Below are 144,179 nucleotides of genomic sequence, written 5' to 3'. Positions count from 1 at the left end.
GTATGCACATAAACAGTTACTAACAGATCAACATGTAACACCTTGACACACGTGAAAACATAGAACATAAATACATATAACATTTAAAATATACTACCTGCGTGCTTTTACTCCCCTTTTCCCCTTACTTTAGTTTCTTTCACCCCTGTTTTATTTTTCTCATACACTCCCCACATCTAACTCCCCTCTCGCTACCTCATCAAGAATCCTACTCATACGGAAAAGGAATATTCTAAATTACTACTCCGAATCTTCTACATATACGAGACTCGTACTATTTTCTCTTTATCTTCATGTATTTAACTGCACTGGATGAAACAATGCTACGCGGCACCTCCTTCTACCCCGTTCGGGCTAGGTTTCTTCACTCTTCTCTTACTTCTATCTCCACAAATCCTAATGGCCATATAAAGGATAGATCAGAAAAGCCTCAGTATCATTCACACAGACCCTAACTTTCTTTTAGTCCACTGTCACCTGTTCCCCTTTTTCCTTAACCCTTCCCTTACCTCTTCGGATCTTTCGCAACCGGTACTCATGTGTTCAGTCAAGTGGTCCGAGAGTCACTGTTCACAGTCTATCCACAATCTGGTCTGCACCCCAACCAAGCCGTGGCCCGCCTCAGCGAACAGCTTTTACAGTTGGGTATTTGGTAACCGGGAACTCTTGACCCCTACTCGTTGTGCGCACAGGCTGGTCGACCGCAGAGGAGATGGTTTAGCTGGGGGACGTCCCAGATCCCGGTGCACTTCATGGGCCTCGAGGCACCTGTCCCAAATCACGTCATGGGGGTCCCCAAATGTAGGCTCCCTCCCCGTCTTTCTACATGCAGTAAGAATAAATGAGACACACCCCAGACGGGGAATAAGGTTAAGAGGACAGGTTGCGAGAGTTCAAAAAAATAGTTTATGTAGTTGGCATCCAAAGAACTCTGATGCCCGAGAGTGCTCTGACCAATATCACAATTACATCACATTATAAAGGAAACAATCATCATAGATAACGCAATTAAAATAGGGTATTGAGTTGGTACAGGATTGGACAATCACTATGGTTCTATATGGCTGTGGCGTCACTGTTCCATCTGGATTAGTTGTGCCGTTGCCGGGAGGGTTGACTTCACGTGATCCCGTTGTCAGTGTCCAGGAGGGGTGAAGGTCAGGTTGCTGTGAAGCGGTGTGGCCACTAACTAAGCTAACATAATACATCTTTGTGAAGCATGCACTAAATAATGATCATTGCAACTCTTTTGAACAAATCATTGTAGACCTATGAACTTCATACATGTATTTACATTGTTAATATCAGTGGCTTGTATAGAGCATCAGGTTAAGGGTTTTGACCACTGTGATAACATTGATTGAAGCGAGGGTCTGGACTCATAAAGAATCTAAGGTACGTTGGCATTTGTTAGTAGTGGGAGACAATATACTGCAACAGAGGTCTAATGTTAGTCGGGGGCCTGCTTGGTGGGCATCATGGCGAGTTTGCATATCTGGTACATCAAGAGAATACCTTGCAGGGATACAGGGTTACACTGGCAGTAATTTTCCATGGCGAGGGTGAGGGGGCATGGACAGATTTGTGGAGATGGATGAGCTACAGCGCTTGGCTCAAGATCGGTTCACACACAGGGCAGTGATCTCAGAGGAAGAGTGAGATGTTACATTTGTTCCTTGTTGCAATTACCTCCGGCTTCAGCGTGAGAATGGGGCTGCAGAGTTTTCCAGACACGGTGAGAGAAAAGGTGGGGGCCATGTGTGCGCGGCGCTGCAAAGGGGAGAGAAGCCTTTTCGTATTATCGCAGTGAGGCCTAGTTACCAAGATGAAGTCAAGGGGGTATAAAAATGGATGCCCTGTGTCCTGCGTAACGGCGCCATCTATGCGAGTGCCAACCGATGCTGACATCGCATAAGTGCAACGGGGCACTCCCCACCATTGGAGGCACATGGTCTAAGTTTGTACTAAGGAAAGGAGGGACCTCACTCCCACACAAGGGCTAGTTTGCTATGTTAATGAGTGTGCTTTTTAAGGCATTGCTATAAGCAAATCATTATTGAAGCAAATAAAACCCAAACTAAAACCTAAAATTATGTATATCAATAAACCTGTGGAGATATGTAGACAAGTTCTTAAACTGCCCACATTGTGGTTTCACAACTTAACCATTGTGTGATGCTAGGTAAATCATTAAATACACTGTTTCTCGTATTGAATCCCTGCAAGTGATTCTTTTTCACAGCTTGTCAATATGTTATTATGGTATTGTATGTTATTATAAAAAAGCCCCACGCATGGTTTACTTGGCTATAGAGTTGCTTCATATGTAAGATTACCATGCATGTATTTCACATCACAAAAGTTAGGTTTTGCTCTGCTTAATGACACCAACATTTTGAGTTGCACTCTTGACTTTCTTCCAGATTGATCATGTAGCTGGGCAAAAGGAGGAGTCAACCCCCTTCCACCCTGTGGCGCTGAAAACTCAGGGAAGGTCAGGGACAGACTCTGCACACCAGAATAACGTAGTGTGAAGACAGTGCAGACACTTCAGTAACAGTGACCAACAAGATACCTGGAGAGCCAGGCACAGTATCCACAGAAGAACACGGGAAAGGAATGGGAATCCCAGCAGAAGCAGGAAAGGATACGCAGCAAGGCAGGGATTGGGAAGATCCTCCAGAAGGGGCAGAAACTAGAGGCAGAGAAGATCAGGAAACAAGGACTCGGGCAGCTGAGCCAAGTGAGGAGCTGGCAAATGAAATGGATTTAGGAGAGTGGGTGACTTCGTTGTATGGCTTTCTGTAGCTTGTTGTGATGGAAACAAGCATCACTGCTGTCCTCGGGGCTTAATGTGGTAGTGAACACAAAACCCTACCGGCCATGTTCCGGGCAGCGTAGACACAAGCTGCCAGTGTGGTGTCCTTCCTGCATTGGGTAAGTAGTCGCAGCACAGGACATGGCACATGATACTATCTAAGAGTGATGCTGCTCCTTGTAATGTTCTTTTTTACAATGTCGCTTGATGTGAATACACCTGAAAATTGGGAGAAATGTGTGTCTTTTACCTCACAAGGCCTGTACAGATATCCAAGAGGTCAGTGTCCTATAGTTGAATTATTTATTTGTGCTGTGTATGTGTTAAAATGCCCTCTGCCACTAATGTTACAAAATGTTGATGGAGCACTAGATGTGAATTAGATATTGTGCAACTGTGCACACTGCAGGCCGCTTTTGATGCGCTACCACATCTAAATTGTCCTGTGAAACCATTTTGTAAAGTTGTCCACCCTATTGAAATGTTCGACACTTGAGAGAACTAAGCAGTAGTTAGAAAAATCATGTAAGAGGCTGGAGAAATAGGAATGCAGAGTTATAGGACACAAGTACACAAGTTGAGGCTACACGCAGGTTCACAGCATATGCCCACATTTACTAGAGGGCGGACATCATCCCACTTGTGTATTTTTCATGCCAGAAGTAAAGAAAAATCATTGTCATTGAGTTTTAACAATATAAAACCTATTTGCAAAAGTGCAATGCAGGGGATTTTAACCACGGTTGCTGGGTTTCTAGCTTGGATACTTCAACGCTATGGCCATATGACCAAACAAAATGTTAGCGAAAACTGTATACAAAATGTCTCTTATTGGGAATTAGTTCTCCAAGGATCGATTAAATTGTGCACACCTATTATAATTTTCCTACAAGATTATGAAGAAAATAATATATATATAATACAGGCCCTGCTTATTGGATCTGTAGTTATGTTTAAGTTGCTCAACTGATAGAAAGAGCACTTTTTGGGTGGCTTATAACTTTGTTGCTGTTCAACAAATCCTCACAAAACTTTTCCAAAAAAGTATATGGCCACCTCAGAACTATTTGGTCGATTTCATCACGGGAGGGCAAAGTCGTAGGGCGGGGTCCCAAAATGTTTGAAATACTAATAGACATAAGGGGGAAAGAAATGTGCTCACTCCCACAACCCAAAACGCTGGACAGATTTCGACCAGATTTGCTCCAGGCGCACCGGCCTGGTCCTGAAAGTGTGCTTTTGTAAATTTGGTCTAAATTAGTCCTGGAGTTTTTAAAAATAAATACCAAAAAGTAGGTAAAATAAATAGGTATATCTTGGCCCGGCCCACTTACTCATTTCCAGATTCGGTTTCCGCAGACATATCTAGGCCAAACAAGGGGTGGCTTGGTGAAAACAGGCATCAAAGATGCACCCTGATTGGATGCTCACATATGTAAGGCGTGTCCGAATTCTTGAAATGGTCAGCATATTGGCTCCACAGATGAGGAAAGGGTCTGGAAATCACATTTGGGGTTACTCTGTGGCTGAAAGAGGGACTGCAAAGGGCAGGGTAGTGAAAACAGTTAATAGTGAGGTGTTTTATAGGTGAAAAAGGGGTTTACAGGTGACGGCTAGTCCACAGACAATGCTGCTGACCACGGACAGTGCAGTGAGAAAAAAGTTTGGAAACATGTTTGAGGTTGATTTGGTGGCTGAAAGAGTGCCTTGAAAGTGTGGGGGAGTGCAATAAAGTTCTCATGGAACTGTTTTGTTGGGTGAAATAAACAGTGCTACTTCCGCCATATCTGCGGTCACTGTGCTTGTCTGTGGACACAAAGACATTTCCGCGGACGTCAGTGGATTGGGGGGCTCTAGGGGAGTCTTGCTATTGGAAGGTGTACTGTACATACTTGTTAGATTGTTTGATTGTAATGTGGTGGTTGTGACTAGTGGCCAGATACTTGGGGGCATGGGCGTAGATCATGCCACTGACCACAAGCACTACAGTAATATGCGTATATATTATAGGTACAATAGGCCTGGTATACTGTATTAGTAATATGGTTGGATGATATAATTGAAGTGTAGGTGGTATGTATGATTGCAGTGGAATTGAGAATAGTGGTGATGCTATCTGTAGGTGAAGACAAACATGAAATATAACAGTGGGTATGAATGCTTAGTTCCATATACAAATAAAGTTGGAATCTCTGGTTAATTTTCTGTGGAAACAACAGTATCAATTGTTAAACACAATGATTTAAAACATTTATTTGCATTCAATTGTACACATGCATTTACTTTTGAGCCCCTCATAAACAGTACATTGTAAGTACCATCAGCCTCATCATGAGCTAGGTGGTAAGTGGTAAAATTGGTGGTAACTCTGTTACGGCCAATTGTATCACTATGCCAGATTATGAGGAGTGTAGGATTTTCCTACAGGAAAACTATGGAGGTAAAACTTCCCACTCAACGTGGAAAAATTGGTAGAATTTGCAGAATTACCCCAGCAATAATTCTGCTGCAGTGTTTCTACAGAAAAAGCCCCTTTTGGTCCAATGGACCCAAAATAAATGGGGAATTACACTGCCATCACCACTTGTAATCAGGTGCAAATTCTGCCTGACCAATTGGCAGTAACAGTAATTCCTTAGGGCAATCATTTGGTGGATTTACCACCAAATTTCCCTCTAACGTAATGAGGCCCATATGTTTGGTACAACATAAGTGTGATATACACTGTTGTTGTATTGACTTGAATTAATCATTGGGTCATGAGGAAAAAAAAACACAGTGGACTAAAAAAACGACACATTTTCAAGAATATACATTTTACAGAGGATATGTGTTTGGTAGCATTAATATATGTTGTGAATGTAGGTGTGGTAGGATGTATTCTGGAAGTGTATTGTAATTAAAGATACCCGTTGGAATATTCTAACTATATTGGATTTTAGATGAAGTATTGCATTTAAAATAAGTGTTAATGTATATTTAAAGTGTATTTGAATGAAAGGGATTTAGTAGTTAGAAACATGAAACCTGTCAGCATATTCTCAATGTCTTGGATATTAACATTAGTAAAGTAGTATTGTGGATGTAGTTAGATACCCATTGGCATATTCTAACACTATATTTTAGTGAGCAAATTTGGGTTGAAGGAATAGTAAGTAGGCGTTTGTTAGATTTGCTGGTAATCTACGTTTTGGAGTAACGGATGTGTTGTTACATTCAAACCAATCTCTTCTTTTTAAAATGCGTAGTTTAGTGGCATGAAGTGGTTGTGGCACCAGCGTGGTAGATTATGCCTATTGTTGTGAAGGTTTTCTTGGCAGGAGTCACTTGGCCATGTGTAACGCTAGTCAGTTTACAATTATTTTTGGTACCATCTGCATTGTACCTTAGAAGAAATAGTATGACATATTGGTCATGTGCATTTATTTGTATGCTGTAATGATTGTCTGAATTCCAAAAGGGCATAATACACTCTGATTTGCATTTTGGAGAAGCTGCTGAAATGGAATGGATTCACAATTTGGTAAATACACAAATCGTTCATTAGGGATGTGATCTTGTTGAACATGGTTGCAGAGAGTGCATGCATGCGTCCACCTGTATGAAATCTGGAAGGTTCCATTAATAGGGATGTTTTGGTTTCTAGTTCTTGTAGTAAGTACAATAGGAATTATTGTAGATTTTCCTGTGTTTTTAAGATGAATTGTACCATTCCTGCACAGTAGTCTAATTCTTTCCCTATACCTGAGACACTGTAAGTGTTGTCAGGATTATTTGTGGCACTTCTATGAATGCAAACACAACTGGCCAGAGATCTTTAAGTAAATGCTGTGTACAAATGTTGGCAATTGGAAGAGATGATTGATTGCAAAATTTGCATAGCAAGTCACCCCACTTATGTTTCTGAAATTAAATGGACCAGAAAGATCTGCTTTGGTGTTATTTGATGGACCTGCAGTTGTTTTTTGTCTCTTTCTCTTGTGATGGATGTACAGTTGTTTTTGGACTGGAGAATGTTGTGATTGTATTAATTGATAGACTAGCAGTTTTTTCAGCAGTATTGTTGTGAAATCTTTTATAGGTTCTGTTTGTATTACTTTTCTTTTTCAAGGTTTTCTTTTTTCAGGAATAGGGTACATAGCTAAGTGCACAGTGCACGCAGCCCGTTGTATTCTAGGATGAAAGGAATGTCAGGCTGGACTTTGTTTGCATCAAAGTTAACTAGGAATAGCCCATTGAGTGTATGGAGACGTGAAAATGCTACATAACTCATACCTTCTTTGAAGACTGTGCTGCAAATGTCAATCAATACGTGATCTAGGGTTAGACCTTGCGATTTGTGAATAGTAACAGCATATGCAAAGGATAGAGAGATTTGTTCTCTGGGTACACACATGTCTTTGAAAAGAAGCAAACATGCTATTCTGTGGCCTATTTTCTTATCTTCTGCAAGTTTGTAAAAGTGGACGATGACAAACTGAATGCTGTTCTCATGTCACATTTTTCTAAGCTATTTAGTTGTGCTGTTGCTTGTTGACACATAGGGAGTGTCATACCATGCACTTCAAGTTTGTCTGTGTAGCTGATATGCACGGTTGCATTCATTTCTTCAACATTGTATTGTTGAATAGGCTACAGTTGACATTAAGGACATGCATTTTAGATTTTATTGAGGTAATTTTTCGATGACATCAGGAGCAGATGTGTATTGTCCATATAGCTCATGAATTAGTGTAATATTAAAGATAGATTTTGCATCTTTAGTAAGCAAACCCGTTCTAATGCTTTTAAAATTGTGAGCATAGGTGAGGTCTGCAGACTGACACATGTTTTGAATTAATTCTCTGTAGTGAAAATGTTGCCAGAGATTTACATTTACATTGCTGCCGAGGGTATTGCAGCATTGTTTGTGTCCTAATGTTTTGAAAATAGGTTGACCTTTCACTGGCGTTAATTGTAGGTCTCCAAAAACAATAACATGTTTTCCTCCAAACAGTTCTTCATAGTTGGTTCTTAGGACTTCTTGCATTCTGAGAAGAATTAAAGCCAACATGAGGTTGGAAACCATGCTTACTTCATCTACAAGAAGCATTTTCATTTGTTTTTAGAATTCTGCATACTTCAGTAACAGCTTCTGCTTATAATTTGTAGCATTCTAATGTGTTTTTTTATTCTACGGGGAAGAACAGTAGTTGTTAGGGAGAATTCTCGTATAAGGCTAATTTCCCAAACCTAGTGAGTCCCCCAGCAGCTTTGCTGGATTTTTGGGGTTTGTTTTTGTTTTGTTTTTTTTTTTCCTCCCACTCTTAGGCATGATTTGAGGTATGTCTTTGACTCTTTGTGTGCTTATGGGCTATGGGGTCTTTTACTCCATAGGGTATCATCTATTCAGTGCAGTAACACAGGGGTGTCATAGTGACCCCAAAATATAGACTCCATACCCTGGGACTGACTACTGTCTCCCAGGGCATGTAAAGTCACCATTGACTTTACTAGTCCAAAATTGTGAACAGAACCAGTACAAACCATCATATTGTGGAAGTACTGGAAGGGGTTAATTCGATTGCCCCTGGGTCTGTTTCCAAGGGGGCACTGTCCAGTCCCCCCTTGTCGAGTTTCTGGCTGGTGGCAGTGGTTACCACGCAAAATATTCCACCAGAATATTTCCTATGGGATTTTGCCATTGATTTTAAACGCACCACTTTTTGGGGCAATGTTAAAGATACCGCCGGTTTATTTATTTAATATTAAATCAACGGTTGGGTCTTTTGCCAGAACTCTTTTCTAAAATGGCGTTCGTGTCTGTCTCTGTAACTCTAACCAAGGTCGAGTCCTTTGTTCCAATTTTTGGCGGGCTTCTCCACAGAAGCCCTCCAAATGGTGCCACTCTGTCTGGGTTCCACAGGATGTATGGGGAGGGGAATTGGCTCCCTGGACTGCGTTGCCTTAGCAACCCAAATCACACCCTATTCTTATTGGCCCGGTGGTGAGCCGCCCAGCTCACCACTTAGCATGTGTGAGTGACAGCTAGGCTGTTGAATGGGGTTTTTTCTACATAAAAGCAGGGCCTTTGGGACTGGAACTTCAGAAGTCGCCACATGAACTAAGAATCCGAAGAGGAAAGAAGCTGAGCCATCTGCAATGACGACATCACCGGTGGAGCCCTGCTGCAACAAACTCACCACTTTCCCAACGACAAGAGAAGATCTTCTGCTGGACGAGTCTTCTTCCTTTGAGCTGGTGGAATCAACCAGTTCTCCCCTTTCGCCTTCCAAAGATGTCTCATGGTCGAATCGCCCGTGCCAAGAACCCCGGTGGCCGGATAGCCAAGCTTCACCACTTTGACCACAAATAAAAGGAATGTACCTTTTAACTGATGAACTCCGCAGCTGGTTTCATCCCTGGGCAGTGCAACGACTCCAAGTTTCCTCCTCCACGAGATCCTCTCTTCCCTTGGTTGAAACAATGAACTGCAACCACTGCCAGGAATAACTGCCACCGCCGGAGTTTCCTCTCTCTTTAAGGTACTGTGTTCTGCCTGGCCTCCCTTTCCACGGATTGCTAAAGGTGACCCTTAAATCCTTGGCTTTCCAACTGGGTTGGACCCAGACCTTCTGATTTTACTTCTTGAATCACCCCAACCTCTTTTGAACTTTCTGCAAAGACTTTTAGTGCATTTTAAACTGTGTGATCTTGGGCACATTTCGCTTTGCTCCTTTTAAAGTGGGCCTGGCCTATGAACTTTGGCTCTACAGTGTATACTGCTTTTACTCCCTTGCGTTGAACTTCTAAAAGTGTTGGGAACTGTTTTATTTTTATGCCCTGCCTTTTTCTCTCACTTTAACTTAACTATTGGAGTGCCATCTAGGTTACACGCTCACATCTGTTTTAACAAATAGTGGTGTTTTAACTCTGACTTGTGTAATAGTTATCAAGGGAGGTGTCTATACTTTACCTGAATGTGTTTTAACTTGCTTTTGATTTAGAGTGCTAGTGTATTGCCTAAAGTGTGTTGAAAATAAATAATTATATACTTTTGATACAAGGCTCTGGTCAGTGTTTGTTTGTTCTACTATGTTTTTAGTCCTATTGTGTATATTCTATATACTGCCCTACTCTTCTTGAGGGGGGTCTGACTGCCCAGCCACAGCTACCAGGTAAATCTGGGTGGTGCAGACTGCTACCAATTGGGTTTACTGCTTACTACTGTAGTCTTAATCTTCTTGCAGTGGTCCCCAAGGGAACTGCACAGGATTCTGCCTAACAGTAGTCAATGTAAAGTTACTCCTCCTATGTTGTAGGCAGCTAAAGCTGCAGGGCTGTTATTACAGCCAAAAGTTGTTGTTTGTTAAGTTTTGTAGAACATTTCTGATTATTTTAATATTTTACCAGAACCAGTTTATACTTTTTACAGCTACAGGTTTTAGTTTCACATTTAAAACCATGTTTAATTGTTTTTAGTGACTTCTATATAACTAGTGAGTTGTTCATCATTTAGCTGTGATTCGAGCACTGACAAGTCTCCCTCAGATTGTATTGGTACATGGTATTTTCTGCTCATTTAGAATGAGTGGTTCTACAAGTGGATCTTGGCTTAATGTAAGGGAAGGTTGACTACCCTTAGGAGTGTCTTTGTCTAGTTGAGCTTTAATGTCTTCCTCTAGCTGGTGTTCATTGTCCAAAAATGTTTCTATTGTTTGAAATTGTCATTTGTTATGCTGCTTTCATTTGATTTTAATGCATCTTCAAATGAGTCATAGTCAACTAATAATTATTTTTCTTTTGTCCAAGGTTTAAAAAGTTGGAGGAGGGCCATATAATACAGTTCTCTATGTTGTGTAAATGTAAATGACAACTTTATATGATTAATTAGACTGAGTATGGTGGGTTTCACTATGCTTCTGTCATTTGGTGTCACTTGGTGTGACATTGTTTTTGAAGGTGTAGTTTTGGGCAATGTCATACACACTCATGTTTTCCAAAGCAGTACTTCTGTTTGGGTAGTGTGCGTCAATTAAATAGTTTTTTTTATTTTTAAATGTCCTGGCTCTTGGGATCATTTTGTTGCAATGTTTTCAATCTCTTGGTAGGTATTTAGTACTCTTTTTCGGGATGAAGAAGGTTCAAGGTTCAGCCAGACAATCGGTTCAGATTTGCCATATAAGGCTGTTCCTGTTAAACAGTCTGTATCTGTGTAGACCCACATTCTCTGTGGGAGAGCATTTTTCATGCCGAAGCTGTACAATTTTTGTGATTGTATTTTGTCATATGATATGTCATGCCAGAGGTCATTTAGCTCTGTTTTCTCATCTTTGGAATGGTAGGCTGTGACATATCTTGAAACTGCGGTATAATTGTCTGCAATGTATTGGATGTCTGTATTTGCATTCCGCAAGAGGGAACTGATTGTGTTGTCATTATTGATGCACTTGGAGGATGCTTCGTCCCTTTTAATATTGTATGTGATTTTAGGGGATTTGCCTATTATTTGTCTTTTTTTGCAAAGTGGTCTAGGGAAGCAAAAGCAACATTTGGTATATTATTTGCCTTTGTTATTATATCTATGTTGGCAGTATTTGCCACACTTATGTTTTTGGAAACATAGGACTTGTGTATGCAGCTCACTAACTGTGGTTTCTGAAGGGATGTCGCAGGTAATGTATTTTTCAATAAACTGTAAAACGGTGGCGTCACTATCATGGCCAAATTTAGGAGCATATTTAACCTGCAAAAGCAGGCGGGTGTGTGGTGCTCTTCTGGATTGATGTTTTTTTCTCCAAAAGTAGTGTTGCACTTCTCCGAGTGGATGGCTAGTTTTACTGCAGATAAAGTCCAGCATGGCAATGAAGTGATGATGAAAGTACCTTGATATACTGACAAGCTCAAGAGGACAGCGTTCTCCTGGTGTTTTTATCTATTGTGTCTTTATTTTGGTTAGCAGTGTGCAAGAAGTTGTCTAAGTCATTGCATGTGCCCTCTGCACAATTTACAGTAACAAACCATGTGGGTGGGCCTAGGTTCCTTAGCATACAAAGTACATGATTGTGATGTCGGGACCAGTATTCTTTTGTACCACACATGTTTGCCAAGAGATTTGTGATTCTTGATTGCAAAACATCTTTCGGGCCGATTCATGGAATAAATGTGTGCTGAAAAGGGGAGTGCAAGCGTGATAATTGCAGCACAAGCGTGAAAATCGCAGCGCACGCATGCCAAAGCCACGCACGTCGATTCATGGAATTCAGTGCGCGTGTAGATCGTGATATGTGCGCTAAAATCGTGGGTGCCATTGATTGCACCCATGTGGCTCTACGTCCTCCCAGGTCCACTGAGCATATATATCGAAACCTCAAGCACTGCCATTCAATCAACTTGCAGGTAATATGTGATGCCAAGGGAATCATCACTTCAGTATATGCCAACTATCCAAGGTCAACCCATGATAGTTTCATTTTCAGAATGTCACCCCTAAACCGGGACCTGGAAGCTGGGCGGCATGGCGACACATGGCTGATTGGTGAGTATAAATGCCTAATCACATGCATGCATGTCGGATACTGAGTAATGTGACAACCCCACTAATGATAGCCATCATCACCTCCCCAGGGGACAGTGCCTACCCTCTGAGCACATACATGATGACGCCAATTCCGAACCCCACCACACCACCCGAGGTAAGATACATCTCAATCCATATTGCAACCCGGGGCATTGTGGAGTGCACATTCGGAGTGCTCAAGTCATGCTTTCGCTCCCTTGACTGCTCTAGTGGGCAGCTGCTATATGCGCCCACAATATTGTGCAGGATCATAGTTGCAGCATGTGTCCTGCACAATGTTGCAACCTGCTGGGGCATGCCGGTGGACATGGTGGTGCCCCCACATCCCCAACCGCATGCACGGTAGCTGTGCATGGGAGGTAAAAGGGCACGTGGTGAGGCAGCCCAATACCCAGCGTGTGGCAAATTACTTCACCTAAAATCCCACCCCTGTGGAGTGCACACAGGCCTGGCACATACCAGCTGACAATCAATGATGATGACAAAGGGACAGTCAACTGTCACAACCATACCAGCCTGAGATTCTTCACCTGGAAGTGTTACATTGTGTGCATCCCTACCTACTTAAATACACCCTGTGACACAAAAATACACACATTCATGCAGCAGGAATGACTACCCCCTTGCAAAATACCATATCAAAATAGTGCCATTTCAATCAACCCCTCCCCATCTCAGCTACCCAACACACCATGGCATGGCATGCAATGTGAAAGCAACCAAATGAATCCACAACACATGACACAAATGTCACAAAGTGCACTGTCCCTAATATAAACAGGCCACGGACAATATGCTCTCAGTAATCAATAAGAAACATCACACATGAACAAATACCAGCAACACAAAACATCAGTACAGGATGAAACCGTGGCAATATATGACAGAAAAAATTAAAGTAGTGCAAGTCTCAAAACCTGACTAAGGCAGCACATCGACCCCTTCCAACTGCAGAGTGTTGCTGTCAGGCAAATGTCTCAGTGTACTGCATACAACATGAACTGCATCTGCAAAGGAGACGGCATTGTGAAGACATGAAGAACCTACATGTATATAAGGAGGAAGACATGGATGCACAAGCACATATCAATACACCATTACACCATGCAGTGTAGACTCCAACAACAATCCCCAGTAGAAATGTACACACAGTTTTGACTACAGACTGCCCACACAACTCATGGGAGCCCAATGTCACTGTGTAAGTTACTGTCACTCGGTCACACCCTTAGCAAGCCCATGGAAAGGGGAAGCAGGAGGGGTGTGTGTGTCAGGAAACCAAGTATCTAACCCAAACACAGGACAAGCTTGCATGTGCCCCGCTGGAACACACAGTGGATGCCCACGGGAGCCACGCAAAGCAACACACTGTAAAAAAATAAAAAATTAAAATTAAAAAATTAAAAAATGGCCATGAGTGGACTGGGGGGGAAGGCCACCTAGGAGGGACGAGGTACAGGGTGCACCCCAACACCCACATGCGTGAATGTTGAGAAAAAAAACCTCCATATGCTCATGGCCTGCACGACTACGCTACAGTGGGAGAACTGCCGTCGCTGTCATCACCCTCTGCTGCTACATCAGGAGGTGGCCGTGATATGGGAGGCAGCTCACGCAAGGCCCTGGTATGGTCCTCCATGGCAGCAAGCATGCGGGTCTGGAAGGTTTGGTTCTGCAGGATGATGGTACGGAGATCCCCATGCAGCACCTCACGGGTAGCATGCATTTCTGCCTGCATGGCCTCGCATGATGCCCGGATCTCTGCACGGGTTGCAGGAGCTCAGCTGAGAGTGAACGTGTGAGCTGCTCCAGCTGCTGTTCTGACCTAAAATTCCGGGAAACCTCAAGTTCACCCAGAGTATCTCTGAGGGACCAGTGTTCTAACCTCAGGGCTTCCCTGTGGGCCTGTGACTCTACAGATATAGTTGCGCGCAGAGTCTCCAGTCCAACCTGTCGGTCCCTGTTGGATGCCAACAAGTCCTCCCTGTGTGAGTGGCAAATGGAATCTGTTGCCTGCTGCTGGAGCTCCATCTTCCTTTCAGGGGGGAGAATGGAAGTGGCCACCCTATCCATTGCCTGAGCCATCATTTCACACAATGCCCCCTGTTGTGCTGCTATACTGTACATGGAGTTTTCCCACACAGTATTGCCTGGTGGCGCACGGCCACCGCGTTGGCGGGCACCACACCTGTTTGCGGCAACGCGATCTTCACCTTGCTGTTCTGGCACCGCCTGAGTCTGTAGGACTGCATTCCTCCTTTGATCTGCTGGCCCAGGAACAGGAGCAAATATTGTGGAGTCTGACCCTGCATCTGTAACCGCCAAAGGCGGACTTACCAACACTGAAATCCCCATAGAGGGTTCTACCCCCGGTGCAGGTGGGTTGGACAGAACAGCTTCCCTGCCAGAAACACTCACCTGCAACGGCACATATGTCTCACTGTCCGATTCAGCACCTGATTCATAGAGGTTTGCGGAGGTGTACCCAGAGACACCCATGGACAGCATGGTCTGTAGGACAAATGGGTTTTCACCCGCCACCACCCCACGTCCTCCAGTGGTGCCCGGTTGTGGCTGTGATTCCTCCTGGATCTGCATCATCTCCTCCTCCTCAACATCATCAAGTGCCTCATCACCTGCAAAAACATGAAAGATAACAAATGGAAACAGGCATGAGCACCATAGCACACACATAGGCCTGACGATGCAGAGATCCAGTACATAAATTACAAATGCCCCACATGACTATAACCCTGGCATGCATGCACTGTCAATGAGTTGGAAGGGGAGGCAAAAAGCAGACACTGAGGACTCCAGATGGAAAAGCAACACATGAGCTGCATGCTGGATAGCACTGGCATCACACATTAGCCTGTGAGTGGCATGTCCAATACACATACATGACACATGCCAGCACACAGATGGTACGTAGCATAGCCATGGTACATTTGACAAGTATAGCCATATGGTAGGAAATCAATACTGTCATCCATCCATGTGAGATGGACATCATGAGATAAAAGATGCAAAATAGTGTGACAAAACACACATGTGCCACACACTGCAACAGATCCAGTGTTCACTGATACAGTTATGGCAGGCAGATGAATACATCAATGGTTGGTCACTTCAACATGACAGAAGACAACAGTCATGTTCAGCATTCAACCCAAAAAATGATTGTGTGCAGACCATTACTCAATCAGCCTGAATGGTTGAATCATTCCCATAACAAGGTAATAAATGTGGGCCATTGTGGGGTGTAATCTAGGACAGAAGTATGTTACATTTGTGGCAGTACGTCAAAAAGATTTGTCCTAAAAATGGCAAGGATTGAAACAATCAGGCTGAATGAACAGGAAAACACTTTGAACAATGTTGTTGCAAGATGACAGTTGAAGGGCAACTGTAGTAATCTGGTGCAAATTGGCAACTTTGGTCAGAAGGGATACTGTCATACACAAACCCAAGGGCGGGGAATGGTTTGGAGGGACCACATGGGTGACCGATACCCCTCATGACTACACAGCCTCACCTGGCACTCAATCAGAACACATCACCCAAGCAACATACACATGGATTGCACACACATGCATGGGCACTCACCGGATAATGCTTGTTCTTTGCTCTGCGTTTCAGGTCATTCCACCGCTTATAGCAATCATCAGCTGTGCGCCTCACAAATCCCAGGGCACTAATGTGGTCCGCGATGGTCTGCCAGTGGGCCCTACGTTGAGCAGGCATAGTTTTGCACCCTGCAGTCACCACCATTTCACGGCTATGTGCCAACACATAGGCCACAAGTGCATCTAGTTTGGCGTCATTGAAGCTAAGCTTCCTTGACGTGCCGGAGTGTGTAGCCATGTCTGGGGTCCAAGCCTGTAGTGCAAGAGCACCCTTCTTCTTCTTGGAAGGTGGTGCGGATCCTGAGTGGCTTACGCTGCTCTGGTTGGTAGGAGCAGAAGCGCAGGTGGACTGGGTACTGGAAGTTTCCAAAGGCACAATGACCGAAGGTCTCACGGAAGGCATTGGCTGCAGGGTGATGTTGGCAGGACCAACCTCGGTGTGATGGACTTGGACTGACACTGTCCCGGCTGGGAGACTCAGAGCTGGGGTGGTTTGAGCTGCAGCTGCCCCTGCAGCCTCCTCACCCTGGCTACTTGGGGCAGCAGATGACATTGCTGCCCCAGATCCACGTGGCGTGGTGACAGCAACTTTCACCGCCACACGTGGCTTAGACTTGGTGACACGGAAGTCATTCTGGGAGTCATCCTGTGCCGATTCAGTTGACAATGTGGCCCCGATTGGTCCCCCACACACTGGCCTCTAGGGCCACCCTGCACATCCTGGCCACGTCCCCTACCACGCCCACCTCTTTGAGCGCGGCCACCTTTGTCTCCCTTACAGCTTGGTCACCTCCCAACCATGGCACTGATGTTGTTGTGCATATGGGAGTTGCAGTAAACAATTGTCCTGGGCAATTGGAATGAAAAGGGGTAGGGTACTAGATGGAATTTGTACCCTAGTGCTCTAGCAAGGCTGTCTGTGACCCCTGGGGGAAGATGACGGGTCGCACAACGCACAGGCACCCCGAAAACAATATTAAATGTACACGCAACCCCTGGTAGACCACGTGCATGGAAAAATTAACCTGCACTATGCTGTGGCACCCAGAAACATAAAAATAAGCATACACATGATACACGCAGCCTACAATGACCTCTGAAGGGGTATGCGACACACAGGGGCAATCACAGTTGGAAAATACGTGCGCGACTCACCGTCTGCCTGGAAAAAGAAAGTGAAAAACACGCGTGTGTGCGTTGGCAACACCCCTGCCAAAAGAAGAATTGAACGCTGTCTGAGTAAACAAGGAGTACGAACTGGAACCGTTGTGAAGTAATCATGTGTGAACCGACAAGAAGTACAAGAATCATCTGCTCGCTCTCCACAAAAAGCACATACAAGAAAATGGCATCCTACGCGTACCTTTTAAGCCAGCCCACACGTGCGACGTCACTTACGTGCGTACGCGCTAAGGGCCTTTCTTCAAATTACACACAGTGACACCCGGATGTGCAGTTTTTTCACATGTACAATAAACATGCACCCGTGTTGTGGGGAACGCCCGCGCGCGTAACATCACAGATGCCCTTACATGCTAAGGGCCTTTCCTCGAATTTCACGGTGACGTGCACTTTTTTCACGTGCCAAATCACTCTGTATCAAGCTGGCCACGCTACAATACACGGAAGACCACGCTCCTGCCAGGAAGGTCATTTTCCTGTGCCCCAGAGCCACGAGCACACTCCCACCTGCCCTCTGATTCTGCCTGCCTGCCTGCAAAACACCTGCCCTGCTCTTTGATGCCTGCACGTCAGCCATCTGCAGGGGTCCATTTGCTGTGACCACCCCTGCTGGCACAGAAGACTACTGACTGGGATACCATCGCTTCACAGCCCAGCCCCAGGACCCAGTTGCCCACCCACACCTGCCTCGGGGGTTGCCATGTCAGACACAACACCATCTGTCACCAGTGGCAACCCCCCAGCAGGGAGGCACAGGGCTACCAGCTTCAGTGCCAATGAAGTTGGTATCCTGGTGGAGCAAGTCCTGGGGCAGTATGATGCCCTCTTTGGAAGTTCGCGCGCCGACTATGGAGGACGGAAGAGGATCTGGATGGACATCGTGCCTGCCATCAACGTGGAGGAGGTGGCAGCCTGTGACATCAAACACGTCCGGAAGCGTTGGGAGGACTTCAGGTCCAGGACCCTCAACAAGGCCCGGCGCCTCTTGAAGGCAACGGATGCTGAGGGGTGTCCGGTCCGCCTAACCAACAACCAAATGAGGGTCCTCGAACGTATATGCCCAGTGCTCCACGTGCAGGTCCTTGAGAGGCAGACCCGTCTGGAGTCGAGCGGTAAGTGTACATGCATACTGATGGGATGCTGTGTGTGTTGAGGTGTGGCAGGAGTGTGCAGGTTGCACATATGTCTTTGTAGGGCCATGTATGGATGTGTATGTACAGGGACGTGAACCTGCCACATATGAGTCCTCTCATGTGTGAGACACATTGATGGTGTATGTGTTGGTAAGCATGCTGGCCAAATGCAGGTGTGGGTGCATACATTTGTGAATTTCTATGTATGTACTGTGGCATGGTTGTGGTGTCACACATGGATGCTGGTACCACCTGCATGTATCTGCACTATGTACATGTGCATGTGTGTGTATATGACAAGCATGCAACTGTGATACACCATGGATGCATGTGACACTGACATGTAGGAGGCTGATTGCCAGATGTGACATGGATGGCGATGTTATCACTGCGACAGGTGGTGGAGATGTACAGATGCATGTATGTCTGGTGGCGTGTGTGTATGTGTTCTGCACTCCCCATGTTGCATGTGACGTCAGGCTCAGCTTCGGCTACTCATGCTATTGTTTGTGTGTGGATGGTGCTGTCTGTGCAACATTCCTGTTTTGCTCATGTGTGTGAGTTGAAATGACATGTGTGTTGGGGTGTGTGATGCCATGTCTGAAGTCTGCCACTCATCTGCAACTGTCATGTGTGTATCAGACCAATGCACATTGCCCTGATGCCTGTGTTCTATCTCTCCCTGCCTGCAGCGTCAACTGATGAAGAGGGCGGGGACGGTGTTGTGGAGCACAGCGGCAGGATCCCACCGCCAGCCGGAGACGCAAGGCCCAGCTCCCCTCCCAGGTTGATATCTCTTCGGGGAGTGAGGAGTCTGGTGCTGCGTCCGCGGCCGCAGCTGCTGGGGGTAGGTACAAGTGGTGGAGGTCAGAGGTGGCCTCCTTGGCAGCAGAAGGGTCAGCTGAGACCCCACAGGGGCCTATGGAGGAAGATAGTACGGAGTCATCCAGGTTGGTGGGGAGTTTGGTTGAGGAGGAGGCCATGGAAGTTACACGCATGGATCCTGGAGGTGGGATTCCACTGGTGCCAGTGGTACAGTCCACAGGCAGGGACAGGAGGCAGCACAGGCCACCGCGGAGTGCCTGTGTGTAATCCTGTCCCCGATCCTGTGACTGTATCATCCGGCACCAGCAGGGATGCCTTCGTCCAGACCAATTTTCAGGGAGGGATAGCCGCACAAAAACTGGCCTTCCTCTCCCTGTGGATGTGGCAATCCGGGACTGTGTTCAGCCTGTCCTGGCTGGGGTGGCGTTGTGTGTTCGTGACATTCGGGGTGACGTGCAGGGTTCTCGAGTGGACAATGCACATCATTTCGAAATGCCTCAAAGACTGAGCCGACCGGCTAGGAGGGATCACCGGTGCTGGGTTCCTCACTGTGCTGGAGCTTCTACCAACCCCCTCCTCAACTGAAAACCCTATGTGCCAGTCCTCCTCCGTGCCATCTTCATGCCCAATTGTGACCCGCGCACCCTGTGGAGCTGGCCCTGACCCAGCGGCCAGGCTGGTGGAGGACACATCGCTGCCACAGTCGGGAGTCGGAGGTCCAGCAGGGGTGGCCATCACAACAGCTGGATCCCAGCAGGAGGAGGACGTGCAAGCATCACAAAGCAGGGGACATACACGGCTGCAGCAGGCTCAAGGTGGGAGCGATGATGGCTCAGGGACATCAACATCAGAGGGGCAGGCATCGGCCAGAGTGCAGGAAGACCCTGGATTGGGAGTGTCTTCCGTGTGGCAGCGGTTGGTCCAGGCCATAGATGCGGCGTAGCAGCGGGCGGAAGAGGCACGGCTCACTATGGTCAGGGCGGAGAACTCCATGCGCAGGGCGCTGAGGCGGGCTGAGTGCCTCGAGGGAATTCGCAGGGATTTGGAGGTGAACATGGCATTATCCCTGTGAGACCTCAGGGCCAGTGAACAGGCCCGCCTCCAGGACATAGAACAGGAGTTTGATGATGCCCTGCCTGGTCCCGGAAATCGGCAAGTGAGCCGTAGGACTTGCCCACCGCCATTGTATGTAGTTAGTTAGTTTTAGGTTTCATTTATGTTTTTCTTTCATATGGGGCGCTTGGACTATGCCCCACCTTTTTGTAGAAAGTTCTTTATTAGGTAGTTTATTTTGTAGGTTTTATTTCAATGGTTGGGCTCATGGACCCTGGATTTGTTATTTGTATATAGTAGAACAGCGAATTCATCGTAATTTTTTTTTTTTCACCATGGAGCAATGGATTTTACTTATTTCTTTCCCTTTGGATTTGCTTTGTTGGACGGAGACTTTGGACACATTTTCATTTGGATTTCTTTGGATTCTGATTTCATATTTTTCTCATTTTGTGTTGTAACTTGAATGTCATGCAGATATGTGAGACCTCAGTCCCCAAGTGCCGCCCAGGGATAATGATAAATTCACTCTCTATACAACCTTTGAGGCCACAGGTGGAGAAGAATCCGGGACCACGAAGTACTGGAAGCCCCACGGAAGCTGTAAAGGAAAGCAGTGTTAAGTACCAAGCAAGCAGGGTAAAACACGGGTAACCAATAAACAGGAAGGATCTTACCAGGAATTGGTAGCAGAAGGGATTCCGGGGCTCAAGATGGCAAATGGTCCCGGGTAGGAGGCACTTACTGGTAGTCACACCAGACCCCACCTGAAGAAGACCTGTAAGCCGGACTGAACCAAATTGCAGGTAAGGGTGGTGATGGGGCGTAGTTCATACAGTGTTCCAGATTCTTTGGAGAGGGGTAATCCAGAAGAAGTCTGTGACAACAATCCAGGGTCTAGAGCCAAGTGTAGCAGTCCAAGCTGACGAAACAATGAAGAGCGGGATCCAAAGAGAAGTCTGTGACAACGGTCCGAGGTCAAGAGCCAAGAGTATCAGTCCAAGCCAAAAGCACAGATATAACGTGATCCAAAAGAGTTCCAAGAAGAGTTAGCCGGGTCCAAGATCAAACGAAACACAAGGTGACAAAACGCAGGCCAAACAGGGTCTCCGAGAAAACAGCTGTGAAGCGCGGTACTGAAGTACTCCACTGCTTAAGTACCGTTTGATTACTGATCACGTGATCGTGAATCCAGGTCACGTGACCGCAAGTTTAGGTCACGCGATCGGATAGCGCCAGCAGCACGATGCAAAGAAGCGAACCTGATCTTTTGATGGCTTAATCTCCACGGCAGCTGCCAATGAAGAAATGGTCGCAGTCGTGACTGTGGAGTAGTAGTGTGAAGCTGCTGCTGTAGCTGTGTGCGAGCCGGTCTGGACCGCCAAAGTGAGCCCCGGAGGGTAAGTGGGGGGTGAATCCGGGCCGAGGGGGAACTGGGATCACTGGGGGTCGGATGGAGGGCATGACATTTTGGAACATGCAGCATTTTATTTCTCATTACCATTATTGTGTGTTTTCATTTCATTCACAGCATTTTGTGTTGAATACATTTTTATTTCATACTTCAATGTGTGGTATTCTCTGATTGCTTTCATGCATGTCACGATGTGGGTTTTCACATTCACTGGCACCCATTGTGTGTGTTACGGACATGTGTTGATGTACATACATGCCATTTGGGTTGTTTCATGTAATGGCCATTTCAATGTGGGGTGTATGTAATACTTGGTTGGTTCTTTGGGCAGGGGTGGCTTGCGGTGGGATTTGGGTGGCGATGAGGGCCATAATTGTGGATCATGATTACGTGTTGGGGGGACATGAGTCGGGGCCTGCTGGCAGGTGCCTGTCACTGCTGGGTGGGTGGGGTTGCAGGGGGACATGAGTCGGGGCCTGCTGGCAGGTGCCCGTCACTGCTGGGTGGGTGAGAGTGCAGGGGGACATGAGTCGGGGCCTGCTGGCATGTGCCCGTCACTGCTGGGTGGGTGGGGGTGCAGGGGGACATGAGTCGGGGCCTGCTGGCAGGTGCCCGTCACTGCTGGGTGGGTGAGGGTGCAGGGGGACATGAGTCGGGGGTGCAGGGTAGTCCCCTGTGGTGTGGGCTGCCTGCAGGCCCTGGGGAGGGGGGAGAGTGCTCACCTGGGATGACACACACTGCCAATTCGCGTTGGGGCACCCCAGGAATACACGTACCCTGCTCGCCCAGCAAAATCATGTGTGTAACTCCCCGCACACCCCACAAATAGACGTACCCCGCTCGCACAAGCCCTATCGCGTGTGAATGTTCCCGCGCACCCCCAAAATACACATACACCACTCGCACAAGCCCTATCGCGTGTGAAACTTCCTGTGCACCTGCAAAATACACATACCCCGCTCGCACAAGCCCTATCGCATGTGAAACTTCCCACACACACCCCAAAATACACGTACCCCGCTCGAACAAGGCCTATCGCGTGTGATACTTCCCGCACACCCCCCATATTACATGTACCCCGCTCACACAAGGCCTATCGCGTGGGACACTTCCCGCGCACCCCCAAAATACACATACCCCGCTCGCACAAGCCCTGTCGCATGTGAAACTTCCTGTGTACCCCAAAATACACGTTCCCTGCTCGCACAAGCCCTATCACATGTAAAACTTCCCGTGCACCCCCAAAATGCACGTACCCCGCTCGCACAAGCCCTATCGCATGTGAAAATTCCAGCGCACCCCCAAAATACATGTACCCTGCTCACACAAGGCCTATCGCGTGTGACACTTCCCGCACAACCCCCAAAATACATGTACCCCGCTCGCACAAGCCCTATTGCCTGTGAAACTTCCTGCGCACCCCCAACACATACCCCACTAGCACAAGTCCTATCGCGTGTGACACTTCCTGCACAGCCCCCAAAATACATGTACCCCGCTCGCACACGGCCTATCACGTGGGACACTTCCCACACACCCCCAGAAATACACGTACCCCGCTCGCCCAAGCCCTATCGCGTGTGATAATTCCAGCACAACCCAGAAATACACGTTCCTCGCTCGCGCGATTGCAGTGTAGCGGCCCTGTAAGCTGGTCCAGGGTCAGCGCAGCCCTTTGCCCTGCATTGGGGATTTAAATGGCTTTTCCTTGTGCAAGGGGCATTCTTGGGGACGTAACTGGTGGAGCGGGATGTTCTCTGCGCCAGCGCTCATTATGGCTTGGGAATTCCATGAATACGCGATGTGCCAGAATGATGTTTAGCGCACATGGCTGGCGCACGCTGGCGCATGCTCCCTCTCTGCACTGCTCGCGTGTGCTGCCTCTGCACTGAAATCTATGAATTACCCTATTTGTCTTTTATTTTTTGCAGCAGTTGGGTAGCAGATATGTTTAAAATGTTAGAGCATTTGACATTTTGTCTGAATATGGTGTCTTCAGAATACATTCTTCAAGAGTGAGGCAATAATTTGTGCGGAAAGTTCAACATATCTTCCTCCTGTTCCTGTAGGAAAGAGTAGAGGAAAAGAACATGCTTCTACACTTTTTTCCCATATGCTCATTGGGGATCCTTTGGCTTGATGCATTTAATATGTTTCTAATGCATCAATGATGTCTTTGGAGTGTAGTGGGCGAATTGTATACTGGTCTAAAATGTTAGCTACAGTAATAAGATCTACACAGTGAAATTGGCGAATTGCTGGTGAATCTTGAATAATGGGGGTCGTGTCTCTTACGTTTTATGCTATTTTTATATCTTTTTAGTATTCATTGTTTACCTTTAGATAATGTAGAGCTTGTCTAACTTTGTTCAAGTTGACTAGTTGTTGCCAAATGTTGCTGTCTTTTGTTGGCAAACCATTAACTAGTGCAATCAAAGTATGATCTATTAGTCGTTTTACTCCAATAGTTTGTACATTTTCTTTCAGATATAATAGCAAATATACTACTTTGCCACGGATGTCCTTTAGTAACTCAGCTATAGGTAATTTGGCTGATTTCATTTGAAGGCGTATTATAGATTTAAATGGGTGCACTGTTTGGCATATAATGCTCTCATACAAGTTAAGTTGTTGCAGAGCTTCCAGAAGTGGGAATATTTTGAAGTTAATAGTTATAGCATGTAATGGCATTTGGTTACTTTTCAAGCTTTGTGTTGCAGTACGTGCAAACTGTTGAAGGGTCAGTTATTTTGTATTTAGTTTCTGCTGTTAGATATGAATCTAATTGGAACCGTTGGGATTCTTCATTGTATTTATTTATATTTTATATTTACATTTTTAAAGCGCTCACACAGCCCGCAGGAATCGAGGCACTGTTACAGGAATTCTTTTGTATTTGCATAATTGTTTTTCTCTTAGTTGCATATTTATAACAGGCTTAAACACCCAGAGGTTTCTAAGTGCGGACCTGGGGATCGAACCTGTGTTGCTTTGTGTCGCCTTGTTTCTAAGGCGCGCACGTTGCCGCTGGGCTATCCTCCCAGGACGTGTTCTATTTTGTAGGCTATATTTACTATTTGTGTGTTCTTTTTATAAAACATTCTGTGACAATAGACGCATATTTGGTCTGGTATTTCACCAGATGTGTTTTGAAACTTAGCTATTTCTTTTTTGTATATCTGTATTAGGATGTTGGTGTTCATGAGGTTTTCAGTAACGTTTTCCAAAGGTACAGAATTAGTAAGTATTTACGTTGGATGTGCTCTATTTCTTGAAGCAGTTGTTGGCTGTTCCATGTAGGAGAATGTTATTTAAATTTTGCAAGTTCTAGAGCAAGACTTTTTTTTGCATAGTATAGTCGATGCACAAGATTGTTTATAGTGGAATGATGTGTTGCTAACATTTTGATGGGGTGGACAGTGCTTTTGAAAGCAGTTCCTAAAATGCAGGCTAATGAATGTCCTTGCAGACCAGTGTGGCTGTGCACTGGACAGTAAACTTTGGTTTGTAAAGTTTTCATTAACCTTTTGTCTTTTAGTTTTATATTGTGATTGAGGAATTGTCGTAAAAATGTCAAGGATTGATGGCTAACATTACACATTGAGGTGCATGTCCATTTGTACACTGAACGGTTTGTTTGGGTGAAAGGAGCATTTGGTTCAAAGTTTGTTGGGGACTTTTCTTCTGTAAGGGTTTCTTTTGCCATTATGGTGTGTTCCACCATTTTATACCATATACCATTATTGTCTATGGCAATTGTTTTTTGTTGTTCTTGTTTATAAGCTTCTTCATTGAAATATGGTTCTGTGTTGCTTGTGTGAATCCATTCACCATTACAAATGTTTGAAAAGGTTTGTATATTGACACTGCACATGTTTAGAAGTAGTTTTTGTAATGTTTTGATTAATTTAGTAAGTGGATTCATTCTGTTTAAAATCAATACAAACATTTTCTTTTTAGTAGAAAAGCACTGTCACTTGCAGGATGAATCTCCTGTGGTAGTTTTTATGGGTAGATCATAACTTTTCATCTGTTTTTATAAGATTGTGAAGAACTCTACATACATTTTTTGAATAAAATTACTGTGACTACGTTAACACGGGTAGATAGAGGGATAGGTTTGTTTGTAGGTCTGCTTTTCTTTGTACATAATGTTTTACTTTTACTCATTGCAAGAAGGGCTTTACCTGTTTTAGTTGTGGCTAGTTTAGTTATGTTGAGTGAGGTTACTAGCTCTGTTGTGTTAATGTTGTCGATATATTGTTTTAGAGGTGGATGACTATATGCTGTTGTTTTATTCATATCTGCTCTATTGTTTTCTTTCTTTTCTATGGAGTTGCTTTTTAGTAGGCATTTTGTTTTGTCTGTTGGGAAAAAAGAAAGTTTGCATTGGAAAGTTGTATATGCATGTAAGGTGCATGGTTTTGTGGGTGTGATTGCAGAGACGAGTAGAGTGCTGTTTGATTGTGAGGTGGTATATTCAGTGTAGTTGTGAGGTTGTGAGAGTAAGTGTCTTCAGAGGTTTGATGATGTTGGGTTAGTAAGGGAGTGGTGGTGTGATGAAATCTGTAGGGTCATTGTGCTGTTTTGAGCAACAGACTGGATGTTGCAATGGTGGTGTGTAGATGGGAATAGCAAGAGTGTGAATGGTAGAATATAATGGGCTAGAGTGAAAGAAATGTTGGTTTGAAAAGACTAGTCTGTGGTAATATATAGTGGAACTGTGCTGCTTTAATTACATACATATACATGGTATATTAAAGTATTTGATTAGATGGATGTGAAGGGTATTCTTTTTTTGGTTGTTGTCTTCGGTAATGTGGAAGGTTGATAGATATGGAAGGAAGGAGGAGTGGTGGGGAAAAACAGTTAATACAATTGGTGGACGGTTAAAAAGGGTTGGTTTTGGGAGCATGTTCATGAAAGTTAAGAAAAGTGTATGTGCATTTATGGAAGCTCTGTAACGTTTTGTAAAACAGAAGAAATGTTGATGGAAAAGATTTGTAGTACACTTTCAAATGACAGTTGACATGTGGAAGTTTAATAAGATAGGAGTATATGCATACTTGCCCACATGATGAATTCTAATCTATAGGTTTTTATGTAGTCCAAGATTCTTTGTTTGCATTCTGGGGCTTTTCATTCCACTTTTCCCATTATGAAAGTTGGAGTACCGTGTCACAGAATGTAGAGAAAATTGTAGCACTGCATAAGCAGCTGAATATTCAAATGGGTTATGTTAGGAAGTATACATGTGCTATCAATATATTAAACTGGCACACACTGATTGGCAATTACAAATGGTGTAGACATCATTTTTTCTGCTTTTACTTTCTTTTATGAAAAAGTGGCACAGTTCTGCTTAAATGCAGATATGCATTTTTTTCAATGCATCCCAAAAAATATTTTGTAAAGCACAGCATTGTATATGTATATACACATATTAGTTTTGAATCTTGAAGTTCAGTCCTGTTTTTTCTTTGCATTCTGGGACTTGTAGTTTGAGTTTTATAATGGGCAAAGTCAATTGAAAGTGACAGAATGCAAAGGAAAAAATAAAGACTTAATAAGCACCTATAGATTGGAATGGGATGTATGCATGTGCTGCCAACAAATTACACTGGCAGACACTAAAGTGGCACTTAAAAATGGTCAAAATATCTATTTTATTTGCGTGACATTTTTGATGTCATCCTTCATGTCCTGGGTGTTAGTCGTAGCTTTGCACGGTGGTGGTGCGAGTTATGGTTGATTAGCTCACCATAACTGGCAAATTTCTTGGGGGAGGTTTCGGTTTAACTTGTACCATAATGTCCCTTTAACAATGTTTTTTCATTGAATTTCATAGGTTTTTAATAGTGCAACTTAACCATAACATCCATTTAACTTTTTTTCAGTGAATTTCATGGGTTTTTACCAGTGCATGCTAATTTCCTACAACTGACTAATATCATACTTATCCCAATATAGCAAATTTTTTATCCAATTTACAAAGTTTCACCTTAAAAACCCTGCCAGTCCCTACCTTCTAGCATCATTTTGGACACTTCTATACACTTTTTAGAACTTTTACCACTGTTTTTGGGTATGTCGACATTTGTGAACATCTGACATCATTTTGGGTTTTCCAGACAGTGTCACGTTACCACAAACATGTGTGTGACATGATGGTGTGTGTTCACAAACATGTCTGCACTTCACCAACAGTTCAGAACTGCATTCTCTGCTGATCTTGGAACTTTCAAGCTCACCATGTACCCATGCACAGCTCCTGCACCTATTCCTACTCATTAGCCAATTAACAATCTAACAGAGCACATACTTAGAAGAATATTAGCAAAACTGCCATTTATACTACCTGGACAGTACGCCTATGGAACCACCTCCAATGGCCGCCACACCAAATCCAACCACCACAATGCTCTCAGAAAGGTTGATCCTTTCTTGGAAAGTAGTAGGCTGTCTTCCTCCACCTCATCTTCCTCAACCAGTACTGTAACCACACCACCTACTTCTGTGGGACACAAAATCCCACCAGCTACCCTGCAAGCAATAAAAGAGGCTGTTGATCCATATCTTTCGAAGACAACAGTACTGTAAATATACTGTAACACACCACTTTACAGGGGTGAGCAATTTTGAAGTGCTTTTGGAGCTGTAATCAAGCAGCATGAGAAACACTGTCCCTACCTTATATGTAACACACACACACCATCTTCCCCTGTCCACCTGCTCCTCCATATTTGTGGTTGGTGCCTCTTCCCTCATTTCCCTCCTCGCCTTACTTTTTACCCTCTCCTCCCCAAAAAATATATTTTTGAAAAACACAACAAAAAAGGTTCCTTTAGAAACCACTTTTCACAGTTAAACAATAGATCTAAAAACACAATCTTATAGATTCCATCTACCTTACATTTCTCAGTAAAGTAGTTAGACTCAATTAGATTCTTCAACATTTCTATTAGCATGTTGTATTATGCTAAAGGGAATAATGGACAATTGCATATTAGAAAAAAATATAACAGCACAGAACATTTTCTGTCCCAAATACGTTTCTCTAGCATACAATAAGGACCATAATCAATAGCACTTTATAACTATCCGTGGCCTCCACAGTGCCCTTTCCAGGCCATGGATCATCACAAAAAACGGATGGTAGGTGCACACCATGCCCTTTTTTTCTGTCAATTTAATAGGTTTTATAAGTGAAAATGTTTCATGGTGTTACATCACTGTATATAAGTTATTAAAAGTTCCTCTTGTCATATATATGAAATAACTATAAACCTCCCTTAAGAAACGTATTTTTTGCAGCAAATACTTATATCTGTCATCATCAGCAAGGCATGCTGGCGATGGCATAAGCCTCAACCATGACCCCATCCCAACCAAACCACTCTTTTTATTCACTGCACCTACCCTGCATACTAGCTTAGTGTTCACTGTACCCTAATAATGTAACCAATGGCCATTGCTCGTGGCTTGCAGCAATGGCCAATCTCCAAATCCATAGGGCATGGGCTTCAGCCATCTTTCATTCCCCAATAAGCAAATCACAGTACACATTTGGGTTCCGAGGGCCAGGCCCACAACCCAAGCCCCAAATGTACATCACTCATTTTTCTACTTACATTCTTACAGTTTAGAAAAATAAAACACAAGACATATTTAAAAAAAAAACATGCTTTCAGGTCCTTGCAAACACACATCACCAGGTTTGTTGTAATCTCACTCACCACTTAAGCCTATAACTGCAAGCCAAATATTTTTTCCATTGAAGCCTACCACTTTGGCCATGGCCATACACATTTCTCCTTGCTGATGGCCAAGCCCATTGATATGATATGATATGATAAGGCATTTGTAACGCGCCTATACACAAGTGTTTCAAGGCGCGACGAGGCAGGGGGGGGAACAAGGGGAGACAGACAATGATCTTACTAGGCCAGGTGTCATTCAGATCGCGCAAGTGCAAGGGTAGAGGGGAAGGGAAAAGTGCATGGGGGAAAGGGAGAGGGGAAAGTGCAGTACAGGGTTATAAGCATACAGCATACAGGATAAATAACAAGGGCCAGCTGGTGGCAAGTGCGAGGTAAGTGCAGACAAGTGCTGGGAAGGGGGGCTGTATGGATACAGACACAGTCCCGTAGTGCAGGGGTTGCCGTGGAGGCAGTGCAGGGGAGAGTGGCTGGGCCGAGAACGGTGAATGGCCCAGTTGCAGATTCAGTGCAGTTTCAGTAGTATTAGCAGGGGAGAGGGGGAGAGAAAGCGGAGGCAAAGAGGAAGGTTTTGAGGTGCTTCCGGAACCGGAGGTGGTTCTCCTCAAGTTTCAGGGAGGTAGGAAGGCTGTTCCAGAGGGAGGCCCCTGCAGTGGAAAGAGATCTGCCCCCAACTCGTTGTTTGGAGAAGCGGCTGACCCTGAGGGAGTGGGAGGCGGATGAGCGAAGAGCTCGAGAAGGAAGATATTTAGGAAGAGAGAGTTGAAGGTATTTTGGCCCAAGGCCCCAGACGGCCTTGTGGATAATGCAGAGGGTTTTGAACTTGATCCTCGCAGTCACTGGGAGCCAGTGTAGTGATTTCAGTCCTGGAGAGATACGGTCCCTGGGCTTGAGGCCAAGGACAAGTCTTGCAGTCCTGTTCTGGATGAGTTGCAAAGGGCGGAGAGTAGAGGCGGGCAGATTAAGATAGAGGCTGTTACAGTAGTCCAGCTTAGAGAGAACCAGGGCTCTAGAGACAGTGAGCTTCTGGGGGAAGGAGAGGAAAGGAAGGATACCTCTGAGGAGGTGTAGCTGGTAGTGTGACTTCTTAGATACGTCGGATATGTGAGGAGAGAAGGAGAGTGTGGAGTCGAAGATGACCCCAATGTTTTTTGCCTTGCAGGTAGGAGTAGGAAGAGGGCCCAGAGAGGCCGGCCAGAGAGCAGCAGGGAAGGAGGGAGTGGACACCAATGTTATATCACTGTGTTGTGTAATTACATTTTCACACTTTCAAAAAAATTAAACACAGGACATATTTGCAAAAGCATGGTTTTGCAAGTATGTCCTGTGTTTAATTTGAAGTTTTTGCTGACCCTCCTCGTGCATATTTGCTCCAATCCCATCAAGCACTTCAACCTGCACCTACAAGCAGAATTATTTTTCCCATTCTAATCTATCCCAATTTTGAAATACTTTACCACATAACCAGTCCCTGGTGGCCATGCCCACTTTCACCCCATTGCTGGTCCCTCGTGGTCTCGTGTTCCCATGTAAGTGGAACTCCTGAACACTACGAAAAACTTCAGATGAACCCTTCCTGCCTGGATGACCACCCAAGGCACACAGTGTCAACTAGAGCTGTGCTCAAGGCAGATGGTGTGACGGCTCCCCTGACCTCTCTGAAACCCTGATCCAATGCAGAGAGGGTTGAATAACCGGTCCTGAGGAAGATGAGTACCTTGAATTATCGAAACAGGTCAACCTTTTATAAACTGGATATTCCAAAAAAAAGAGCTGGGATACCAACAACAAATTAAGCTCTTTTAACGGAGGAAGGAACCTCCAAAGGCCTGCTGCCGTGTGGACCCTCTACTGGAATAAACATAGAGTGGTTATGTTCTAGAAACCAGACTAACAATAAGCAACTATAGAGCTGAACAACTGAGCCCAGAACTATCAGAATAACCAACTAGGAGCCCTCAGTAACAGACACGGTTTTATCATCTACAGGCAAACTATACAGCCCTGCACACATATATATTTATGTGATTGTACATTTTTAAACTCAGCAAGTGATCCATGACCTGGGGCCCACACACTTCCTTGAAGGTCAATTAAAGGATAACAGTCTTCTGACCCATAGAAAACAGTTCCTCTCAGAAATGTGGCTCCAGTGCTCTGAGACACTGACCCACAATGACCATCACCAATCAGTATGTGGTTAACAGCGAACACACCACAGTACCAGGGACAGGATCCCTAGAACCTTCGCTATCAGGTGGACAGGAGACACCTCGACGCCATACATAAGGACTGAAGCCTGCCCGTTACATAATGGCTACCCCAGAAGAAATAGGTATTGAGGCCACGCATTAAATGGCATAAAAATAATATAAAGTTTCCACAGAATTAGCGGACCACGTGAATTGTTTTTGTGTGTGAAAACTATGTTCTAATTAACAGTTCAGGTTGAATTGCGAACTACAATCCAGCTCTCCCTGACTGTGCCCTCGTGGTCTTGGCCAGTAGCCAAATTGTTCTTGTCATGGCCTGTGGTCATGACCCGGACAATCTAGCCACTGCCCACGCCTATACCTCAGTCACCAAAGGTAGATCACTATGTTGTGTACCTACATTATGACACTTTTCAAAAAATAAAACAGACACATTTACAAAACCAGGTTGTCAGCTCCTTGCCAATGCTCCTTACATGAGTATGCAAAGTCAATTGATTGCAATTTTCATATTTTACTTGATACATACATTTTTGGTGGTGCCACTTCCCATTGCATATATTGGGTCTCCACACTTTCTTTTTAGGTCCGACAGCAGACACGTGGAACGTCAGGGTCAATATCGAAGGGAAATGAAGGGGTCCAAACAAAGATATCACTTGATGTTAATGTTAATGTTAATGTGTGAGGGACTACTAGCCGGATCGGAGCTCCGGCATTCAAGCGGTGTACAGAGACAGTAGCAGGTACAAGGGCAAGAGGTACATGTGTAGAATGATAACTGAAGCCAAGGAAAGAGGGTTTGGAGATATAGTCTAGCACAAGGATTGGCTTCACATCTTTCAGACAGCAGCCATTTGCCTTTGAGCCATCATATCTGTGGTGATATGGGTGAATGAATGCTATTTGTGCATGCACTAAAGCTGCCTGAGTAAACAAAACATTATATTTTACCATATAGCATAACATCAAATAACGTTATTGCAGCCATAGATAAATAGCTAGACTTAGCCCACTGTATTACTTTGGGAAATGTGATGGGGAGTTGGAATAAAGGTGTCCATATATTTAACATAATCATTTGTCTTAATTGAGATCAGTTGCACTATCACGAAATTCAAAAATGGGCCCTGACATTTCTTAAGTCAAAGTCATGATCTCTACTATCAATATAACGTGGTTTCTTCCGTTCGTAAATATTTAAACTGTGACCTTTGTCTGGCCGTATGGCCCAATCCTTCTGTAGTATTCCTGCGAGAAAGCTCAAGGCCGGTTTCTTGGAAAAGTAGCACCATTTTCCTGAGCACCGCCATCTCCATTGGGGTTGTGTTTTTTCTTTGTTGAGTTCACCTAGGCCTCCAGGCTGCCAGGATGAAATTGGTCTTATGGTCTTATTAGCTCATGAATGCAGCACAGCGTTTGCTTGTATTTGACGTTCGACATATTTAAATAGAATATAAACCAAACCTCTGTGGCAAAACAAAGTATATTATAACAGCAGTGATTTTCCTTGGCTAACTAAAATTATGAATGGGAATATTTAGCTTATGGCCTCATTAAATCTATCCTGCCAAGGAATTGCTCCTTATCTTTGTATTTACATTTTTCATTGATTTTCCTTTTGCCAGAGCAAGAGATCCTACGTTTTGTTCTCTTCCTATTCAATTTGAGTTACAATTGCAGGTTTGACAATAATGTTCCAATATAGTGCTACCTGGACTGAATATCGTCCCTCGGAAGAAAAACATACATACAATAAAATACCAACTCTTACAGGCTCTTGGCTTACATGAGCTATACAAACTGAAATTAACATCACTCTAGTGAGCTCCTGGTGAGAAGATCTTGCTGCGAGTTCGAATGCTGCTGCTTAGTAGGAAACACTGGGCAAATTAGAAGTATTTGTGGTTGCTGATAGAATTCTGTCAATACAGCTAGCTGTGATTCCATGTGTTGAGAATTATGAACTGCGACTTCTTAGTGATACTATTACAGATAATGCACTCAAATTACATTCTAATTGTTGCATCTTTGTGCATACACATTTGGCTGTCATGTCATTTTGACCGTCTAACATGCAGGCTATTTTAACTACATTTGAAAATGGGGTTACGATAACAGTTTTATTTTAAACACAATACCTTAAAGAAGGGTACTTACTTCATGCCGGTTATGCGGACGTGTGGAAAACCAATCACAGGTGTGTAGAAGGCAATATTCACTTCGAATGGTCATATTAATACACTGGTTCTAATACCGTGCAGCAAAATCACATGTTCAAGGAAAAACAGTTCTTTAATGAGATCTCCTGTCTCGTTTATCCTAAAAAAGATCTATCTGCCATGTACTTCTCCATATGCCATCTGCATTTATCACTTCAGCAGGACAGGCCTTCAACAGCACAGTAAACTACTCAATGGTGAAACTTTCAATTAAGAACGCTTTCTTCTGTTATCTCTATTTCGAAAGTTGGAAAAAAGCATCCTAAACGAACTGCAGAAGCAAGCTAAAAGATAAAACCTCATGAGTTAACACAAACGAACACTAGAAATAACAATAATAAAACAAATGTCAGCTCAAATATTATAAGTAATAAGCCAAATATGGCAACCACATAAAACATGACGTAGCTTCCTTAGTGCCAAAGACCATTCAATAAACTCGCATTGCAAATATATCTATCTGAAAGAGGTAAAAGGTATTTTTAGCAACTTTAACTTGCCTGAAACCAATGTCGCTCATGACTTAAAATAACGATTTCCTTCTTGAATATTTAAGTATAGGGCAAACAATACATTTTGGCAAATCCTCAGTAGAGTTACCATGGCATATGCAAGTTACAGACGATGTAGCATAACCTTCTTACCATCATGCTGATGTGGTTAAGAAAACCACATCAAATAACCTTACATAAAGGTACCAGAGCCAAACTCGAACTGACAGACTGAGCTTTCCTTTTGCTCAATAGTAATCCTTTGTTAATTTTAATGTGAGAGATATATACTAGTGTTAAGGTTTTCAAAAGCTGGGCCTAGGAAGAGATGGGAAAGAAGCAGAATCGTTGATGTAATGTAGGCAAGGCTACAAAAGACAACATGAAAGACCAACGGATCCTGTTTGAATTGGTGGGTGAGATTGCTGTTGCTATATTTCCAACATTTTTGAAAAAAAATGTGTGAGGCCTCAAGCTGCACCAGTGCTGGCATAGCAGCAGGCACACTAACATTTTCAGTTTCAGAAAGCCATGCAAAATTGAAAGCTGACATCAGTGCTTTGCAAGGCATCGTGTGCACTGTAACAGGGCGATGGGCTATGAAAATAAATGTTAATTGTGCAGAGCAGGAAAAGAGGAAGGAATGATAAAATGTGAAATGCAAGATTATTGGGAGGTTGTGTTATGCAGAATGCCCTCCAAAGGTCATTTGAACAAGGGACTGGGAAATAACACAAGCAGATTCAAAAGGGGCTGGAAGGTCCTGGTACTTGGAGTGCCCAGAGATGGCACCATAGAAGATGCAGGGAAATGGTAAGATCAAATGTACAGAGGAATAGGTTAAGAGCCGGCTTTTACTGAGAGGTTTAAAAGAAGGAGAAGGAGGAAGGAGTGGCCTTCAAACTTCCTGGTGAGAGAGAGGTGCTGCTGCTGGCCGGCTTAACGGAGAGGGCAGCCCTGCGTAGTTGTCTCTGGTGAGGTTTCTTGCCTGGGCTGGAGCACAGTGTAGCTGATCAGGAAGTTCATTGAATGCCGTAATTTGAATCCGAGGAAGGGTCCTGGCAAAAACAGGCCAAAACGTACTTGACTGCAAGAAGGGCCTCATGAGCCCAAGCAAGGAAATCATTCCAAAAAGTAGAGAGCTCAGCATGAGAATAAATAAGTCAACAATAAATTAGAACCCCTGGTAGGGAGAATTCTCATTCGAAGGCTAATTTCCCTTACCTATAGAGTCCCCCAGCAGCTTTGCTGGATTTCCATGGTTTATTTTTTCTCCTGCTAAGAGTGAGACTCGCTTTCTCACTCTCAGGCATATTTTTTGATGTGTGTTTCAATCTATTTTTGTGCTTATGGACTATGGAGTTTCTCTCACTTCATAGGTATCATCTTTTTACATGTGTGTTACACAGCACCCTCAGTTGTCTTTTAGACTTCCCACTGACTCCATTTTTTCTGGGCTTGGCTACTGTCTCCCAGAAACATGTAAAGTTGCCATTAACTATATATAGTCACATTTACCACAGATCCAGTACACCCCTTCTTACATGGAGTATTGGAAAGGGTGAACTACTATCCCTTTTTATCTGTGCCTCTTGGAGCGTTGTTTCGCTCCCTTAACACTAAGACTTGGCTGGTGGCAGTGGTATCTACCCTAACTTTTCTACCGCGGTTATCTTCCATAACGTGGTCATGTTTTAGGCTAATATAGTAGCCTCAAACATGAAACCCGCTTGAACATTTTGATTTTAATTCGGCTCCAAATGGGTTTCGTCGCCATTTCTTTTTGTTAAAATCCTTCTTGGGCTTTCCTTTGCGCGGCAAACCAGGTTTGCCTTCTTTGTTCCCTGACTTTGGTGGGCTTTCTATGAAGAAGCCCTCCTTTGGCAATCAGGTGTTTAGGTGGGCTGAATGTGAGGGAGGGGTGTAGTCACCCCCTGCACAGGGTCTCCTTGGAGACCCAATTGTGTTCATTGGCTGGGATGATTGTCCGGGCTGGACAACCTCCCTGTTGTGTGATTGACAGCCAGGCTGTGTGAATGGGGGTCTTGTGCATAAAAGCAGGGATCTGAGGACTGGAAGATGAGACGTCGCCACTGGATGTTAGAAATCTGAAGAGGAGAGAAGCCAAAGACATCTGCAAACACTGAACCACCGGTGAAGCTCTGCTGCAGATCCTCACCACTTTTCTCCAACGACAAGAGAAGATCTTCACCTGCAAGAGCCTTCTTCCCTTGAGCTGGTGGGGCCAACCAGTTCGCCAATCGCCTTTCAGGACCTGCCTTGGTCGAATCGCCAGTGCCCAGCACCAGGAGACCAGATAGCCAGGCACCCGTCCACCACGACCGTGATTTAAAGGAGCGTAACTTTTATTCCGTTTTGGCATCACTGTGACCAGCTTCATCCCTGGGCAGTGCCGTAACTTGAACCTTCCTCTACGATGAAAGCCTCTCTTCCTCTGCTGGATCTCCCAAACTCCAGGAACTGCCAGGAACTACTGCCACCGCCGGAGCCTCTTCCACAATTAAGGTACATTGTTCCGCCAGACCTCCCATTTCGCTGGGCACTGCTAAAGGTGTTTTAAATCCTTTACTTTCCTTCTGGGCTGCCGTCCCTATCGTCTAACATTGTCTTTTTACCTTCTGCACCCTCCTTTCCAACCGTTAAACAAAGACTTGACTGCAGCTACTAGAACCGTTTGAACCTGGGCACTTTGCCTCGTACCACTGACTCTGGCACAGTCCTATTGACTCTGGCTAATTCTGTTACAACTGCCTTCTCTAGATTGCTTTTCATCAAGAAATGTGTTGGTGCACCTAAACTCTTATAACCACCTTTCTTTCCCCTTTATATATTGTTGAAGTGCCATTTTGCTCGGTTTTCACCTAAGTATTGCTCATGCTAAAGTACTACCTTGCCTAACTTGTTCACAATCCAATTGGGAAGTATTACTGGTGTGTTTAGAAGTCTAACCCTGTATGAATTGACCTTTCCCTCCCTCTGAAGAAATTGTTATAGTGCCATTTCTGCTTGGTTTATACTGTGACAGTTTGTTCAGTTTTCACTCTTGCTCAAACATGTCTACAATTTAAAAAGGGAGTTGTGTATACTTTCCTTGACTGTTTTAACTTGATTTAATGATGGTGATGTGTGTGTTGAGTTAAGAGTGTGTAAAATAAATATATATATTCTTTTTAATACAACGCTTGGGTCAGTGTTTCCTTGTCCCATAGTACTCTGGTCCTAAGTTGTCTAAATCAACTATGCATAGGTTAAAGAGCTTGGAGGCAATTGTACAACCTTGTTGTAGGCCAATAGATATTTTGACAGGATGTGACAAGGAAACTTCTTTGTTGATTCTTATTCTAACAATTGTGCTCTCATAAAGTAACATGATTAGTCTCAACTGTCCTTCCAGAAGTCCCATTTCTTCAACTTGGACCGGAGTCTCGCCCTAATGACTGGATCAAACGCACAAGTCATGTCAATGCTGGCATTATAGAAATGTGTGTTCATATTAAAATTAGAAAGAGCATGGTGATCACTGAACACTGTTCCATTGAACGACACACCCTGTTTTTTTTTAACCCTATTTGGTACTTTTGGGATCAACCTCAGGTACTCCACCCAGGAGTCCAGTTCCTTAAGCAAAAGAGCAACAAAGACCTAAGGGCATATGTTCTAATTCTAGGCTGACATTCAATGGAAAGCCAAGTGACTCCAGCAGAGTAGATCCAGTCATTTACTGCATCTGCTCTTCAGTGGACTATTGGGCTCCCCTTTAGGATTTTAAAGACAAACCACTTTTGTGAGTAGCAGAGCTCTGAAGTCTCCATCATTGTTGGTAGTGCAATTCAGTGCCCCGGTTTGCTTGAGGTATAAATAATATGCTTGTTATGCACACTATAGAATTTGGTAATCTATCCTCTGACTATTCTGTGCCAATGGCTTTTGGAGGAATTGTTGTGGAAATGGCTTCTTCTTCCAGAGTTGTTTGCCCAAGCATACCCGAATATAAATTCCATTGACTTTTAGGGACATCTCTTTGCACTTAAGGTTTTGTTCACAGTTATGACAGACACTAACGTTGACATTATTTACAATGGATGAATTTCATGAGTGCCCTAAGAGCCTGCACAAATGATTTTTTAGAGGTTGCCAATGGAAGGTAGTCCAATCATGTGTACTTTCACAGAGAAGCGACTTCCAACAATAGTGGAGAGATTGGCTCCAGGTTAGATATGAAGGAACTGCTGATGGCTGTGGTAATGTCATTTGGGAAGAGACGATTTAACTTTAGCAGTTAGATAAGTAGGAGCTAGATGAATAAGATATTTGAGAATGAGGCATGCTATTTAAACCTGATGCATTCTATGATTTATCTAAGCATGGTTGAATTTGTTGATCCCACGACATTCTGAAAGATTTGTTGCTTGACAATGAGTTAGTCAGGTGGACATACACATACCTTGTTGGCGTGGTCCCGTTAGCCATTAATGGCTTGACTGATCTCTAGCAAGCTCTCCTGTGTTGGACTTTAGTTTTTTTTATTTAAAGGAACATCTTCGTACTACCAAGTTAATTTGAAGAGCAAGGGATATCTGTCTGTCAAAGTACACATCCAGTCCTTTCCTATATAATCTCAATTTAATTTACTGGATGAAGAAGAATGTAACATTTTCACAATGGGGAAAATGTTTTGGGACTTAACATGGAGGACAAGGAGAAGATGGTTTTGTCCGAAAATAGTTTTTTGGCTAAATACGTTGCCTTTTTTGTACTGTTTTAATTAGGCATTGTTGAAGGTTTTATCCGCTGGAGGCTGAGTATTTATCAATTTACATGCCAGTTGAATCAGATTATAAATTATTACAAACTTGATTGTAGCCATCAGACAAACTCTTGATTCACACAGGAATGAGCCAAAACGCCTTAGTCATAGGGGATATTTCTTAATGGGAAAGTAACCTATATTATGGGCTGGGGAAGATATTGAATTTGCAGAAATCTGCTACACATTCCTCCTCTGTTTCAGGTCATCAGTTTTCAGATGTTCAGAATATATTGTATAACTTTCTTGTTATGTTGGTTGGGTGTGGCTGCTGATCAGTTGCATTGAAGGCTGTTTTCTAGGGTCTGACACAAAGATGTGTTGAACATCTGTCCTCCAATTCCCAACATCTAAATGTTGAGATGCACCAACACATTTTATATCCGATTCTGTCTCGAAATCTCACTTAGTTTCGCAACTTTGTACCAATGAATCACCAGTATAAAGGACAAAAAATGGTATATCCATGCTTTAATTCGATTTTCATTTTTTGCTTCATGCTTGATATCCTACTGTTGAATTTCCAAGTTTACATGGTGATAGTGGCATGTTCTTTATTTCTACACCAACCTATTTGTATTCGACATGAAAGTTATGTCGATCTCCATGTTGACGTGCTGTGTATTGTAAGCGAGTCAAAAGGTAAACAATCTGCCCCATTTGCAGGTGGTGAAATGATAGGCATGTAGCATATTTGAAGTGAGAAAAGCTTGACATCATCCACACATTCTTAAAAGTTAGGCTGCTGATGTTTGCTCATATTCATTGGAAAATGTCCTGATTGTCCAATAATATACATTGTTAGAGCTACCTGATCTCCTTTATGCCAAATGCCCTTTTACATGAGTAAGGAATTGGTTGTTCCATTAATACCACCATTACGCTAAATGTACAAAGCCTTTCATCTGACTTTCAGTTAACAACACTGTGTCTTCCTGATCAGATTACATGAAACCACTTTGTTGCTTTGCATTGTTGCATGTGTTCATTTCCAGTTGCCTTTTCTTTCACAGTGCTGTCTAGCAGTCATCACAAAAACATGCCTCATCCCTATTTAATCTGTGGTTGGTTTCAAATATGTGCACACATGTTGTAATGTGCGTTGTATAACGTGTTCACCAAACCTCTCTTCGATATCTTGGACTATCTGGGTGTCACTTACACCAAGTACGCTGACGACACCCAGATACTAATCCCTATCTCAGGTGACTACACAGCTGACTCCCTCGCTATCAGTGTCATCTACCAGGTCATCCAGGCGTGGATGGCTCAAACAGACTCTGTCTTAATGAGCTCCTTATTCTTGGTTTGCCACAAAAACTTACCAAACTCGACCCTGCGTTCAAGTCCTTCATCATCGATGGGAATATTATCCCAACCGCCAAGGACACAAAAACCCTAGGGATCTACATTGACTCGACCCTATCCCTGACCAGACAAACTAAGTCAGTTTCTTCCGCAGTGGCATATACCTGCAAGCTTATGACAGCCTGTCACCCTTTCCTCTCTGCAACCAATTGTGTCACCCTGGCTAGAACTCTTGTATTGTCCAAGATTGATTACTGCAATGCACTGTACCTAGACACCAATTGCTGCAACCTAAACAAGTTACAAATTGTCCAAAACAATGCGATTAGAGCTGCCCTCAACATTCCCAGGTGCCAACACATATCCGACACCAGACGCAATATTCACTGGCTCTCAGTCCCACACCGTATCTCCCTGAAAACCATGGCTCTTACCCACAAATGCCTTCATAACCAAGCTACCTGGCCAACCGATTTGCCCTCCACAACTCTATTAGACCCCGCAGAATGGCTCATTTAAACTTCCTTGAGGTTCCATGTTTCAATCTCCAAAGATCAGGTGGAATTAGCTTCCCTATCTTGGCAGCTAAACTCTGGAACACGCTTCCTAATGAGCTTAGAGCAGAACCCTCATTCCCGAGATTCAAACACCTTACGAAAACCTGGCTGGCAGCCCAGGACATTTAGCTCTGGGTTCTCTGCTTAATTTGTACATGTATATATAATCTGCTTGTCCTCTCATTGCTATTATTATACCTGTAAATTCTGTATTATACTTGTAAACTTTGTAATTATGGTTCTGTCTGTTTTTCTGATGTTGTAACTAAGTGATGCGCCCGATTTCCCCTGGGTCTGGTGCGCTATACAAATAAATAAAGTACCAAATACAAATACAAATTGTCAATGTATATGGGTGAGCTAGATAACTGATATATGGTTGATGATCATGAGTGACATAGTTTATGCTGGAAACATCTTGAAACCATCCACAAATAACTCTAGGTGTAGAAACGTAGCACCTGATTTGCAACACATCGTTCAGTATGACTTTCACATTCTACAACACTTAGTTTAATAGGGTGCACATCTGGTGTGTGGCCTAGTTTGTGCAGAAGTCTGCAATGTGGCACTTCACATTAAACTGCTGGATCTGCGCAAGACATCTTCAAATTTTGTGGAATTACTGTGCCAGCAGCACAAACAGGATTATACAGTGTCCACTAGTTGCCATGTTCTTATCCTCAGAAGTGCAGTTTTGAGATATTCCTAGCCTTCTTAAAAAATATTTCACTCCCCAGTGGATGGGGAGTTTAACAGAGATGTTTGCCAGACACCTAAACTGATCAGGCAATACTGAGCTGATTATTTACGGGGCAAGGGCAGCCCTGTAATAAATTGATCACAAGGAACACAGTTCTTCACACTTAAAAAATGACAACTTTCAATGCCTTGGGCCTCAACAATAGAGTGCTCATTCCACCCCTACTCGAGCACCTCGAAAGTCTAGGGAGAACTGTAAGTGCACTTTCAGGCATCAGGTAACAAAACAAAGCTCTTTGAATATGACATCAATCTTGATAATTGAATCGCATTGCATGATGTGGCTGGTTTCAGAAATGTACTGTGACATAGTAATAGGATCTGACAAGTGAGTGACCATTTATCGCTTTTGATTGTTTTACCTGTAAGTTCTTTAAAATCCTCCCTTTGCTCCTGAATAGCCTTCTTGGATATATCCAAGATTTGGAACATCGTAAAATGAAATCAAAGTTTGTTAACAAAATGTATACAGAAGATCAACAGGCTGTAGTGTAGAAGTTTGGAGGCTGAAAGGTTCATGGTGAATATGATAAATTAAACTTTTGATATATGTATACAAAAGCTAGTTGGAAAGGGTTAAAGTTTAATTTCAAATAGGTCCACTCATTGTGTATGATGCATAGGTTGTGAATGCAAAGAAATTGAAAACAACACATATTACCAATTTGCATGCCCAATATCTAGATTTTGATGACTGTGTCATTTTTTTTAAAAGAGCTTGCCAAAAGTATAGGAATTATCTAAAACGTCTTCAACATTTATGTCCTTCTACGCAAGAAGTGGTAGATACCTTAATTCAGAAACCAGGAAAAGATACTACTAACTGCAAAATTTACCAGCCTATTTCTTTACTTATTGTGAATGTAAAAATGTTTACTAATACTTTTGCTACTCAGCTGCTTAAATTTATAGGAGACTTGATAGATTACTCACAAGTGGGATTCATAGGAGATAGGCATGGTTTTGATAACATTATGACCTTATTAAACATAATGGCATTATCCAATTCTAAAACCGAAGAGATTCTTCTTATTTTTTTAGATGCTGACAAGGCCTTCGATTGTGTTAATTGGTCATTTTTGAATTACACCTTTATTCAAATGGGGTTTGGTCCTCAATTCTTAAATGCCATTGGGACTTAACATTATGGGATCTGAGCTAAATTATGGGTTAATGATAAATTGTCTTTAGCATTCCAGTTGTTAAGGGGAACTAGACAACGCTGCCCACTTTCACCCTTTCTGTTTAACTTGGCCCTAAAGCCATTAATATCATTCATAAGACAGGAACAGGGCCTTCATGGTTGGAGAGTGGGAGATAGAGAAGTGAAAGTCTTAGCATATACTGATGACGTGACTATTGTGTTAGCGAACTCATTTGAGGGGGGAAATATTCTAAAACATATGTTAGTGGAGGTGGGAAAATTGTCTAGTTGTAAAGTCAATTGGGAAAAAACGGTTGTTTCCCACTTAATGTTAATCCAATGAGTAGACTGGAACTGTCAATGGGAAAATTCTTATGTGAAATAATTGGGGATTTATCTTGTATGGGACATGAAAAGGATGATGGATTTTAATATTGATAAACTCATGGAGTTTTTCCTAAAAGATGTACGTAAGTGGGATCGATTGATTTTGAATATTTGGGATAAGGTAAATGTAATCAAAATGATGCTCCTGCCTAAAGTTTTATATTACCAAAAAAGGGCTTAAACGTATGGATTTTTTGTGGGGGGGTAGTTAAAAGCCAACATTTCCTTGCTTTATCATGATTCGGCATGTTAGAGAGGGAGGGTGTTGATATCCAGTGTTGGAAAATTACCACAGAGGATTTCTACTCAAGAATGCTCCTTTACCTTAGATTGTCTATATTCCTACTGGAAGTTTCCCAATTCGGGGGCTAAATTGGAACCTTTAACTGCTACAAAAACTGCTTTAATGGAATGGATTGTGGGATGTGAACATGATTTATTCATATCTGGGGGAGCTTCCATTTTGCTTAATGAGGGGTTGCAAATTGATAAAATAATGTTAAAATGGAGAAGTTGGGCTAATAGGGTTATTTTAAAGATTTTAACGATTGAGGATGTATGGAAAGATGAGAATATGGTTTCCTTTATTGATCTGGTTGAACAATAAGCATTGGGTAATAGAGAATGTGGAAGGCATAGATCTTTAGCACAGTTGTTAACTGAAAGGCAACAGATGTTAGGTATGCTGATGAATACTAAACCAAATATATGTGAAATGTTTGACACAATGCTTCATATGGTCTCTACGTACATTAAGTTAATGCCCATGGAGAGATGCATGAATGAGTTGTGGGAGAAGTTGCGCCTGGCTTGGGCTTTAGAGTTGGGGCGAGATCTGGCAGTTAAAGTATGGGATAGTGTTTGGAGGGTGGCAGTAAAGGCTAAGATGGATCTGAATTTGTGCTATGTTCACCAACGGATATTGGGTTGTGTATATTGGTTCACGGAGAGGATGTGCACAAGGGGTTTGATGGATAGTGACCTTTGTTGGGGCTGTCATCATATGAGGGGAACCTTGTCACATATGCTTTTAGAAGGTAGGAGGGTTGTAGACATTTGGAGGGAGATACTGGATAGGACTGATGTGACAGTGAATATATAATTTCCAATAACTTTTATGGCAGTTCTGTTTCTTTCAAATGAAGGCAGATGTGAAAGTGCTTGTGACTCTTCATATTGGATTCATAGGGCTTTATTGATGGCAATTAAATAAATTATGAAAGTGTGGAAAACTAGAAAAAATCCACAACTTGAGAGCTGGCTGATAGACATGCAGACATTTTTGCATTTTTGCATTTTTAGAAATCTCAATCAATCAGACTCAATCGGGAGGGTGAACATGTACAAATATGGGGAACCTTTAATGATTTGTATGGGTAATGTGTAGGTTGGGGTATGGTAGTTTCGTAACAGTTAGTTGTGGATTAGATATTAGGTGGGGGAGGGATGGGGTGTATGTTTTGTCATGTGAGTTTTAGTTATCTTGTTGTGTCTTATTTATTGGGACTCAAGGGTGGGTTTTGATTATGCTGATGTTTTGTACAGATATTATCGGATCAGATGATATGCATAATTACTTCTGTTTTATACTCACTTATGTAATGTTTGTGATGTTTATGGAATAAAACTAAACAAAGAGGAAAAAATAAATAAAACAAAGTCTCAAACATTGACTTATTTAGAAAGATAGTAAACATATGGTTGAACATTTGATTCAAACAAATACATCCCAGTTCTGAAAAATGATCAACACTGCAAATAATAAGAGAATTGACAAGGAATTATGTGTAATTGATGAAGAGACTTGGGTCAATTATTATACTAAAGTCGATGCACGATGCACATGGACATCTTAATTAGAAATCAATTACCTAAAGATATTATGGGAGCAATGACCATATATCCTTTGGATATTTGTGAATTAATCGGTAAGAAAAAAAAATCTAGGGCACCGGGCCTTGGCAGGTTAGCTCCTGTTAGGAGATGGGACTTATGGGCCCATATCCTATATCATCTGTTCCAGGAAATTTTACAAACAGGTTGCTTGTCACACACTTGGAAAGCTTCATACATCATCTCAAACTATAAAAATGGGGAGCTATCTAACCCTGTAAATTGCAGACCTATCACTTTCCTTGATGCTATGCGTAAGATCTTTGTATCAGTATTACTACAAGAATCTTAAATCTTGTCCAAGTGGGTTTTTGCAAGCGGATAGGTACATCTCTCAATGGAATCCTATTGACTTGCATTCGTGCATCTGCTTTGCATGGCTTTATTGGATCAGTTTACATGGCCTTTGTGGACATGTCATACCCTTTTGAAAGAGACAACAGACAGATATTGTGACAGAAGTTGCTTATGTGGGATGTGCCAGCAGGATTGGTCAAGGGGATGTACTTATTATACTCGGATACCTATGTACAGATTTGATTAACTAAGAGCTTGATATTGACACTCCTTATACAAACTTCAGTCAGTCTAAGACAGGGGTGCATTATGGCCCCCTGCTCTTTAATATTTATGTATCTAACAAAGAAGCATTAAGGGACTTCTTACCTACAGAGGCTTGGAAACCTTAAGTTACATTGGCTCACCTTTGCAGACTATTTGATGTTTTTTAACGTACCCCAATAGGACTGCAAAGGAAGTTGACTTTGTCCATAGCTATGCAGTGGACAACAATATTTTGGTGAATGCAAGTAAGTCCCAAATTGTTGTATTTACAACTAAACGTAAACCAAAACCCAGGTCTATTGGCACTGTTCGGTCAGAGTGAGCCTTGTGTAATAAATATCTAGGTTTTGCCATTGCTAACAATGATTCGCAAAGGGCTATTAGAGAAAGTTTGAAATTGAAATCTCAACCATTGATCGCCCAGCTAAAAAGCAGTTGTTGGAGTTTGTGTAAATTCATGTCAATTCCTTTTCGTACACGTTACTTATCAAATATGGTTCCTTTTTGATATATGGTCTAGAGATTAACCTGTTTAATATGGATCAATATTTGAATTCACTGCCGGGCCCAGTCTGAAAGCAAAGGCTAGGTCTTTCTCATTCAAAATTGTATAATTAGGCACAAGTTTTGTTTGATATCCCTGGTCACTATAATTGTAATTATAATTGTAATTGTTTATTTATACAGCGCTTATACACAGTTGGAGTGCTTCAAAGCGCTTCAAGGCGGGAAGGAAACAAGGGAATAGAGTAATCTTTCTTAGGCCTTGAAGTTTCTGAATGATCTAAACAGAATAATTAGCATACCAGGTTTGAAGGCATTTCCCCAAGTGAAAGTACACAAAGTGTTACAGGTCATGCATGCCTAAAGACGGTGGTGCAAGTCGGGGGGATCAGGGAGGAACAAACACGTGCAGTCCAACAGGGCACTGGGTTAAGTGCAGAGAGGTTGCCCCGCTCATGGAGCGTAAACTGAAAGTGCAGTATTGCTGAACATAGTGCAGCGGCCAGGAGGCAAGTGCAAAAGACTTGAGGGTGAGCCTGGGACCTGTAAGACTCTGGAGGTGAACCAGACAACCAGACATCAAAAACTGAATAGAGTTAGGGAGTGGAAGGAGGAAAGATGGTGGAGAGAAAAAGATAGGAGATTAGCAGGGGAGAGGGAGAGAGAAGGAGGAAGAGAGGAGGAAGGTCTTGCAGAGTTCCCCTAACTTAAGGTGCTCCGGCTTAAGACAGAGAGAGGCAGGAAGGCTACCCCCAAGTATCTGTTTGTGAAAGTGGCTCACACTCAGAAAGTTGGAGGAGGAAAAACAGAGTACTCTAGAGGGAGAGTATTTAGGAAGAGAGCGTTGTAGATAGTGCGGGCCCCAGAAAGCCTTGTATCTTGAACTTGATCTTTGCAGCCACAGGGAGACAGTGGAGGGATTTCAGCACGAGAGAGAGATGCAGTCCCTGGGCTTGAACAAACTGTGTCTGTTCCGAATAATCCGATATCCCCCACCCTAATGTTTGTTTGAGTCTCTACACATCCTATTGAAAAATGGAATCAATTACATTAATATGCTTTCATTTTTGACTAAAATAGGTCATGATCAATGCGAACTGATTAGTAATCCTACTTATGTGAATAAGAAATTATTCGATTTGGACTGGTGTGAGACAGTTTACCAAATTGGTGCTTGTGCTCTTTACACTGAATATAGTCATTTTCCTAGGAAGAGACCATTGTTGTCAAGGTATATCAAATTATTTCCATTTTGTAAAGTTTGGGACTTCTATTTAAGATTTAAACTTAATCAGTTACCAATTTAGAATGAGAAGTCCCCAAAAGGAATTTAGCTAAAACTGATAGAATTTGTCATTTGTGCAAAAGTCGAGAAGTTGTCATTTGTGCAAAGGTTGAGAAGGACAGTGAACCTGTAAGCCCTTTAAGAGAGGTGGTGATCTATGGAATGGATGGGGATGCAGAGCGTGCTCTTGCACCAATAATCAGACTACTCAAGATGTCGGCAAATCTTTACATGTTTTATCAACAAGTATCTCAAACAAGGAGTACAACGGGCATCAACGGACGCTGCATAGCATTCTCTATCTGATTCACATGAAAAAATACAGTTTATATAGGAAAAAGTCATCATCACTGATGTCATACTACGTGGCAAAATAAGAAAACCTAAAGTTGATTGTGGTTGGTCTACGGGGATCATCTAGGTATACTTTCATTGGGGGTAGGACTGTGATTAGCTCTCTTAAGTCAGGTGCACAGCTATGCCCACCCCTACTCCAAGTCATCTTCCATGTCATAAAAATACACAATGTTTCATTGGCCTTCAAACTATAGGGCTCTTTGCTATGTGGCCCTCTACAATTGGTTGGCACGCTTGAACCCTTCTGGAATATTCCACTCGCTAGCAGCACGGAAGCTGGTACCCCAGGTGCTGGAGGATTGGACTTGACCATGCCTCCCCACCCAATAAGCCAATCATCCATCATCACTCCTTCTGTCTGCCATTCAAATAGTCCTTTGAACTCGGCCTTGCAGAGGATCACAGTGCCTGAAAATGAAAGGGAATGTGAGCAAGGTCTTATCTCCTGGTCTCGGTGTAGGTTGCCGAAACTCTATTTTCATCTGACCATATGACAGGAGACAATGTTCCGAGCTCCTTCTTTGCATTTAACACTATTAAATGAATAAAACCTGGCACCTCTAGTTTTTTTCCATTAAACCTCAACAAAAGCTTGTCTCGTTTCTCATGTGCATTGTATCTTCTTGACTAGATAGCCAGTTTCTTGGCTGCCCCAACCTTTGATACAGGGCCAGACAAGCCTTCTCGAATCTTGCTTCACCCTCAGTTGTTTTATTTAACTGTGCCACACTTTCAGACTTTCTATTCATGGGGTCCTAGTTTGTTAAAATGCGTTGTGGAACATCCAGATTCTACGCACACATATATATATATATTGGTGGCACCGCCTGCAGTCTATTCACTACATTTAGCCAGCCTTATGATTACTTAGTCTACTTGCATTACAGCATCTGTACAATTATAGAACGGCTTTGCATTTTCTTCAGTGCTCTCTCCACGTGAAATCTTCATTTTTCTCATGAAATGTTGCTCGATGCTTTACTTCACCATCAGATTCTATAAGGTCTACATACTCTCTTCATTGGCATCTCTTCTGAGTGTGTCATTTCTGCTTCATGTGACATCACCAGTCTTCTATTTCACTCATCTTTACACTTCTTATGGAACTAACTTCAGAAGATTGTAATTTCTCTGTGGGTACATCAAATAGGGTTTTCTCAAAGGATACCTAGTTTCAAGGATTCTTTGCGGTATAGATACCGTTAATGGCTCTGCGCATGTCGAAATTTCCAGTTTCCAAAATATAGGCAAATTAGGGGCGGGACTTCCGGTAAAGGCACTTGGCTCCTCCTCTACACTTGGAAACGTTAAAACACGGTGTTCTCTTTTGCAAAACTACTATTCCTATTTAATCTTAACATTTTAGATTTTTAGATTCCTTTGCCACTACTGATGCTGATGATAGACTATGGGCTAATCTGATGATCGGGGAATAATACATCGTCAATTATTTGATATGTATAGTTTTGTTAGAAGAAATATTGAATATGTTGTGAAGTCAGTTATACTATGATTGTTATTATGAATCGAATGTTGAAAATAAATTGATTTTAAGATATGTTGTGCTATTTTAGTATAGGGTTTGTGAACATGAAGGGTTTATAATCATAACGTGACGTGGTTGAATGGCAATTAATTATGTTGATGGTTAATTGAATTTTGTTTTATTGTATTCATGATTCATTGTTATTGTTTTCCTTTTAATTGTGTTTATGGTGTGTGAAAATGTGTATTTTGCAAACCAATTCACTAATAAATATATGTAATAAATAACAATGGAATAGGCACTCAGTAAGTGCATAGGGGATGCCCAAAAGGTAACTAGGCGCAATACTAGTTCCTCTGCTTTAAAGAGCAATAGATACCAACAGCATCTGAGAAAATGGAAACATGTGCTCTCTGAGTTTATTTTCTGCTTTGCTAAGAGTCTGGCCATTCAAATTGTACTTCCAATGACTAAGACGCAACAGGATGCCCTGATGTTAGTGCTAGAAAAAACTGAAGAGGAATTTAAATTAATTATCGGATAATCAGGAGAATCAAAACGCTTCCTTGCCAGTGACAAAGCGTAACATGAGAACAAAACATGGCATGATGGCAAGTAATCATCGGGTACACAGTGTTCTTGTCATTGTGAGCACAAGAACTACGGTAATGTTCTGTATTCTCTATAGCCATTATTTCAGTGGAAGCAATGCAAATATTTTCTTTTGCCAGCTAAGCTGTGGGCCAAGATGCATGGATGAGTTAACATAGGACAAGCTCACACTTAAAATATAAGCACTGGTAGCTCTGCTTCTGCCTATTCCTATTTATCTTTAGCTTCTGTGTCATCATGTGGTTTAAAGTTTACAAAAACATTTTCTTTATGTTAAGCAGCTGTGTTTTTAAAGATGCCTTTAAAAATACAACATGCCTGATTTTCACATATTTGTAGTTGCCTGTGTTACACCAGGTCCACACCCGCCAGTCAGGTTTGGTAGGGCAATACATTGCCAGTAAATCAGCTGATTTGCTACCAACATGGTGTATTATTAACACCACTCAATCCAATTGGTTTAATAACAAGTGGATGGGATGTGGTGTTCATTCCCATTTTTGCAGTGGATTCGACTCCATGAGGATTCTTCCAGAATGCTCACAAGCAGTAATTCCACTGAGGTTATTCCAAAGAATATTAGAGGTAAAGAGAACATACATCCCCACTTAAAGGGTAATTCATAGAATTTCTCACAAAAGTGGCGCACGCGGCTGGTGCACAGTGTGCGCGTGCGAATGTCTGCGCCAGCCACATGCGCTAAAATCGATTTCTGCACACAGCGTATAAATGGATTTTAGCCTCCAAAACCAGCCGTGGCGCAGAGTGGTGCAGCGACCCTGCAGCAGCGCCAGTTACGCCCCCAAGAACGCCCTTGCGCAAGGAAAAGCCATCAAAATTCCCAATTCAGGGCAAAGGGCTGTGCTAACCCTGGACCAGTTTACAGGGCTGCCAAACAGCAAGCGCCAAGCGGGGAACGTGCGAGTGGGGTACATGTATTACGGGGGTGTGCGGGAAGTTTCACATGCGATTGGATTGGGTACGTGTATTCCAGGGGTGCGCGGGAAGTTTCACACGCAATTGCGCTGGGTACGTGTATTTCAGGGGTGCACGGGAAGTTTCACACGCGATTGGCCATGGGTACGTGTATTTGAGGGGTGCGTGGGAAGTTTCACACGCGATAGGCCTGGGTATGTGTATTTCAGGGGTGCGCGGGAAGTTTCACACGCGATTGGCCTGAGTACGTGTATTTCAGCGGTGCGCGGGAAGTTTCACATGTGATTGGCCTGGGTATGTGTATTTCGGGGGTGCGTGGGAAGTTTCACACGCGATTGGGCTTGGTACGTGTACTTCAGGGGTGCGCAGGAAGTTTCACACACGATTGGGCTGGGTACGTGTATTTCAGGGGTATTTCAGGGGTGCGCAGGAAGTTTCACATGCGATTGGGCTGGGTACGTGTATTTCAGGGGTGCGCAGGAAGTTTCACACACGATTGGTCCCTGCAGGCAGCCCACACCACAGGGGACTACCCTGCACCCCTGGTAATGTCCCGCAGGCAGCCCATCCACCATGGGCATGCCCCCCAGCCAAGCCACATGTCACATTGCAATATGATCACCAACTCATGTCTCCCAGCACCCCCAACCCTCAGCAGTGAGGGGCACCTGCCAGCAGGCCCCCACTCATGTCCCACACATGTCCCCCTGAACCCTCAACCCCCAGCAGTGCAGGGCACCTGCCAGCAGGCCCCCACACATGTCCCCCAGGACCCTCACCCCCCAGCAGTCAGGGGCACCTGCCAGCAGGCCCCCACTCATGTCCCACACATGTCCCACTGCACCCCCAGCCCCCAGCAGTGCAGGGCACCTGCCAGCAGCCCCCCACACATGTCCCGCACATGTCCCCCTGCCCCCCCAACCCCCAGCAGTCAGGGGCACCTGCCAGCAGGCCCCCACACATGTCCCCCTGCACCCCCACCCCCCAGCAGTCAGGGGCACCTGCCATCAGGCCCCCACACATGTCCCCCTGCACCCCCACCCCCCAGCAGTCAGGGGCACCTGCCAGCAGGTCCCCACACATATCCCCCTGCACCCCCACCCCCCAGCAGTCAGGGGCACCTGCCAGCAGGCCCCCACTCATGTACCACACATGTCCCCCTGCACCCCCACTCCCCAGCAGTCAGGGGCACCTGCCAGCAGGCCCCCACACATGTCCCAATCATGTCCCCCTACACCCTACCCCCCAGCAGTGCAGGGCACCTGCCAGCAGGCCCCCACACATGTCCCCCTGCACCCCCACACCTCAGCAGTCAGGGGCACCTGCCAGCAGGCCCCCACACATGTCCCCCTGCACCTCCACCCCCCAGCAGTCAGGGGCACCTTCCAGCAGGCCCCCACACATGTCCCACACATGTCTCCCTGCACCCCCACCCCCCAGCAGTGCAGGGCACATGCCAGCAGGCCCCCACACATGTCCCCCAGCACTCCCACCCCCCCGCCCCCCAGCAGTCAGGGGCACCTGCCAGCAGGACCCCACACATGTCCCCCTGCACCCCACCCCCAGCAGTGCAGGGCACCTGCCAGCAGGCCCCCACACATGTCCCACACATGTCCCCCTGCACCCCCACCCCCCAGCAGTCAGGGGCACCTGCCAGCAGGCCCCCACACATGTCCCAATCATGTCCCCCTACACCCCACCCCCCAGCAGTGCAGGGCACCTGCCTGCAGGCCCCCACACATGTCCCCCTGCACCCCACACCCCAGCAGTCAGGGGCACCAGCCAGCAGGCCCCCACAATGTTCCCCTGCACCCCCACCCCCCCAGCAGTCAGGGGCACCTGCCAGCAGGCCCCCACACATGTCCCACACATGTCCCCCTGCACCCCCACCCCCCAGCAGTCAGGGGCATCTGCCAGCAGGCCCCCACACATGTCCCCCTACACCCCCACCCCCCAACAGTGCAGGGCACCTGCCAGCAGGCCCCCACACATGTCCCCCAGCACCCCCAACCCTCAGCAGTCAGGGGCACCTGCCAGCAGGCCCCCACACATGTCCCCCTGCACCCCACCCCCCAGCAGTGCAGGGCACCTGCCAGCAGGCCCCCACACATGTCCCACACATGTCCCCCTGCACCCCCACCCCCAGCAGTGCAGGGCACCTGCCAGCAGGCCCCCACTGTTAGGGAGAATTCTCTGTTTAGGCTGAATTTCCTAACCTAGTGAGTCCCCCAGCAGCTTTGCTGGATTTCTGGAGTTTGTTTTTTTTCCATCCTGCCAAGAGTGAGACTCTTTTTCTCCCACTCTTGGACATGAATGTGGTTAATTCCTTTGAATGTCAATGTGTTCTATGGGCTATGGGGTCTTTTACTCCATAGGGTCTCATATGTTTTGCTATGTGTGTTACAACGCACCCTCTGTGCCGTAACACTGGGGCGTCCTAGAGGATCCCCACCATAGACTCCATACCCTGGGACTGACTACTGTCTCCCAGGGCATGTAAAGTCACCATTGGCTTTACTAGATCTAAATTTACTAACAGAACTAGTACAAACCATCCTATTGCGGACATACTAGTAGGGGTAATTCGATTACTCCTGGGTCTGTTATTCGAGGGGGCACTGTCCCGTCCCCCCTCGTTGAGTTTTGGCTGGTGGCAGTGGAAACTTCTCGTTATATTCGACCCCGAATATAACTATATGGGATTCTTCCCATTGTTGGAGGTTAATACTTTTTCTCTAACATACCACCGGTTTATTTATCTTAAATAAATCTATCGATTGGTATTTTCTGCCAGAACTCGGTTTTTAAAATGGCATCTGTGTTCGTCTCTGTGACTCCTAAACCAAAGGTTGAGCCCTTTGTTCCACTTTTGGCGGGCTTCTGCACAGAGGCCCTCCAAAGTTGTGCCATTCTGTGTGGGTACCACAGGGGGTGTGGGAGGGGGTTTAGGCATCCTGGACTGAGTTGCCTTGCCAACTCAAGTCGCACTCTGGTGTGATTGGCCCAAGTGGTGAGCCACCCCGCTCACCACTTAGCGTGTTTTGATTGACAGCTAGGCTGAATGAATGGGGGTTTTCTGCATAAAAGCAGGGCTTTTGGGACTGGATCTTCAGAAGTCGCCACAGGACCTAAGAATCCGACGAGGGTAAAGCTGAGCCGACCTGCAACAATGACACCTCCGGTGGAGCCCTGCTGAACCGACTCACCACTTCCCAACAACAGAGGAGATCTCCCGGCTGGAGAGTCTTCTTCCCCTGACAGGTGAGAACAACCAGTCCCCTTTGCTTTTTCTTTGCTTCCAGGGCGTAGTGGTCGAATTGCCTGTGCTGAGCACCCCAGCAACCGGATAGCCACTAACCCGTACCGCGACCAAAAGGTGGTGCCTTGTGATGGAGTACTCCGCGGCTGGTCTCTTCCCTGGTGGTGCAACGATCTTCAACTTTCCTTCGACGACGAGATCATCTCTTCTCTTGTCAAAGCCCCAACTTGCATCCACCACCTGGAACAACTGCCCCCGCCGGAGCTGTCTCTCCACATACAAGGTACCGTGTCCACCTGGCTTCCCTTGTGTCGGTTACCGTGAGGTGTCTTAATCCTCGCCTCTCCATTGGGTCGCCTCCAAGCCTTCTTAACTTTCTGTTCTGAACTGGTCCAATCTTTCTGTGACAATTTGTGCCAAAGACTCGAAGTGCATTTCCACTGTGATACTTTTTGGGACATTTCGCCTTGCCTCTCTCTGAGTGGGCCTGGCCTCTGAACTTTGCGATCTACAGTAGACCCTGCCTTACTTGCCTTGCATTTGTTCGTAAAAGTGTTGGTACCGAGTTGATTTCATAACCTGCCTTTTTTTCTCCCGTCCTAACGAATGCTAGAGTGCCATCTAGGTTAAAGCATTCACCTCTGTCTGCAAATAAGTGGTGCCGTGGAACCTAGACTTGTAGAACTATTGTTAGGGGGATTGATTTACTTATATTATTGTGATTGAAGTTGTTTGCCGTATTAGTGCCAGTGTGTTTTTCATAGATGTGTTTTTATAAATAAATAACTATATATCTTTACACCGAAGCCTTGTTCCGTGTTTGCTTGTTCTACTGTATAAATTGCCCTATTTTGTATACTCCACAAACTGCTTAACTCTTCTTGAGGGAAGTCTGTCTGCTCAGCCACAGCTACCAAGTGAATCTGTGTGGTACAGACTGCTACCAAGTGGGTTTACTGCCAAACACCTGTAGTCCTAAATCTTTTGCAGTGGTCCCAGAGGGAACTGCACAGGTTTCCGCCTAACACCCACACATGTCCCTCTGCACCCCCAGAAGTCAGGGGCACCTGCCAGCAGGCCCCCACACATGTCCCACACATGTCCCCCTGGACCCCCACCCCCCATCATTGACAGGCACCTGCCAGCAGGCACTGACACATGTCCCCCATCCAACACGTCATCACAATACAGATCCCTGGCTCTTATGGCCACACAAATCCCACCTCACAGCACCCCAGTCCAAACACCCAACCAAGCTTTACATCCACTCCAAATTGAAATCCCCATTACATGATAGATCACAAATAAGCAGTATGTGCATGAGTACAAGTCTGTCCAACCCACACAATGGCAACACATGACTGAGAAAACCCACATTGTGACATGCATGAAACCAATGAGAGAAGACCGCACATTGAAGTAAGAAACAAAAATGTAATCAAGTCAAAATTAAGGGAATGAAATAAAAACACACAATAATGCCAATAATAATGAAAATGCAGCATGTCCCAAAAAATTATAAATAAAAAAAAATGAGAATCCAAATTAATTCAAATGAAAATGTGTCCAAAGTCACCGTCCAACAAAGCAAATCTAAAGGCAAAGAAAAGCGTAATATCCATTGCACCATGGTGAAGAAAAATAAAGATGAAGGAGAAAAATCCACTGTAAAACTATGTACAAATAGCAAATCCAGGGTCCATGAGCCCAACGACATAAATGAAACCTACAATGAAACCTACCTATTTACTAACTATATACAAAAATGTGGGGCATAGTCCATGCGCCCCAAATGAAAGAAAAAAGAAATGAAACTTATGAAACTTAACACTAATGAACTATATACAATGGCGGTGGGCAAGTCCAACGGCTCACTTGTTGATGTCATGGGCCAGGGCATCATCAAACTCCTGTTCAATGTCTTGGAGGCGGGCCTGTTCTCTGGCCCCGAGGTCTCGCAGGGATCACGCCATGTCCACCTCCAACTCCCTGTGAATTCCCTCAAGGCACTCAGCCCGCACCATCATGAGCTGTGCCTCCTCCCGCCGCCGCTCCACACCTATCTGCTGGCCCAACCGCTGCCACATGGAAGACACTCCCATTCCAGGGTCCTCCTGCCCTCCGGCCGATGCCTGCCCCTCTGATGTAGATTGCCCCGAGCCATGATGCCTCCCACATTCAGCCTGCCGCTGCCTCCGATGCAACTGCCTCTGCCAGCACGACGGCATCCAAGCTGATGGAATCCACCGACGCTGGCGTGCACGTGCCCTGCTCGATGATGCTGGCACATCCTCCATCTGCTGGGGTCCAGTTGATGTGGTGTCCACCCCTTCTGGACCTCCGACTCCCGACTGTGGCAGGGATGGGATCCCCACCGTTGGTCAGGGCAGGTCCACAGGGGGCCCTGGGTGGCATCTGGGCCGGAAGACGGCATGGAGAACGACTGGTGCATAGTCTCCACAGAGGAGGAGAGGGCCGCCAGAGTAGCCGACACATGTACAAAACCCCCGACCATGAACATTCCCAACTGGGCCACGTTGGCACGCTGCTCTTCGTGATTACGTGCGTGCTCCTCCCTGGAAGCACGCACGTCATCACGAATGTCACGCGTGCGCAACACAACACCAATCAGGACCTTCTCCATACGGCCAGGGGTCCCCTCGTCCACAGGTAGAGGAGTGTCAGATGACATGGACATCCCCCCTTCCTGCGGACGGGCCTGGGATGGGGCATCTCTGCTGGTGCATGGTGGTGCAGTCACAGGGTCAGGGACAGCGACATGCACAGGCCCCTCCGCGGTGACCTGTGCTGCCTCCTGCCCCTGGCCCTGGACTGCACCACTTGGTACCATGTGCGGCTCAGTAGCGGCCTCCTCCTCCTCTGTGGAAACCACCAACCTGTATGGCTCCACACCGTCTTCTGCCGTTGCAAGCCCCTGTGGGGGCTCACCCACCCCTTCCGCCGCAGCCGTAGTGGCAGACGCAGCACCAGTCCCCTCACTCCTGGACGATGGTAAATTCTGGGAGGGTGACTGTGCCTTGCGTCGCCGGCCGGTGGGGGCATCCCCGCCGCTTTGCTCCACAGTGCCGTCTCCTCCCTCTTCATCACTTGCCGCCGTGTAGAGAGAGACATAGAACACAAGCATCAGGGTACTGTACAATGGTCCCCTAGACAGGAAGCAATAGCAGATGAGTGGCACTGTCAAACATCACTTCCATCATGTCCCTCCACAACACATGGGTCAGTGCAGGCAAAACACATGCAGTAACAGGCATGGCGCATGCTATGAACATTAGCATACATGTCCAAGGGACTTTTGAAACATAATGCTGGTTTGAAACTCACATGCATCATGGGTCATGCCTATCACATGCACACACTTCACCCTAGTTTCATCCATCTGGCCTCGTACACCCCAGACACAGTTGATACAAGGATGAGTAGGCTGCATCAGTGAATCTGAACATTGTCACAGACATGTGTCATGCATCCATGGTATTTCCAAGTCACAGACACGCAAGTCAGACATACAGACATGGACACCATACATGTCCATGACAGCAGCATCCATCTATCGCACCCCATCCATGTCCAATAACAGAAACAGGCATGCATTAATGTGTGCATTCCCCATGCTGCTCCACATGTTGCATTGTGGTTCACACGTTACTGGTCTCACATGCATGACCATGATGTCCCTGCACACACACATACGTACATGGCCTATGTCACACATACAGGCAAGTATCAGACAACCAGCACCCTGCAACATGCCCTGTCTCACATAGCAATGCTTGGCCACTTACCGCTCAACAACGGACTGGTCTGCCTCCGAAGGATCTGGGCATGGAGCGCTGAGCCTACGCATTCCAGGACCCTCATCTGGATGGTACTCATGCTGCCCCGGCCCCCCTCTACGAGGCGCATGGGATCGCATGCGTGTGCTGGCGCGCTCACGCACTAAGGCCCTTTCCTCGAATTACACGCTGATGTGCAATTTTTTCACATGTCAAATCACTCCGTATCAAGCTGGCCACGCGAAAACACACAGAAGACCACACTCCTGCCCTGAAGGCCATTTTCCTGCCCGCAATAGCCCCGAGCACGCTCCCACCTGCCAACTGCTGCTGCCTGCCTGCCTGCTGCCCACGTGCCCTGCTAATTGCTGCCTGCACATCAGCCAGGGGTGCAGTTGCTGTGACCACCCCTGCCGGAACTGAAGACTCCCGACTGGGATACCATCGCTCCACGGCGCAGCCCCAGGCCCCAGTTGCCCACCCACACCTGCCTCTGGGGTTGCCATGTCAGGCACACCACATCTGAGACCACTGGCAACCCCCAGCCAGAGAGGCAGAGGGCCACCAGCTTCACTGCCACTGAAGTTGGTGTCCTGGTGGAGCAAGTCCTGTGGCAGTATGATGCCCTCATCGGAAATTCGCGTGCCGGCAAGGAAGGACGGACCAGGATATGGACAGACAACGTGACTGCCATCAACGCGGAGGGGGTGGCAGTCTGCAAATTCCAACATGTCAAGAAGCGCTGGGAGGACTTCAGGTCCAGGACCCTCAACAAGGCCCGGCACCTCTTGAAGGCAGCGGATGCTAAGGGGCCCCGGGGCCACCTGTCGGAACATCAAATGAGGGTCCTGGAACGCATAACCCCAGCACTCCACGTCCAGGTCCTTGAGATGCAGACCCGTCTGGAGTCGAGCGGTAAGTGTACATGCATACTGATTGTAAACTGTGTGTGTGGTGGTGCGCCAGTAGTGTGCTGGTTGCACATGTGGTTTTGTAGGGCCATGTATGGATGTGTATGTACAGGGCCGTGAGGCTAACACATGCGAGTCCTCTCATGTGTGAGACACATGGATGGTGCATGTGTGTGTAAGCTTGCATGCCAAATGCAGATGTGTGAGCACACATGTTTGAATGACTGTGTATGTAAGTTGGCATGGTTGTGGTGTCACACATGGATGTTGTTTCCAGCTGCATGTATCTGCACCGTGTACATGTACATGTGTGTGTATTTCACAAGGGTGCAACAGTGCTGCAACATGGATGCTTGGGACACTGATATGTAGAAGACTGATTGCCAGATGCGACATGGATGCCGATCTCATCACTGTGACAGTTGGTGGAGGTGTACAGATGCATGTAAGTGTGGTGGCGTGTGTGCATGTCTAGTGCACTCCCTGTGTTTCATGTGATGTCTGGCTCACCTTTGGGTGCTCATGCTGTTGTATGTGTATGGATGGTGCTGGCTGTTGCCATATGGCTGTGGAATTGCTCATGTGTTTGAGTTGACATGTCATGTGTGTTGGGGATTGTGATGCCATGTCTGAAGTTTGACACTGCCACTCATGTGCAACTGGCATGTGTGTATCATTCCATTGTACAGTGTCCTGATGCCTGTCTCCTATCTCTCCCTGTCTGCAGCGTCAACTGATGAAGAGGGCGGAGAGGGTGCTGTGGAGCACAGCGGCGGGGATCACACCACCTGCCGGAGACGCAAGGCCCAGCTCCCCTCCCAGGTTGTGATCTCGTCAGGGAGTGAGGAGTCCGGTGCCACGTCCCAGGCCGCAGCTGTCGAGGGTAGGTCCAAGAGGCGGAGGTCGGAGTTGGACTCCTCGGCAGCAGAAGGGGCAGCTGAGACCCCACAGGGTCCGACGAAGGAAGATGGCACAGAGTCATCCAGGTTGGTGGGGGGTTTGGTGGAGGAGGAGGCCGCACAAGGGACAGAGACGGGGTCTGGAGGTCGGGATTCCACTGGTGCCACTGGTGCAGTGCAGGGGCAGGGACAGGAGGCAGCACAGGCCGCCACGGAGGTGCCTGTGTGGAATCCTGTCCCCGATCCTGTGACTGCATCATCCTGCACCAGCAGGGATGGCTACGTCCAGACCTGTTTTCAGGGAGGGGATCTGCTTACAACAACTGGCCTTCCTCTCCCTGCAGACGTGGCTATCTGGGACAGGGTTGAGCCTGTCCTGGGTGGGGTAGCGTTTAGTCAACGGGACATGCGAGGTGAGCTGCAGTCTTTTCATGGGGAGACTGCATGTCATCTCGAATGGCTCGTTGACCACGTCAGCCTACTGGGACAGGTCACCCAGGCCGGATTCCTCCATTTGCTGAACCTTGTTTCGACCCCCTCCTCACCTGAACCCCCTATGCGCCAGTCATCCTCCATGCCATCTTCCCACCCATGTATCACCTGGGGACCCTGTGGAGCTGCCTCTGACCGTGTGGCCAGGCTGGTGGAGGACACATCCCTGCCACAGTCGGGAGTCGGACGTCCAGCAGGGGTGGCCACCTCAACAACTGCACCCCAGCCGGAGGAGGATGTGCAGGCAGCAGGAGCCAGGGCACGGGCACAGGCACAGCAGCAGCAGCAACAAGGTGGGAGCCATGATGGCTCGGGGCCTTCGACATCGGAGGGGCAGGCATCGGCCGGAGGGCAGGAGGACCCAGGACAGGAAGTGTCTTCTGTGTGGCAGAAGTTAGGCCTTGCTATAGATGCGGAGCGGCAGCGGGCAGAAGAGGCATGGCTCACGATGGTCAGGGCAGAGAACTCCATGCAAAGGGCTCTAAGGCAGGCCGAGTGCCTCAAGGCAATTCGCAGGGACCTTGAGGTCCAGATGTCATCGTCCCTGCGAACCCTCGGGGCCTTAGAAGAGGACCGCCTCCGGGACATCGAGCAGGAGTTCGATGATGCTCTGGCCTGGGAAATCAGGAAGTGAGCCGTCGGACTAGCCCGCTGCCATTGTATGTAGTTAATTAGTGTTAGGTTTCCTTTTGGTTTTCATTTCATAGGGGGGGGGCTTGGACAATGCCCCACCTTTTTGTATATAGTTGTGCAGTAGGTAGGGTTTTTGTAGGTTTCCTTTCAATGGTTGGGCTCTAGGGGTGTTGCGGTATTAGTTTTATGACGGTACAATAACCTTCTTGCGAAATGACGGTATATCATGGTTATCGTGGTACAGCAGGTGGAGTTAACTACTCTTAACAAATATTTTCTAAAAGGTCATACATTTTCAGATTTATCATCACAAACAAAACCAGGCACCCAGAATTGGGCTTTTCAACATACTTTCCACTGAAATGCCACCCCTTGCTTCCACCAAACACACACGTGTGGAGAATAGGAGCGGGGTGGGAGCCCTGCTGCGACTGGCAAAGCAAACTGAATAGCTTCTCTTAAGTGGTCATTTAGGCTTTTAGCTCCCCCACTGGCTACTGGTGAAGATGAACATGTTGGCATCTTGATAACCTGCATGCCACAGATCAATGGATTCCGATGGTAGTATACGCTTGTGCGCACACACACATGCACACGCACACTCTTTAAGTTACAGCCTTTAGTTTACTTGCGGGCCAAAAGGTGTTCAGTAATCACAGACATGTTACCCTTTGGTATGGCAGCAGGGAATACCCACAGAGAGGAGTACATTTCGCAGTGTGACTTATTATATGTAAATTCAATGATAGAACCAGGGAAATCCCCCATTCTCATATGTTTAGAAAACAATATCCATTATAAATATATAAACCCCAAATCCGCCAACCCAAAGTAAACCCTTTTGCTTCTTGGCACTGTATTTACTCTTCCTATTGCTGACATATTGATTTTGTGTTAGGCACGTGTGGTTTATGGAATAGCATTAAAAACTTCTCCAATTGAAACTACTTAGCAGACAGCACATTCAACAGTGCAAGACCAAGACTGCACAGCACTTGCTTACTGCAGCCTTTCCAAATCAGATTGAAATGCACACTTAATGGCATGAACGGTATACCGGTATAAACAATGTGACGGTTATTATTGTTCAATTGAGTGGTTCACGGTATCTTTAACGGTATACCGTAATACCGTTACATCCCTATTGGGCTCATGGACCCTGGATTTGTACTTTGTATATAGTTCTACACTCGACTTCACTTCATTTAAGTTTTTTTTTTTTACCATGGATCAATGGATGTATCTTATTTTTACACTTTGGATTTGGTTGGACGGACAGACTCCTTGGACCCATTTGCTTTTGGATTGATTTGGATTCTGGTTTCACACATTTTTTTTAAAATATTTTGGACTTTTTCTTCATTATTTCTATTATTGTGTGATTTTTTTTTTTTATTCATTTGGTTAATTATTGAATACACATTTATTATGTACTTTACTGATTTGGTTGTATCTCATTTGCTTTGTGCATGTCACAATGTTGATCTTTTCACAGTCATTTGTCACCATTGCGTGGGTCTGAGGGACATTGATTCATGGCCATGCTGGTTATGTATTTTCTATCATGACTTTGGGAATTCAATGTGGGGTGTTTGGACTGGAGTGGGATTTGGGTGGCCAAGAGGAGCATGGGTCTGCAGTGTGATGACCTGTCGGGGGGCCATGTGTGGGGGCCTGCTGGCAGGTGCCCCTGACTGCTGGGGGTGGGGGTGCAGTGGGACAAGTGTGGGACATGAGTGGGGGCCTGCTGGCAGGTGCCCTGCACTGCTGGGGGGTGGGGGTGCTGGGGGACATGTGTGGGAGGGCCTGCTGGCAGGTGCTCCTGACTGCTGGGGGGTGGGGGTGCTGGGGGACATGAGTTGGGGCCTGCTGGCAGGTGCCCCTGACTGCTGGGGGGTGGGGGTGCTGGGGGACATGAGTTGGGGCCTGCTGGTAGGTGCCCCTCACTGCTGGGGGATGGGGGTGCAGGGGGTCATGTGTGGGGGCCTGCTGGCAGGTGCCCCTGACTGCTGGGGGATGGGGGTGCAGGGGGACACGAGTGGGACATGAGTGGGGGCCTGCTGGCAGGTGCCCCTGACTGCTGGGGGGTGGTGGTGCAGGGGGACATGTGTGGGGGCCTGCTGGCAGGTGCCCCTGAATGCTGGGGGATGGGGGTGCTGGGGGACATGAGAGGGACATGAGTGGGGGCCTGCTGGCAGGTGCCCCTGACTGCTGGGGGGTGGGGGTGCTGGGGGACATGTGTGGGGGCCTGCTGGCAGGTGCCCCTGACTGCTGGGGGGTGGGGGTGCAGGGGGACATGTGTGGTGGCCTGCTGGCAGGTGCCCCTGACTGCTGGGGGGTGGGAGTGCTGGGGGACATGAGTGGGACATGAGTGGGGGCCTGCTGGCAGGCGCCCTGCACTGCTGTGGGGTGGGGGTGCAGGGGGACATGTGTGGGGGCCTGCTGGCAGGTGCCCCTGACTGCTTGGGGGTGGGGGTGCAGGGAGACACGAGTGGGACATGAGTGGGGGCCTGCTGGCAGGAGCCTCTGACTGCTGGGGGGTGGGGGTGCAGGGGGACATGTGTGGGAGCCTGCTGGCAGGTGCCCCTGACTGCTGGGGGGTGGGGGTTCAGGGGGACATGAGTGGGACATGAGTGGGGCCTGCTGGCAGGCGCCCTGCACTGCTGTGGGGTGGGGGTGCAGGGGGACATGTATGGGGGCCTGCTGGCAGGTGCCCCTGACTGCTGGGGGGTGGGGGTGCAGGGAGACATGAGTGGGACATGAGTGGGGGCCTGCTGGCAGGTGCCCCTGACTGCTGGGGGGTGGGGGTGCAGGGGGACATGTGTGGGGGCCTGCTGGCAGGTGTCCCTGACTGCTGGGGGTGGGGGTTCAGGGGGACATGAGTGGGACATGAGTGGGGGCCTGCTGGCAGGTGCCCCTGACTGCTGGGGGGTGGGGGTGCAGGGGGACATGAGTGGTACATGAGTGGGGGCCTGCTGGCAGGTGCCCTTGACTGCTGGGGGGTGGGGGTGCTGGGGACATGTGTGGGGGGCCTGCTGGCAGGTGCCCCTGACTGCTGGGGGGTGGGGGTGCGGGGGGATATGAGTGGGACATGAGTGGGGGCCTGCTGGCAGGTGCCCCTGACTGATGGGGGGTGGGGGTGCAGGGGGACATGAGTGGGACATGAGTGGGGGCCTGCTGGCAGGTGCCCTTGACTGCTGGGGGGTGGGGGTGCTGGGGACATGTGTGGGGGGCCTGCTGACAGGTGCCCCTGACTGCTGGGGGGTGGGGGTGCTGGGGGACATGAGTGGGACATGAGTGGGGGCCTGCTGGCAGGTGCCCCTGACTGATGGGGGTGGGGGTGCAGAGGGACATGTGTCGGACAAGAGTGGGGGCCTGCTGGCAGGTGCCCTGCACTGCTGGGGGGTGGGGGTGCAGGGGGTCATGCTTGGTGGTCAGTAGTGCAAGGTGACATGTGGCTTGGCTGTGGGGCATGCCCATGGTGGATGGGCTGCCTGTGGGACATGACCAGGGGTGCAGGGTAGTCCCCTGTGGTGTGGGCTGCCTGCAGGGGCCGTGGAGGGTGTAGAGGGAACACCTGGGAGGACCCACACTGCTAATTCACGTGTAGGACACCCCGGCATCCCCGAAATACACATACCCTGCTAAAATCACGTGTGAGACTTCCCGAACCCCAGGAATACACATAACCTACTCGCACAGGGCCAATGGCGTATGAAACTCCACACGAACCCCAGTTATACACGTACCCCACTCGCACAGGGCCTATCGCGTGTGTAACTCCATGCATACCCCAGAAATACACGTACCCCACTCGCACAGGCCCTTTCACGTGTGAAACTTCCCGCGCACCCCAGAAATACACGTACCCCACTTGCACAAGCCCTTTTGCGTGTGAAACTTCCCGCGCACCCCAGACATACAAGTACCCGGATCCAATCGCGTTTGACACTCCACGCGAACCCCAATTATACACGTACCCCACTCGCCCAAGGCCTATCGCCTGTGAAACTTCACGCAAACCCCAGAAATACACGTTCCCCACTCGCACAGGGCCAATCTCTGTGTGAAACTTCACGCGAACCCCAGAAATACACGTACCCGGATCCAATCGCGTGTGAGACTTCACGCGAACCCCAGTTATGCAAGTACCCCGCTCGCCCAAGGCCTATTGCGTGTGAAACTTCCTGCGCACCCCCGAAATACATGCACATGCTATTTTTCACGCTTTGTTTGTCGCGTACCCCTTTGCACGTCATTTGTCCTAGAGGGACACAGTATGGGACATTCATCATAGCTGTATGTACGTGCTTTTTGGTAGCGCACATTTTTTTCATGCGCAGGGACATTACTGCCTGCCTTCGTGTGGCGGACGTGTTTAGGCCTGTGCGCGTCTTTGCCCGTGCGCTGGTTTGCCCTATTCGATTCCATGAATACGTGTTGTAGGCGAGCGTGTGGGCGTTCCGCGCACATGCCTCCTGTACTTCCCCCGTGACGCCCACATTTTCACGCGTTGTTCCCCATTCCGCGTGCCTCTGTTTGAAGGCGTGTGCGTCAGCCGAACAGGATTTCAGCGCACATCAAAGGATTTCCATGCGCACAGACTTCCATGAATCGCTGTGCGCGGGTTTTGCTGTGATTTTCGCACTGGCACAGCGATTTGCACGCTTTCGCACGCTTGCGCTGAAAATTTCAGCGCACATTAATTCCATGAATCGGCCTCTTTATCGCCAAATCCCTAGTGTGGTGGTGCAATAATTCAGCGATAAAGTGCTGGTAACAGAATTCTCACCACTATCCAGACATTTTTATCACAGTGCTGTACTCTTAATACGGCCCACTGTATTGCCCTAAATAATGATCTATGCTAAAATGGTACAATGCATGATATTGAAACCTCCTGTAGTCTTCTTGTCTGGCAGTGCAGCTTGTAATTTCCCACAGACATCTTTATCAGGTGATGACCATACCTGTGGCTAACATCTAATGCAGAGGTTTGCTGGACTTTTTTCACTGTAAATACAGCCTTAACAAATTGCTTTCTGTTGATACAATACAAATTCAAACACTTGGAATTTTACAATGGAATCATGATCTTTAGATGAACACAAGCTTCCCATGTAGTTCTACTTGACAATCACAGGGTGAGTGATTTATTTTGAAATGTTTTATTGGCATTTGTATACTCACTGATCAATTTACATTTTGTGAAAAGTCTTTGTTTCATATATAATAACCGACCAATTTACAGTTTCTTGTTAAAAGTCATCATTTCAAACACAGATGTCTGTAATAACAATACTATAACAACATAACAACTGGAACAAAAGAAACCATTAAAACAAAAAAAACAGTAACATAACTACTTCACATGATTGCACACATGTCATAATGTAAATGGCACAGACACTCCCACATGGGTGCATACAGTTAGGCTAATTATGCCTGCACAGCTCGTTGCATTTGCATTTTTAAGACAATTGACCTCGTATTCATTTCTTTTTTGAATCTTGACGAATTGTATATGTAACAATTCAACTAAATAACACCTGTAAGAAAAATGCTAAGAATAGTTATTTGCCACCACATATGTTATGGAAATATTCGTTGTTGAGCTGAACTCGAATATTGCATTGTACCTGGGATCCTTTTTTCAGTAACTTGTTTGTACTCATTACATAGTTTAGGTTTTGCATATATTTTGCCAGCATAAGCGGAAACTCCTTTCCCAAAAGACAGTCATTTGCTATTTGTCCTAGGTTGTACATTACCTGAACATCGATGTTTTAATTTAGTTCTACTTTCTTAGAGCTGACATTGTCTATTTGGATTAAAATACATGATATCCACACAAGGTCATGCTCTACTTGATAATGTTGTATATTTATATTCACTTTAACCTACTTTTGTAATGTTTCATCTGAAGGCCTTAGATTGTAGTCTAAAATACATACCTCTTAAAAATGAAAGCATGTTGCAATGATCAAATAGCTACCTGTGGATTGCCCTTTGTGCAACATCATGCAGAACTCCGACTTCTTAGCCATAATGTCACAAACAGATGCCCTGAGAAAGGCTAAAGAATGTCTCCTTTAGAAGTAGAGCACCAAACTTAAATTGTAGGGACATGGCAAAAGACAAGGTTAGTCTGGGCTATAGAAATCGGGTTCAGTAGAACATTATAGTGCTCCCCAGCTGAGGTACTATTCGGATTTTGAGGCTTAGATTCCGTTTTCAGATTTGAAGGTCTAGCCTTCGTTGTCCATGTTAAAGGCTTCAGGAGGCCCTGCCCAAGTGGACTTCTGCAAGACAAGTAGATCATGTGCCTCTGTGGAAGGATTTCACAAGGAGCCTGTTGTTCAATAGGAGTGAACGCCCCCCCCCCCGTTCGATTTCAGATGTACTGGGAAATACTTTAATATAGTGACCCCCAGCCTCCTCAGTCTGCTGCCACTTGACTGATAGTAGTGCCTCATTGCTACTGGAGTTTCTGGCTGGATGTGGCTTTTGATATTACTTCAGATGGATACTTGAGGATCAAAATGTTTCATGACAAGATAGCCAGTCACTCCTACAAGAACCAGATGGGTAAAAGAACAAGGACTGTTCTCAAACCTACTAGATATGCCAAGGTGACCAATGACCCCTTTGGTGGCACCATCAGTAATAGGGAAACATGTTGCGATGTTAGGGATTGACATTATGGGACTCTTAGAATAAAAAAACTGCCCTGGGAGCCAATGTAACTTGGCTCACAAAGATCATTTTGCCAGATAGCCGGAAGAGATGTGTCTTTGAATTCTTACTGCTCCTTGATTGCTCAAATGTCCAATTGATATTTTTACATGAGTAAGGTTTGCCAAAACGGTGGTCTCTGACAGAGAGAACAAACTCATGGCACTTACATGAAGGCACTATGAGGTAAGTATGCCGCAACCTTCACATTTTCACCCTCCTTCCACTATCATACCAATGGTCTTTTTGAAAGATGAAAAGAATACCTTTATAATGCATGATTGGTGACCTACTAGAGCTTCTGAGAGAGGTGTGGCAATTGTTCCCCTCTTGACTTATATTTCTTTACAAGGCGGTGACATAAAAGGTTTTCTGTTTGGACATCTTGTTAGCGGCCCTTTAATCCTAGCAACAAAGTGTGGGATGGGAATCCCAAACAGCACACTCACAAAATTATGGACTAGGTAATTGGCCTCAGGAACAAGATGGCCAATTACATAAAAAGATCAATAAATAGCAAGAGGACCATTAGAAATTGATTGAACATTAGTGTGATCAGGAAGTAAACTTGCTGGAGTACCAACCTGGACAGGCATTATGGGTGGGAAAGCTGTGAAGCCCCAATCACTCCAGAATAGACTTGGCTGGGTCTTACATAGTGGGCATGATCTCTCCAGTTATTCTCCAGCTATTTCTGCCTATACAAAGACATTCAGACAATTGGGAAGGCCCTCCGGCATCTTTCGGCTGATGGTGGCATATGTGAGAGATTCCATTTTAATGTGTGTGTTTGCCTAGATCTTTTGATTTTCAAGTTGGACTTTTGCTCCTGTTTTGAATTTTACTCTGTAGAAACCACTGGCCTCAGCTCACTGTGTGTCCCTAACCTGATAGTGAGTGTGTCAGTCACACCCAAACCCGGCCTTTTCATGATGGGGAATGTCAGTGACCAATTCTAAAGTATCTGTAAAATATGTGTCTGAAAACTTACTTTATTAGAGTATCTTGGAGATGAGATCCCTGTATTTCCATTGAAACTTCACGTTTTTCTTTGGCCATTTGTTTTCAAAAGCACTGCATGGCACACTTTCGGGACATTACTGCCCATTATTCAAACATGAAAGAATAGCATATTATTCCATACATTGAAAACTCCTGCAGGCAAGAACTTACCAGTCTTATTTTATGGACTGTTATGTAATGGATGATGACAAAAATCAGGAGTCAAATTAAATCAAATGTAATCCTAAGTCATCATACAATATAATAAAAGGCCAGATGTATGTTTGTCCGATGCAGTCATGCGCAGCCCACACTTCCCACTTTGCCTGCTGTCACTTCTAGAAGGAGCTGATGCCTTAGGAATTGGCTGCATTGGGAATGCCTCTTTCCTGCATTGTCCCGATGTCCATGGGCATTCTTTAAGATGTCCGCCATTGTCTCAGGCATTCTAGATTTCCTTTGTGACATGCCTGGCCTGCTACAATTGGCTGGCTCCATCCTACTTTAGCCAATCTGGAGCACCGGGAGGTGGAAGGCGACCCCCAAACAAAGGCCCACATCTACACTCCTTTGGAAGTCTCTCCCTCATTTCTCTCTGAAGAAGATGAACCAACATGCTTCCTCCAGCCCCTCACTACAACCTCACTCAATTATCAGAATTTCACAAAGATAAACCCATTTGGGGCACTGAACAACTGCCTGCCACTTCCTTCATCTTCACAAGAAAAAACAGCTTTTTTTAATTGTTGCAGTATTTGCATCTGTGTGTGTGACATGCACCTTATTTGCCTGAACGTTGTTATATTAAAAGCCACCAAATTGCTCATCACACAGTGGCATCCATGATGTCTCCGATCCTTTAGGGGTACAATTACTTTCTTTACTACATTGCCCCGATATTCATGGGCATTCTTTAAGATGGCCACCCTTGTCTCAGGCATTCTAGACTTCTTTGTGACATGCCTGGCCTCCTACAATTGGCTGGCTCCATCCTATTTTAGCCAATCTGTAGCATCGGGAGGCGTAAGCCGGCCCCCAAACAAAGGCCCACATATAAGGCCCTGTCTGTGCCTGTCGAGGCCTGCTGGGACTGGGCCCCCCTTTTCATTTCTGCTCGCAAAGTCGTGATGCTGCTTAAGACTGATTTACTCATCCATGCGCCTCTGGACTGTGGCATCCCCTTCTTGCCATCATGTGATTGCTGACTGTTGCTCTGTTGCCTGCCTCATCCATCCTGGACTCTTACCCTGGCCCCACCATTCATTCTCATTGCTCTTTCTCTGCTGTTCTCTTCATGGTCAAACTCCACAGTGCATTTTCACTCCTTATGCCATCACCTCCATTGCCCCCACATCAGTACTGCTGTGCTGCAATACCTGTGTCACATTATTCTGTTTTATGTGTGTTTTCATCCTGAATTGTATGTGACTGTTTAGTTCAAAATCATGTTTTTTATCCTGCACTGTTTGTATGCCTGTAGCTTAAAATCAAATGTAGGTGTGTTTTCATCCTGAGTTGTTTGTATGCCTGTAGCCTAAACTCACATTTAGGTGTGTTTCATCCTGCACTGTTTGCATGCCTGTATCTTAAAATCCAATATAGATTTGTTTTCATCCTGGACTTTTTGTATGCCTGTAGCTTGAAATCAAATTTAGGTGTGTTTTCATTCTACACTGTTTGTATGCCTGCAGCTTAAAATCACATTTAGTTGTGTTTTCATCCTTCACTGTGTGTATGCCTGTAGCTTCAAATCAAATTTAGGTATGTTTTTATCCGGCAATGTCTGTGAATGTTAAGTTTAAAAGCAAATTTAGGTGCTCACATTTGCTTTTCTTGCGACTGCACTGACCGGTCACTCCCTTTACCCTCTGCTCTGTCTGTTTCCTGCTCCTTTATATTCTCATTTCCCATTATTTTCTTTTCCAGTCCTGTTTGTTTTTCCCTTGTACGATTCCTGCCTACTACACCCCTTCCCCAACATACCTTAGCTGCTCTGTCTGGTTAAGTGTCCCACACCCTTTGCCCTTCTCTATGGCGCTTACTATCTCTCCTATTTTCTCTAATTGCTTCTCTATCTCCTATTCTTCACCTCTCACTAAGTCTGGCAGAAGGAAACTCAAGAAGGATACACTGGCTCCAACCCAGGGCTGCCTATCGCTGACACCTACATCAGTGCTTCCGCCAGTGAGACCATCACTGACATCCTCTTTGTTGTTCCTTCACCCAACCTATGGACTCTTCATATGGTTGCTTTGCTCTCTCCTTACTCTTCCTTACACATTAATGGTGGCACCCCCTGGGAGGTCCTTATTGCCTTCGCATCCACCTTCAGGGTCATCATAAATATATATCTGAATGGTACCATCCTGGTACAAGGGCTTCAATTCAACCTCCTGCTTTTTTATAGGCTCCTCCCTCACCATACCAACTTTCCACCTTCCTCCTCACGGGCTCCTTTGCCATCTGCTCCCATGCCTCCTTACCTCTCTTGCCTCCCCTGACCATATGGCCTCCCTCAACATGTCTCCCTTACTATCTGCAACCCTCCTGGCCCCCTTGCTTGCAGCTCTCCTCACTGACATCCCTGTCATCTTCCGGTCCTCTACCTCCTCCTGCCTCTATCTCTCAGGCATTCTCGCTGCTTCCAGGGGGTGGGGGGGACTTCTGTTCCATGTACTCCCCCCGCAAGTCTCTCAAAAATGGCAACCTGCTCCATGTTGCCACACTTAACTCTTGCTCTGCCGTCAAGCACTCTTCTGACATCTGCCATCACTTTTCACTCATGGATATTGATGTCCTTGCTCTCACTGAGACATGGTTTAAGGACAGCTCTGTCACATGTTTTAACACACTTCTCCCTGAAGGCTACAAGATCCTCTCAGAGCCCAGGCCCATCAGGTCAAGAGGTGAAGAAGCCCTCATCTTTGCTGATTGCATCCTGGTTTCTTTTATTCCCATTGAAGCCTACTCCTCCTTTAAATGCCTAGTCTGCAAGCTCTCTCTCTCCTACTCTGGCCACCTTCTATCGGCTGCTGGGCCAGTCCACCCTGTTTGTCTCAGAATGGGCAGATCAGGCCTCTGTTCTCCTTGCCCCCTCTTTCCAACTCCTCCTCCTGGGGGTCTGAACATACACCCTGACTCTCCCGACTCTTCAGGACCTTTCTGCAACCTATGTGACTCTCTTTCTCTCTCCATTCTACCTTCTGGCCCAATACACACCACAGGCCATACCTTTGATGCTCTCATCTTCACTGACATCCCTCTCTCTATCCCTCTCACCACCTCACTCTCCTGGACTGATCACTCTCTTCTCTTCTCACAATTGAAGCACTCTTCTCTTTTATCACCGGAACACCCTGTGCCGCCGACCACCTTCAAGGTCTTTCGACCCATGAAAAGAGTGTCAGTGGCTGCCTTTGCTTCCATCTACTCTCCTCCTTTGACTCTTGCGGCTGACTCCTATCCTGACACAGCCTCTCTAACCTTCATCTTTCCATCTCCAACACTCTCGACATCTGTACCCCTGTCATGAGGGTCCGACTGAAGCCTGCCCAAAAGTGCAACTCTTGGTATGACTCTAATCTAGCTGCCCTTAAACGTAAGTGCAGAACAGCAGAACGGAAATGTGGATCCTCAGGTGCACTCTCTGACAAGCTGGCCTGCCACCTTCTTCAAAGGCAATACAGACTCCTCATTAGGTCCAAAAAGAGAGACCATATTCAAGCCTGCATCTCACGGCATCTAACAACATGACCTAACTTTTCAAAGTTTGCAAGGAACTGGCCAACCCTACTGCAGTGTCATCCCCTATGGCACCCACCCAGGCCCATTGCTCGGTCCTGGCTGCAGACTACATTGCCTCTGCACCTACTCATGTATCAGCATCTCTTCGGGCCCCCTCGGTCTTCCCCTCCCTTACCCCTACCCCTACCCCTACCCCTCTTCTCTCCTCCATCTCCCCTGTCACACCTGAGAATGTCTCTAGACAAGTCCAGTCTATGAAAGCCTCTTCCAAACAGATGACCCACTGTCCTTCTAAAACCAACAACGACAACATTGACACTCTAGCTACAGCCTTGGCAGACATCTGTAACCTCTCCTTTGCCACTGGAGTTTTCCCAACTTTTGTCAAGAACTCTCTTGAACACCCTCCACTAAAACAAACTCACACCCACCCTTCCAATCGTGGCAAACTACTGCCCCATATCTATCAATCCCTTCTTGGGAAAACTCCTGGAAAAGCTGGCTATCTCTCAGTTTACCCTCCACACTGAATCTGTTGGTTGTCTCCATGACTATCTGTCCAGATACAGAGCATCCAGAGGCACGTAAACTCCTCTTCTGAACACGATGAAGACCTGTTCTCATATCTTGACTCTAACTCTCCATCTGTCCTCATTCTTCTTGACCTCTCTTCTGGTATTGACACAGTAAACCACAACATCCTGATCTCCCCTCTACGTGACACCCTGGGCATCACAGATCAGGCCCTGGCGTGGCTTGCCTCCTTTCTCTCTGACCATCCTTCCCAGGTGGAACTTGGGTCTTTTCTCTCTCCTATCACTTTCTCTACTTGTGGTGTCCCCCAGGCATCTAAACTATCCCCATGGTTCTTCAGTGCCTACATGGCCCCTCTAGCCTTCAGCATGTCTGCCTTCACCTCCAACTTTCAGTGTTATGCAGATGCCACTGAGCTCTCTTTCAGGCTACCCTCGGCCTTCTCCTCCTCGCTCATTCCTGACTTTCTGTCTGCAATTCAGTCTTGGTGTGCTGTCAACCATCTCTGCCTCATTGCCAGCAAGACAGAGATCGTCCACATTGGGACCCCTGCTCCCACTTTGCCACTTTCACTCTGGTCATCCTCCCTTGGCCCTGCGCCCTCACCCACTAGTGAGACAACAAATCTAGGGGTCATCTTCGACTCCACTCTCTCCTTCTCCTCTCACATCTTGGGCATCTCTAAAAGGTCCTACTACCAGCTGCACCTCTTCAGAGGTATTCTACCTTTTCTCAATTTCCCCCAGAAGCTCACCATCTCTAGAGCACTGGTTCTTTCTAGACTGGACTACTACAAAAGTCTCACTTCTTCTACTCTCCAGCTCTACAACTCATCCAGAACAGAACAGCAAGACTTATCCTTGGCCTCAATCCCAGGGACTGTCTCTGGCGCTGAAATCCCTCCACCGGCTCCCTGTGGCTGCAACGATCAAGTTCAAGACCCTCTGCATAGTCGACAAGGCTTTCTAGAGCCGTGCCCATACAATTAACAACACTCTCTTGATAAATAAACTCCTTTTGGAGCCCTTCACTCATTCTCTTATAATTCTCATCGGGTGAGCTGATTTTCAAAACAGAGATTTGGAGGTAGAATTTCTCTGCAGTTGCTTCCCTGTGGAAAAAACTCCCTGCCTCTCTCCATCTTGAGCCAGACCTCCTTAAGTTCTGGAAACTCCTCAAGACCTTCCTCTTCTCTTCCTCTTTCTCTCTCCCTCTTCCTTGGTAACCTCCTCTCTATTCTTGCCTACTTCCCACCTACCTCTCTCCCTCACTCCGCTCCGTTTGCTGACTGGTCACCTGGTGCACCTCCTGAACCACACAGGTCTTAGGCTACCCCACCAGTCCTCGCACTTGTCCTCAGGCCTCTGCACTCTGCTTACCACTACTGCACTTTGGAAATTCATTCCACATGAAGGGTAACCTCTCTGCACTTAACCCAGGGCCCTGCTGGACTGGGTGCACTTGTTTCCTTCCCCTCCCTCCCACTTCCAGTCTGCGCACGTACACTTCCTTCGAATTTATTAGGCCTAGTTCGCCATGCATAGTATGGTAGTTTTTTGTCCCTGTATGTTCTTCCTTCTCCCCTTATTACCTGTATGTTCTCCCTTTCCCCCCTATCACCTCACTCTCTGTCATTTACTTGCACTATCTGAAACATTGTTGGCCTAGTACAGCAGCTTAAGGATTGTTTGTGCCTCTCTCTCTCCTCTCCCCTTTCTTGCCTCCCTTCTTGTCGTGCACTTGCAGTAGTAGTAATGTTGTCAGGCTTGGATTGATAGTCTTTCTTTCTAGATCATTCGGAAACAAGGCCTAAGAATGACTTTGTATTCACTTGTTCCCTTCCCACCTTGAACCGCTTTGAAGCACTTCACTTGTGTATAAGCGCTTTACAAATGAACAATTACAATTAGAATTACAATTCATAAGTTTAAAAATTAAAGTTGGCAGTATTATTATGTTGCTTAGAAATCTCAACACAAAAAGACGTCTGTGCAATAGAACCAGATTTGTAGTTGAACATCTTAAGCCCAATCTGATAATTGCAGAGGTTCTCACAGGTCCTAAATCAGATCATAGATTTAGCCCCTGCCAACACTGAACTACCATTCATTTTGAGAAGGAAATAGTTTCCAATCAAACTTTCCTTTGGAATGACCATTAACAAATCACAATGTCAAAGTTCAGAAAAAGTAGCAATATTCCTTCCAGATGCAGTGTTCAGTCACGTACAACTTTATGTTGCAATGTTTTGAGTTTGCACATCATCTAATGTTAAAATTAAGATAATTCAAGGTGCCAAACAAGGACAGATATTACCAAACAGTGTTAAGACTTTTACAAAAAACATTGTTTTCAAAGAAATATACGTTAAACAAATATATAGATGTCTGTTAATTTAGTTACAATGCGTGCATGTATTATGTAATTATTCATTGTAATATTGCTTGATATGCATTATTATATCAATAATTAAATTTTATTGAAAACTTTATTTTAGTTTACTTTATATTATCATCACATGTCAACTTTACTGTTCATATTTTAAATATGTAAAAATAATAAAATATGTTTTTTTTCTATTAACATAAATGACATTCAAATATACCACATAATATATTAACTCTCTGAAAATGTCTTTCTATATGCACTCTGGCCCGTGTACACAGGCTTTTACCCTAACACAATATAATAAAAGGCCAGATGTTTGTCTGACGCAGTCATGCACAATAGAGACTGCCCACTTCACGTGTTGTCACTGCTAGATGGAGCGATTGCCTTAGAAATACAACCAAATTTACCACATAATGTATTGACACTCTGAGAATATCTCTCCCCACGAAATTTGGCCTGTGTACGACATGCTTTCACACTAGTTGATCAATAATGTTTAAACATGTTGTCTTAAATCCATCCAGGCTTATTGTATATGTGCTCTGAGGAACTGGACTGATATCCCCTTGTAAACCTTTCATGATCCATTCCAGTAAGTTTTCCTATGGCAGGTGTCAATGGATAGGGCAAGATGGCACATGTAGCTGTATTTGGTGTTCTTTGTCTGGGAAGCATTCTCTAGGCTGCCACATGGGAGGAAGAAGTGGGGTAGACCATTAACACTGAATAGTAGGGAGCTGGAGGAAGTCACTATTCTCTAGATGCCAAGACAGTGCACTGGGCACCAGGCACAGCATTGGGTTTGTTGGGTATTTTGTGTAGATTTGGGGCCTGGCGGTATTTTCTTACCGCCGAAAAATAATTTAGCAACAATCACTCCTTGTATTCAGATTGGGTTATGTATAATAATAATACAGCGAATATGCATTATTTCAGTACACAGACATGTGTGGTTGGTATGCGTGGTTGGTATGCGTGGTTGGTGGTATTTTTGGTGAGCATAATTCCTTTGTTTTATTTGTGGCCCAAATTTCCAGAACCCCTAATTTTTGTTTAGATTTTTCGTGCAATCACTAGAGAGACCTCAGGCTTGCATTTCAGGAACACCACATTTTCATTTTTAGTGTGCCACCATGGGCAATTTCTCGCTGTCTTATCTACGGCAGCGAGCTATCATGCGGTATCTATCACCAACTTATTTACGTTTGGTGAGCTATGTCCAGGGCCTCTCTTTCTGCCGACTCATAGACCTCCGGCAGACTATAACACACACAGTTAGTTATACTTGCTCATACTGAATGACATTGTGCACACAGCTGCAGCCAAATCTTATTTTTAGCTACCTTAAAAATGACAATTGCACTGTCTAAACATCTCCCCACATCATCAGCACTGTATTGGTAAATGCACAAAGGAAAGAGAAAATAAAACACACCACCCGTCTGCTTTCAGATATGTTTGTGTATTATAAAAGTTGCATTTAAACACGATCTCACTCTTTTTACAGAAATAAATGAAATAGTACAGTAACAGCATTATTTGTGATGCACTGAGAAGAGAGTGGCGGGGAACAAGAATTCAATTTGCAACATTAAACACATGGGTAAAGCACAGGAATCTCCTTTCCTACACTGACTGAATATTTTCACACACACAGTAAGCCCCCACACTTCAGCGAGATAATTACCAGGCTTGTTCAGCATGTAACTTCTTTGGCTGGTCGCCTTCTGGAGGGGTTCACCCAGCAAGGACAAGCATTTGCTGTCACTCAAACTGGGACTTGTTGACTGGAAATCCCAGTCTCTGCAACCAAGTTGAATCTGCTTTAGGAATCAGGCATCCCCAGCTATCAACCCAGTCCTTCTCGAGCTGTGTCAAGATGTCTCTCCCCAGCTTCTCTGGTTACCTCCTACCAAAGGATCCTAACCAATACAATTCTATCATGCCCTATCCACCCTCTGCACACAATGGCTTGGCTTATACAGTTGCAACTGTAACCAAACTGATTTCCTGCTTATTCGAGTCTTTGCTTCCTGCAAATACTGTGGACAGAGCGCAGATAGAAGCAAAGAAAAAATAACTGAATGTAGTCTGAAATGAGTTGCAGCCTGCCTAATTTTGCAGCGTAGAACACATTATATTATTAATGAGTTAGCATGTTAGTTTTTTGTTAATGAGGTTAGTTCATTAATCCTCAAATGTGTCTCCTGCAACAGAGGAATTTCAGGTAAAAAGAAAAAAATTGTGTGCATTTTGAATATGAAAAATAAAATGTGCTTTTAAATGAGAAAATTGTTTGTTTTTAACCTGTGTAGCCTGTCTTCATTTACATCTCCATACGTTGCACTGGCAACACATAGCTTGAAGCATTTGCATTAAACCCATGCAGTGCCGCTGCATAAAAAAAAATGCTCAATAACACATGTCTTGCTGTACCACATTATACCAATGCATCAAACCCATGCAGTGGCGCTGCACTTCAAAAAACATGCTATACATTGATCCTGTGCAGTGGTGCTGCGCTCTGTGCTCCCAAAACACGCTAAACAATCCTACAGGTTATAACCCTTTGTGTAGGTCTACCAAATGGCTTTGAGTTGAAGTTTGCTGGGAGAAGATGTTCACTGGCAATGTCTCTTTCCACTAACTGAAGTCCTCCACTATTAGTTGGTTTAGTGGTGGGAACACAACTGTACAATCAGCAAATGAAGGAAACGAAATGGATTGTTGGGATTTATACTGTAATTAGGCTATAGGATTTGCAGATGTTGCCCATAAAATATCCTCAAGGTAGGTCACTGACAAGCAATATTCCTGGATTTCAGACTCTGGGGAACACGTGCTTGACTATCTGACCCTGTTGGCCTGCTTATCTGCCTTGGAATGACTCCATTATTGGCTCAGGAAGCTCCAGGCAAAACGGTCAATCTACTTTTCCACCTGACTGGTTAGCACGGCTGGAGAGGATAAAGCCTTAGCACCATCATATGCAACTGTTGTATTGGACCCGGCTGTGAGACCTCTCTGCCTTTTGTTGGAAAATTGTTTTCAAAGATGCATCTCTTGTGTATGGAGATGTTATAGTGCAGAGAGTGTGTATAGGACCATTCAGAAGGGTTCTTAAATGACTCTGGCATGTGCCACTGCTCGAAAATATTGCATTTTGTTGACTTGAACATAGTCAACCATGAAACATTTTTAGAAAAAAAAAGAACTGTGATAGGACCAAACAGAAACTCCAGAGCCTGTTTGGAAAATACATACATTACCTGGGCATTGCAACCCATTTGTACCAGACAGAGATGTTGTCTGTTCAAGAAAGTCACTGACAATGTTGTACCAGAAGAGGTCCCTAAGACTGTGGAGCAGTACATATCTACATCTTATTGCTGGTGGCTGATGAGTTCTCAGGGACTTGGGTTTGCCTCTGAAGAACCAACCCTGAAGACCTGTTTGAGGTGTACAGCTTTCATGCATTAATCGCTGGTTGCCAGTTGAATGTTCCCATTCTGTCTTTTTTTTTAAGTTATGGTACGTTAATAGGCTTCTGTATTGCACCAAATCAACACTGTAGTATTTTCAGATTGTGCAAGCTTTTTCATAAATGTCATATTGTTCCCCCACCTTAGTCTGCAAGTAGACCAATGTGAAAAGGATAGGATAAGAGGGTTAACACAGTTACAGAGAGGGAGCGGGGATGCAGTAAAAGATGCATGCTTGGTATTAGTTTAACCTAAAATATATGGACTCAGTTCTAGAGAATTCTGATGCAATGATACTTGTGTTGCAACAACATATAATGTTGCTCTAAGGCATCTTGGAGTAGTGTGAGAAAGAAATGGTATTATGCTCTATTCATGAGTAGCTGGAGAGTGTGCTCTGGAAATCGTGGAAGATATTCATTTGAATTTGTATTTGATTTGTTTAGGCACACACACCCTGATGGGTATCTCGCTGATCATTTCTTCCAAACTCAAAATGTTTAATTAAGAAGAAGTGAATGGAAGAAGGAGAGGGAGGAAGATTTGAGAACAATGTAGAACATGAAGTTCTAAAAAAGCATCTTCCTATATAAATACACAGAACTAGCACAAGATAATAGGATAGCTCAGGAACATGAGACAGAAAAAAGTCATATCAGAAAAAATATGTTTTCACCCTCCTTTGAAAAGGATAGACTTTTTTGGATCTAATATAGACAGGAAGACTATAAAAGTATTTTGTTGCCAGGACAGGAAAAGAACTTGCAAAAGTTCTGGATAATTTAAATTAGTTAGCAATGATGGTAAATCTAATATCCACTCTCTCAGGGCAAATTATATATGTCTTCTTAAACTATGTTTGAAAAATCTGTATGCATCATTAGCAGACTGCAGGGGTTGGGGTGGCATCCTCCCAGCCAATCAGGAGGCTTGGAATAGGTTATTTACCTGCTGGCATAGCCCCCACTTCAGCCTCCTTGGATGGGTAGGCCGCAATCTTCACTGCCGGGAATTAAGGTGCATACCCTCCCAGCCCGCACTCCCTTTACCCTCCTCTCCCCATACTCCAAACCCAGTTCCCTCATCTCCCACCCACCCTCACACCACTTACCTGCCACATCTCCGTCCTGGCAATGGCTGCCAAGGAAACGGATAAGGCAATACATGTAGTTCCCTTCTCCCTAATCCATGGTGGTTTTACCACTTCAGAAAAGGCCTGGGCTAACGTGAAAGCCCTTGCTTCGCCTCGGTATTACCTAGCCTGGTAAACCATCCACCCATCAGGATTTCTTGCTTAATTATGAAGAGTTTCAAAACTATTCCGGATTTAATTTATATTAGTACCCGGTGAGGGGGGGTGTAGCGGCCTCCCTGTCAATGGGGAGGCTCAGAATGTGGTTGTTACCAGATGGTAATCACGCCACCATGAGCCTCCTTAGAGTTTGCGGCCACCATCTCCCCTTGCTGGGAATGAGGTAAGTCTTTTTACCCCTACCCCCTTACTCCTTCCCCACATTTCCCTTCCCTCCCTCCCCCCAGACTTACCTGCTTTTCGGGAGTGAACATGCTGGAAACACTTCTCTCTCCAGTGCGTCCTCTCCCGATCTGCAACAGGTGGCCATGGAAAGGGAGAAGGGAGGGAGAAGGGGTTACAAGTAGTCCCTTCTCACTTTCCATGGCTATCATTTTTTGTTTACTTTTTTATTGTTTTCAATTGCCACCATGAAATGGGAAAATGGACTTCATTTTCCCTTCCCCGGTGGGCATTTTTTAAACTTTTTTTTTCTGTTCCAAAACACCAGAGCGTTTCGCAACAGAGAAAAAAAGCTTTTAGTATCCCGGTCTTACAGTTGGGGTACTAAAAGCAATAAGCCCCCCATTATGTTGGCAATACCAATTCATTACCACCTCAGGTAATGCCCTGTGGCCTTATTTATGCAACTATAGGCCCTGGGACATTACCTGAAGTGTTAATACCCCCCCAGCCCACTACTCGGAGCCTATTGCTTAAACAGTAGTTTACTGAGGATTAGTGATCTATATGTGTTCTTTGTAGCTTTTGTTACACTAGGGGCAGCTGTTTTTTGTGAGATTTCTAGCTGGTCAAATGTGTGCTCAGTTGTTCCAGCATAGATTACATTGAAGTAGTCTAATTTAGAAGAAATAATAGTACAGACAATGTTAACACAACGTGATTCAGATAAAAAAGACTCAATTTAACTTATCAGCATCAGATAATAACTGCTAATGCTGAGTACTTTATTTGTTTGGGGGATCATGGAACTCATTGCATCAAGTGTTAAAACCTAGAGTTTTCACTTTCATTTGGGTTATATTAGTGTTCCTAGAAAGTTTCATATTAAAATACATGTTTAAAACTGATTTTAAACAATAGGGGATAGTTGTCTTGATTTAGACTGAGACAATTTTCAGCCATCCAAGTTTTTATCTGGTTACAAATATATTCAATTTGTAGAATATGATAACGATAATCTAATTGGAAAAAAAAATGTGGATGCTGTCTCCTATTTGAAAACTGCACAGACGATAATGTAAATGTTTTATATAGATGTTAAAGAATGTAGGGAATATTCTTGATCCTTTCGGGACAACCAGATCTACTTGTGACTCAGCAGAAACAAAATCATAAGTTTTGACTTGTTGGATATGGTTAAGTTTAATGGAATGATCAAGCATATGAAATGTGGCTAATAAAGATTGTGAAGAGTGCTACATTACCCTGACTGATAAGTTTTTCAAGGGAGTACTTCACATCCTTAAATGAAAAATTTCATATTTCTATGATGTTGGAAGTCTACCTCCCACCAGATTGTGGTTTTCCAAAAAAGACTGTGAGGTAGCAACCTTATCCAAATGTTTGAAGAAAAACAATAGATCAGAAATATGAGCACACTGCAGTTTCCATAAAACGTGTCTTGAGATGTGGTAAAATCCATGCCTATTTTAAAATATTAGGAACAGAGAAGTCTTTGAAAGAAGCATGTCAAATGTCTTATTAATTGTACTTAGTAAATGCATTTTTTTCTCCATACTATAGGTTAGACAAGAGCCCCCTGGGCATTTTGTCAGTTTGTGAGAGACACTCATCTCTTTAATTTATCTCTTTAATTTATTTAGTTCCGAGAAGACTTTTTATATTCATTAAGATACATTGAGATGGTTGAAAATGTTGAGATATAATATTTGTGACACCTTTATTGCAGGAAGTAGACATGTCATTTTTAATGTATGAAGTGATTCTCTCTATAATGTTTTGAATGGTCTGATTAGGAACCAAATGAATGTTATTGCACAAATTATCTGATGAGTCTACTGAGCTACTCCATTTACAAGACTTAATTAAATGGGGGTGTCTATATATATTATACTGTAGATACATTTCAGAATAATGATTTTGAGACTGCAAATCCATAACCAGAAGAGGCCTAGTCAAAGAGTATCATGTATACAAAGGAGAATGTTGTTGGCAATACCAGGTGCAAAAATGGATACACATAGGTAAACAGTAAATGTGAATGGTAAAATATGAATAGGCTGACCCCGAGATGTAGGGTGAATTATTGAGTGTGGATGAACCTTAATTAAGTCAATATGAATTACAGTGCGTTTCCTTAATAAGGAATGCGATGCTAATCAGAAGTGAAAAGATTTTACACTCCATGAATGGCATGTGGCTTATGATCATTCAGTCATTTGCCCACATCCCAAAAATAGTGGAGTTCAATTGAGTGTAAATTGCAGAAATCAGGAGTTGTGCGTTTTGCCCAAATGGGTTTGAGCATTCTTAGTTTTATGATTCCGAGAGCCAGCTGTCCGTCCAAACATCTTAAATTTCAAATTGTCTTTCAATCGTAATAATTTAAATCATTATCTGGAATTCTTTTCATGGCCATCATTATGAATACGATGGCATCAATAAAATACAGGAATTATTCATCATTTCTGATGAATTTAGCCGCCAGTGGGATTATGCTCAATAGGAATTTCGCATGCATATTATGAGTTAAAATGACCTTACTTTTTAGCTCCATTGTTTGCATCAATCAAAGATCTAGAGGTAAAAAGCATATGAGCTCCTCCAGAAATATTTCACATTTTCCAGCACTCAAAGCCATGCAGTCAATGTCATGCAGCAAAAATGGGACCAACATCATAAAATAAAAGCATGTCCACCTTTTTCTCGAAATTTGCAAAGTGATGCATAGAAGGTCAGAATCAACATTTTGTGCATTAGGCAAAATAGATTCAGTGTTGGTGTGGTCCGCTGATGAACATAAACCATTGTTATCCTCAAAATGACCTTGGGAAGTGATGAAAACTATTCACAACAGCAATGTGTGTGGATTTCCAGAAATACCACTTTCAGTATAACTCACAATCCACAACTGTTACGAACTATCTGACAGATGTATCACAAATTAGAGGACTTAAGAAAATGCTACATTTGGTGAAGGTCATTGCTACACGTACTATTGCCATTTGGAATTACGCCTAACTCCTAACAAGGGGCTAAACCCTACATTTAAATTGCCCCACATATGTAAATATAAAGTACAATATCACATAACTGTGACCTTTGAATACATGAAAGCTATTGATGTATTTAATTGGTGTTTTATTATGTGGCACAGTTCATGCAGTTGGTGTGCCAGTTTTTCTGTGTTGGTAAAACTCCCAGTAGTCCATTTGCAAACGGCTTGTACTAGCACACAGGCATGAGGATGTCCTACTCGTTAAGACTTTTCAGTTACATCTTGAAAAATGTTGATAGTGTATTTTTTATTTAATACATTTTACTCCGCATATAAAGTCCAAAGTCTAGAACAATGGATCTAGAAATCATTTGTTACTAATAGTTTCCCAATGGGGGAAATTCATGTTTAGAAATAAAAATGTCTATTGATAAGATTAACAAACACAGAAACATACTAAAATGGATCTGGTAACTATTTGACTGCTGCCAGAGACGTTTACGCATATCTAGATGCAGCAATCGCTAATGTTTTCTCAAATGTTACCTTGTAGTTACCAGGTAGTTGTAGCTCATTGTTTGACAATACAGTGTACTCATTTAACATATAAATATAAAAGATGGCCACATGCAATTGCTTTTCGACGTGATATTCCAAAGGAAGTGACATATATATTTGTGTCTTTCTCTCCTAGCTGTGGAAGTGAACCTCCAAAAAGCGTTTGCAAAAGCTTTGGAAAATTGCACCCAAGAATGCCTCATCCTTGGCCACTCGGACAACTGTTGGATGCCTCCATCGCTGATACTTTGCCAACAAGTCAATTCCTCTCTGCCTGCATTTGGTATGCAGCAGGGATGGGAGCAAGGAACGAAGCCCGATGGAAGACTCCCACTTGGGAGCCCCATGGTCAAGGATCACAAGGATAAAGTTCACGGTGGCCCGTGGCCACATTTTTACGACACTCTTGAAAGACACTTCACTGTCAACGAACCCGTCGACATAATACCGTTGGCTGACTTAACACCAGCCCAACAGTCACCAGAGTCTGGCAATAGCTCAAATCTTGACAATGAGCACCGGCTTTAGAGCATATCTGTGGCAGTTTCATGCTTGACCTGCCTGTGGGCGTCCAACGCTGTTAGCAGGCTCGCAACTGCACTGTACGATCAAATCTGCTAGGAGTTCAAACTATATACCTAAACATGTGTGTCTGTGCACCTTGTAATTGTTCCAAAAAAGCTGCATTTTACTCACGTACTTAAGAAAAAATGTGTTTTAGTTCGAAGTATGCACACATAAAAAACATGCCCCTCGTAGTCTTTAAGTTGGGGTATTAGTGCATTGCAGAAATATGCACATGCTGATAGCAAAATAACATTGTGATCCCTATTGTCTGATTGGAAATGTATTAGATGAAGGTGTTGAGTCGTTTTACTTGTGAAAAATGTGTATGTCCATGATCATCCATCACTGTTAAGAATAGTATACAGTGTTCTTTGATGTTGTCAGCTTTACACCAATCTGCCATGTCGACCACAATCGAGGGTACTGGTGCATCATTTCACTCCCTTGTGTGTTGCCCATGTTTATTGCTGTGATGTACCCTTTGATGTAAAACATTTACTAGCTCAGTAGAAATGTATAGTAATAAATACATCATAAAAGGAGCATGGAGCTTACCGTCATCTTCTTCTATGAAACTGTATCAAGACCTTACCACAAGGAAACATTACACAATCATTGCTCCTTTACAACAGTGAGGAATACAAGTAGAGAAAAAACTCTTTGTTTCACACAAACATCAACTTTACAATCTGCTATAAAGAAGGCAACATGAAAATAATATCTGTATTTTCCAAGAAAACTGAATTTACTAATGGTGTATGTTTTCTGTTTTAGATCTAGCTTTGCTTAGTATTCCTCTAAGATATTTACTACTGATTGCTGTATAGTCGTTATTGTATGCCACCTATTCAAAATTGTGTTCAAAAGTTTTTATACCTTTGATTAGGCAGCTGAAAAATATTTTGTTTACAAAATTAGTGCACATAATGTTCATTGAATTAGGTACAAGCAAACTGAATGTGGTACACTAAGTTGAAGAATTTCCCATTTTACCCTAGAAACCCATTGAAATGAAGAATATAAAAAAAAAACACACAATGTGAATACAGGGTGTAATGGTCCAAAGCTACCCCACAGTGAGTACACCGTTTTTGTGCAGCCTCCACAAACTGTCAGGCCAGTGTAGACTTCGAAACAGTTCCCTTAAACTGAAAGGCTGTATAGATTGAGACTGGTTCAAAATCTGTTCCCAATGTTTAATGGAAATTCTGTGCGCATCATGCTTCAAAATGGCTTACTGGCTTACTGTCTCCATAAAATGTGGCAAATGCAAAATGTGTTTCTTATGTATGCCTATTACAACGTGTACATCTATATGATGCTGCCTCATGTTCGAAAACAAAGGAGCAAACCATTTGAGTTTAGACACGCAATCTTGCTATTGTCAATGTTGTGTGTCTACTTCTGCTAGGGGTTCTGAACTTTAGTGTCACCGAGCTGTTGGTAAGAGGTGGTACTGACAGGTGCTCGTCTGGTGCAATTGATGTAATTGACGCCATAGTCCTGGGCTCAAAGTCGGTACACTCCATTCATGAACTCTGTGACCATCATCTGGTAAAGATGTCTAGGGGACTTCTAAATCTAATGGCATGTACAATTACATCATATTTTTGCAGCTAGTCCAAGAAAATAATTCAAAACTCAGATTGTGTGTGATTGTATAAATGGACTAACCAAGAGAAAACATATTATTTGCACAAGTAACATTTTGAAATGTTCAATTTTCACACAGATTTCAGTAAGCCTTTCAGTTAGCCAGTCAATATGTTTATTCGGATTCCTAGATCCATCAAACAACACAAAAATAAAAAACAATGCAGATACATATCACCAGAGAAATTCATAAAACATAGTCCATACATATAGTCCATATTAAAAATCGGAAAGCAGTTAAATGAACAGAGAAGTATTATTTATTATATAAATAACAAACAAGCATTTCAATTCTTGCCAGCCCTAGTGAAAAGTGTATGGTGGTGGGTGTTTGTGACATCGGCTAGAACCCCACACAGTCTCACGGGAGTTACAGTCTAACGGATGGCTTACTCCTATTTTTGTCCTCACACAAACATTAAAGATTAAATAAGCAAGGTGCCAGTATACAACCTTGGCATAGACCATTGCATGCCTTGGTTAGCAGCCCCTCGTTGTTCAGCCTAACCTGCATTTCAGTACCCTCACGGAAATGCATCAGAATGCTCAAGATGCCGTGGGGAATACCTTGTTTATCACATTTTAACCAGAGTCTGTTCCTGTCCACACGATCAAATGCTAACTATAAATCCATTGAGGCCACATAGATAGGTAGGGCATTTTCTTTCCAAGCTAAATGTTGTAGTGAGCTCAGCAATAAGCCACCACAATGGGTGCCCATATTTTCCCTGAAACACATCTGCTCAGGGGATAGAATGTTGTTACTGCTACACCAATCTTCAATGTACCCCAACAGTACAGAGGCAAAGATCTTTGAGTCTACATCAAGAAGAGCAATAGACTGGTAGTTCAAAGGAACAGATAGATAGCAATGACATAGGACAATTTCTATGAGGGCGTTAAGCACCTGGAACTAACACTATCATCAAATAAGATCAAATGAAGGAGGGCGAGGCATGCACTCCAGGTCCTGGTCAATTAAACCTGTTGCAGAAAATATATATATCTGGGTTGAATCCCAAAATGGAGAAGTATTCACCAGTGTTAAATCTCTCTGCTGCAAATCCCAAAGATGAACAAGTATTAACAGGGTTATATCCCTTCTGCTGCAATTCAGTTGCTCAGTATTAACAGGGTTAGATCCCATCAACTGCAGTTCTGTTGTCTGTAGTTGTTCTCCTCCAAGTGCTTTCTTATCTCAAATAATCATCAGGGAGGCTGTGTTTCTGATTAGACTTATAGGATTCTGGTAGCTGTAGTGAAAAAGTGTTTTCAGTTCAGATGACCAGGGACCGACACCCCTCCAAAAGTACAAGTCCTTCCCAAGTTTGGGGGAGGGGAGAGAACCATCTTTATGATTCTCTAACGTGGGGCACAGTAACCCCGGTGCCGCTGCCTCTGGAGCCCAAGACTCCCATTGAATTAAGTGAAAAAATGAAGGAAGGCGAGGCGCGCATCCAGGTCCTGGTCAATTAAACCTGTTGCAAAAAATATATATATATGGGTTAAATCCCAAAATGGACAAGTATTCACCAGGGTTAAATCCCATCTGCTGCAAATCCCAAAGATGAACAAGTATTAACAGTGCAAGAGCTAAGACATAGATAAGGAAGAAAGGGGGAGAGTGGGAAGGAAATGGAAACAGACACGTGACTACCATACTAGACCTGACAACTTTTCTGGTAGAGCCGGAGAAAACAAAAGGTGAGGGAGTGGGGTGCAGAAAGGGAGGGGAGGAACAAAACAAGCAACTGATGACATTTCAGATAGTGCTGGAGGGAGGGGGGTGACAAATAAGGGGAGGGGGGAGGAGAAAGACGAGGTTGCTATCATACTAGGTCCAGGGACAATTCCGATAGAGTAAATGCATAGAAGAAAGTAAGGGGAGGAGATAGGAAAAGGGTGAAAGGGAGAGGGGGAGAGAACAGAGAGTAATCAGTCAAAAAGAGTGAAGAAGCAAGAGGGGCGAGCGAATACAATTGCAGAAGTGAGTAGTAACACATAATTTTGCAAGCCAGGATACAAGATGAAGATGGGAACAGCATGATTCAGGGCCACCATGAGAAAGGGTGACACACCATGAATCAATGAAGTCCATAAAAGCCATAACCAGCATTGGCCACAAGACAGTGATGGGGAAACCAGAATGTATCAGGACAGACTCCTGCAGAAGTAGGCTGGAGGGATGGAGGGGGAGCAGGCTAGAAGAATCAAGCCAAACAGGCAACACCAGTGTGCGAGAAGGAGGGGGCACAAGGGAACATCACGGATCACGGGGGACCAGCGGGGTGGGGATGGCCTGTGGGGACAGAGGGAGTAAACACATTTTGAAACATGCTTACCTGCTGTCTCAGCATGGGTTTGAGCCTTGGGTCCTCCTGGTCCGAACTGGTCCAAACAGGAATTGCCCTTTTCTTAGTCTGCCCTTCGCTTCAGATGCCCATGCGAGAGACACCATTGATCTAAGAGTTAAGAAGAGGATCCACTTGCACCTGCTCCCCATCTGTAAAGGAAAAGAGGCTGGAGGGCTCCTTAAGTAGGGAAAAAGAGCAGCTACTAGGAAGGCAGCTGCTGGGTGGAGCTTGCTAAGGAGGGAAAAAGAGTGGCAAAAAATGTCATGTAAACAAAATGTATATCTTCAAGGCAATAATATAGTCCAACATCAGTCCTCCTCAAACATTTTTCGATTTCTGTTTCACAGTAAAGTTCCCATGTTTCAAAACCAGTAAAATAGTTGGAAGTCAATGAGCCTGCAGTAGAGATGTGTGTGCACCCTACAAGTCACTTTTCTGACTTTGTTCTGACAGCATACATCAATACAACCTGTTGATTGGAGGCTTGAATTCCAACAGGACCATTAGTATGTATTTATAAAAATCAAACGGAAATCAATGCATTTTTGGCAGAAAAATGCTTACAGAATTTACCATTGGTAACAGAACAGAGGACATGGGTCCTTTACAATTGGGAGAGAGAATATAACTTGAAGACCAGATGTTGCAGGGAAAGTTAAAAACATAAACCTGGGATAAGAACAGGACAGAATGACATAGGAACGCGAGTGTCTCGGTGCTGCGTTAAGGATGGAGGCATGACGGAGAAGTACTGTAGGGTTTTCCATGAAGGGTAGGAAGAGAGGAAAACAGGGTGATGCAATAGCATAGAGTGATAGGAAACAGGCTCTTCAGAATGAAGGAGAGCTTTGAGGTTGTATTTAATTAGTGATACAGTTGGAGTAGTACAGATAGGAAGAACATTCAAGTGTAGGAGAGCAAGGATAGAGAGTGAGAGAGTGGAAATGACTGGGTGCACAGAGGGTTTGAGTGGTGGCAAGGAGGTGAGCTGAAGATGATAATAACAAGTGGGGAGAAGAGAAGGGCGTGAGATGAGCAGATAAAATAGGTAGGGTGGGGCGAGTTCATGGATAGTTTTGAAAATGATGAGAAGAATGTTATACTTAGCCCTTTGTTTCATGGCTAGCTAGTCAATCTTGCGACGGGCAGAAGAGGAAGCGGTAAGGAGATGAAGGTTGAAAAGTGTGCAGCCCGTGAAGTTTGGCACTTTGTCCAGAAGTAAAAATGCATAGTTGGGAAGACCATATGGGAGACTGACACTGCAGTCAGCTCTAGAAAGGACTAAGGAGGAGATTAGCTCCTCAGCAGTATTGAAACAAAGATGACAGTTTTATTTTATATTGATGTTGTTGAGTCTGGCTGCAGTGGCATATTTGGAGATGAAGAGCAAGATTTTTTATGACACCAATATTACAAGCAGAAGCAGATTAAGGAAGATAGTAGAGAATAGAGGAAGAGGAGGAGAGCAAGAGAAAGCCTATTTGGCTGCGACGTAGAGTCTTCATTCTTAGTGGAGTTGAGCATGAGCGAGTGAGACACCATACAATATTTGATGGTAGAGAGACAGTTTGACATTTTTGACAACAGCTTGTTGTCTAAGGAACTGAAAGGAGAAGAAGGTCTGAGTGTTGTCAGCAAAGTGTTGATATGAGAAGCCGTAAGAGGATATCAGGTTGCCAACAGCTGCATTATGCAAAGGGAAGAGAAGTGGACCAAAGACAAACCCTTTGGGAATTGCAAGAATAAGGTGCGAGAGAGGAGGTATGGCTGTTCCAGGAAAACTGACAGTGTCTGGGGACAAGGTATGAAGGAAACCAAGTGAGGGCTTTATCTCTGATGCGAAGGAGAAATAATGTAAAGAGAAGGTCTGAATGGTTGACAGTACCTAAGGCAGAAGAGAGGTTGAAAAGAATAAGAAAAGATGTAAGGTTTGCATACAGAGTGCAAGAGAAACATTTGATGACATCAAGGAGAGCTGCTTCGGTAGAATACAGAGGTCTGGAGCCAGTTTGAAGAGGGTACCAGAGGTTGTGAGTATCAAGGAACTCAGTGAGTCCATTGAAACTTACTTGCTCTGGGAGGTTGGACTAGTGTGGTAGAAGAGAGACAGGGTGAAAGTTGGCAGGACAGTTAGGATCTTCACCAGGTTGCTTAAGGAGAGGGATGACAGTAGCTGTGTTACAGGGTGAGGGGAAAGTGGCATTGTTAAGAGAGAAGTTGAAGAAGACAGTAAGATGTGGAGCAATACTGTGTTTCACAATGTGCAGGGACATTGGGAATGTGGGGGTACCAGAAAGGTTAGCCTTCAGGAGTAGGGTATTAATCTCATCAGGGTTGGTGGTGACAAAGGAGGACATAATAGCGAGGGAGCAGGGTCAGAGTGGTGGTGAAAAGTGAGCAGGAGGAGTCGATAGAAGGCAATTAGCAAGGGCATTGTGAATGGTAGAAATTGTAGATGCAAAGCAGAGAGCAAGATCATTTGTAGAAAGAGTAGAGGAAATGGACGCGGGTTTAGGAGATGAAAAAATGGAGGTGAGTGATATTTGGACATGAGTAGGTTGGGAGGATTGAGACAAAATGAGAGATAGATGTCACTTTTCGCAGAGTCAGGAGTATAAGAATAGTTTTGAAGAGCAGTGAGATAGAGTTGGAGATAAGAGGAATATCATGACATTTGCTATGTGTAAAGATTTGTACACTTTTATTCAGGGTGAGGGTGCGAGGTGTAATCCAGGGCCGTGGAGGGGAAGATTTAGGAGGTGGTTTCGTAAGAGGGTAGTGAAAGAAAAAAGGAGCATAATGAGCATAGTTAATGTTAGTGAAGGCCTTCTCAGTGTATGGTAAGGTAAGTTCAGAGGAGAGTGAGTGGTGTAAGTGAGAGAGGTAGACAAGGAGTTTCGAGGATGGACACTTGCGTTTAATAATAGTTGCAGTAGATTTAGAGAGTGAGGAAGATGCAGGAGTGGAGATTGAGGCAAAGACGATAAATTGATTGGAGGCAGAAGGCACAGTGGAGATAATAGAGGTAGACAGTTGAGAGGAGATGAGAATAAGCTCAAGGGAGTTTCCGTTTGAATGAGTCGGCAGAGAGTGGACAGAAGAGAGTGAGTGGTTAAGTAGAAGGGAGTTAATGCCAACAAATAGAGCAGCAGCATAAGAGGGGAGGTTGAAATCACCAATTATAATGGTGTGGTGATCAGGAGGGAGAGAGTCAATTACTTGGGTGAGTTTGACTTACCAGAACAGGTAGCTGTTAAAGAGAGATAGTATGTATGCCATAGGGGACAGTGATTGTGTATTTGAAGGAGTGAGAATTAGCAGGAGATTGGGGTGTAGTTAGGGTCATGTAGGACAGCAATGGTGGCAGAAATAGAGGGAGGGATCCAGGTATAAGTAAGAGTAATGAGGTCAAGAGAAGGAAAATGAGAAATGTCGAATATTGAGGTAAAGGAGGTTTTATTACAGACTGTCCATTCCAAAGAGCAATAGAAAAAGAGTGAGATGTATAACCAACTCACCCTTGCATTGAAAGCACAGACAGGGTAGAGCCTGAGCGGGCAAGGCACACCCACAATCTGTAAAGGTCCACTGAGCAGTGCTGTGTCAGCATTTACATAACTTAATGTCACTGTGGTGAGCCCAACTGCCTTAGCTGTCTAGCTGTTAGATAAGAGTACATGTACTTCAGAGGGGCATGGCTTGTCACTGTGGTGGATAGCAGCCTAGCATATGAGCTCCGCTCCGCTTCAATGCCCTTGATATCCTCTGTTCTCCGCTTCATCTCCTGACGCTAGACGAACTTCTAGGAACTAGGACAGCCGTTTCCCATCCAGGTCTTCTTCCGGGAGGCTGGGCCTATTGAGCCGCATCATCCCGTACACTGCGCAGCTGTTTCTTCCTGTCAGCTGTTCGGTGGCAGGGAGAGGCGCAGCTCGCTTCATAACACGGAAGCCTGCATTTTGCACAACACGATGAGAAAGAAATGTGTTGTTCTTTTTTCTTCTGCGTTTTCTCTAACATTGCAATTGATTATTGAAAGAAGAAGAGGGGGAAGGAGGAAGATAAAGGAAATAAAATAAAAAGGAAGAGGAAAGAAAGGAGAAGGGAAGAAAAAGGGAAAAGAAAAAGGGCAATAGAGGAAAGGAGAGAAGATGGATAGGAGGAAGGAGAGGCAAGGGCTCAGGAAAAACAAGAAAAAGAGAGGGAAGAAAGGGAAGAAAGAAGAGGAAGAAGGAAGGAGAGGGAGGAGAGTAAAGAAAAGGAGAGAAGAAGAATAAACGATAAGCTGGGGGAGAGAAGGGAGAGGAAGTAAGAAAGGAAGGAAGAAGGAAGGAAGGAGAAGAGAAGAAGAAAGTGAAAGGGAAAAGTAAAGAAGCAAACACAAAGAAAAGAAGACATAGAAGAATATAATGAGAGGAAGAGAGAAAGAGAAGGACAGAAAGTATAAGGAGGAAAGGAAGGAAGAAAAGGAGAATGACTAGAGAGAAAAGAAAAGAAAAGGTGGAGGAAGAAAAGAAAAAGTAAAAGCAAGAAGAAGTACAGACTAAACCACATAAAAAGCAAATTAAAAGGTCATAATAATAATACTAAGGAGCAGAGAAAAGAAACCTGCGTTTATACTTAACTGATAAAATGTTGAGAAGAGAGGTGAGGTGATAAAGGGAAAAAAGGCAGTGGAAAAATACTTTATCAAAATACACTATGACAACAAAGAAAGGACTATTCAAAGATGGGTCATCTTCAACACCAGCCGCGCATAAAAAGACAAAAAATTGAGTCCCCCCACCTATGGAAAATTCAAATGACCCGGTTATGCAGAGGATATTATCAGAAATCAGAGCTTTAAAGCCCTTTATGGAGGACACCAATGCCAAACTACAGCAACCTGATAACAAATGGTCTGCTTTTGAAGCCAGAATGAATGAGGTTGAAAGGCGAGTAGGGGATGTGGAGGATATTTCTGATAAAGTAACATCACTGGAAGCCACAGTACTGACTTTACAACAGCAAAGACAACCCTACAGCCTTTTTATATATGTTCTTACCTCAAGTTCTAAACCTCGCGGCTGCAGTACAACTTAATATTCAAAGAGCACACCTAATTGGTCCTCCTAAATCCTCACAAAGTCCCCATAATCCAACTAGAACCATGATACTAGATAGTCTCGATTTTATACATGTCACTCTTATTATGGTAAAAATAAGACAAACCAAAAACATTGGCATGGGAAGGAAATAACATTTACATTGCACAAGATGTAGCCAAAGCAATGGCAGCAAGAAGAAAATAGCTCCTCACATTTAGACCAGCACTTAGGCAATTAAATGCTAGATATGGCATTATTCATCCAGCCACCCTTTAAGTTACTTTAAATGGACAGACCTCAACTTTTTAAAACTCAGCGGATCTTCGTAGATACATTCAATCTCAGAAAAGGAATGACATGGATACATCACCTCCAACCACCTGAAGACGTTGGTATTGATCTTTATATGCCTCTTACCACCGGAGTGGAGTTTTGGCAGGCCTAAATTCTTTTTTTTTTGGCTCCCCCCAGCATATTTTTCTTTTACATTGACATAGACTTGTGTGGCTTTTTTTATTTAGCAACCTTTTTATTCATGATCCTTTATTCCTTTATGATAATTCACAATCACTTTAGTCCATGTTCTACCTTTTTGTTGTGTTCCCATCCTCAGGTCTCTTTCCTTTTATGTTCTCATCTGTTTTGCTAGATATATTATTACTGCAAATATTAGACAGCCATTTCATTTCAATATATTGGTATAAAAATGCTTGCAACTCTTCTTTCATTACTATTGCTGGTCTATATTATAAAGTTTATAGATTCAACCATGCATTTACATGTCTCTTAATATAGTCCCTTGGAACATCAAAGGTTTACATAATACAATTAAAAGACAAAAAGTACTGTTTAATTTTAACAGATTGAAACCCTCTATTGCTTGCACCCAAGAATTACATCTCACCAATGAAGAAGCAGCCAAACTTAAGAGATATTGGGTTGGTCAGGTGTTTTCTAGTGCCTCTATTGGGAAAAAAAAATGAGTTATTACTTTAATTAATACATCTCTTAAATGTACCATCATTTCCAACGAATCTGATGATATGGTTAGATGGATTTTACTTAAATTATTAATCAATGCCAAGGAATATTCCATACTTAATATCTATGGCCCAACTTCCCCTGATCTTAACTTCTGGAGGCAATTTAAAGATTTAAAGATCATATGATACAAGTTAACCCACATAATCTAATTGTTTGTGGTGATTGCAATCAGATTAAAGACCCTTTTTTAGACAGAAAATCTAGTGTCTGCTTTACTAACTCTACTTCCAATAAACAATTCAATAATTTCGTATTAGATTTAGGCCTTAGTGACAAATGGCTTCTTCTCCATCCAACTGATTATGACTTTACTTTTTATTCTGCTCCCCATAAATCATTTTCTAGATTAGATTATATCTTCATACCCAACTCTATAGCTAGCCTTCTCTTAAAAGCTCAAATAGAATCCAAACGATCTCGGATCATGCCCCAGTTCACATTCAACTACAATCTCCTAATAACTATAAACCCTCGAATAGATGGTGGTTTAATACTAGCCTACTCAATGATGTCTTATTCGCACCCTTTATTATCCAACAACATAGTAACTATTTCATTGTAAATAAAGATCAAGATACATCCATTCACAACAACTGGTATTGTTATAAGGTGGTTCTCAGAGGCAATATTATTTTATTTGCAGCCAATAAAAAGAAAAAACTAAAGCAAGAGTCAGAATCTATTCTTAAACAATTAAAATCATTAGAAATTAAATTCTCCAGTACTGGTTCACACATAGTCCTTAGAGAAGTATTAAAATTGAGACTTCAATACAATAAAATAATTACACAAATCTCATGTGCAAATATGCTTAAATACAAGTAAAAAAGTTACCAACTTTCCAATAAGGCGAGCACATCTTTAGCCTCTTACCTTAAATTCAAAAAAGAAAAATCTAGATTTGTCACCCTACAAGACTACTTAGGAAACAGAAAATTCTCTGATAAAGATATTCTTTAAATGTTTACAAAATTCTACACTTAATTGCACATCTCACAAGCTTCTGCTAACAATATCTCCATTGATGATTTTCTACATAACATACCTAGAAATTCTTACCCCCAGATAGATCTTAACTCTCTTAATGCTCCTATTACCCCTGTTGAAATTCTCCAAGCCATCAAAGATCTTAAAAATGGAAAAGCCCCTGGCCCAGATCATTTTCCTATAGACTTCTACTCTCATTTTTCTAGCCTATTAATTCCTAAATTTAGTAATCTGTACTCTCACTTCATATCAGAAGGGAAAGCATATGGGTCATTTCTTGAAGCCATGATAATTGTATTCCCGAAACCCAATAAAGATCCTGAACTCCCTCAAAATGATCACCCTATTTCTCTCATTAATACCGATTGTAAGATATATGCACAAATCTTAGCTAATAGACTCCTTCCCTGCCTTCCTAAACTTATTAAACAAGATGAAGTTAGATATGTTAAAGGTAGAATATCTTTCTCTAACATTAGACTTTTCTTAAATATTATCGACCTAATACATCAATCCAAAGATCCCCATGCTGCAGTAGCTTTGGAAGCCGAGAAGGCTTTCGATAGAGTTGAATGGAACCTTTTATTTAAAACCCTCAAATGGCATGGTTTTGGCCCTCCTTTTATATCTCTGATCAATATACTTTACTCAATGCCCAAATCTACAAAATTTGTGAATTGTCAACTTTCAACCTTCTTCCCTTTTTCTAGAGGAACACGTCAAGGCTGCCCACTATCCCCAATCCTCTTCATCCTAGAACTTGAACCTTTCTTAGAGACTATAAGACAAAATGATAACATATCAGGAATACAATACCAAGACCTCCATATTAAAACAGCTGTATATGCAGTCGATGTTCTCGTTTTCCTGAAAAACCCACAAAATAGTGGATCACACCTATTAAGAACTATTTTGAACTTCTCTAAAGTATCTGGGTATAAACTTAATATTGATAAATCCAAAATCCTTCCCCTAAAGAAATTTTGCTAATCACATCATACACTATCCTTAGGAATGAAATAGTGCCCACAAGGTCTCAAATATCTTGGAATTCAAATGACTAATTCTATTCCTGATATGCAGAAAAGAATATAGAAATCATACTAGCCAAAGTCAATGAACTTAAAACATCATGGTCTCCTTTATATCTATCCTGGTGGGGTCATTTAGAGACTATTGAGATGATGATCTCTCCCATAATTCTATACCTTCTATATATGCTGCCTATTCCCTTTCCCATTTCCTTTTTCAAATCTTCAGACTCCTGCCTAATAAATATTTTATGGGGAAAGGGAAGACGCAGAATATCACTTAGTAAATTTAAAAAAACCTTGCTCTATGGGTGGAGTTAACTTTTCTGATTTTAGAAAATACCACATAGCCTTTGTTATCAAACAGGTACAATCAAGGTTTACTCAAGAAGCTATGAAAGATGCACCTAACTGGTTGTTGTTAGAGAGAGTTGTGGCTTCCCCAATCCCCCTATCAGATATTTACCTCATCAAAAATAAAAAGAAACTAATGAAATTCTCCTCTATCCGTCAATCTGCATTATATCTTAAATTATATTTGTATCCATCTTTAACCAAAATGTCTACCTTCACGTCTTCCCTAATTTGGCTTAATCCTGTAATTAAAGTGAAAGGTAGATCAATATTGTGGAAGCCATGGTTATCTAGAAATATTAAATACTGTAATCAATTTTTCATACAAAATGCTCCTATTACTTTTGAAGAATTTGCTATCAAATATCATCTTTCTCCATCTGCCAAGATACAATACCTGACTATTTTTGCTGCTATGTTTGAAAATTATGATCAGCTTATTCTTAACTCCAGGCCACCTGATGTACTAAGACTGTTTTATATACTAAAAAGCAAGTGTACCACATCTTTCTTCTATAAATCTCTGATGGTAACTCCAGCAGCTAGTCCATTACATAATGATTGGAGAGATGACTGCACATTACTTCACCTTCAATATGACTGGCCTCCACGTTCGGAATGCATTTCAAAAATTACTTTGTCAGCCAGCTTAACTGAAACCCTATTTTTCATTCTTCATAGAGCTTTTGCTACTCCTGTTTCCCTTTTCAAATGTGTTCTAATACTTAATGACCTTTGTTGGATTGCTCTATATGTTCAGGCTCATTTAAACATATGTTTATTGAATGTCAACATGTTAAACCCTTCTGGATTTCTGTGTGGAAGGCGATCAAACTCATATTTAATACGCAGCAAGATTTTTGTTTTGACTTTCTTATTTTTGGAAGTTCTCTTCTACAAACGGCAATAGCCAATGAACACTCAAAAAAACTTTTTGATTTATGCCTCATAGTTGCTCTGCAAACTATAACTACCAATTGGAAAAATCTGAAAAATATTCACTACAAGTGTTGGTGGAATAACATTTGAAATATTCATAGATTAGAAAATTGTTTAGCTTCCACTCCTGTTCTACTATATAGACACAATTTGAAATGGCAACCATTTCTTGATTTTCGATCTAATTCATACTATCACTAATTCTATTATTACATTTTCTCTTATTCCTTCCCCTGTTTTTCCCCTTTGTATGTGTTCCGTCATGTCTGTCTTGTCTGTCGTGTCTGTTATATGTTGAGTATGTCGTCATATTTTTTTTTTAGTTTTATTACCCCTCCTTATTTCTTTATATAAAAAATATGGCTTGTTTAAATCCTTTTACCTATGCATGCCAGAAGTTGTTATTAATTATATGCATTACTCTTAACAATTTTGTTAATATCTCATATTTAGATATGGCATGTGTTTCTTGCACATTTGAGTGTTTATTAAATATCTTGTATTTTCAATTCTGGTAATAACATGAAAAAAAAGTAAATGTACTTCCATAATATAAACCATAATAATTGAAAGAATAATGTGGGTATTTTCTATGATCTCTTCTGCCTTGCAAAAAATAGAAGAGTTGAACTCTCACAACGCAAAAGTCAAAAACCTATGGAAGACAATTCTGATTTTCACTGATTATCCACTCTACATACCAGTGCAATGATAAAGAATCATTCAATGTGCACAGTTTGTACTGAATCTTCCAAAAATCTGCCCATATAACTGAACAGATGAGAAATTATCTTAGGTCCCCTTCATGAGTATGATACACCTTAAAATGTGATGTTTACTAAATACACCCAATATTTGATCCAATATCACCTAATTATGATTGAGATCTTGGCAAATCTTTGCGGCTTTGGTATACAGAATGAATGTTGTTGGTGAATAGCCATTAATCAAAGCACTCTTTAAAAAGACTGCCCTTAAAAAAAAAAGAAAATAACTGAACAAAGTTGAATGATCATCCACTATGGAAGAGATCCTTATTACAGCATCCTAATGTTTTACATAAAGGTTTAACCTTTTGTTGAAGATGCATTGTTGAAGCTTATAGAAATGAAATAATTTCATGTTAATATTGATATCAGATTTTCGTTCACACATTGTTAACTTTCATGACGGAAAATAACAGGCTTTGCATTCTTTAGAAGATCATTTGTTTACCTTTTAGTTTAGAATGTCGGTTGCATATATATATAGAAGTTGCAAGAGAGAAAGGGCTTGAAACCTTTGAACTAAACAATGAATGTAAAAGAGATTAATTTCTAATTATACTTATACTGGTCGAATCCACAGACTCAGAGGGGATGATTTACAAATCGTTTTTCAATGGGATTGCACCATTTAAAACAAAATATATACATATTTTTAAATCAGGCCCAGAGAGCTGGTATGATGAAGTACAACCAACTGTTTTTCATGGAAGCTTGACCTTTTCAGAGTAACTATTTGATTAAATGATGAAAAATTTGGTTTGGGCATGAAGATTGTTTGTAATTGTATTCATTGTTATAAATCAGTGCAATTAAAATATTAAATTTAATAGAATTATGTACGAAACATTGCTGTAACATAAAGGGCATATAATTTAGTTGCTGCTTGTGTTGACCATCTCAATGAATGTTTGTAGATTATGTGCCTAGCAGTATCTCTACGATTTGTATCATGTTGTCCAACTTGTAAATCCAACCCGATTGTATTTAGTTAAATTGTGCAGTTATGCTTCAGACTTATCGCACTGGTGAGACCGTAATTAATGAAATATTTGAACAGTCTAATTATATGTTTATATTGTTGTCTTGTCCTGAGTTGTTTGTATTTTTTTAAGTTTTGTGCATGTCATAACATACATTTGCATGAAAGCAAAATAGTTGTATTCTCTTTATTCTAATGTAATTATAAATTAAATAATAATAAACTGCTGAATGTCAGATTGTTGTTATGTATTGTGTTTACATTTTGCTTTACAATCTAGTATTTAAACAATCAGACATCTTGGTTGTAATCTCACTAAAACAATCATTATACTACACTGGAATACTGGACAGAGGTACATATTGCTTCCAAGTGCTGTCAAACATGATTTTCCAAAACGTTCCAGATGCATACCTATTTTAGTAAACCTCTAAACTTTGCCCCAGTTTAGTATCTTGCCCACTTTTGACTAGAAGATAGCCACATTTTTGGATCAGACTTGAAAAGGATAACTCTCAGTTCAAACCTTATGTGCCATCCAAAGGAATTTTCATTAAGCATAAACTCCTGGGGACTCACAATTAGCTAGAAATCGAGTTTTAGCCAGTACAATGGCAGACAGCATAATTCCTTTTTTTGTGTGAAGTAAAACCGTTTTCAGGAGATATGGGATTGTATCACTTGAAGCATTAAAGCATAACCTTGTCAATAGAACATTTTGGGGAGACCATCAAGTGCATTTTGGTCAAGGTCGGAGGTGGGCGGTGCTTGAAATGAAGGTGTAAAAGCAAGGTGCAGTGCTTTTACTCAATTTCACGTTCCATCTATTTCAGTTGAATAGGGGCAGAGAGAGTGTACATCTCTTCCATTATTTTCTCCTCCATTTGCTTGTATGAAGACTTTCTTTTACACTTGCATGAGATTATCATGAGCGTGCAATACAAATGGATGCCCTTGGAATCTGCTTTTATCAGCTGCTAAAGACTAGGTGGATTCCATAGGTATACATTACTAGACGTGTGACAAAATGAGAACCGCCCTCCAGGTGTACAAGAATGAGTAGTTGCTAAACTGCCTACTCAGCATTCACACTACTACAAACCAACAGTGACCCCAATCATAAAGGTGAAACAGGCACAGTCAATCGATATACCTTACTTGCCTGTTGTGGTAAGGTGGACCAAGAGCAGGCTGTACACTTTAGGGGGCTGTGAATGTGATGACACTTGCAACCAAAACAGCATTAGTACAACAGTCTAAAATAAAGGAATGTACAAACAAAGTTCTTTAAAAATGTATATATTTTAATTACACAAACCAAAATTTAATAACTGTACCATAAAAACACTAACACCCACCACTGGAATAAAAAATAATCAACAGAAAACACATTATATACAGTGTTTAGCTGATGCAAGCAATAATAATAACAATAATAATATTTTTTTTTCATTTAGCACTTCAATCTAAAGCACTTTAAATACAACATATTTACATATATAACTATTTTTACCTAATCAAAAGGTTACTCTGGGTAATGAAGGAGGTGTTAAAGGCAAAATAACACAAATAATTTCAACAAAACAAATATTTCTTTGTTGAAAAAGATGAACAAGGTTGGCTTTTTAGTCACTAGTGCACACACGTGGGCCGAAAGGGGTGGAGTTGGGGCTGAAGTCTCTCAAAACTACCTTTCTCAGTTCTTGGCAGTTTGTCTACATTGAACAAGCGTTTTGGGATGCTGTCTGTGTGGGTGGAATCAGGTTTGGCTAAAGCGAGTCATTGTGACCCAATCTGGGAGCTGGCATCAACCAGTTCAAAGCTGAAGCTCTATGCAGTTCAAAGGCAGAGTTTGAAACATTCAGCAAAGATGGTTCACCAGAGTTGGTTAGAAGGTTGAGTTATTTTGAAAAAATGGTTATCACTCAGTTGGTTCAATGAGTGATGCAATGCTTCTGGTGGTTCAAGTTGAGGTCCGGCAGTTGGAGGCAGTGACCTTCATAGTCTAATGCAATGTTTGAAGAGGCAGCTTTGAAAGTTGTCTACTGAGGAGAGCTGGTTGTTCGAGCCAAACAGGTGATGAGCTCTGCTTGGTACGATGCAGCATTGAGACAGTTTCATGAATGCAACAAAAGCGGTTTGAAGAAGGTTCATAGAAGTGCCAAAAGAAGTACTGAAGGACATGGTGGCTTGAAGGCATCGGAGCACGTCGACTCTGGTTCGATTACATTTCTACTCATGCTGTGAGTCAGAATCCAGGGTCTCAGCAATAAGCTTAGCACTTCTTATATTCACACCCACCCAGCTGGGTTAGGCTAGCTAGCACCTATACAAGTATTTCACCTCCAGTGAGGGGGCTAGGTACCAGTGCAGCTGACAGGGAGGTGGATTGTTGGGTTGTATCAGCATAACCTGTCATCTCCTATCATGATATTAGACATGCTGGGAAAGCTGCAGCACAGCAATTGGTCACCTGCTACATCTGAACAGATCAACTCATGCTCTGAGATCACTTGAGGACTGTTAGGTTATTAGGTTGTTGAAGGGACATACAGGTGTTTTTGGAAGCTGTGGCTGATGTTTTTTCACTGTTCTGTTGGGTCCTTCTATATGATAATGTTGGTGATTATTCCAGGAGTGAGCAGACACAAGACAGGTCTTGATCCAACATCAGTTCACTGCCATTGTAACATGAGGATAGGTTAGGCGCAGAGCGTACCTCTGGCTTGGAACACTCACGTTCACTTCACAATTGGAAGACTTTGGAAATGACTGCTTTCACAACAGGGTCCACAAAATTAATTTTAGTGTTCTTGAAGGTCAAAAATGATTTCAAGAAGGAGTGGGTGACCCTTAGCATTGAAAAGGCCATAGGGAATTTAGTAAAAACTAGCCTCCTTTAAGGTGTCCAATCCCTGTTAAGGTAACAAGTGACTTTTGCCTTCTTCCATCATACATAAAAGTGCTTTGCTGTACAGGAAGTGAACTAGACAGAAGGAACGAAAATCCCACTGAAAATAAAGATTGAAGATCCCTTCTTTCATTCCATTCTGCTCTGTTTGGCTGCCTAATCTTGCTCCCTTCTCAAGTGTGCAAATACAAAGGCCCTTTTGGATGTCACTCTGGTGTGATTAGGTTAGCCCTTTGTTTATGGTTTGTCACTTTGAAACTTGTTTCCACAGTACCACCCTACTGAGAGATTATTGGCTGGAGGGAGGTTTGACCGGAACACACAAAAGATCAAAACAGTCAACAACCTCTTCCTAAAAAAAGGTTAAAAAAAATACATTGCTTTTTATTAGACACTTCATGTCAGACTCCATCCTCTAATCAGAAGTATCAAACCGCTGCTCCTCAGCGCTGTCTTGTTTCCAAGACAACTGTGCGTCCATTGAGATATCCTTGTACCCATATTATCCTGCTAGCTTCAGCAGAGACAGGCAGTCTAAGAAAAAACGCACAGCCTGTCCACAGAGTTGAAATGTGTACACCACAAATCCGACAAGGTTTTACCAATTATGTAAACTACAAGCCTCCATACCAAAACTCAAGTAGGGCTTATTTTCCATGATTACCATACAACCAGGCAATGGGCTTTCATAATTATTTAGGTCATGGTTCAAAGGTGCAGATTTAAATGCAGCCTCTGTCAGCAGTGACATTGTTGTCAGAACAGCAATCAAACAGGACAACTGCCAACTTTGGGCTAGCTTCAGGGAGACGTATGCAGCAAGGCAAAAGTGTACACTATCATTTCCAAGATGGAATTACCTGCATCATTTTATTGTTAATAATTTATTTAAAAAACAGGAATTCATTGCCACAGGGCATTCCTTCACAAAACGACATCTGCAAAGTATAGTTTGCAGGCAGTATATACATATTTAGTTTCGCTATTAGGTGCCGCTTGTGAGACTTATAAGCCAACACTATTGCATTGCAGTGTAGCTAAAAATAAATGGCATATGAGGAGGGACACACAGCATATATGTGTTGTTTTCTTATCTGCGCATTACTGTCAAAGGCCATGTTAATTCCTATGCCCATTCCCACCCAGTTCTTGCCCCTCCCCACTGAAACACCTCCTCATTCATGCTGCCTTTATTGAAGCCTTACTATCCTCTTGAATTGCCTGCCAGTGTTCTTTTACAAAGCAGTCTTTGAGATTTAATGACCTAATAGGAATTTTTAACCCACTGCTGATAATACAAATGTCTTAACCAGGTCTGTATTCAGCCACTCGATGTATAAGCACTATGCATGTCCTTTGAAGTAAATTTGATAATAGCAATCTCTTACATGTCAAAGCGCCTGAGAACAAAAAGAGTTGGGGCAACCCAATGAGTAAGCGAACATTTATATTTATTCATGAACAATATAAAGGACATAGTTTTGTTCAATCACATGAAGGAATACATCTTAATTAGAATGTCCATGTGTATGCTCATCTGTGAGCCTTGTGTCTTTAGTATTATCCTCTTTATATCCTCTTCTTAATATTTTCTCTTTGTATCCTGTCCTCATATATATCCTCTTTTATCCTCTTTGTATCCAGTCCTCTTTTGTATCCTCTTTTGTCTCTTTTGTATACTCTTGTCCTCTTCTCCCGTTTTACCACCACTGTGTGGCTCTTCTGGAGGAGAATTTCAAAATGATTATGTTGTACTTACCAGCTATATGTGTGTCCAAGTATAAGGTTCAGTCCTGCCTTATGTTTTCTTAGGCTGCTTTGATGGGTTTGTCATGATCTCTGCTTCCAAAAGGTCAGGGTTTTCCCAACTCCCTTGGAAGCAGATCCATAACCCAGGTTCCGAGTGCCAACCAGTCCCAATTGGGACCTTTTGGACCCAGTCCTGGCGCCAGTGGCACCAGGCTCATAAATATGCCCAGTCCCAGCGCTGGAAGTGCCGGGCTCATAATGCTTGGGTGGACTTACCTGCAGCAGACCATGCTGCTTACTTGCCTGCCAGTTGAGCCTCTGATCCTCTTCTGTTTGGAACTACTTTTCCTGTTGGGTGGGGCAGGAGCCACTCCCTAGATTCAGAACACTGGAACTCTTCTGGAAAGCAGGAACTCTTTTCTTACCTAGGCGTGGCTGTGGAAGGAGACACCTAAGCACTACAGGAGGCTATTTAAACCACACCCGATGGATGAATCTTGCTTTGCATTATTCTGCATCCTCTGCAGCAGAACGCTCATCGTGTCTTCTGCATCTGATCCTGGGCCTAAGGAAAAAGGCTTACCATCCTGAATCCAGTCTTCAGCAACACCTATAAAGACAAGAAAGAACAGGTTAGCATTACCGTCTTCAGTGACAGCTCTTCACTTACCTGGTCCATCGGCTGTCACCAACGCCTCGCGCTGCATTCCGGCATCTGAAAGACAAAGGCTTACCTACTCTTCGTGCGCTCCGGAGGTCTTCACACTGCATTCCGGCATCTGAAAGACAAAAGCTTACCAACTCTTCGCACGCTCCGGAGGCCTTCGGCGCTGCATCCCGCATCTGAAAGACAAAACAAGGTGCGTTTAAAGACATTGGGGAACTTTAATACTCACGTGCCATTACTCCTTTCTACATCTAACCCAGTCGGTATTCCGGCACCCTGCAGCCGCTCCGAACTTGTACCTGCAAAATAAAAAGACAGTTAGAGCGCATCGTTAAGCAGGCAACAAGTGCTTACTTACGTGCTTCCAGGCGCTTCTATTCATCACACGTGCTCCATCTTCAACTCACTTCAGCCCGTCATCCGCCATCGCCGGAACCCTGCAAAATAAGAAACATCATTACTAAAGACTTTAAAGACATTAGAATTACTCGAAACTTACCGTTCGTGCAGTAAACGACGGACAGCAGTCCTCTGAAGTCAAGAGGCCTGCTCCCCTTATCCAGTGAAGAAACTGGTTACAGCACCCTGCCCCGAGGCAGATGGAGAGCACGGCGTTCACTTACCTAAGGTGAGAGCGTTAACCTTTGGGGTTCTACAGGAGAAGAGAAAGGGAAGAAGAGAGAGACATTCAATAACCCAGTTCCTTAATCCCATATTTTCTATCTGCAGACATCTTACCCTTCGAGTCAGCCATACAGTGCAGAGAGGTCCAGCCCAAAGAGCCAGCCGTGTGTTACACATCACCTTTGAAGATACGGTATACGCCCAGTCAAGACCGGCGCCTCTACGGGAATCAGGTGAGCGTTACAGGGTTGCCTTTATTTTCTCAAGGTTAAGCTGCACCCATACATTATTTGGTGTTTGGTGTAGATAACTTAGAAGAAAAGAAATTGAGATTTCTCTCAATGCAGGCAGATAAGATAGTCCCTGCATGTTTGGCCACAAGCCTTGAAGTCCTGTTAAAAAGAAGCATTGGCAAAGCCAACAGTTTTGGTTTGTGTATATGTATTTGGCATTTATGAGGCACTGCCATTAGATGCCCAGGTACTCACACCTGTTTCTCACCTGCTACCATCAATGGATAGTTACTACCACTATGGCTGTGCTGGCATATGTATTTCCCATGCCTAAACAAAAGCCAAAACTGTAGGCATTGCAAATTCTTGGTATACGACAAAGAGTAAACTAAAGTTTAAGGGCAATTTTGCCTTCTTTTACTCTTCAGTTTTCCACAGTGTAATTGTCTAAAATTGTATGCAGGTGACCATACGGCATGTTAGTGTAAACTTTGGTGGTCCCCTGCATGCAAATTGAATTTCTTAGAAAATGTTCCTAGAGTGTCACTATACAACAAGTTGAAGACTTTGGCATTAGACAGTGAAATGTAACACAATATGAACACTTCATCTCCATAGATGTTCACTTACCAACAAAGATCTTATTAGAGATTGATGTGGGTGTTGAGAGGGTGTAGGTGACAAGTTGGATGTTACCAGGTGGAGTAACCAGCTGGCATTGTTGGTGAGGATGTCAGTTGGGAATCTGGCACGTTCCTTGTGACTGCTCCTTTACACGTTTTGGGTCAGCATTGTGAACAGAGTGCATGGATAGTCCAAGGTGAGGGTCACCGGTTTGCAAATCCTCCTCCCACATTCACTCAGGAAGTTGGTGATACTGTACAAGGAGAATGAGAAAGGAGGAACATCATTATATTCCCAGAAAACAATGGATCCAGGGAAAAATAAAACACATCTGTGAGGCCTCTGCCATGTAACGTCCCTCCGTTTTGGACTTGTGATTCAAATGCGTTAAAGTCATGGAACAAAGTAGAAAAATTCAGGTTGTCAATAGTTGAAGGAGCCTATATGCAGTGATACACTCTCCACAACTCACCGATAATTTTTCCTCAGAAATAATTACGGCTCATAATGCAAAGTATACATTTTAAGGAGTGTGATGGTAGCCACTTTTTTTAAGTCTGTACCTTACAATGACCATGCCTGCACTTGGATTCGTATGATTCGTTTAAAATGGCTGGTACCGCTGTGAGATTTCAGGCATTATCAAGCATTACTGGGTCATTTCAGGCTGTAATTGTCACATGACACCACAAGCTGGACATCTAAGAATGCGTACTACACATTGTGCATGTACAAGGTCTGCAAGCCACCCAGCATGCATGGCTACTAACATAAGATAGCAATAACTGACCAGATGAGTCTGCACTAACATTTGAATTCAGGGCCAAGGCAAATGTTTAGCTGTGGCACAAGTAAGTACACCCCCCTGAGACCCTTAGCTAGAATGGGACAAGAGGGACTACAAACTCGAGATTGCAGACTTATTGGAAAGACCATCATATCCCTATAACCACCGTCTGTCACTGCTAACCCACTGCTCTTCCACATCCTGCAGATTCTTTTATACTCCTCCATTCCCTATTTTACACCTGCTTCTGCACATATCTGAGGAATTCACACCCCAGCCTCCATCTTTTATGCTCCTTTTTGCTCATGAAGAATCCCCTGCACAGTTGAAGTATTACTGAGAATAAATGCCTCGTGCCATGTCCAAGTCTGGTGAGATTGTTCTTGTTGGTGGCAGTGGAGGTGGGATCTTCACTGCAGGCTGTGTGAGAAGAGTTTGTGGTTTGAGGAAGACAGCAGCGTAAACCTCTGGGCAAAATGAGCATGGTTTCTAGCCCCTGCCCAGAACAATGTCTGATGATCGCCTGACAAACAGCTTCTTACCCTGCTCAAAATGTGCAGAATTGCAAGCAGGCCACTGAGCCGAGTACCCGAGAAAGGCAGCTTGATCTGTAGACATTTCTAAGCCTTCCAACCAGCATGCTAAGCCAAGCAAAATGGCTGACTGCACACATTCCAAGTAGGCCTTTCTCTGAACCAAAGGTTATTGTCTCCCATAATCATTAGCTATTGCTTATGGTAATTTGCTGGAGTTTGCAGACTGCCTAAACCTTCCCCCTCATATGCCAACTTACATACCTAGAAATTCTTACCCCCAGATAGATCTTAACTCTCTTAATGCTCCTATTACCCCTGTTGAAATTCTCCAAGCCATCAAAGATCTTAAAAATGGAAAAGCCCCTGGCCCAGATCATTTTCCTATAGACTTCTACTCTCATTTTTCTAGCCTATTAATTCCTAAATTTAGTAATCTGTACTCTCACTTCATATCAGAAGGGAAAGCATATGGGTCATTTCTTGAAGCCATGATAATTGTATTCCCGAAACCCAATAAAGATCCTGAACTCCCTCAAAATGATCACCCTATTTCTCTCATTAATACCGATTGTAAGATATATGCACAAATCTTAGCTAATAGACTCCTTCCCTGCCTTCCTAAACTTATTAAACAAGATGAAGTTAGATATGTTAAAGGTAGAATATCTTTCTCTAACATTAGACTTTTCTTAAATATTATCGACCTAATACATCAATCCAAAGATCCCCATGCTGCAGTAGCTTTGGAAGCCGAGAAGGCTTTCGATAGAGTTGAATGGAACCTTTTATTTAAAACCCTCAAATGGCATGGTTTTGGCCCTCCTTTTATATCTCTGATCAATATACTTTACTCAATGCCCAAATCTACAAAATTTGTGAATTGTCAACTTTCAACCTTCTTCCCTTTTTCTAGAGGAACACGTCAAGGCTGCCCACTATCCCCAATCCTCTTCATCCTAGAACTTGAACCTTTCTTAGAGACTATAAGACAAAATGATAACATATCAGGAATACAATACCAAGACCTCCATATTAAAACAGCTGTATATGCAGTCGATGTTCTCGTTTTCCTGAAAAACCCACAAAATAGTGGATCACACCTATTAAGAACTATTTTGAACTTCTCTAAAGTATCTGGGTATAAACTTAATATTGATAAATCCAAAATCCTTCCCCTAAAGAAATTTTGCTAATCACATCATACACTATCCTTAGGAATGAAATAGTGCCCACAAGGTCTCAAATATCTTGGAATTCAAATGACTAATTCTATTCCTGATATGCAGAAAAGAATATAGAAATCATACTAGCCAAAGTCAATGAACTTAAAACATCATGGTCTCCTTTATATCTATCCTGGTGGGGTCATTTAGAGACTATTGAGATGATGATCTCTCCCATAATTCTATACCTTCTATATATGCTGCCTATTCCCTTTCCCATTTCCTTTTTCAAATCTTCAGACTCCTGCCTAATAAATATTTTATGGGGAAAGGGAAGACGCAGAATATCACTTAGTAAATTTAAAAAAACCTTGCTCTATGGGTGGAGTTAACTTTTCTGATTTTAGAAAATACCACATAGCCTTTGTTATCAAACAGGTACAATCAAGGTTTACTCAAGAAGCTATGAAAGATGCACCTAACTGGTTGTTGTTAGAGAGAGTTGTGGCTTCCCCAATCCCCCTATCAGATATTTACCTCATCAAAAATAAAAAGAAACTAATGAAATTCTCCTCTATCCGTCAATCTGCATTATATCTTAAATTATATTTGTATCCATCTTTAACCAAAATGTCTACCTTCACGTCTTCCCTAATTTGGCTTAATCCTGTAATTAAAGTGAAAGGTAGATCAATATTGTGGAAGCCATGGTTATCTAGAAATATTAAATACTGTAATCAATTTTTCATACAAAATGCTCCTATTACTTTTGAAGAATTTGCTATCAAATATCATCTTTCTCCATCTGCCAAGATACAATACCTGACTATTTTTGCTGCTATGTTTGAAAATTATGATCAGCTTATTCTTAACTCCAGGCCACCTGATGTACTAAGACTGTTTTATATACTAAAAAGCAAGTGTACCACATCTTTCTTCTATAAATCTCTGATGGTAACTCCAGCAGCTAGTCCATTACATAATGATTGGAGAGATGACTGCACATTACTTCACCTTCAATATGACTGGCCTCCACGTTCGGAATGCATTTCAAAAATTACTTTGTCAGCCAGCTTAACTGAAACCCTATTTTTCATTCTTCATAGAGCTTTTGCTACTCCTGTTTCCCTTTTCAAATGTGTTCTAATACTTAATGACCTTTGTTGGATTGCTCTATATGTTCAGGCTCATTTAAACATATGTTTATTGAATGTCAACATGTTAAACCCTTCTGGATTTCTGTGTGGAAGGCGATCAAACTCATATTTAATACGCAGCAAGATTTTTGTTTTGACTTTCTTATTTTTGGAAGTTCTCTTCTACAAACGGCAATAGCCAATGAACACTCAAAAAAACTTTTTGATTTATGCCTCATAGTTGCTCTGCAAACTATAACTACCAATTGGAAAAATCTGAAAAATATTCACTACAAGTGTTGGTGGAATAACATTTGAAATATTCATAGATTAGAAAATTGTTTAGCTTCCACTCCTGTTCTACTATATAGACACAATTTGAAATGGCAACCATTTCTTGATTTTCGATCTAATTCATACTATCACTAATTCTATTATTACATTTTCTCTTATTCCTTCCCCTGTTTTTCCCCTTTGTATGTGTTCCGTCATGTCTGTCTTGTCTGTCGTGTCTGTTATATGTTGAGTATGTCGTCATATTTTTTTTTTAGTTTTATTACCCCTCCTTATTTCTTTATATAAAAAATATGGCTTGTTTAAATCCTTTTACCTATGCATGCCAGAAGTTGTTATTAATTATATGCATTACTCTTAACAATTTTGTTAATATCTCATATTTAGATATGGCATGTGTTTCTTGCACATTTGAGTGTTTATTAAATATCTTGTATTTTCAATTCTGGTAATAACATGAAAAAAAAGTAAATGTACTTCCATAATATAAACCATAATAATTGAAAGAATAATGTGGGTATTTTCTATGATCTCTTCTGCCTTGCAAAAAATAGAAGAGTTGAACTCTCACAACGCAAAAGTCAAAAACCTATGGAAGACAATTCTGATTTTCACTGATTATCCACTCTACATACCAGTGCAATGATAAAGAATCATTCAATGTGCACAGTTTGTACTGAATCTTCCAAAAATCTGCCCATATAACTGAACAGATGAGAAATTATCTTAGGTCCCCTTCATGAGTATGATACACCTTAAAATGTGATGTTTACTAAATACACCCAATATTTGATCCAATATCACCTAATTATGATTGAGATCTTGGCAAATCTTTGCGGCTTTGGTATACAGAATGAATGTTGTTGGTGAATAGCCATTAATCAAAGCACTCTTTAAAAAGACTGCCCTTAAAAAAAAAAGAAAATAACTGAACAAAGTTGAATGATCATCCACTATGGAAGAGATCCTTATTACAGCATCCTAATGTTTTACATAAAGGTTTAACCTTTTGTTGAAGATGCATTGTTGAAGCTTATAGAAATGAAATAATTTCATGTTAATATTGATATCAGATTTTCGTTCACACATTGTTAACTTTCATGACGGAAAATAACAGGCTTTGCATTCTTTAGAAGATCATTTGTTTACCTTTTAGTTTAGAATGTCGGTTGCATATATATATAGAAGTTGCAAGAGAGAAAGGGCTTGAAACCTTTGAACTAAACAATGAATGTAAAAGAGATTAATTTCTAATTATACTTATACTGGTCGAATCCACAGACTCAGAGGGGATGATTTACAAATCGTTTTTCAATGGGATTGCACCATTTAAAACAAAATATATACATATTTTTAAATCAGGCCCAGAGAGCTGGTATGATGAAGTACAACCAACTGTTTTTCATGGAAGCTTGACCTTTTCAGAGTAACTATTTGATTAAATGATGAAAAATTTGGTTTGGGCATGAAGATTGTTTGTAATTGTATTCATTGTTATAAATCAGTGCAATTAAAATATTAAATTTAATAGAATTATGTACGAAACATTGCTGTAACATAAAGGGCATATAATTTAGTTGCTGCTTGTGTTGACCATCTCAATGAATGTTTGTAGATTATGTGCCTAGCAGTATCTCTACGATTTGTATCATGTTGTCCAACTTGTAAATCCAACCCGATTGTATTTAGTTAAATTGTGCAGTTATGCTTCAGACTTATCGCACTGGTGAGACCGTAATTAATGAAATATTTGAACAGTCTAATTATATGTTTATATTGTTGTCTTGTCCTGAGTTGTTTGTATTTTTTTAAGTTTTGTGCATGTCATAACATACATTTGCATGAAAGCAAAATAGTTGTATTCTCTTTATTCTAATGTAATTATAAATTAAATAATAATAAACTGCTGAATGTCAGATTGTTGTTATGTATTGTGTTTACATTTTGCTTTACAATCTAGTATTTAAACAATCAGACATCTTGGTTGTAATCTCACTAAAACAATCATTATACTACACTGGAATACTGGACAGAGGTACATATTGCTTCCAAGTGCTGTCAAACATGATTTTCCAAAACGTTCCAGATGCATACCTATTTTAGTAAACCTCTAAACTTTGCCCCAGTTTAGTATCTTGCCCACTTTTGACTAGAAGATAGCCACATTTTTGGATCAGACTTGAAAAGGATAACTCTCAGTTCAAACCTTATGTGCCATCCAAAGGAATTTTCATTAAGCATAAACTCCTGGGGACTCACAATTAGCTAGAAATCGAGTTTTAGCCAGTACAATGGCAGACAGCATAATTCCTTTTTTTGTGTGAAGTAAAACCGTTTTCAGGAGATATGGGATTGTATCACTTGAAGCATTAAAGCATAACCTTGTCAATAGAACATTTTGGGGTGACCATCAAGTGCATTTTGGTCAAGGTCGGAGGTGGGCGGTGCTTGAAATGAAGGTGTAAAAGCAAGGTGCAGTGCTTTTACTCAATTTCACGTTCCATCTATTTCAGTTGAATAGGGGCAGAGAGAGTGTACATCTCTTCCATTATTTTCTCCTCCATTTGCTTGTATGAAGACTTTCTTTTACACTTGCATGAGATTATCATGAGCGTGCAATACAAATGGATGCCCTTGGAATCTGCTTTTATCAGCTGCTAAAGACTAGGTGGATTCCATAGGTATACATTACTAGACGTGTGACAAAATGAGAACCGCCCTCCAGGTGTACAAGAATGAGTAGTTGCTAAACTGCCTACTCAGCATTCACACTACTACAAACCAACAGTGACCCCAATCATAAAGGTGAAACAGGCACAGTCAATCGATATACCTTACTTGCCTGTTGTGGTAAGGTGGACCAAGAGCAGGCTGTACACTTTAGGGGGCTGTGAATGTGATGACACTTGCAACCAAAACAGCATTAGTACAACAGTCTAAAATAAAGGAATGTACAAACAAAGTTCTTTAAAAATGTATATATTTTAATTACACAAACCAAAATTTAATAACTGTACCATAAAAACACTAACACCCACCACTGGAATAAAAAATAATCAACAGAAAACACATTATATACAGTGTTTAGCTGATGCAAGCAATAATAATAACAATAATAATATTTTTTTTTCATTTAGCACTTCAATCTAAAGCACTTTAAATACAACATATTTACATATATAACTATTTTTACCTAATCAAAAGGTTACTCTGGGTAATGAAGGAGGTGTTAAAGGCAAAATAACACAAATAATTTCAACAAAACAAATATTTCTTTGTTGAAAAAGATGAACAAGGTTGGCTTTTTAGTCACTAGTGCACACACGTGGGCCGAAAGGGGTGGAGTTGGGGCTGAAGTCTCTCAAAACTACCTTTCTCAGTTCTTGGCAGTTTGTCTACATTGAACAAGCGTTTTGGGATGCTGTCTGTGTGGGTGGAATCAGGTTTGGCTAAAGCGAGTCATTGTGACCCAATCTGGGAGCTGGCATCAACCAGTTCAAAGCTGAAGCTCTATGCAGTTCAAAGGCAGAGTTTGAAACATTCAGCAAAGATGGTTCACCAGAGTTGGTTAGAAGGTTGAGTTATTTTGAAAAAATGGTTATCACTCAGTTGGTTCAATGAGTGATGCAATGCTTCTGGTGGTTCAAGTTGAGGTCCGGCAGTTGGAGGCAGTGACCTTCATAGTCTAATGCAATGTTTGAAGAGGCAGCTTTGAAAGTTGTCTACTGAGGAGAGCTGGTTGTTCGAGCCAAACAGGTGATGAGCTCTGCTTGGTACGATGCAGCATTGAGACAGTTTCATGAATGCAACAAAAGCGGTTTGAAGAAGGTTCATAGAAGTGCCAAAAGAAGTACTGAAGGACATGGTGGCTTGAAGGCATCGGAGCACGTCGACTCTGGTTCGATTACATTTCTACTCATGCTGTGAGTCAGAATCCAGGGTCTCAGCAATAAGCTTAGCACTTCTTATATTCACACCCACCCAGCTGGGTTAGGCTAGCTAGCACCTATACAAGTATTTCACCTCCAGTGAGGGGGCTAGGTACCAGTGCAGCTGACAGGGAGGTGGATTGTTGGGTTGTATCAGCATAACCTGTCATCTCCTATCATGATATTAGACATGCTGGGAAAGCTGCAGCACAGCAATTGGTCACCTGCTACATCTGAACAGATCAACTCATGCTCTGAGATCACTTGAGGACTGTTAGGTTATTAGGTTGTTGAAGGGACATACAGGTGTTTTTGGAAGCTGTGGCTGATGTTTTTTCACTGTTCTGTTGGGTCCTTCTATATGATAATGTTGGTGATTATTCCAGGAGTGAGCAGACACAAGACAGGTCTTGATCCAACATCAGTTCACTGCCATTGTAACATGAGGATAGGTTAGGCGCAGAGCGTACCTCTGGCTTGGAACACTCACGTTCACTTCACAATTGGAAGACTTTGGAAATGACTGCTTTCACAACAGGGTCCACAAAATTAATTTTAGTGTTCTTGAAGGTCAAAAATGATTTCAAGAAGGAGTGGGTGACCCTTAGCATTGAAAAGGCCATAGGGAATTTAGTAAAAACTAGCCTCCTTTAAGGTGTCCAATCCCTGTTAAGGTAACAAGTGACTTTTGCCTTCTTCCATCATACATAAAAGTGCTTTGCTGTACAGGAAGTGAACTAGACAGAAGGAACGAAAATCCCACTGAAAATAAAGATTGAAGATCCCTTCTTTCATTCCATTCTGCTCTGTTTGGCTGCCTAATCTTGCTCCCTTCTCAAGTGTGCAAATACAAAGGCCCTTTTGGATGTCACTCTGGTGTGATTAGGTTAGCCCTTTGTTTATGGTTTGTCACTTTGAAACTTGTTTCCACAGTACCACCCTACTGAGAGATTATTGGCTGGAGGGAGGTTTGACCGGAACACACAAAAGATCAAAACAGTCAACAACCTCTTCCTAAAAAAAGGTTAAAAAAAATACATTGCTTTTTATTAGACACTTCATGTCAGACTCCATCCTCTAATCAGAAGTATCAAACCGCTGCTCCTCAGCGCTGTCTTGTTTCCAAGACAACTGTGCGTCCATTGAGATATCCTTGTACCCATATTATCCTGCTAGCTTCAGCAGAGACAGGCAGTCTAAGAAAAAACGCACAGCCTGTCCACAGAGTTGAAATGTGTACACCACAAATCCGACAAGGTTTTACCAATTATGTAAACTACAAGCCTCCATACCAAAACTCAAGTAGGGCTTATTTTCCATGATTACCATACAACCAGGCAATGGGCTTTCATAATTATTTAGGTCATGGTTCAAAGGTGCAGATTTAAATGCAGCCTCTGTCAGCAGTGACATTGTTGTCAGAACAGCAATCAAACAGGACAACTGCCAACTTTGGGCTAGCTTCAGGGAGACGTATGCAGCAAGGCAAAAGTGTACACTATCATTTCCAAGATGGAATTACCTGCATCATTTTATTGTTAATAATTTATTTAAAAAACAGGAATTCATTGCCACAGGGCATTCCTTCACAAAACGACATCTGCAAAGTATAGTTTGCAGGCAGTATATACATATTTAGTTTCGCTATTAGGTGCCGCTTGTGAGACTTATAAGCCAACACTATTGCATTGCAGTGTAGCTAAAAATAAATGGCATATGAGGAGGGACACACAGCATATATGTGTTGTTTTCTTATCTGCGCATTACTGTCAAAGGCCATGTTAATTCCTATGCCCATTCCCACCCAGTTCTTGCCCCTCCCCACTGAAACACCTCCTCATTCATGCTGCCTTTATTGAAGCCTTACTATCCTCTTGAATTGCCTGCCAGTGTTCTTTTACAAAGCAGTCTTTGAGATTTAATGACCTAATAGGAATTTTTAACCCACTGCTGATAATACAAATGTCTTAACCAGGTCTGTATTCAGCCACTCGATGTATAAGCACTATGCATGTCCTTTGAAGTAAATTTGATAATAGCAATCTCTTACATGTCAAAGCGCCTGAGAACAAAAAGAGTTGGGGCAACCCAATGAGTAAGCGAACATTTATATTTATTCATGAACAATATAAAGGACATAGTTTTGTTCAATCACATGAAGGAATACATCTTAATTAGAATGTCCATGTGTATGCTCATCTGTGAGCCTTGTGTCTTTAGTATTATCCTCTTTATATCCTCTTCTTAATATTTTCTCTTTGTATCCTGTCCTCATATATATCCTCTTTTATCCTCTTTGTATCCAGTCCTCTTTTGTATCCTCTTTTGTCCCTTTTGTATACTCTTGTCCTCTTCTCCCGTTTTACCACCACTGTGTGGCTCTTCTGGAGGAGAATTTCAAAATGATTATGTTGTACTTACCAGCTATATGTGTGTCCAAGTATAAGGTTCAGTCCTGCCTTATGTTTTCTTAGGCTGCTTTGATGGGTTTGTCATGATCTCTGCTTCCAAAAGGTCAGGGTTTTCCCAACTCCCTTGGAAGCAGATCCATAACCCAGGTTCCGAGTGCCAACCAGTCCCAATTGGGACCTTTTGGACCCAGTCCTGGCGCCAGTGGCACCAGGCTCATAAATATGCCCAGTCCCAGCGCTGGAAGTGCCGGGCTCATAATGCTTGGGTGGACTTACCTGCAGCAGACCATGCTGCTTACTTGCCTGCCAGTTGAGCCTCTGATCCTCTTCTGTTTGGAACTACTTTTCCTGTTGGGTGGGGCAGGAGCCACTCCCTAGATTCAGAACACTGGAACTCTTCTGGAAAGCAGGAACTCTTTTCTTACCTAGGCGTGGCTGTGGAAGGAGACACCTAAGCACTACAGGAGGCTATTTAAACCACACCCGATGGATGAATCTTGCTTTGCATTATTCTGCATCCTCTGCAGCAGAACGCTCATCGTGTCTTCTGCATCTGATCCTGGGCCTAAGGAAAAAGGCTTACCATCCTGAATCCAGTCTTCAGCAACACCTATAAAGACAAGAAAGAACAGGTTAGCATTACCGTCTTCAGTGACAGCTCTTCACTTACCTGGTCCATCGGCTGTCACCAACGCCTTGCGCTGCATTCCGGCATCTGAAAGACAAAGGCTTACCTACTCTTCGTGCGCTCCGGAGGTCTTCACACTGCATTCCGGCATCTGAAAGACAAAAGCTTACCAACTCTTCGCACGCTCCGGAGGCCTTCGGCGCTGCATCCCGCATCTGAAAGACAAAACAAGGTGCGTTTAAAGACATTGGGGAACTTTAATACTCACGTGCCATTACTCCTTTCTACATCTAACCCAGTCGGTATTCCGGCACCCTGCAGCCGCTCCGAACTTGTACCTGCAAAATAAAAAGACAGTTAGAGCGCATCGTTAAGCAGGCAACAAGTGCTTACTTACGTGCTTCCAGGCGCTTCTATTCATCACACGTGCTCCATCTTCAACTCACTTCAGCCCGTCATCCGCCATCGCCGGAACCCTGCAAAATAAGAAACATCATTACTAAAGACTTTAAAGACATTAGAATTACTCGAAACTTACCGTTCGTGCAGTAAACGACGGACAGCAGTCCTCTGAAGTCAAGAGGCCTGCTCCCCTTATCCAGTGAAGAAACTGGTTACAGCACCCTGCCCCGAGGCAGATGGAGAGCACGGCGTTCACTTACCTAAGGTGAGAGCGTTAACCTTTGGGGTTCTACAGGAGAAGAGAAAGGGAAGAAGAGAGAGACATTCAATAACCCAGTTCCTTAATCCCATATTTTCTATCTGCAGACATCTTACCCTTCGAGTCAGCCATACAGTGCAGAGAGGTCCAGCCCAAAGAGCCAGCCGTGTGTTACACATCACCTTTGAAGATACGGTATACGCCCAGTCAAGACCGGCGCCTCTACGGGAATCAGGTGAGCGTTACAGGGTTGCCTTTATTTTCTCAAGGTTAAGCTGCACCCATACATTATTTGGTGTTTGGTGTAGATAACTTAGAAGAAAAGAAATCGAGATTTCTCTCAATGCAGGCAGATAAGATAGTCCCTGCATGTTTGGCCACAAGCCTTGAAGTCCTGTTAAAAAGAAGCATTGGCAAAGCCAACAGTTTTGGTTTGTGTATATGTATTTGGCATTTATGAGGCACTGCCATTAGATGCCCAGGTACTCACACCTGTTTCTCACCTGCTACCATCAATGGATAGTTACTACCACTATGGCTGTGCTGGCATATGTATTTCCCATGCCTAAACAAAAGCCAAAACTGTAGGCATTGCAAATTCTTGGTATACGACAAAGAGTAAACTAAAGTTTAAGGGCAATTTTGCCTTCTTTTACTCTTCAGTTTTCCACAGTGTAATTGTCTAAAATTGTATGCAGGTGACCATACGGCATGTTAGTGTAAACTTTGGTGGTCCCCTGCATGCAAATTGAATTTCTTAGAAAATGTTCCTAGAGTGTCACTATACAACAAGTTGAAGACTTTGGCATTAGACAGTGAAATGTAACACAATATGAACACTTCATCTCCATAGATGTTCACTTACCAACAAAGATCTTATTAGAGATTGATGTGGGTGTTGAGAGGGTGTAGGTGACAAGTTGGATGTTACCAGGTGGAGTAACCAGCTGGCATTGTTGGTGAGGATGTCAGTTGGGAATCTGGCACGTTCCTTGTGACTGCTCCTTTACACGTTTTGGGTCAGCATTGTGAACAGAGTGCATGAATAGTCCAAGGTGAGGGTCACCGGTTTGCAAATCCTCCTCCCACATTCACTCAGGAAGTTGGTGATACTGTACAAGGAGAATGAGAAAGGAGGAACATCATTATATTCCCAGAAAACAATGGATCCAGGGAAAAATAAAACACATCTGTGAGGCCTCTGCCATGTAACGTCCCTCCGTTTTGGACTTGTGATTCAAATGCGTTAAAGTCATGGAACAAAGTAGAAAAATTCAGGTTGTCAATAGTTGAAGGAGCCTATATGCAGTGATACACTCTCCACAACTCACCTATAATTTTTCCTCAGAAATAATTACGGCTCATAATGCAAAGTATACATTTTAAGGAGTGTGATGGTAGCCACTTTTTTTAAGTGAGTCTGTACCTTACAATGACCATGCCTGCACTTGGATTCGTATGATTCGTTTAAAATGGCTGGTACCGCTGTGAGATTTCAGGCATTATCAAGCATTACTGGGTCATTTCAGGCTGTAATTGTCACATGACACCACAAGCTGGACATCTAAGAATGCGTACTACACATTGTGCATGTACAAGGTCTGCAAGCCACCCAGCATGCATGGCTACTAACATAAGATAGCAATAACTGACCAGATGAGTCTGCACTAACATTTGAATTCAGGGCCAAGGCAAATGTTTAGCTGTGGCACAAGTAAGTACACCCCCCTGAGACCCTTAGCTAGAATGGGACAAGAGGGACTACAAACTCGAGATTGCAGACTTATTGGAAAGACCATCATATCCCTATAACCACCGTCTGTCACTGCTAACCCACTGCTCTTCCACATCCTGCAGATTCTTTTATACTCCTCCATTCCCTATTTTACACCTGCTTCTGCACATATCTGAGGAATTCACACCCCAGCCTCCATCTTTTATGCTCCTTTTTGCTCATGAAGAATCCCCTGCACAGTTGAAGTATTACTGAGAATAAATGCCTCGTGCCATGTCCAAGTCTGGTGAGATTGTTCTTGTTGGTGGCAGTGGAGGTGGGATCTTCACTGCAGGCTGTGTGAGAAGAGTTTGTGGTTTGAGGAAGACAGCAGCGTAAACCTCTGGGCAAAATGAGCATGGTTTCTAGCCCCTGCCCAGAACAATGTCTGATGATCGCCTGACAAACAGCTTCTTACCCTGCTCAAAATGTGCAGAATTGCAAGCAGGCCACTGAGCCGAGTACCCGAGAAAGGCAGCTTGATCTGTAGACATTTCTAAGCCTTCCAACCAGCATGCTAAGCCAAGCAAAATGGCTGACTGCACACATTCCAAGTAGGCCTTTCTCTGAACCAAAGGTTATTGTCTCCCATAATCATTAGCTATTGCTTATGGTAATTTGCTGGAGTTTGCAGACTGCCTAAACCTTCCCCCTCATATGCCAACTTACAGCTGGTTCTCTTGCTGCACAGGGGATTCAATATATCAAGGCGTGTGCGTGTGTGTATGAGAGAGAGAAGAAGAGAGAGAGAGAGAGAGAGAAAGAGAGATTAGCAGATGCAGTGTGAGCTAGTGAAATTGGATCAGTGTGCAATACACCAGTGATGGGAGTGCAGAGTTGCATATTTTGTTGCCTTGACTGCATGTTATTCAGTGTGTATGTTTTCTGGATGTAAAGTATATCAGAGCCCTCAACTGTAGACAGTTTCCTTTGGAGGTGATATAATATTTATATTGCCTATTCCCCATCTTGCACTGCAACCCATAGAATAAAGCTGAGTGCCACAAACAGTTAGTCCAGCTGAAGCTAAGTCACTGACATAGCAGTCGTCTTTGCACCAGAACACAATGCTCGGCATGTTTTTGTGTAATGTTTTAAACTAGTAATCTCTGATAGTAATTGAATAGTCACATTTCTATTTAATATTCACATGCAATCTAGTGCTCTTTTTCTATCCATGCTTACACAGACTGTGGTATTCCAAAGGACCGCCCACTCCAGAGTACTTTGAATCCATATAAATGACAATAAGATTGATACTAATGTCAAATAACATAACATAACTGTAAAAGTTCATCATCCACCACCTGGATGGCATCTGTCTCAATGCTGCACATGGAAATCCTACTGATAGTTATTTAGAAGGTTTAGTTGTCTGATTCTGGTGAGTAATTGTGTAGCGATTATTTTTTACCTTTCCAAGATTTTGAAAACAAACTGGAGGCTGCTAATGGGCTAGTAGTTAGCCAGTTCCCCTGGGTCTATTGTCGGCATTTTCAAAAGAGGTTGTGGGAGACCAGTCTTGACAGTGTCTGGGAATGACCCTTCTGTGAGGGAGTCATTCATTATGCTGAGGAGTGCATTGTGTGCCGGGCCATCAATTGTTTAATTTTGGAACCTCGAATGATATTGTCTAAATAGGAAGTAGGTTTGAGGGAGGTGGTAGTTTTTCAGAGGTCTGGGGAAAGAAACTAGAGAATTCAGTTCTGAAGGGCAGTGTGCATGCTGTTGTGTATGGTGGCTAATGCTGTGGGTGGCTGATTCAATGAGCTGTTGGAATGTGTCTATTTTTAAATTACATATTTGTTGATTATTTCACGTTGTTCCTGAGTTGCTGGCACCTCAGGTTGGTTGAGGATTTTCCATAATTCTTTTTTTACTTCAATGTGGTCTTTGTTACTGTTAAAGGCTTTTGCAATGGTGGTGGAGGAATAAGCAGATTTCGCCCCAATAAGGGGTATATTGATGAGGTTTGCTAGGATAACTGTCATGATTCCTGCCCCTCATGTCCACAGCCCTCCAAGATGTCAGGCTGGAGCCAGGCCACGATCACCTGCATGGCCCTCAAGGGCCTCTCCATCCCTCCAAAGACCCACTTGGAGTCAGGCTTGGCGCGTGTGGCACCAGACTCACTCACTCCCATAGGATAACATTGGGGGTTGGACTTGTAGTGCATTGATGGGGACAAGATGGATGCCCCCACATATTTCGGTTCCCAGAACTGCATGTGTGGTCTATTCTTTTGGGTGTGGTTCAGCCCAGAGACACCTGGGATACCCAGAGACTATTTAAGCCACACCCAGGCAGAGAAACATGCTTTGCATTTTCTGCACCTGCAGCATGACACTCACCGTGTTCAGATCGGTCTCCAGTAAGCCTGCATCTTTCTACTGCGCGCAGCTCCTGCAAGAACAAGAACAAAAACACCATTAGGAACAGCCTTACCTTGCAGTGCTTCTACCCATCATTCATCGCTCCTTCTGTTCTGCGGGCATCTCCGGCGGTGTCATTCCCATTCCGGCACACCACTTCCTAAGGAAAATGGAAAAGAACAGAAAAAAAGGCATTAGTAAGCATTCTGCAAATCTTCGCTTATTTTTAAATACTGTACGAGCTTCAAATGCTTACTTGAATCCCATCCACTCTGGGGGAACTCTGTCTCCGGTACTTCTCATCCATCTGCAAGAGGTAAAAGACACTCCAGGTTAGCGTGGAAACATCTAGAGGTGATGCATACTGCACTTACCCACCGCATTTGTTCTTCATAACCGGCATCCACGCTGAAAACGTTGCGGCACCTAAAAGACAGAGAAAAGGAACTCAGTTCAATGCAAAAACGAAAGGGGTGCACCGTGCATTGTGCTCTCACTCACCTTCAGCGCTACTCATCTCATCAGCATGCCGCCATCCCAGGACGCCGGCCATCATCTAAGGAAGGAAAGGAACGAAGTTAGAGAACTGTTCAAAAGACTCATTATTCTTACCTGTTGGATTCTTGCCAGTGAAGTAACTAGGCAGCAACAAGCCCACATCAATCAACGCACCCCTGCACTGAAAGCAGGATGGAGAGCACACTATCCAATAAAACAAGGTGAGCTGTGGATCAAAGGGAAGGGTTGGACCCTGGAGAAGAAGGGGTTCAAGCACACAGAGACAATAGGGACTTAAACTCTACCAATCCTGTGTTTCAGGCCCAGACTCCAGTCGAATAGCCTCCAGGGAAGGGTTCAAGGTTGTAAGAGGTCAGAACAGGCTGAGTCATGTCCCCGTGGATACCATGTGAGCGTTACAGAACACAAAGAATCACATCAAAATCCATCTGGGCGTCATGGAAACGTCAGAAACCGACCAGTTAGCCCACATGTTGGGGCAGCTATGTTCCGAAGTACATGCAGCCAGGCAGGAGACCAACACCCTGAGGAGAGAGCTGATAGTAGCCAAAGAACGCACTGATGATTTAAGCCGGCAACTTCTCCAGTAACAAGCAGGGCATGCACCATTGCTGGGAAGTGTGCCCTCGATGCCAGCGCCATCAGCCAATCTCGTTCAGATAACCCTTCCTGGGGCAGTTCCATTGGCCCTGCCCGAAAGATTTACGGGGGATCCCAAGAGGTTTGCAACGTTCATGAATCAGTGCCGCCTGCACTTCCTTTGTAGGCCAGGGGCCTTTCCAAATGACCAATCACGGGTCGCTTTTGTGCTATCCTACCTGAGTGGTAGCGCTATGGACTGGTCTGTACCCTTTGTGGCCCAAAACGATCCTTTGCTGCATAACTTCAGGGGCTTTCAGCAGGAGATGGAAATATTGTTCACCCGTCGTACTCATGGGCAGGCATTAGACAACAAACTTCTGTCCCTACGCCAAGGGAATCAAGACCTATTAACATACATGGCCACGTTCAATAGACTTGTAGTTGAAGCAGAATGGCCAGTGGAGAACACAACCACATTATTTCATCAGGGGTTGCGGGGGGAGCTCAAGGATGTTCTTGCACAAGTAGTGAACCCCCCGAAAAACTGCTCAGAATTCATTGACCTTGTTGTTCAACTGGATCATGGGTTGCAGGACTGAAGAACAGATGGAACCAGACCGGACCCTCTCCCTATGTATGTGCGTTCAAAGGACAATACTGCCCGAACAACGGAAGGTTCAGGAGAACCAATGCAAATCGGGGGGGTCAGATCCCCCTTGACTAAAGCGGTGAGGGATAAAAGGAGACAGCAGCAGTTATGTCTGTACTGTGGAAGGTCAGGTTATTTCCTTAAAGAGTGCCCTGTGAAGCCACCGAGGAGGACGGTAGGGGACACAGACAAGGAAGATACCATCAAGGAATCGGAAAACTCCCCAGCCCGGCAAGTGTAGGGGTCCACTTGTAGAGCGAAGAAAGTGAACTACAGACCTCCCATTTTGCACTATCTGTGGTCTTGATCAATCACCAACAACCATCTCGGATGCACGCAGTAAGAGCGCACATAGACAGTGGAGCCGTTGGGAATTACTTCAACCAGGATCTTGCGGCAAAGATGGGGCTTCCGTTACGCCCTAAATCAACCACTGACACTGTTACCACTGTCGATGGCACGGAAATAGCTTCCGGTCCAGTATCCCAATGCACTGCAGCTTTAATCCTTCTGTGCCAGGATGGACACCAAGAATCTATCATTTTCAACCTCATTAAGGCACTGAAGTTCCGGTTGATTTTGGAAATGCCATGGTTGGTAGCTCACAATCCTCGGATTGATTGGCGAGCAAAAGAATTGGCCTTTCCTGAGACTTGCGCCCACACATGTTATCGCCAAGACACCAACCAGAACCTCCACACTTGTGTCTGTGGCAATCGGCACCCTACCAAGTGAATATTAGGACTTTCAATATGTCTTTCAGAAAGAACAGGCTAATACCCTGCTAACGCATAGACCATACAATTGCCAAATTGACCTGATACCCGGGGCACAAATCCCTTGTGGGCAAATTTACGCACTCACAGAACCAGAAAACCAGCACCTGAAAGCCTATCTTGACCAATACCTGGCCAACAGGTTCATCCGTCCCTCAAAGTCTCTAGCAGCCAGTCCTCTATTCTTCGTACCAAAAAAGGAGGGGGACTTGAGAACTTGCATCGACTATTGCGCACTGAACCAGATAACCGTAAAAAATCGCTACCCCCTGCCACTGATCCCTGAATTGCTTGATCAAGTCAATGATGCCCAAATCTACACAAAACTAGACCTGAGGGGGGCATATCACCTTGTTCGCGTAAAACAGGGGGACGAATGGAAACGGCTTGTACGAATATCAAGTAATGCCCTTTGGCATTTGCAACGCGCCTGCTGCATTTCGATACTTCATGAACGATGTCCTACGGGAATTGATTGATGTCTCTGCTCTAGTGTACATCGACGAAATCCTAGTATATTCCACATTAAAGCAGGACCACGTTAAACACGTCCGATCCATATTGGAGAAACTCTGCTCATTCCACGTCTCCGAGGTGGAATTCTTGGGCTTTATTCTCAGCCCGAATGCAATCCGAATGGATGTACACAGGGTAGATGCTATCCTGAACTGGCCATCCCCAAATTAATTCAAGGGGGTTCAAAGTATGCTGGGTTTTGCAAACTTCTACCGCCGGTTCATCCCAGGATTTTCGCAAATCATGCATCCCATCACGTCATTGCTAAGGAAAAGCAACAAAAAGTTCCAGTGGACAACAGAAGCCAATGATGCTTTCCAGGAATTGAAAGCAAGATTCACATCTGCCCCATTCTTATGTCACCCTTGCCCTGATCTCCCATACCTGGTGGAAACGGACACCTCAAGCATGGCTATGGGAGCCGTCCTCTCACAAAACTACCCCAAAACGGGCCAGTTACACCCTGTTGCCTTCTGGTCACGTAAATTCACACCCCCTGGACTCAATTACACTATCACAGACAAAGAACTCCTGGCCATTTAGTCAGCCTTTAAGGGATGGCGGCACAACCTCTTCGGCGCCAGACACACAATCACCGTAATAACTGACCACCGGAACCTCCAGTACCTAAAAACGGCAAAGGCCCAATCCTCACGACAACTACGTTGGGCTTTTTTTTTGCTGAATATGACAACGTGATTACATTTCTACCAGGGGTGAAAAACGGGAAGGCCGATGCCCTTTCCCGTATGGGGTTGGAGGAGCAAGGGTATCAGACCCCTGACCCAATAGCAATCATACCGAGTGACAAGCTCCTAGGAATCACAGCAACCATAACACAGAAAGAATTACATGAAGAAATCCAAAACCTGATAAGTCCAGAGCAATTACAAGTGTGGAGTGCACAAGGAGAAAATTACATGATAAAAGATCAGTTGCCCTACTTCGGGAATCATTTATTCTTACCAAACCAAGAACTACGAGAACAAGTCATGTCCGGTTATCATGATTCCTTGATCGAGGACCACCCCGGAATCGCTAAAACCCTAGTCAAGGTAAAACAAAATTATTGGTGGCCCACATGGCGTAAAGACATTTTCCAATTCATCCTATCTTGTGGAGTGTGTGCTCAAAACAAGTCATCTAAGCAGAAACCGACTGGTCTATTACAACCATTGGAAATCCCACCAGATCCCTGGCACACGCTGTCCCTCGATTTTATTACTAATTTACCACCCAGTCTAGGGTTTAACACTATTCTTGTGGTCGTGGACCTATTTTCAAAAATGGCACATTTCATTCCTCTTAAGGGGCTCCCAAATGCTTCCACTCTGGCAAAGGTATTTCTTGAAGGCATAGTATGGCTCCGTGGGTTTCCTTCAGTTTTGGTTTCAGACCAAGGTACTCAATTTGTATCTAACTTCTGGAGAAAATGCTGCTCTATGGCCCAGATCGACATCCGGCTATCCACCAGTCACCTTCCCCAAACGGATGGTCAAACTGAGAGGACAAATTAGATGCTCGAGCAGTATCTGCGTTGCATGTTACACCAAGCGGAAGGAAGCTGGTTCGACCTATTATGGATAGCTGAATATACTTATAATAATTCCCTACACACCAGCACTGAGTAGACACCCTTTTATACCATGTATGGCAGGCACCACGTACTTCTGAGTTGGACATTCCTACAACACTGGAAATGCCAGCAGTCAAAACCTTGCACACAACCATTTCTCAAACCTTTAAAAGGGCAGCTGAACACCTACTTCAAGCTAAGAATCGCCAAAAGAAGTTTGCTGATCAACACCGAGCAAAGGCCCCCAACTACCAAGTGGGAGACAAAGTCTGGCTGACGTCTAAACACGTGTCCATTAAAGGAGCCCGAACTTTCCTTCCAAGATACATGGGTCCATTCACCGTCACCTCCATGATAAATCCTGTGGCGGTCAGACTAGCTTTGCCGTCAAACATGCAGATTCATCCTGTGTTCCACGTGTCTCTCCTTAAACCTGTTCAATCTGGGACCCAGGTATCAACGCCACCGCAGCCAGTAGTAGTCTCCAGGGAGCCAGAATTCGAAGTCAAGGACATCCTAGATTCAAAGCACGTCAGATCCAAATTATACTACTTAGTAGAATGGAAGGGGTATGGTCAGCAAGACAGGACATGGGAGCCTTCTGAGTACATCCATGCACCTCCCTTGTTTAGACGATTTAATCAAAACCATCCAACCAAACCAGGATCAGACAGAAGAGCCTCCTTGAGAGGGGCCTTAGGGGGGAGTGTTGTCATGATTCCTGCCCCTCATGACCCCAGCCCTCCAAGATGTCAGGCTGGAGCCAGGCCACGATCACCTAAATGGCCCTCAAGGGCCTCTTCATCCCTCCAAAGACCCACTTGGAGTCAGACTTGTGGCAGCAGACTCACTCACTCCCATAGGATAACATTGAGGATTGGACTTGTAGTGCATTGATGGGGTCAAGATTGATGCCCCCACACATTTCGGTTCGCAGAACTGCATGTGCGGTCTAGTCTTTTTGGTGTGGTTCAGCCCAGAGACACCTGGGATACCCAGAGACTATTTAAGCCACACCCAGGCTGAGAAACATGCTTTGCATTTTCTGAACCTGCAGCGTGACACTCATCGTGTCCAGATCGGTCTCCAGTGGGCCTGCATCTTTCTTCTGCACTCAGTTCCTGCAAGAACAAGAACACTGTTAGGAATAGCCTTACCTTGCAGAGCTTCTGCCCATCATTCATCGCTACTTCTGTTCTGCGGGCATCTTCGGCGGTGTCATTCCCGTCCCGACACGCCGTTTCCTAAGGAAAAGGGAAAAGAACAGAAAAAAGGCATTAGTAAGCATTCTGCAAATGTTTGCTTATTTTTAAATACTGTACGAGTTTCAAATGCATACCTGAATCCCAGCCGCTCTGGCGGTACTCTGTCTCCGGAACTTCTCATCCATCTGAATGTGGGAAAAGACACTCCCGGTTAGCGTGGTAACATCTAGAGGCGCCGCATACCATGCTTACCCACCGCATTTGTTCATCATAACCGGCATCCACGCTGAAAACGTTGCGGCACCTAAAAGACACAGAAAAAGAACCCAGTTCAATGCAAGCATCGCGCTCTCACTCACCTTCAGCGCTACTCATCTCAGCAGCACGCTGCCATCCCCGGACACCGGCCATCATCTAAGGAAGGAAAGGAACAAAGTTAGAGAACTGTTCAAAAGACTCATTATACTTGCCAGTGGGACTCTTGCCAGTGAAGTAACTAGGCAGCAACGAGCCCGCATCAATCAACGCGCCCTATGCGCTGAAAGCAGGACGGAGAGCACACTATCCAATAAAACAAGGTGAGCTGTGGATCAAAGGGAAGGGTTGGACCCCGGGAAGAAGGGGTTTAAGCACACAGAGACAATAGGCAGTTAAACTCTACCAATCCTGTGTTTCAGGCCCAGTCTTCAGCCAAATAGCCTCCAGGGAAGGGTTCGAGGTCGTAAGAGGTCAGAACAGGCTGAGTGACGTCCCCTTGAATACCAGGTGAGCGTTACAATAACTTGGCATGCTTACCAGGGTTCATGACTATTATAACCCTAGAGAGGGTGGGGTAGGATGTGGGGGGCAGAGACATGTGGTGATGTCTTTTTGTGAGAAGTAAAATTGACTACTTCATAAGTGAAAAACAGGGTAGCTGGTTTGGCTCAGGTACTTGGTCCATTTAGGCACAAACAGTTGTAGTCTTTGGCCATCCTTTGTTTATGATGCCCCTGAAGAGGATGCCTAAGAGGACTGGGTAAATCAGTGGTGGGAGGAGCAACTAACTTGCAGGACCTGTTGCGCGACCTGCAGCATTCTCAATGCCGTCTGCCTGGAGCTGGCCTGAAGCCCTTAAGTAGCTGCATCGATGGCACGGAAACTCGGCTTGGGTGAAGCAACTGAGTGACCAGGCCTGATCATGTGACCAGCATCTACCTCAATTACATTATCACCACCTGACTCTTCCTCATACCAGTACTCCAATAATAATCCATTTTATTACAGCCGCCTCCCACTTCCTCATTCCCATACCCCAAAAGTAATCCATTGCAGTGCCCCCCACATCCTCTTCCTTGCCCCAGTGCCTTATCAGAAATCTGTAGCACTATCACAACCTGCCTTTTGTTCATCATGGAACTCCATACTGCAGTATCACACCTTCAACAACCTAATGCCCTATTACCCTAACCTCCCTCCCCCTAGTCGGAGTACTCTTGTACCCCTGCCTTCCTCTTCCATGATGCAGTGCTCCATTACCCCCTTCTCTCATTTCCTTGTCCCAGTACTCCATTACCTCCACCTCCTTCTTTTTATCCCAGTACCCAAATAGTAGAGTGTTGTACTATCCTGACATTCATCTTCCTTGTTCCAGTATACCTATAGTAATCAGTTACAGCCACCTGCCACTTCCTCTTCCAAGTACTTCATTACCTGCCCCTCTCTCTGCCTCATCCCAGTGCCATATTACTAATCTATTACACTACCACAACCTCACTCATCCTCATCCCAGTTCCCCAATAGTATTATGTTGCATTACCTCCACCTCCCTCTTACAAATACCCCATTAGAAATTGGTTGCATTACTGCCACCACCCTCTTTCTTGTCCATTTTACCCCAAATGTAATGTGTTGCATTACCCTTGTCTCCAGATTCCTCATCCCAGACCTGCATTTGTAATCGGTTATGTTACTGGCGCCTTCCCCTTCCTTGTTACAGTACTCTGTAACCCTCAACTCCCTCTTCCTCATCCCAGTATCTCATTAGCAATCTGTTATATTATCACCACCTTTCTCTTCTTCATCCTAGTACTCCATTTCTCTGACTCCATCTTCCTTGTCACAATACTCCATTACCACCACCTCCTTCTTCCTCATCCCAACGCCCATTAGTAATTGGTTACATTACCCTACATTATTACCCTACATTACCCTACCTCCCTCTTCTGCATCCCAGTAAACCATTTATAATATATTACATTACCCCACATTACCTCACCTCCCTCTTCTTGTCCCAGTACTCAGTTACCACTGTATGCCTCTTCTCATCCCACTACCCATTTGTAATCCATTTAATTCCCCCTCCCTCTTTCTTGTTGCAATACCCATTACTAATATGTTGCATTACCTCATACCCCTTTTCCTAGTCCCAGTCCCATTAGTTACCTGTTACATTACACCTCCTCCCTCTTTTGTGTCCTAGTACTTCAATACACCTGCCTCTCTGTTCTTCACCCCAGTGCTCCATTCCCTCAACGTTCCTCCTCCTCGTTCAGTACACCATTAGTTATTCATTACATGAGCTCCACCTCTCTCTTCTGTGGCCTAGATATTCATTACACCATGCAAGTGTATTTTATATATTTTTGGCTAGGTTTCTTATAGATGTTACATGCCAATTTAATAACCCCCTCTGGCATTCCCATTTGTACACTGCCTCTCCACACAATTCAGGGCAAAGAACAGACAGTGAGTTATTCAATAATCAAAATGTATTTAAAATAATTAGATCAATTTAGGCAACTGGGTATCCAGTTTTACCCCGGAGTTCACTACTGTATGTTACATATACAATTAAACATAACACAATTATACATGCTTAAATGAATCTAATTTTTAAAATCCCACAAATTCAACCACCTTCAATCACAATAATCTCATAAAAATCTGCTATATTCTAGTAGACAACATACCTACTGACATTGGCCCTCATTACGACCCTTGCGGAAATCGGAAAACGATGGCGGAAATGCAATACCGCCATCGAATAGCGCTCGGTGCGACTATGACCCGTCACCGCAAAGTACGAAGCCATTAGCGACACCGTAGTGAACGCCAACGCTAACTGCACCAAGCACGCGCGCGCGCGCCATGCGAAACCGCAAACACCACCATGGCGCAACGGTACGCCAATTCCGACCCTAGCGGACATGTACCTAACGCCATCAGGCATGGCGTAATGTACCATTCCGCCATGGTGAGAAGTACGGCATCGCGAATCAACCGTAAACGGCCCCACTGAGTGCCTGTACACCGCTCCCTGCCCACAAAGTACAACTCCCCGTAGGTGCAATGAAGCCACAATGCAACCATTGAAATGTACAAGTCACCCATGCATGGCAACGAACAAAAGAAACACAACAGGGGCCAATGGGAGCTGCAGGGCACAGATGGCACGAATACAGAAGCCATCCCAATGGACATGACCACAGTCCCCCACCAAGAAACGCACGCAAACACAGGCACCTGTGACCAGCCATATTCCGAGAATCACATCATTCCACCAGTCCACCTGGCTGACCGGCATCTGTTACACAAAACCCAATCCCCCGCCCCTGAGCATGACAACATTCAAACTGTCATATTGGCAGCCCCCATCCCTGACCTCACGGGCTTAGTAGGCAAACGCGCCCAGTACAGTACCACGCAACTAAACTCCGAAGCTGGAACCCAATGCAGATCTCCTCACAATACATCGCCCGCCAAATAGGCATATGCCACATCACTTGCAAAGAAAAACGCTACACGGGCCAAATCAGAATAGAAATTTAATGCACATCAAAGTCACCAAGCCCATACAGCCATCAGGCCATGAACTCCTAAACACCAATCACCATTGTGGGCTGCATCCGCAAGAAATGACCAGCCACTACTTGTGTGTCGTCCTGTTCCCTCATGGTACACAGAGCCACATTCACGTACGAAAAGGCAACATGGAAGCGCACAGAACCGCAGGGCCGTCCCAATGGGGAGGCACTAGTCCAGCCGAAAGGCCGAAATGTTGCTCCGAGCCACCAGTACAGCGTAAGGGCATGTGGGCCATTGGCGATCGTCCCATAAGATCGTAATGCTGCTCCACTGATTAACACGAAGCAGCAGGTGTCGGGAGTAAAACCCATCTGCAGGAGTGGCATACAGATGGCAGTGGCAAAAGGGGAGGAGATACCTGTCAACCAAAAGAAAAGAAAAAGAACAGAATGGCCATCAGAACTACATTCCAACAACTCACTTCAATGATCACACGAAATCCACAGCCATATGCATGCTAGCCCACTCCAAAGGATCATCACCACCCCAAAACCACTTGCGACTCCTAACCATCTATATCGAGGTGCAAACACCATCACAAACGAGTGTACCTGTGCATGCGTCTGTCAAAACAGAATCCATCAGATGGGAATGTTAATGTGCATGGACACAAGTGTCTGAGGGCGTGTCGAGACAGGGAGGGCTCAACAAGGCCAGATAGACGATGGTCCCACCATGGCAGCCCTGCATCACATAGCGTAGGGGAGGCGGATAGATCCCAAGAAGCCCTGTACATGGCAAACTCTGTATCAAGTCACCTGCCCATGCATCCATTCATCATTCCCTCATCCCGGAATCAAAACGCCTGAATAATTACTCACATAACATTAGAAACATCCATTGAGTCTGTGCGTTATGCAGCCTGCAAAATCCACAGTGCCCCAGCCCGTAATTCCAGTGTTGTGAAGTAACATGTATCTGGGAACGGCCGGCCTCATCGCCCACGTAGCAATTGCGCATCCCAAACTATTCATATCAATCATTGCTTCCTCGCCATGGGCCCTGTCTCAAGGACATTGAACAACAGAACGTTATATTTGCAGTCAGACCTGTGGGCATCTCCTCGCCGCTAGCTGGAAACCGAAAGCGCCGCCCTTGGAATTCCACATTTGCAACATCACGCCGAAAAGGCATCTGTGGCCGTTTGAAATCACTAATTATTCCATCGAGTGCGTCTGTGTGTGAAAATGGCAACTGCCTTCACCCACAAATGGGACGCCCCGCCCGTCATTGCAACTCGGTAAAGTGATGCATGAGGGCCCACCGTTACTCGAGTACTACGTTCCACTGACCCTTCACAAGTCTGTTCGCGACTGCACAGATAGTATGTGCAACAATGGGACCACAGCAGAATGAACATGTCAACCAATGTTACACGGCCATCGGGTACAAATACATGATTGCAATAGCAAGATGCCATTCCCAGATTTGCAGCGTTGTGCGCGGGACGTGCTCGGCCAAAGGGGAGAGCAGCTTGCACAGGTGGAATTAATCACCACAGGTGGAGGCCATACAGCCTGAAAACACATAAATTGCACAGCCAGTCTCCTCCCACAACCACACCGAAATGCTACCGGCAGGACTCGCGATGTTGGCCCTGGGGGACCTGATAGCACTGCAAGTACTCCAACTCCAAGAAGAAGACGAACACCAACTGCAACCGGCCGCACGAAGGAGACGCAGGAGGAGGAGGAGGGCAAGGCAGGGCCAGCAAGGGCCGCCAGCACAGCCACTACCACCACGCAGGCAGCCCGCAATCCCACGCCTCCGAACACATCCGTTCAACCTCACTGATGAGCAGATCCACACCCTCTACCGTCTGGACCGGGACACCATAGCCGCCATTGTGGACATGACACAGGCTGACCTTGTCAGCATGATAGATAGCCCAACCGCCATCCCACCCCTACTGAAGGTGGTGTCTGTACTCCACTTCCTGGCCACAGGCACCTACCAGCACACAGTCGGACAGTTGCATGGCATTTCTCAGCCACTGTTCTCACGGACACTATTGCAAGTGCTCGATGCCCTCCTGCAGCACGCAGACGACTACATCTCTCTACCACGCTCGGAGCAGGAAATTACCAACACAAAAGTGGGATTCCATGCACTTGCCGGCATACCGGGTTGCATTGGTGCCATCGACTGCACCCATGTGGAATTGGTCGTCCCACATGCAATGGAGGCTCAGTACCGCAACAGAAAACAATTTCATTCCCTGAATGTACAAATGGTGTGTGACTCCAACAGGATCATTACACATTGTTGTGCCCGATTCCCTGGATCTACCCATGATTCTATGGTCTTGAGGAACTCTACAATACCACGCTACATGGAGCGACACGCAGGGAACAGATCCTGGCTACTCGGTGAGTCTCATTACATGCATGATTATGTGGGGAATGTGATTTGGCAATGACCTGGCAGGAAGGGGGGGGGGTGTGCGTACGTAGCAATGGCATTCCACATCATAGGTTTCTCGTCCACATACAGGTGATGCTGGATATCCACTGAAGAGATGGCTCCTCACACCAGTCCGGAACCCACGGGACCAGCATGAGGAGGACTACAACCATGCCCACTCACGTACCCGTGTAGTCATTGAACAGGCATTCGGCCTACTGAAGACTCGTTTCCGCTGCCTCAGCAGGTCTGGCGGGGCACTCCTGTACCGCCATGAGAAGGTTGCAAAGATGGTGATGGCATGTGTCATGCTCCACAACATGTGCGTACGTAGAAATGTGCCCATGCCCCCTGACGCAGAACTGCAAGCACCTGATGATGGTCATGATGAGGGTGGGGATGTGGCAGCACCTCATGGAGTCTGCGAGGCACCGGAGGCCCGTGACATTCGTCAGCATCTCATTGATGTATGCTTCTAGCACTCACGCCTGGTGGCTGATACATGGACACGGGACTCGTGGCACTGTGCGTGTCTGGGACATGCACAATATGGACTGTACGCCTATGATGGCCTAGTACACAGAAATCAATGTCCACACATCTCATTGGTTGATCGTGCACTTTTTATGGCATATGTGATGTCATGTTGAACACCCTATCGACCCGCCACCCAAGTGAGCCCAACACACCCCCTCCACCCTCCTACCTCCCCCCCGAACCCCAGTGTCCAAAGATGCTCATTGTCAGTGGGCTGTCGCTATTGCAAGCCCCCTCTGCGGGTATCAGGGGCACCCCTGCCTGTGGAGCGCAGGTTCCTTCCAGATCTACGTTGGGGGCTGCCCTGGACGGAACTTGCAACGGATGATGTGTCTGCCTGCTCACGTCCATGCATGTCCCTAAGGGTTTGCGAGAGCTCAGTGAGCACACGGCGCACTGCGGCAAGTTCGGCACATACGTCTTTGGACGTCGCATGCAGTTCCCCCCTCAGGCTCTCGGTGCTTCTCTCCATTTGGACTCTCAGGCTCTCGGTGCTACTCTCCATTTGTGCCCTTAGCGTCTCTGTGCCTCTCTCCATTTCTGCCCTAAGTGTCTCAGTTGATGTTTCTATGTCTGCCTTAGTGCCCCCACATTCATCGGCATGGTCCTTGAGGAGCGTGGCCATTTGCTGCTGTTGCACGATTAACTTGTCGAGGGACTGTTGCCTCTGCTGGGCCATGCCCATTTGCGGGGGTGTCACAGAGGGGCTGTTGTCCTCATGTTGCCTTGCCACAGGGCTTGTGGGGGATGGCCAGTCGTTGTCTTGTGGGTGCCCCTGCGTGGTATCCTCATGTTGTACGGGATGGGACAGACAGGGGGATTGGGACAGGTCATGGATGGATCTGACTTCGACATCCCCGTTTTCTGTGTCGGAGCATGCTGCCATCAATGGGGTGTCACCTATGGTGCTGCTGCCACCAGAGGCAGTGCCTTCTGTGGCATCCATTGGGGGGACCTGTGGTGGTGGTGTTGTGGGCATGCTGGCTGCTGGGGTGCCTGTTGATGTTCCCTCCTCTGTGCTGCCACCTGATTTGTGCTGCTGCCGTGTCTTGATGCGTGCAGCTGAGGTGGAGGGTCTCTGGCCGTTGGTCTTGGCCCTCTTTGCAGGTGTGCTGGTAGGGGTGTCCTGTAGCTCGTCGTTTGGATCGGACCCTGTGGTGGAGTAAAGGAGGGCGAGGGTTAATGATGGGTCTGTGGGAATTGGAATGGCATTGTGTCACATGCTCTGGGGTGGTACCTGAGGGTGATTTGGGTCGGGTCCTTGGAGGTGCTTTGATTTGTGTGTGGAGTGAGGGTGCAGTTGTTTGGCAGCCTGCAGTTAGGGTGTGCCTGCTGCACGTGTAGTGCGTGTATTAGGGGTTTTTAATTATTTATGTATTTATTGTGGGTTTTAACGTGCGCTATCAGGCCGATGTGTGTGGCCGTTCTCCTGGACATGTGTTTCTGTTGCACTATGTGGACGCATGGTACTTCACATGGATGGACTGTGTGGATTTGGCATTGTTTTATCTGGTACACCTACCTGAATCTTCGGATGTCTGCACTCCTTTCTCCATCCCTCCGACTCCCTCTATGCTCTCCATTCCGATGGTGGAGGCACAGATTTCTTCCCAGGGGGTCAACTTGATGGGTGATTCAGGACCTCCCCCGGTGGCTGTGGCAATGTTGCGGTTGGCAGAGAGTATGCTGCGGACGCGTATCCGCAGGTCGTCCCATCGCTTGCGGCATTGCTGTGGGGTGCGGGGTGCGGTCCCCACCGCACTTACCCGCTGTGCCATCAGAGCCCATATGGTCTTCTTGTTTGCAAGTGCCGTTCTGGTCATTTGCGTGGAGCAGGCGACGGCAGCATTCTCCTGGAGGGTCTCTGTTAGCACGGTGAGTTCCTCGCGGGAGAAGTGGACCTGCCGCTTGCGGTCGCACGCTTTCTTCGCTACTTTTCCCATTTGTCTTGGTTTCGCTAGGGTGGGTGACGGGTTGGGGTGTGTTTCAGGGTAGTGATTTTAGTGGTTGTGTGGTTTTAGTGGTTTTATAGGTGTACGCCGGGATGTTTCCCGTTCCGGGCCCATGTTTTAACTTCCGTTTCCGTATATTTCCGGTCACCGTACTTTCCGGTAGGCGCACACTGCGGTGACCGCTAAGAGGGGTGGCGGTATTGCACCTAGGGCGCCGTACGGCGGCGGTGTGGGCCGTTTTGGGGTCATTTCCGCCATCGCGGACTTTGCACTTCCGCCGTGGCGTGGTGCTCGTGCCCGATGGGTCGGAATGGGCCGCACTTTGCTCCTTCGTGCAATGGCGGAAACGCTATTTACGCTGTGGCGCTCCGGTCAGTCGCTTTCCGCAAGGGTCGTAATGAGGGCCAATCTCTTTTCTGAACATCAATAAGGTCTCATCAAAATATTCTAATCAATGCGAAAATTTGTTTTTCTCCAGCAACAAGGCAAGTATGGCACCCAAGAAAAATTACACCAATAAACAAAATACAGATATGCACCACCTCCCCTATGCAGGTGTGATTTTGTGAATGTATTAACTATGCAGAGGTCAGTTGACATATAGGCAAGGACAGACTACCATAGGGCTTTGTGTTAAGTCTATCACATGCAAAAATGGGGCGTGGCCGGTGCGCATGGCGTAAGGACGAGACTTGCCAGCGCTCCTGCCCGGGATCCTGATACGGACCGAATGGTTTGACAAATACTCGACGAACTGTCATGAAATTAATAGCACCACAGAAAAGAACCGATTTCCAACAGTCGGTGCTGTTTTCATGAAAAATCGGACTACCAGAACAGGTGGTTGGAGAAAGCAAAGTGGAGCCCACCCGACCCGCAAGATGGCGGTGCTCGAGGCTCCACTGTAGACCGCAGTGATGTGGAGCAGGCAGCCCGCGGGGGGAAGGGAGCCCGGGCAGCTACCCTCAAACTCACCCAACAAGGGCTCCCTGCGAAGCACCAACGACCACCGTAGGACACATCCTGTGACCCTGCACCCTGCCACACGGGCTGAACCAGAGACAGTTTCGGCAGGCGCGAAGCCCAGAGGCGGAAGAAGGCGTCAGCGGCGAGCGGCCATGAGGAACGGACACCGCCTAGCGGGACCCCGGCTGATGAGGCGTGGAGGGTGAGCCGGCGCTGCAAACGCCCGGAGTGGGCTGGAAGAAGAAACCCGCTGGGACGACAGGCCCGACGGACCTGCAGAAGAGGCGGATCGACTTCCAGGGACCGCAGGAGGTACGGGCAGAGACCGAAGAGGACTGCAGCCCAACACAGAACGGTGAACCTGGGTACGGCCGAATCCTGCTAGGATACGAGGAGGCCAGTAGAGCGACGGAATGAAGGGGCCCGGGCATAATCCGGAGAGCCCGGGGGTGCTGCAACAACGCAGCAGCGTACGGGCAGAATGTAGGCCCCACATGAGGATTAACCCGTATGTTGCATGAACTCCGGCAGCCGGCGCCCAAAACCCCAAGAACATGGCCACAATCCAACGGACGGCCCAGCAACACTAGCGCTGCGACGGCCTGGAAGTAGGAAGGCACAGGCACCATACCGACCACCTGGGAACGGAAGGAAAGCAGCACCATAGGGGGCAAGACACTGAGAAAATCAAACCTCTTCAGAGGGCTCTGGGCCCAGAAGGTTAGCACACCCCAGGCCCACAGTAGCAAAGGCTGAGACAGCAAGGGGCTGAAGCCACGACTGTCCAGCTACAGAAAGCAATCGCAGCTGCCACCAATCCGGAATAACACTGGTCTGGGCACACACAATAGTGTGGAGAAGCCACACACTTCAGCGGCCAATAAAACAATGATCACCTGATCCTGAAGCGATAGCTGTTGAAATCGCAGCCAGTGAATGGCTGAGCACCACCGACACGAGGTAGCGAACGGAATGCCCAGAGACAGGAGATGTCACCCCCCAAGGGCAAAGCGAAAACTGCAACAATGGACTCCTACACGATGGATAGACCCAAACAACAGCAGGAAGCAAGGACTGCAGAGGAGCTACCAACCCAGGAAGAAGAACCTACGAACGCGCAAGTACTGCAGGCCATAGCAGCATTACGCACCGCTATTGAAACTAGAATAGATGAAGTAAAATCGGACATGCAGTTGATAAGGCAGGATGCCCGTAATCTCACCGAGAGAGTGACCACAGCGGAGACTGCCCTACACGACAACGTAGAAAGCACAACAGATCTCATATCTAAGGTCCAGGACCTGGAACTAAAGGTAGCACGGCTGGAGGTGAGGTCAGAGGATGCGGAAGGGCGAGCCTGCCGCAACAACATTCGAATCCTGGGGGTCCCGGAGGGAATGGAGGGCCCGGACCCAACTGAATTTATTGAGACAATGCTACAACAGGAAATTGAGGCCAGCAACCTGACCCAGGGATTCTCGATAGAACAAGCCCACAGATCTCTGCAAAAAAGACCTCCCCCGGGCTCGCAACCGCGCCCAATGATCGCAAAAGTCATACATTTCCATGATAGAGAGACAATACTGCAATTCTCGAGAGAAGGAGGGGAAATCAAGAGACAGCACGCTAAAATAGTCATGTATCTGGACTACACCCCCATAGTGCAAAGGGCAAGGAACTCATTCATCCCAGTGAAAGCAAGACTACGAGAACTCAACCTCAACTACATGCTAATGTATCCGTCGTGCCTCAAGGTAATATACAAAGGAAAATCCATCTTCCTAGAAACTCCTGCGGCTGCGAGTATGTGCCTCAAGCACAACAACCTTGAAGATGACAAAGAAGGGTCAACGAAGGAGATCACAGGCCACTGAACAATCAAAAGCAACAGGAAACGACCGATGTTCGCACAATGCAGGAAAAACCGCGGCACCACACCAAGAACCACCGTAATATAAAAGCAACATCGGGCAGAAGCGCACCGGCACACACGAACGCCGATGACGTCGACACAACCCTTCAGGAAACGTGGAGGCAGACCGCCAACACACAACCAGCACCGGGAGGCCTGGAAAGGTCCAAAAGGCTCGGGAGCCCCTGAGCGCTGCAAGTTCGAAGCAACTGCTGGGGGCAGTTCAAAGTTCCACAGTTTGTTGTTCTCATTCACCAGAATGAACGTTACTATTGTTGGTAAGTCTCCAGATGGACCGGGGGGGAATCAAATGGAAGATGGGGGGGGCTGGGCTCTAACCCACATACAGGAAGGGGCGTCAACACCAGAGCCACGATCACAAATGAGGCAGAGGGGGATGCAGGACAAACGTAATATCCCTTTTGAACCACCATGACCTCAACAGCAATTAAAATAATGACATGGAATGTGAGGGGTCTGAGAACATACCTTCGCAGAAACAGATTTAAGACCTACCTATACAGAAAAGGGGTGATGATAGCACTGCTACAGGAGACCCACTGCACGGCAGACTCTGTGACTAAACTCCAAACTCACTGGGGGGGACAGGGATTTGGCACCACTTATTCCAAATATGCAAGAGGAGTTTACACCTGTATACACCCACAGCTCCCATTCCGCCTGGTCAAATCAGAGATAGACCCGGAAGGCAGATTCGTAATGTTATGGAGGCACATTGAACAGACGGAATTATGCATCATGAACTCCTACTTCGCCAACAACAAAATACCGGCCCACTCAAACTCACTGTATCCCAGAATCACACAACACAGAAGTGGCCTGTTCATCTGGGGGGAGATCTCAATTGTGTACACAATCTAACACTGGACAGGTCTATACCCCATTCGAAAGGCCCACCAGCAGCAACAACAGCACTGACCAGAATGATAGACAGGCTGGATCTGGCAGATGTATGGCGAGAAACACATCCAGCAATGAGAGGCTACTCATACTACTCGTCCCTGCATAATCCACACATGAGAGTAGACTACATCCTTATAGGCAGGGAACACTTACCCCAAGTGGAAGAGGCACAGTACCTAGGGAGAACCGTCTCTGACCACTCCCCACTTTTAGTGACATGGAACCACAATGGCCCAAGACCCCCGATGTGGAAAATGCCTGTAGATGCCCTGACGGACCCAGCCTTTAGAGAGGGATTACAAGAATCTATAGACAACTACATAGAAGTTAACCCGGACAGCGTGGAACTCCGAAATACAGAATGGGATGCTCTAAAAACAGTGATAAGGGGGGAAACCATTGCAAAGGCCGGGGGAATCAGGAAAATACTCATGAAAGAATTAGACCAGGTGGAAAAGGAGATTGAAAGGCTGGAGGCCACCACCACAAGCACTCAGCAGGGAGAAATTGAACTCCAGAAACTCAGGGAGAAGAATGCAACCGCTTGGAGCAGGCTAGAAAAGTTTGACTACACTGCCAAAACAAACAGAGCACATGTAGAGGTGGACAGACCGGGCAGGCTACTGGCCTGGCTCTGCCAAAAGGAACATCCCAGACACTCCACCACTACACTGCGGGACGAAGAGGGGAACACGCATCACATTCAGCAGGACATAAATAACACCTTTAAATGCTTCTACGAGCACCTATACTCCCACAAAGAACAGGTTTCTCAAGAACAGATAATGGACACACTGGACGAGATAGGGCTCCCCAAGATGTCCCCGGAATAGGCCAACACACTACAAACAGACATCACACCCGAAGACATAACGAGGCCATTAGGTCCCTGGCCACACGCAAGGCACCTGGCACAGACGGATTGCCCTCAAAATTTTATAAAGCTTGTGAGCCCTCCCTGAAGCCCCTGTTACATGAGGAATACCAGGAAGCATACGAGAGGGGGATACTACCTGAGAGCATGAGACAAACACTGGTGGTCCCGATCCTCAAGCCCAATAAACCGGTGGACCGGTGTGACTCCTACCGCCCACTAGTGATGCTTAATTATGATGTGAAAATCTTAACCACAATATTAGCTAAGCGGCTGTCCAGAATTATAGGAGACATAATAAACACTAACCAGTGCGGCTTTGTACCGGGCCGCAGTAAATCCATGAACTTGCGTAGGCTGCAACACATTATAGCGCACACCGACAACGATAAGGACTCGTGTGCACTACTATCCCTGGATGCCATAAAGGTGTTCGATTCCATATATTGGGAGTGGCTGTACTCAAGGAATGTGGCTTTGGACCGGGGTTTATTAGACAATACTGTACGCTAAACCGAGAGCAAGGGTGAAATCTGGGAAACACGTGTCAGAGGCCTGAGGCATACAGAGGGACCAGGCAGGGCTGCCCACTTTCCCCAATGTTGTACATACTGGGACTGGAGCCCATAGCCTTTTACTTCAGAAAGCAATTTTGTGATGCCGGAATAAGGCTGGGAGGAATAGATCACGTCATCTCACTTTACGCAGATGATGTACTCATATACGTTAGGAACCCACACCACAATGTGCCCACCATGCTAGATGTTTTGGATAATTACTCCAGGGTCTCAGGAATCCAATTCAGCAAGCCAAAATCCTGCCTGTTCCCCCTAGCGGCCCTGAGACATGAGGACATGGAGGCACTCCCGGCAGTGGGGATAAGATGGCAGACCATCTTGTTGCGATATCTCAGAATCCAAATAATGCACACCTCTGCACTGAGCAATGAGCACAACACAAAAGCAGCACTCCCAGCTCTGTGTAAATCAATGAACTTCTGGCCGAAACTCCCCCTGTCAATGATGGGACGGGCCTCGATAGTAAATATGATTGTACTACCAAGGTTCTTGTACGGGTTCCAGAATGTGCATTACTATATTAACAAGACCTTCTTCCGACTGCTTGAGACGTTAATAAAAGAGTTCCTATGGGGAAAAACAGACACAGAATAGCGCTGTCAACGTTAGCCCTACCACACAGCCAGGGAGGAATCCAACTCCCAAATCTGGAAAAAAACTACCTCGCAGCCCAGCTAAGCTTTGTGACAAAATGGCTAGCCGATGAGCCCACATCTGAAACACCCCTGCTGCAAGCAATGATCCTTCCATATCAACTGAAAGAACTGGTCTGGACACCCTCGCAACTATTGGGAAATGTACCCCCCATAGCTCCCCTGGGGAAAAAGATATGGCACAGAACGAAAATGCTCACCCACTCACGGAACACCTATGCACCAGAAGTACCACTGCTCGCAGACCTTTGCAAAACGGCCACAGACCTGAAACAAATCAGATTATACGAAAGAGAAGGGGTCTACACCTGGGGAGACCTCTATGAAGAGGGCACCTTCAAAGAGTTTGCCTCACTACAAGAAATAGACAGCATCCACACAGGCCAGTTCCTATGACATCAAAGGGTTCGCACCACAGCATGACGCAAATGGGATACGTGGCCTGAAGAACCGGACTCAGACCCATTCTTAACGATGCTATATAACCTGGGGGAGGGCAGCAGACCAATATCCCAAATATATGGCCATTTGAGTGACATACCCAACCCCGGAGCATGGACATGAAAAACAAATGGGAAAGGGACATAGGCAGAGAAATGACAGAGGGGGAGTGGAGCAGAACGCACACATTTCCCAAAGAAGTCTAAAAAAACCACAGATTCAGACATATACAGCTGAACGTACTGCACCTAACTTACCTGACCCCACACCGAAGAGCCAAATTTAACAAGCAAGCTCAGCCGAACTGCACCTGGTGCATGGGGGAACAGGCTGAACTGATACATATGCTGTGGGAATGCCCCAAAACAAGGTCCCTGTGGGCAAAGTAAAACAGACGTGCGAGATGGCAGGCATGACCAAATACAAATGGACACGAGAGGAGTGCCTATTAGGAACTTACCCCAGATTGGCCAAGCTTAAGCACATGGTATGACTCATGGACTTGGCATGCATACCTTCCAAAAAAACCATTGCCATGTCCTGGAAAAAACCAGCGGGACCACAATACAAAATATGGCACAGTGAAACGGAGCGGTGTGTGTTAGTTGAGACCAAAGCTTGGAAGGATTGCGTCGCCAGATCCACTGATGAATCCAGCAGGGCGTTCGAGGCATGGAGAGAACTCACCAGACATATGTTCTACCCCTCTGACGATAAGCCCCCATGAACTAAAGGCCCCAGGCTAAGCATACCCGCAGGATAAAAAAGGGCAACCCAGGTGAGGCCACTGGAGATAAAGCTGGCCCTCTGAGGACACCCCCCCACCCCTTTAAACCGTCTGACTACCCCCCACCCCCTCCTGAGACAAGAGACACGGAACTGTAAGAACAGAACATGGAGACAGTTGTTGTTGTTTATAATAATGTTTAATGTTAAGTTAAAATGCATTGCGATCATATATGTGCATGGCACTTTTGAATGTCATGTAACTGATATCAATGAAAAATGCCAATAAACAAATTTAAAAATAAAAAACATGCAAACACTGATTTGCTTTGTCTTATGTAAGTTAACATTCCCTGTGAGGCTAGGGAGGTGACCCCACTATGCAGTACTCTCCCTAGAGGTAGAGGCATGCATGACCTCACGAGAAGGGACATCCCCCTTGGGGACATGGACTCCCTTTTGTATTGTATTGTATT

The sequence above is a fragment of the Ambystoma mexicanum genome, chromosome 5p, assembly GCF_040938575.1.
Source record: "Ambystoma mexicanum isolate Mex_15411 chromosome 5p, UKY_AmexF1_1, whole genome shotgun sequence".
Classification (NCBI taxonomy): domain Eukaryota; kingdom Metazoa; phylum Chordata; class Amphibia; order Caudata; family Ambystomatidae; genus Ambystoma; species Ambystoma mexicanum.
The sequence above is the reverse complement of the archived record's forward strand: the minus strand, read 5'-3'. Positions refer to the sequence as shown.